Raw genomic sequence first — 136176 nt, forward strand, 5'->3', positions numbered from 1 at the left:
ACCGCCCTGTCTTACTTAAATTCAAGCCCTACCAGGGGCGCCTGGGTGGCTCAGTCGGTTGGGCGGCCGACTTCGGCTCAGGTCAGGATCTTGCGGTCCGTGAGTTCGAGCCCCGCGTCGGGCTCTGGGCTGACAGCTCCGGAGCCTGGAGCCTGTTTCGGATTCTGTGTCTCCCTCTCTCTGACCCTCCCCCGTTCATGCTCTGTCTCTCTCTGTCTCAAAAATAAATAAACGTTAAAAAAACAAATTTTTAAAAAATAAAAAATAAATTCAAGCCCTACTGTCCCCTGAGCACAAGGACACACTACAGTGCCCCGAATTTCACTTAACAATATTGAATCTCCTCCTTCCGACCGTACTAATAAACGTACACCTGAGCATCCTTCTTAAAACTTAGTTTTTAAGAATGGCCCAGAAACAAGCAATCGTAAAGTACATTGATAAGAGTCCTGGGAAACAATTCCCTGCTAGCATTTCTCTGGAAACTCCCACCCTGCCCCCAGATCGCGTGCTCAGCATTTTCAAGTATCTGGCTCCAGCAGCCGCCAGCCTTGAGGCGTCGGGAAGACCCTATAGTACAGATGGACAAACTGAGGCTCACACTGGGAGCCCACGGTGGGGGCTGAATTTGAAGCCGGGTCTGCAGGGCGCCAGGGGCCACGCGCGGCTTCACACCCAACAGCCCTAGACGACGTCCCCGTGAAACCTGGTCCTAACTAGCCAGCTCCGCCTGGAGGCACATCAGGCGGGGGCAGGTGTCGGGAGGCAGGGCTTGTTCTCAGCTCCGGCACCTTGAAGGCGCCAGAGTCACGTCAGATTGGAAGGCTCCGGGCTCTCTGTGCCTTTAAGGCCGTCCTGAGGGCGGGGCCTGGGAAACGGGCCCAGACGGCTGATTCACTCCAGGCGCTCCTCCCCTTTAAGGCGCGCGGCAGGGCGGGGCCCCCCGCTGGCCTCTTCAAGGCGCGGTCCGCGTCCGCCGGCAGAAAAAACGGCTTAAAGGCGACGCGTGGCGCGATGGCGGCGGCCCCACGCGCGTGCAGGCGGGGCTGGCGGCCGCGCCCGGTGCTGCTGCTGCTGCTGCTGCTGGCGCTGCCGCCCCCGGGGGGCCCGCCGGGCGCCGCCGCCTACTTCCCCGAGGAGCGCTGGAGCCCGGAGTCGCCGCTGCAGGCGCCGCGAGTCCTCGTCGCGCTGCTGGCGCGCAACGCGGCCCACGCGCTGCCCGCCACGCTGGGCGCGCTCGAGCGGCTGCGGCACCCGCGGGAGCGCACGGCGCTGTGGTGAGCTCGGCCCCCGCCCGGCCTGCTTGCCCCCATTCGGGCGGCTCCACGCCACGCGCTGCCTGCTGCCCCGCCACCGGGCGGGGCGGGCCGGACCGGACCCACGCGTGGCCCCCGCTGGCTTCCCTCTTCGGGGCGGGCCGGGCGCGCGGGCCCTTTGCTTTTGCCGTCCCGCCCCTCCCCCTGTCCCTTCCCCGCCGCGTTAGGACTGACCGACCGCGCTCTGCAGATCCGGGACCCCTCGCGCCCAGCCCAGGGCTGGGCCCCTCTGCCTGGGACTAACCCTCAAACCCGCTTCGGAGCACCCACAGCCCCAGAGAAGGGGAACCCGGGGTCCCCGCGGCCCACACGGCACTTCCGCTAACAGAAAGACCTTTCGGCTCCTGCTGCCTTGGATCCCGAACCCAGCCGGAGTCAGATTCCCTGCCCTCTAACCAGCGTGGGTGGGTGGGTGGGTGGGTTACCGGACCCTAGTGGCCAAAGGGGGAAGTGGCTCTTCCTGGCAGGGGAATGGGGCCGAGTTCTGCCTGACTGGTGACTTCCCGCCTCCTGCCTCAGTTTCCTCATCTGGAAAATGGGGGGCCTTAATGTCACTGCGGTTGGGTCCGTCTCAGAAAATTAACCAGTTAATGCCTGTGAAGCCCTTGTGCCTGGCGTCTCTGATTTGGTGCCCGATGGGCCAGAGCTGGGACTAGTACTCTTACCCTTATGTTGTCATTACTAATCATCACTGCTGTTGTTGGCGACTTCATAACAATTTTTTTTTTGGTGGGGGGATAGCTCTCATCTTTATGGTTAACCTGAACTCTTAAATTTTTTTTTTTAAGTTTATTTATTTTTGAGACAGAGAGAGACAGAGCATGAACGGGGGAGGGTCAGAGAGAGAGGGAGACACAGAATCGGAAGCAGGCTCCAGGCTCTGAGCCATCAGCCCAGAGCCCGACGCGGGGCTCGAACTCACAGACCGCGAGATCGTGACCTGAGCTGAAGTCGGACGCTTAACCGACTGAGCCACCCAGGCGCCCCAAACCTGAACTCTTAAATGGCTCTCACTCCTCCACCCCCGATTGGGTAGCCTGGATAGTCCAAGAAATGTTTGTTGAATTAATAAGTAACCACAGCCCACTATAAGGTGGTGTTGCTCATAAGAGACCATTGAGGAAGGGGGGGTGAGCGTATGTGATACACTGGCTACATTTTAAAATTAAATTGCACAGGGGCGCCTGGGTGGCTCAGTCAGTTAAGTCTCCGGCTCTTGATTTTGGCTCCAGTCATGATCTCATGGGTTCCCATGGGTTCGTAGGTTCGAGTCCCCCCTCTGGCTCTGTGCTGACAGTGGAGCCTGCTTGGGGCTCTCTCTTTCCCTCTCTCTCTCTCTCTCTCTCTCACACACACACAAAATAAATGAATAAACTTTGAAAACATGGTAAAACTAAATTGTACCTATTTAGTACTTGGGGTGGTTATAAGATCCTAGATGCTCAGTCGTACTAACGACGTCTGATGTGTTTTTCCAGAATGAGCTCGTTTGATCCCCTCTGCAGCCCAGGGAAGTGGGTCCAGTCCTCCCTCACCTGTATTTCAGATGAGGAAACAGGCAGCGAGGGGGGGAAGCGTCTTGCCCAGGGCTATAAGCTAGTGGGAGGCTGGCTTGGGGTCCGGAGTCTGTTGTTGCCCTGCTGTCCCGGTGGTCTGCCCTGCCTCACTGTCCCCGGCCTCACGCTGCCTGTCCTGCTCTGCCCGCAGGGTGGCCACGGACCACAACTCAGACAATACGTCGGCTGTGCTGCGCGAATGGCTGGTGGCTGTGAAGAGTTGGTACCACTCTGTGGAGTGGCGGCCGGCGGAGGAGCCCAGGTGAGCTTCGGCTTCTGCCCGGATGCACCCCCACCCCCGACGCCCCAACAGCCGGACTGGGCTGCGCCCTCATTCACACACCTTTCCTGATTCCCCATTGTCCCAGCTCTGCAGCCTCAAGGGCTGGCCTTGGCTGCTCTGATCCGCCTTCAGCTTCAATGGGCCGTAATCCTCCAGCTGGACCTTTGCCCCAGAAATTCTCTTCCCCGCAGTTCCCTTGGGCCCTTGTCCTCCTGGTGGTGGGGACACCTACTGCTTTGTCCCCAGTGTCCCTCTGTGCCCTGGCACCAGCTCTACTGCTTAGCTTCCCCATGATCCCCTGGGCAGTGCTGACCCCTGGTTTCTTTAATCCTTTCAGGTTTTTTTTCTTAACCCGTCTGCTGCCCAGACCAGATTCCGAGTCTGGGAGGACAGGCTGCAAGTTTGCTTCTGCGGCTCCTCTTACTCTCAGGAATGACCCTGCAAGGCATAGAGGCCCCCGACCCCCATCTCCAGAGCTTGCTTCCTCCTCTGCAGCTGGCCCTGGGCTCCCTCCCCCAGTTTTCTCCTCTTGCTTCCTCGCAGCCTTCAGATCCAGCCCACACATCCCCTCCTCCAGGAAGCCCTCTCTGACCACTGCCCCCTGGGTTGCGATGGTGCCCCACGCTTCCCACAGCACAGCCGCCTCTCTGCAGGTCCTACCCGGACGAGGAGGGCCCCAAACACTGGTCCGACTCGCGCTACGAGCACGTTATGAAGTTGCGCCAGGCAGCCCTGAAATCTGCCCGGGACATGTGGGCCGATTACATCCTGGTGAGTTTCTCGGCCAGCTGCCCCCAGATGGCGGGGGAGGTCTGGGTGGCCGAGGGAGGCCGGAGCAGTGGGCTGTAGAGACCAACTTTAACCCCCCCGTTTACGGAGGGAAACAGGCTCTGAGAGGGGGAGTGAGTTGTCAGAGGTGACACAGCTGGGTAGCAGAGTTGCTGGGATTCAGTCCAGGGCCCCCTGGGCTCTTAGTCATCAGGTTGTGTTCCTAACCGTCCCCTGTGGTGGGACCCTTGGGCCACCTCCTTTTTATTGCCCCTCCTGCATGCCCGACGATAACATCCTCTGGGCGAATTCCGAGAAGCTAGAGGATGGGGTGGGGGGCTGGGGGGCACTGGCGATGGGGCCTGACTTTCACTTCCTTCTGGGCCGGCCATTGCCTCTGGAGGGAGGGACGGTTCAGGCGCAAGTGCAGTAATGTTAAGGTATCTCCCCACAGGCCTGCGAGCCCCGTCAGCCCATCCCCTTGATCTGGACGTGATCTCCCCCCTGGTGCGGGTGGGGGTGGATGGCACTGAAGGCTGGGCCTGGCGCCCCGTGGAGGCTGAGCGCACCCATGCCAGCCTGACGTACCTGTGGTTGGTCTCCATCTACACGCCGGGCCCTGAGCTGCGGTCTGCCCCTTCCTTATTTACTTAGTGGGCAGACGTCTGTGAGCCTCTCCCCTGCCCTCCGTCTGCGGGCCGGACCCCGAGGACACGGTGAGGGTCAGCACGGGCTGCACCCTGCCTTCCTAGCGTCCCCGGAAAGGTGGACGGGACCAGAAAAGGAAACTGAGTGAGGATGTACCGAAAGGCAGCCAGTGCTGTGATTGTACAAGGCAGCTGGTGGCGGATCGGTGTCCTGGGGCTACGGTGATAAAGTAGTCCGCACTCCGGGGGGGGGGGGCTTAAAATGATGGAAGTTTATTGTCACGCGGTTCTGGAGACCAGAAGTCTGAAGTCAAGGTGTCCACAGGGCTCTGCTCCCTCTGAAGGCTCTAGGGGAGGGTCCTTCCTCACTTCTTCCAGCTTCTGGGGGCTCCACATGTTCCTTGGCTTGTGGCCACATCGCTCTGTTGTCTGCCTCTGGGGTCACACGGACTCCTCTCTCTGTCGCTTCTTATCAGGTCGTTAGTCATTGAATTTAGAGCCCACCCTACTCCAGTCTGACCCCCTCTTAACCTACATCTTAGTTACATGTGCAAAGACCCTATTAAGATCACAGTCACAGGTTACCAGGGGTCAGAATTTCAACATATCGTTTTCTGGGGGCCCCCGTTCAGTCCACAACAGATGGCATAGTCAGGGTGTTGTGATGAGTGAGCAGGGTTGGGGGCCTTCCTTAGGAGGGGACCCTAGAAGTGGATCCGAAGGAAGAAGGAAGCGAGCCTCTGGGGGGACACTGAGGGAGTGTCTGAGGCAGAGGGAACAGAGTAGGGCACAACCGCGGGGCATACAGGGACTGGCAAGGAGGCCGGTGTGGCTGGAGGGGTGATGGAGGCGGTCCTGGAGTGGTGGGTGGGGGCCAGACTACGCAGACCAAGGGAGAGATTTCGTTTTTACTTTGAGGGTAATGGGGAGCCATGGAGGGTATGTGAGCACAGAGGAACTGTGTTCTGATTTATGATTTTCAGAAGCCCCATGGCTCCTCCCATGGGGAAGCAGGGTCTGTTGGGGCAGGAATGGGGTTAGCAGGAGGCCAGGGTAGAGGCCAATATGGAGGAGGAGGAGTGGGGAGTGACTGCAAATGGATTGGGGATGCCTTTTCAGGCTGAGGGGACAGGCTCTGTTTGGGGACTACATGTGAGGGTGCCAGAAGGACCCCATGTCCCTGGCCTGAGCTCTGCAGAGAGGGTGGAGGAGAAAGAATGGAACACCCTTTATAAATTACTTTTTCTTTTCTTAAACTGAAAAAAAAAAAAAAAAGAACAGACTCCTCCTGGGAGCCCTGTAGGTTGATGTCTTATCAGCCCATTTACAGATGGGAAGGTGGAGGCTCAGAGAGGTAGGTGACCATGTGCTGGGTGGAGTCTCGGAACCAGTGAGGTGCAGAGAGGAGACTGGACCCTCCTGGAACCATCTAGCACAGAGCCACCTTGTCTGCTTCCCCAGGTTCGAGGCTGGCTGGCTTGCACTTCTCTCCCTCAGCAAACTTGGGGGGAACTCAGTGTGTTAGTTTAAAACTCAAAGCAGCTTTCGGCATACCAGTGTCTTTCTGTGACTGGGGCCTTTGGAAATCCATACTGGGATGTGGATCCCTTTGTCCGGTGTTTTAAAATTGTTATGAAAAGGACCTCTTTAAAGAAAGAAAGAAAGAAAGAGAGAGAGAGAGAGAGAGAGAGAGAGAGGGAGGGAGGGAGGGAGGGAGGGAGGGAGGGAGGGAGGGAGGAAGGAAGGAAGGAAGGAAGGGGAAGAAAAGGACCCTTTTTTTTCCTCCTTTTGCAAGCGATATAGGTGTTACCGGTGTGAAAATACACAAGAAAAAAATAAGAAACTTAGGAAAGAAAAAAAAGCAAGCAAACCTTATAATCTTACCTCCCAGGGAGACGCACTTTCTGGCTGCTTTTCTGTGTTTTCTAATTGAGGTGCAATTTACATAACATAAAATTAACTGTTTTAAAGCGGACAACTCAGCGGCATTTAGTACATTCATTATGTTGTGCGACCACAACCTCTGTCTAGTTCCAGAACATTCCCAGCACCCCAGAGGGAGACCCTGTCCCCATGAGCAGTCACTCCCCACTCCCCCTCCCCCAGCCCCTGGCACCCACCAGTCTGCTTTCTGTGTCTATAGACGCGCCCGTTGTGGACATTTCATGTAAATGAATCCTAACACCACGTGGCCTTTTGTGTCTGGCGTCCTTCACCGTGCACCATGTTCTCAAGGCCCATCCATGTGGTAGCGTGTGCCAGAACTCTAGTCCTTTCTCGTGGCTGAGTCATGTTCCTTGAACGGATGGACCACGTTCTGTTCATCCCTTCTGCCGTCCGACGGACACTTGGGTCATTTCTGCCGTTTGGCTGCCGTGGCCAATGCCACGTCCAAATGTCTCATCCCTGTTTCCCGTTGTCCTGGAGCACGCCTCGGAGTGTGGAATCGCATCGTGACCTGCGTATCCCGGTGGACAGGACCACCCTTACCCGATCGTTTTCTGCGGCGCGATTCCCAGCCGTCTTGGCTCACTCCGCGGTGGGACGCGGCCCGAACCCCCCTGGCTGGTTCGCCACCACCAGACTCTTGGGTCGTCCCTGGGTTGTGTGATAAATAGCACTGCGGTGAGCATCCTGGCGTGGCCTTGCTGGAGAGTGTTGGTGACGCGTGGTTTGGGGTGGGGGGACCAGCAGGCACCCCTCCCCCCCCCACCATGGTGACGCCGTTCCCGGGCTGGTAGATTTCATCTGATGCTGCAACAAGGAAGTTACCATCTTTTTATCCCAACATGCGAGGCATTAAAGGAAAAAAAAAAAAGGCTTATGTGAAGGTCTGATTTTTATACGCTTTTTATCAGCATCTAATTGACGTTAGGAGAAGCGTGTGTTCCTCCCAGCCACTCCGCACAGAGGTGGCCTCTGCTCCGACTGTCCTCGTCCTCCAACGCTGCCCGTTTTGAAAGTTTCCAGTGCTACATCTGGGACCCATTTATGTTGCTTTGTGCTGTGTGGTCTGTCCCTTCTCTTGCCGCGTAGTGTATTGTATGAGCATGACTTGGCTTGTCACTTGAGGAACCAGGTGGCTTCCAGGGCCCCATCTGTTGCTCCAGGATCCCCAGACGCCCCTCCCCTGTAGGACTCTGGCTGTTCAGAGCTGTGGCCCAGCCCAGGTCAGTCCCGTGACCCATGCTGATGCTGTATTGGGTGTTTTGCAGTTTGTGGATGCAGACAACCTGATCCTCAACCCTGACACACTGAGCCTCCTCATCGCCGAGAATAAGACCGTGGTGGCCCCGATGCTGGATTCGCGGGCTGCGTACTCCAACTTCTGGTGTGGGATGACTTCCCAGGTCAGGGGGCTTCTGGGGTAGGGTGTGGGCCGGGGGTGGGAGGGGTGAGCGACTGGGGGCTGTGGCTAGAGTCTAACTTATCATACCACCTCATGTGAGCATCTCACAACATCACTGTGATACTCCTTAAGTAGCTCCTCTGGGGAGGGGCTGTGATTGTGCCGTCTCCTCCCCACCCTCTTCCCAGTTACTAAAGCAGAAATAGAAACACAGAGAGGAGTTGACTTGCCTAAGCTCACACAGCTAGGAAGGGGCGGTGCCAGGATAGGACTTCAGGCACCGCTTGATCTAGGTATTCAAACAGCATTCCTGGGGCGCCTGGGTGGCTCAGTCGGTTAAGCGTCCGACTTCAGCTCAGGTCACGATCTCACGGTTCGTGAGTTCGAGCCCCGCGTCGGGCTCTGGGCTGATGGCTCGGAGCCCGGAGCCTGCTTCCGATTCTGTGTCTCCCTCTCTCTCTGCCCCTCCCCCGTTCATGCTCTGTCTCTCTCTGTCTCAAAAATAAATAAACGTTAAAAAAAATTAAAAAAAAAACCCAAACAGCATTCCTATCTTCCTCCATCCTTTGGGTGGCTTCATTTTCAGACTCTTGAGGCACGATCCCAGCACCATCTGGCCAAAGTCCACTTGGGTCCCTGTCTAGTCTCCTCCTACACCCGAGCCAGTTACTGAAGCCAGGAAAATGCCAGGTTCGTTGACCAAGCCTGGGCCACAAGTCCCACCCAGGGTTGAGGCTGGGGTTGCAGGCAACTCCAGGGGGAGTGAAAGGGTAGGTGCTGGAGTGGGGACCGTGCCAGCGGAATGGGGTTTGGTGGCTGGAGCCGGGACCCCTCTTGACTCTGCCTGTCTTTTTAATTGTTGGGTGATTCACATAACATAAAACTCAGCTTTGTTTGTTTATTTTTATTTATTTTGAGAGAGCAAACAGGGGAGGCAGAGAGAGGGAGTATCCCAAGCAGGCTCCGCACTGCCAGCATGGAGCCCGACGTGGGACTCGAACCCACAAACTGTGAGATCATGACCTGAGCCGAAATCAAGAGTCAGACGCTTAACCGACAGCTACCCAAGCGCCCCAAACTCACCATTTTAAAGTGAACAATTTCACGGTTTCTATTTGTTAAAAATATGTCGTAGAAACCTAAATGTTACACTCTAAGAATTACAGTTTGTAAAGTATGATGAAGAGAGAGACCAACCTCCGACTGTTACGTCATCTTTTCTAGAAGATTCACCCCCAACTTCCTTGAAGTTGTCCAGCGTAAATCAAAGGATCGCAAAGATCCAGCCCTTTCTTGACTTTCTGATTTCCTCCTTCCCTAATGTCTCCTGTCTTTCTTCTTCTTTTTTTTTTTTTTTCTAATTTTTTAATCTTTATTTTTGAGAGGGAGAGTGCTAGCAGGGGAGGGGCAGAGAGAGAGGAAAACAGAATCCAGCGCAGGCTCTGTGCTGTCCGTGCAAAGCCCCACGTGGGGTTCGAACTCACGAACCGTGAGATCATGACCTGAGCCGAAGTCAAGAGTCCAGGTTGGACGCCCAAGCGACTGAGCCCCCCAATGGCTCCCTCCTGATCTGAAGTGTGGAGCTAGGTCTGCGGGTGGACAACCGCTTCCCTTCCCTTATCTGCCACCCCCCCCCCGGGTGGCCGAGGTTCTGGTGGGGGGGTGGGGTGCAGATGAGGCCTGACCGCACCCAGAGCTTTGCACTCAGCAAATACCCACTGCGGCCAGAGGCTGGCATCTGGGTCTCGCTCTCCGAGTTGTTCCATGCCTCCCGTTGTCCCAGGCCCCCCCGCCTCACCTTTAGGGACCCCCGCACTCTGCCCCTCTCCCTGCAGGGCTACTACAAACGCACACCTGCCTACATCCCCATCCGCAAGCGGGACCGTCAGGGCTGCTTTGCGGTTCCCATGGTGCACTCGACCTTCCTGATCGACCTGCGGAAGGCGGCCTCCAGGAACTTGGCATTCTACCCTCCTCACCCCGACTACACCTGGTCCTTTGACGACATCATCGTCTTTGCCTTCTCCTGCAAGCAAGCAGGTGAGCCCGCAGGGAGTTGGCCATCACTGGGGCGTCCGGTTCATTGGGACAGTGCCGAGCCCACCGAAGGTTCACAGAATCAGAGCTGCAGAATGCAGGGATGGCTTCAGGTGTGGCTGTAGCCAGGTGTTAGGCGATATCCTCAGGACCTACTTGTTTTCCAGCCCCAGCTTTGCTGGGGCGCTTTACTCCCCAGATGTTTAAGACCTATTTATTGAGGGTTATTCCCATCTTGATATTCTCCTGTGTTCTCCCAGTTTTCTGTAGCTGAGCATAATTGTTCCCTAACTGTACAATTAGGGGGAAAAAATTAAAAAAAAATTTTTTTAACATTTATTTTTTGAGGGACAGAGAGGAAGTGGGAAAGGGGCAGAGAGAGGGAGACGCAGAATCCAAAGCAGGCTCCGGGCTCCGAGCTGTCAGCACAGAGCCCGACGTGGGGCTTGAACCCACAAACGGGGAGATCATGACCTGAACGGAAGTCGGACACATAACTGACTGAGCCACCAGGTGTCCCCCCCCCCCAAAAAAAAACATTTTAAAGAGAGAGAGAACACAGCCAACCATAGCTGACTTGTCGTATTTTTTATTTATTTATTTTTATTTATTTTTTTTTAATTTTTTTTTTCAACGTTTTTATTTATTTTGGGGACAGAGAGAGACAGAGCATGAATGGGGGAGGGGCAGAGAGAGAGGGAGACACAGAATCAGAAACAGGCTCCAGGCTCCGAGCCATCAGCCCAGAGCCCGACGTGGGGCTCGAACTCACGGACCGCGAGATCATGACCTGGCTGAAGTCGGCCGCTTAACCGACTGCGCCACCCAGGCGCCCCTGACTTGTCGTATTTTTAAAACCACCGTGCGGCCAGCTATGACCCATGGCCAAAGCCGGCCCACGATCTGTTTTTCTGTAGCCACGAGCTAAGAATGCCTTTGGTTCCTGGACCCAACTGCATCATGTATGTGTGCGGGGGCGCGTGTTGTCCAACAAGCAATTCTCGGACTCCAGCATTGTGTCCTATCATTCAACTCCGTTCTGACGCTGTCTACCCAGAGATAGCGTCAGATTCCACAGGTTGAGGGCTCGGTCCTACAAGACTGCCCCCCCCGCCCCGGCCCCCGACTTCACATGCCAGCCACCAACCCATGGTCTCACCACTAATTTGCCAGAGCGGCTCACAGAATTCAGGAAACCCCTCGACTCACTAGATTACTGGTTTATTATAAAAGGATAGAACTTGGGAGCGGCCATGTAGAGGAGACGCCCAGGGCCAGGTACGTGGGAAGGGGCGCCGAGCTTCCTCGTCCTCTCCACGTGCACTGCTCTCCCCACATCTCCACGTGTTTACCACCCCGGAAGCTCTCTGAACCCCATCCTGTCGGGTTTCTATGGAGGCTTCCGTGACATAGACGCAGTTGATTGAATCGTTGGCTCTTGGTGATTCAGCCTCTACCTCTCTCCTCTGAAGAATCCAACCTTCTATTCATGGTTGATTCCCCTGGCAATCAGTGTGTGTGTGTGTGTGTGTGTGTGTGTGTGTGTGTGTGTGTGTGTGTTGGGGGGGGTCGGGTCCTCTTTAAATGCTTCTCAAAAGGCACTTCTTAACATAAGAGACACTTTTAAGCTCTCAACATTTAGGAAATTCCACGGGTTTGGGGAACCGTGAGCCAGAAACTGTGAACAAAGACCAAATATATATAAGAAGTATATAGTTGGTCATCTGAATGGAAAAAAATGAAAAGAACAAGAATATTCTGTGACATCTGAAAATCATATAAAATTCCTATTTCAGGGCCTATAAATAAAGTTTCAGCGGCACGCAGCCACGCCCATCCATTTAAGCATCATTTATGGCCGCTTTCGCGTTCCGACGGCAACTGAGTCATTCAGACAGAGCTGTCTGGCCCAGAAGCGTAAATATTGACCGTCTGCCCCTTCACAGAAAAAGTTTAACCAGTTAAAACGAAAAATCATTTTCAGCGGGTTTTTTCTTTTGTTTTGTTTTGTTTTGTTTTTTACTTAAGGGGAAAAAAAAAAAAAGATTACACAAGATACAAAGATGTAAACCACTCAGAAAAGGGCGAATGCAGAAGGCTCTGGTGTAACTAATGTTTTGTTCAGCTGCAGCCCCTTTCTGGGCATAAGGGTGCATCTGGTGGGGTCCACCCGCTGTTTGGTGGTTTGGTTTGTCATGGAATCCTGCGGGGACTGAGTCCGTGGCCGCGCAAGGCGCCTGTTGACAGCTCTGGAGTTTGTCATGGGCTTGCCCGGCAGCGTGAGCCCCTCCTCTGGCTCCTGGCCCCAGATGGGGAGCTGAGGAGCCTCTGCTGGTTGCCAGGAGCAGCGGGACGTGTCTCGGATCCAGCCCCGCCCGGGCCGTGCGGCTTCACACCGTTTGCACGTTTTTGTTTTTTTTTTTTAATAATTCGTTTTAACATTTATTTATTTTTGAGAGAGAGGGAGACAGAGCGCGAGCAGGGGAGGGGCAGAGAAAGACGGAGGGAGACACAGCATCCGAAGCAGGCTTCAAGCTCTGAGCTCTCAGCACAGAGCCTGACGCGGGACTCGAACCCACGGACCGCGAGATCACGACCTGAGCCGAAGTCGGACGCTCAACCGGCTGAGCCACCCCGGAGCCCCGCCGTTTGCACTTCTGATTGTTGTTTTCTCGGCCCCAGAGGTCCAGATGTACGTCTGCAACAAGGAGGTATATGGCTTCCTGCCAGTGCCGCTGCGGGCGCACAGCAGCCTCCAGGATGAGGCCGAGAGCTTCATGCACGTGCAGCTGGAGGTCATGGGTGAGTCCACCCGCGCCCAAGTCACCTCCCTTTCTCTGCCACCTCGCACCCATCCCCCGACGCGAGCGTCTGCCGCGCGCCAGTCCCTTGGCTGGGGGCAGGGGGTACCCGGCACGAACAGCTTGCAGGTAGCTGTGCGCAGCCTCCCGAGAGCGGTCGGGGTGGGCTTCCCGGAAGAGGTGGCATTGAGATGCAGGGTGGACGGGAGTTAGCCAGGAAGAAGATTGCAGCCGGAGGATCAGCCCTCGCAAAGGCCAGGAGGCTGGAGGGGACGTGAGCCCAACGAACAGCCAAGGTTGACGGGGCAGAAATCGAGGTGGTGAGCTGGGCAGAGCTGGCAGGCGGGGCTGGGGCAGTGGCCTCAGACACCAAGCTGAGGAACAGGCCTTTTTCCCCGGTGGCAGGCGGGAGCCATGGAGGGTGTGGGAGCCCAGGGGCAGCAGCTTTTCACTGATAGACCTTCATGTGCATGGTAGCATCTGGGACACTGTCATCTTGAGCCGTTTCCTCATCTGTACCCCTGCCAACCCCCAGACCCACCATTCTTTGTCTCCTTTTTTCTTACATGAATGCTTTTATTTCCCCCACTTGAATAGATTTATTTTAAAAAGGTATTTGTATCATAGTTGCAAGCTCACGTCTTTCTAATATATATGTACATATACACATCAGTCCATAAACTGTTAAGCCAGCCGTCCCTCTAGTGGGCCCCTGAGGTGGGACAGGCACGCAGGGCTGAGCTGCCCTCGTGGTGGTTTGAGCAGTTGGGGGATCTCCGGAGCAGCCAGCAGTGAGACACTGTCCACCTCCACGGGGGCCTCGCCCTGTGCTGGCCACACACTCCCCCAAGACGGCCTCTGAGGCGGCATGGCCACTCCTCCCACCGCACAGACAGGGAGGAGCCCAGCTCTGGGGCTCCTTTCCCACTCTGCCCACGCTCTAGAAAGTTCTGTCTGTGGCACCCCCTGGTGGCTGAAGGTGGAATGGCACCCTGCCTTCTGGGGCAACTTCTGGGTATTTGGAGGTGACATCTGGAGGCTGCAAGGTGACCAGGCTGAAGACCACCCCCCCCCCAGCATAACATCTGAGCGTCTGGGACGGATGCCCACACCCGGCCCAGCAAACCCCACCAGACTGCAGTCACAGGAGGTAGATCTCTGCTTGTCACCAACTCCCACTGGCGACTAGACCCTGAGAAATCTCTCCGAGGCTTCCGTAGTTTTCCTAGTTTAAAGTTTCACAAATATTTCCAGTGTTACCTCCGGTCAGGAAACCATTCGCGCTGCTGTTAGAAACCGAAAATGACAGAGGGGCGAATATTTCCCCGTTTCTGAGGGGCCAGAGCAAAGCATATGGAACGACAGGAAGGAGGGGCTGGAGGTTTCAGGTGTTGGTGCAAATCCTTCCTTCTGGTCTGAGTGAAAACCACGTGTCCACGCGTGGGCGCTTGGACCCAGGCTGTGCGTGTGATTTTTTTTCCACGCATTCAAGTCTGTCTTACGGCGAAGCTTCAGACTCACAGAAAAGCTCCGCGAGGTCCCTGAGTATGGGGAACCCGGAGACTTGCTTCCTTTCCCCACCGCCCCGCCCCCGCCCCCGGACTATGTGGAATCTCTCCCTGTCGGCCCCATAAACCTTGCTCGATATAAGTCCTGTCCATTGAGCTTTAGCCACACGGCGGCGATGGGCGTTGTGTGTGTGCGGGTGATGATCGCTTTTGTATCCTGTCACCAGCCACAGCCCGGGCCCTGGCCTTCCCCTGGCCCTCCCACCGCCTCTGTTTCCTCAGCGGATGGGTTTGGGCTGCCTGGTGCTTCTGGAAGTGGAATCGCCCCGCGTGCCTCTCTCAAGTACCAGGTCGTCGGCCCAGCGTCCCGCCGGTGCTGCCATGGCTGCTGGATGCAGCTGAGGCTCGTCCCCTGCCTTGCTGCCCGGTGTTACTAGTTCTCTTACTTCTTAGACCAGTTGCAGAGTCCGTGGGTCCCTGAGACCACACTCGGGTCTGATAATTCGCTAGAAGGACTCAGGACTCACCGGAAGCTGTTACACTCACAGTTACAGTTTATTACGAGTGAAAGGACAGATTACAGTCAGCAGAGGGAAGGGGTGTCTGGGGTGGTATCCAGGAGCGTTCCATGCATGGAACTTCCAGTCGTCCCCTCTCTGTGGGGTCGTGTGGACAGCTTGTACTTTTCCCAGCACCAAAGTGTGAACAACACGCATGGTGTACTGCCAGCCGCGGGTGCTCCCCTGAGCCTCTGTGTCCAGGGTTTTTATTGGACTCACAGGGACCTGGCTGACTGCCACATGGGTGACCTCCACGTCTAGTCCTCGCAGAGGGCGAGCTGATTCCACCTGGCACAAGATCCTACATCACACTGTTGGCATAGACCACCCGGTGTGGCCCAAGACCTCAGGCAAACAAAGATAGTCCTGCCAGGCAGGATGTTCAGAGGGCTTCCACCTTCCAGGAGCTGGGGACAAAGGTCAGACCTCTCTTTGGGCAAGTTCGATTATTCACCCCATGATGGGTCTGAAGGTGTTAGGTTTTTCTAACGACTGTGATGTGACTTTCTGGAAAGGCTGCATGGCTTTGCTCCTTCTGGATGCCCGATGTGCTCCATTTTCCCAGAACAGGCAACAAAGAGGAGATCCTCACTCCCCACAGGCAGGCCAGGGGACCCTGGGCCCCGGGGGAGGGGCAGAGGCTCAGAAAGAGAAGGGAAAGGCACCTAGAGTTTGCACCCGGGCGCTCAGACCCCAACATCTTGCCCTTGGTCTCCGGCTCCCCCAAAGAGGGCAGGGGGTGGTCAGAGCTGTGTAGGGCCCCCAGCAGGCAAAAAAAAAAAAAAAAAAAAAAAACCCAGGATGGGGGCCCAGGTTGGCTTTGGGCCTCGCCAAGGTCTGTCCCAGACAGAGGGGCCTGTGTCTGTCCCTCAGGCTCACATAGGGCCTGTATTCTTGACGGCTGCAGATGCCGCACTGCCCGTGAGGCTGGGCTCCTCTGGGCCAGCCCAGTGGGCGTGCAGGAGCCTCCCCAACCCCCCGTCCACCCGCGGATCTGATCCTTCTGAGGGAAACCACCAGGGGTGTGCCAAGACAGGGCCCCAGGGACGTGGTCTGAGCGTCGTTCACTGCAGCTGACAGGGGAGTGGTCATGGCCACTCTGAAGTCCTTGGCATAGCTTGGCTTGTAGGCGCTCCAGTCACACGGTCACCGTCCCCCTGCACGTTTCCTGTGGTCCTCTGCGCGTGCGTCTGTAACCAAAGTTTCCATGTTTCTAAGGAGCCCAGTCACCATTTTAACTTGACTATGTCTTTAAAACCTTACCTCCAAATAAGGTCACATTCCGAGGTACGGGGGGTAAAGATGCCAACATACTGGGGAGGACACAGTTCAACCCATAATATGTGTCGTTTCGTGGCGTCTTTTCCTGAAACCTCTGGGAGGAGGAGGTTTTTAAAATCGGATCCCATTTTAAAGAATTTTTTGTTAGTGGTTTTTATTTATTAGAGTCCCATTTTATAGATGAGGAAAGCCAAGGCCCAGGCAGGTCAACGTCACACGGCTTGCCATCATTCCTGTGCTCGTTCTACGAGTAAATGATTGAGTGCCTGCTGCGTACCAAGCGTTGGGCACTGGGGACTCAGCGTGAGTGGACAGACCTGGTGTCTGTTCTGTGGGGCACACGGGAGACAGGAAACCAGAGAGGTAGGACTGCAGGATTGGGGTTCGATGGCAGAGGCCCAGGTGTTGTGGGAGCCAGGAGGAGGTGCCCCACTCCAACTCAAGAGGCCGTCTTAGAACTCAGGGATGGAGCGGGGGAAAGAAAGGGGTTTCAGGCAGAAGCCCGGCGTGTGCAAAGGTCCTGAGGTAGGAAGGGGGTGCATTTGGGGCAGTGCCGACAGCCCGAGTGAGTAGGGGTGGGGAAAGAGACTAGCACCAGAGTTGTGAGTGGAGCCGGCTCAGGCACAGCCTCCAGTGCCAGGCTAAGGAGTTTGGGGTGACGGGGGGTCACGCAGGGGCTGGGATAGGGAGGTTGTTAGGAGGCCAGGCCCCTCCCTGAGGGACCCCACCGGCCCCGTGGCCTCGCTCCGCCCCACAGTGAAGCACCCACCGGCGGAGCCCTCCAGGTTCATCTCCGTGCCCACCAGGACGCCTGACAAGATGGGCTTTGACGAGGTGAGCCAGGCCTTCCTTCCCCGGGGGTGGGGGTGGGGGCAGGGGCCCGGCCTGGAGTCTCCCACTGAAGCTCCGGGCCCACAGGTCTTCATGATCAACCTGAAGCGACGGCAGGACCGGCGGGACCGCATGCTGCGGGCGCTGCGGGAGCAGGAGATCGAGTGCCGGCTCGTGGAGGCCGTGGATGGCAAGTGAGTCCCACCCCGGGGGGTCCACACGCACGGGTGTAGACCGCTCCCTGGCGGGTGCGGACGGTGGGAGGAGGCGGGCTGACGGCGGGATGGCAGGCCGAGCGGGGCTTCCTCTGACCCCTGCTCCCTGCCTCCAGAGCCATGAACACCAGCCAGGTGGAGGCGCTGGGCATCCAGATGCTGCCCGGCTACCGGGACCCCTACCACGGGCGGCCCCTCACCAAGGGCGAGCTGGGCTGCTTCCTCAGCCACTATAACATCTGGAAGGAGGTAGGCCTCGCAGGGGAGGGCGGGCTGTCCTCAGGTCCTCAGGCTTCTGGCCCCTCCTGGAGGGGATCACTGGCGCCCCCTGCAGGCTTCCGGAACTTCAGCGGGACACAGGGCCTCTCTCCAGTGACTGCCTCACCGGAAGTCCCCTGAACCCCGGGTGGGGCAGCTGTTGTCCCTCCTTTGTGCAGAGGGGAAAACAGACTAGGGAGGGAGGGGGAGCCCGGCTCCCACAGAAGGTGGGGTCTGAGACCCAGGGCCCCCAGTTGAGGCCTCTTCCCACCCAGCTGCTGTCAAATGTCTCCGGAGCCTGGTCTCTGTGCTCAACATTTACAATTAGAAACGACGGCCACAGGGACATTAACCAACGCCAGCCCCGTGCCTGGGGCTCGGCAGCCACCCTCAAAGGGAGGGAGGTCGATCCAAAAGACGGTGGGGAAGGTGCCTGTTTGCTTCCCTCCGGCTGCCCCAGGGCCTTTAAGCAGAGCTGACTTCAGGGTCGGGTCTGGCCTTGGTCTTTGTGTGACGTCCTCCCTCAGGTGGTGGACCGCGGGCTGCAGAAGTCACTTGTGTTCGAGGACGACCTGCGCTTTGAGATCTTCTTCAAGAGACGCCTGCTGAACCTCATGCGGGACGTGGAACGGGAGGGTCTGGACTGGGACCTCATGTGAGTGGGGGGGGTGGGGGCAGGGCTGGTGGCGTGGTCCGGGGCCCAGTTTAGAGTGGGGTGGAGCTGGAGCCTGGAGCTCAGAAGGGTGGCCTGGAGCCTGTAGGTCTGATGGCCTTTGCAAGTTAACAGGCTGAGCCCACTCTTGGGGGTATAGCAGAAGGGGCCCCGCGCTCCCTGGATCTGAGAGCGGCCGGGGCTTGGGGCGTGGCCTGGGGTGGGTGTGGTCAGGGCTTGGGAGTGTTCCCAGAAGCTGGGGGCCTGGCGGGCTGTGGGGGCATAGCCGGGGAGCCTGGGTCTTGGACCAGCTCGAGGTGGGGTGTGGCCAGCGTATTTCTGGAACAGTCCTTTGGAATCTCCTCGAGGTCAGTTGGATCCTCCTCCCTGCCTCTGTCCTTTCTTCCCTCCCTCTCTTGCTGTCCTGCTGGATGCAGGGCCCTGATGCAGGCTCGAGGCCCCAGACTGTGGACCATGTTTGTAACAGGAGCAGCAGCCGTACCCCTTCGTCCCTGACCCCCCACCACATTCCCGCGCCTTGCCCAGCTGCCCCACAGCCTTGTGAAGTCAGAGCAGCTTCCCTCCCGGCCCCCTCCTTCCCGCGGTTCAGCCTCAGCGAGGGTCCAGGACATCCTTCCCTTCCCAGCTCCAGATCCTCCCGTGGCTCCCCAGTGCCCTTGGAAAAACCCAGTCTCCTCCCTGCATACCTCAGCCCCTGGGGTCCTCCCTGGCCCAGCCACTCCGGCCTCCCCATCGCTCCCCAAACACACCACGCCTGCCGCCACCCCGGGGCCCGACGGAGGCTCGCTAGGTCTCTGATTTGCTCGCTGGGCGTCCTCCGGCGGGCGGGAAGGAGGGGGGGGGTGACAGGGCCCTAACTCTGCACCCCAGCTACGTGGGCCGGAAGAGGATGCAGGTGGAGCGGCCGGAGAAGGCTGTGCCCCGTGTGAGGAACCTGGTGGAGGCCGATTACTCCTACTGGACGCTGGCCTACGTGATCTCCCTGCAAGGCGCCCGCAAGCTGCTGGCGGCCCAGCCCCTCTCCAAGATGCTGCCTGTCGACGAGTTCCTGCCCGTCATGTTTGACAAGCACCCAGTGTGAGAGGGGGTTGCGGCGGGCACGCGGGCCGGGCTCTTGCCGTGGGTCTGCCCTGGGTGGGCTCTTGCCGTGGGTCTGTCCCAAGGGTGTGTCTTTTCCTCTGCCTGCTTCTTCCCCCGTGCTACCCCCACCCTCCGGCTCCACGTGATCCCCCCCCCCCCCCCCGCCACTGCCCTGCCCACTTCCATCTCAGTCTGTCCCTTACTCCCAACCCACTGCTGCCTCTCCTCTCGCCGCCCGCCCCCCAGGTCTGAGTACAAGGCCCACTTCTCGCCCCGCAACCTTCGCGCCTTCTCGGTGGAGCCCCTGCTCATCTACCCCACGCACTACACAGGGGACGATGGCTACGTGAGTGACACGGAGACCTCGGTCGTGTGGAACAACGAACACGTCAAGACCGACTGGGACCGTGCCAAATCCCAGAAGATGCGCGAGCAGCAGGCACTGAGTCGCGAGGCCAAGAACTCAGACGTGCTGCAGTCCCCGCTGGACAGCGCCGCCCGAGACGAGCTCTGAGGGGCTGCGGCCGAAACACCAAAGCAGGCGTCGCTGGCCCAGCCTCCTTGTGCTCGCCGGGGACAGAAGGGCCACCCCCCCCAGCCCCCTGCGGACCCCCGGCCGGCCGCAGAGGGCCCTCCACGCAAGGCGGTATCCAGCCAGCTCTTGTTCAGCAACCACGTGCACGCAGGCAGCTTTAATGGAGTGCCTACTGTATGCCGGGAACGGGGCCCGGAACCGGGGGGATCAGATGGGAACGAGACACGTTCCTGTCTTCAGGGGCCGAACACCTGAAGTCCCCGCTGTGTCCCAGGCTTCTGTGTTAGCGGCAGTGAGCGAGGCGCAGTTATTCCGTAGGCCAGTGATCGATTCAGTCGTCAAGGTTCTACCGACCTCCCCTCCCCCCACCGCCCCAAGAATCAGCACTAGTGATACACAGTCATTGTTTTGATTCATTTAAGTATTTATTGAACGCCTACTGTAGGCTGGGCACCAACCATCCTAGGCTCTGGGAATATTGAGATTGACCAGCCCCTTTCGTTCATTTCTTCCAACAACACATCCGAGCACCCGCTCTGTGCCTGCCTGGTACTCGTGACACAAAGACAAGTTCTCACAGACTCAGAGCATTTATCGAGTGCCTGCTGTGCGCTGGGGATGAAGAGAAACAAGGTGCTTTTCATGCTTCGATGGGTTTCCTCCCCCCCCACCCCCCACCCCATCTAAAGAGCACCTACAGGCATTAGCGATACAGTGTAACACTCGCCGGGGTCGGCACCGGGTCACCTACGTGTGTGCCGGGCCACGTGCTAAGTGCCGGGCCACCGAGATGCACAAGACGAGTCTTTTATCTCTTTGTGCAGCGGGCATTTATTGAACGCCTGCTGTGTACCAGACCTCATGGACTCCCAGTGGGACTGGGGAATGATTGGCTGAGTTTGACCCCTGCCCACCCCTCCCCACCCCGGTCACCCAAGCTTGTGCAGACAAAATCCCCCCCCCACCACCCAGGAGGGAGGGTGGCTCTTCCCTCACCGGGGGCGGCTGCGGGTCCCAGTGACCACAGGGCCACACGCAAGCTCCCCTAGACCCAGCCCCCCTGGAGGGGGCAAGGGATGAATACGGGGGCTGGGTCTCCTGTGCTCACCCCTGCTCCTGTTTGGACCCGTCCCCCTGTTGGCTCGACCTCCCCGGCCTGCGTCCCACGTGTGGGTCCTGCCTGCGCAGTGGGGTTCCTGTGTTCAAGCCTTCGGTGGGGTTGTTTGTGTGTTTGGGGCCTTGCGTGGGCTCCGCTGCCCTCCCCCCGCGTCGGTCCTGCCTGAGGCCTGGGCAGGATGTCCCCCAGCGGGGGCTGGAGGGCTTGCTGTGTCTTTGGCCTGGAATGAATGTCAGAGCCAGGACTTTGCTCTCGTAGGGACGACTGCTCACTGGGTCAGGTCCTGGATAACTTGCTTATTTTTTTATTAAATGTTCCCGGTTGGTTTTCACATAAATCTGTGTTCTTGGTCCACTGCTCCGCTGACCACCAGTGCACAATCACGCTCCCCGCCCCCGCTGCCGGCCCGTGTGGGAGGAAACCAGGTGCCGGAGAGAAACCCACTGGTGGAGTGAATGCGGGGGAGGGTGTAGTGAGAGCCCCATAAAACTTCCCTGGAAAAGCCCGGGGACAGCTGGCCAAGTGCGCTGTGTCCTGTGGGGTCGACCGCGGGGTTGCCGCCGCCGACAGATTGAGGAGACAGGCTGCCGTGTTTTGGGGTCTCCGGGAAACTCCTAAGATGAGGATTTGAGTTGTCAGGTGACTCCAGGAAGCCCCGAGGGGGGTGGGGACGGGAGATGAGGATGCCAGTAAGCACTTGACTCTGGGCAACTGGGGACCTCAGGAGACCACATCAGAGCGGTCCCACCCCAGGGGCGACGGAGGTGGGGCGTTTATCCACACCCAACCGCCTTTGGGTCTCCTTTGTCCAATACTTAAAGGTCCTCAAGATTCTCAAGCCCTTGGAGCGCGTGGGCACCTACGCAGGCCTTTTACAAAATAACACAGATGGTGTGTGATCCTTGCGGAAGTAGAATGTAAACATGCGACGAGATTGCACCCAGTTTTTCAGCAATTGTCTTTTTTTTTTTAAGTTTATTATTTTGGGAGAGGGAGAGAACGCGGGCGAGCAGGGGAAGGGCTGAGAGAGGGAGAGAGAGAATCCCAAACAGGCCCCCGCACTGTCCGCAGCGGAGCCCGACGAAGGGCTCGATCTCACGCACTGTAAGATCACGACCAGAGCCAAAGTCGAGAGTTGGAGGCCCAACCGACTGAGCCACCCAGGTGCCCCTCGGCAATTTCCTTTTGAAATGTCACAACATACCGTGGACACTCTGATCAGTGCAGACGTCTACCAGTTCTCTTCCGGGTCGTCACATACAAAGTTCCGCGATGGTGACGGACCGTGCACTCGGCCGGTCCAGCCCAAGAGCGTCCCGGCCCCACTGAGAGCGGTGTTGCAGGACGCATCTTCCTGCTGGAGCTCCTACTTCAGTTGGGTGAGTCGATACAGGTGAAAATGCTGGAAGGATGGGTGTGTGTGTTTCCTCGTGCGGCTGCCGTATTTACTCTTCTCGTCGTTAAGTCCTGACCGTTCCCCGTGTGTTTTTTCGGAGGCGGGTGATGCGAGTGTATTAATCGATCCCCTCTCGTGGAACCTCGGAGTCACTTCTCCGGTGTTCCGGTTCCTCGGGGTGTTTCTAAATCTTACTTTCAGATCCACCCAGTGGAACTCAACTGGGTGTTTTTGTTCCTCGGGGACCTCTGGTGATGTCTGGGGACGTCTCTGGTGGTTACGACCAGGGGGTGGGGGCTGCTACTGGCATCTGGTGGGTAGAAACCAGGGACGCCACTGAACGTCCTACAATGCACAGGGCGCACCACGAGAAAGACTGCTTTGGCCCCAAAAGTCCACATCCTGCACCATTCCATTCAGCATCTTGGGGACAGGAGTCTCTAGAAGGGTCTTTTTGTGTGTGTGTGTGGCATGAAGGGAGGTTTCCTTTGCTTTGAAATTTCTCTGGTTAAAACATAGATTCTCAGGCTCTGCCGCCGGATTGAAAGGGTTAGAAGCTTAGAGGTGGCGCCTGGGAACCCCCATTTTATCTTGAATAAAATCTCCAGGAGAATCCTATCCTTCCTTCCGAAATATGTATATTTCCACGTTCCCACAGATAGTGCGTATATATCAGAAGGTACATTCAGGGGCGCCCGGGTGGCTCAGTCGGTTAAGGTTCTGACTTCGGCTCAGGTCCTGATCTTGCGGGTTCGAGCCCTGCATTGGGCTCTCTGCTCTCAGCAGTGGAGCCCGCTTTGGATCCTCTGTCCCACCCCCCTCTCTGCCCACTCCCTGCTCTCTCTCTCTCTCTCAAAAATGAATAGAAATTAAAAAAAAAGAAGTGAGGGGCGCCTGGGTGGCTCAGTCGATTGAGCGACCGACTTCAGCTCAGGCCACGATCTCACGGTTTGCGAGTTCGAGCCCCGTGTCGCGTTCTGTGCTGACAGCTCAGAGCCTGGAGCCTGCTTCGGAGTCTGTGTCTCCCTCTCTCTGCCCCTCTCCCACTCAGGCTCTGTCTCTGTCTCAGAAATGAATAAACATTAAGAAAAAATTTTTAAAAGAAGTTATATTCAGAAGTCTGGAATCCGTTTCGCTTGAGGACAGTCAAGATGTCAGAAGGCTCGCTTCCTTCTGGAGGATTTAGGGGAGAATCCAAGTCCTTGTTTATTCCAGCTTCTGGAGATCGCGGGCGTTCCTTGGCTCACAGCCACTTCCTGTATCACATCTCCTACTCCTTCCTCTGACCTTCTTCCATCCCTCTTGCAGGGAGCCTTGTGATTGCCTTTAGGGCCCACTTGGATAATCCAGGAGAATCTCCCACCGTCTCAAGGTCCTTAATTACGTCTACAACGTTCCTTTTGCCCTGTACGTGCATCCTTGTGCAGGGGCCGTGCTAATCTTCTCTGTATCATTCCAATTTTAGGATACGGGCTGCCACAGAGAACGCTCTTCTTACCATTTGAAATACCATTCACACTTTCTGGGCAGTAGGACGTGGGTATCTTTGGTACAGGACACTATTCAGTCCTCCACATTCCCCTGTAGCTCGCTGTAATTGCGGCTGGGTCTGTGGATGTATCATCACTTATTATGTATCAAAAATGTAGCATATCAGTCAGGATTAAGGGTGGGAAACAAATTAAGAGGTCTTTTTTTTTTTTTTAAAGTCAATTATATGCTCAGTGTGGGGCTTGAACTCATGGCCCCAAGATCAAGAGTCCCATGCTGTACTGACTGAGCCAGACAGGCGCCCTGAAAAACCAGTTGAAGTCTTAAAAAAATTTTTTTTTAATGTTTATTTATTTATTTTACATTTATTTATTTTTGAGACAGAGAGAGATAGAGCATGAACAGGGGAGGGGCAGAGAGAGAGAGGGAGACACAGAATCCGAAACAGGCTCCAGGCTCCGAGCTGCCAGCACAGAGCCCGACGCGGGGCTCGAACTCACGGACCGCGAGATCACGACCTGAGCCAAAGTCAGACGCTTAACTGACCAAGCCACCCAGGCGCCCCGATGTTTATTTATTTTTGAGAGAGGGACAGAGAGCGAGGGAGGCGGGGGGGCGGGTGGCAGGAACAGAGAGGGAGACACAGAATCCAAAACGGGCTCCAGGCTACGAGCTGGCAGCACAGAGCCCGACGCGGGGCTCGAACTCACGGACCGCGAGATCATGACCGGAGCTGAAGTCGGACGCTTAACCGACTGCGCCGCCCAGTCTTTTAACAGAAAGGGTTTAACACAGGAAACTGCAGCTGTAGCCTGAAAGCAGCCGCAGGCTGCGCCGAATGAGTAAATGGATGGGCGTGGCCATGTGCTAATAAAACTTTATTTACAGAAACAGGCAGTGGGCTGGATTTGGCGGCGGCGGGGGGCGGGGGGGGGGGTGGGGTGGGGGTGGGGGTGGGGATAGTTTGCCAACTCTTGGTGCCCAGAAGCGGGACCAGGACTGGGCCTACAGGAATGATCCTGCAGAACTTGCTCACCAGGGAAACCGAAGCGCCTGGAAATCAAGGCAGAGAGTCAGGCGGGCCTTGAAACCTCCCACGCTGGGCACACACCCTGTATCTGTGATCCAGAAATAGAATGCCGCCTTTGCCTCGGCCACAACTGCTTTCCGACGCCCTCCAAGCCTGTCACCGGACAAGGGGATGCACCTTCCAGAACAGCAGGTGTTTCCGTGCCTGGCAGCTGGCAGAGCGAAGGGGAAGCAAAAAGCAAGACAGCTCTGGGTCTCTCCTGGCCTTCCAGACTCCCCCAGGCATCTGCGTCGGTGGACCTGAGCACGCGCCCAGCTGCGGGGAAAGTCCGTGAGCGCGGCGACAGCTCGGCAGCCTCCGCCTGGAAAGGGGCTGGATCGGGGCGGGTTCTGATGTCAACCCACCACGTCCTCCTCGTTTACCGCTGTACGTTACGGCGATGGTAAGAATGATTGGGTAATTGTAGGATGCATAATCATGGAGCCTATTATATGTAATTGCAGGATTAGGAACAGAGTAATTATCACGCAGTGTAATAAATTATGTAATGAAATGGAATCGTACGTGGATCATGAATCACATAATTGGATTACACCCTCCGGGAACCTGGTTATCTTACTTACGTTCCCTGGATGGTCCCGGCAGGTTGGCAGGTGGAGTGATGAGAGGGTGTGGGTAAACAGGGTGGGATTAGGGTAGATTAAGGGGGGTTGGGGGCAGAGCAGGAGGACAGGGTGAGGTTGGGGCTGGGGCTTCAGGTGACAGGGGCGGGCGGGCTGAACCTGGGGATGGTTGCTGAAGTTTAGCCCAAGGCTAGGAGAGGTGAGAAGCAGGAGGGGAAGTCGAATAATGGATTAATTAGGTCAGAGGTTGGCAAACCATGGCCCAGGGGCCCCAATCTGCCCAGCTGCCTGTTTTTCTTCTTAGTGTTAAAAATTGAGGGACGCCTGGGTGGCTCAGTCCGTTGAGCGGCCGACTTCGGCTCAGGTCATGATCTCACGGTTCGTGAGTTCGAGCCCCGCGTCGGGCTCTGTGCTGACAGCTCGGAGCCCGGAGCCTGCTTCGGATTCTCTGTCTCGGCCCCTCCCCTGCTCACACTCTGTCTCTCTCCCTCTCTCAAAAATAAATAAACATCAAAAAAGTAAAAATAATAAAAATTGAGATGAAACTCAGCATAAACTTAGCCGGGCGAAAGCGTACAACCCCGTGGCATTTAGCACGTTCCCAATGTCGTGCAGCCATCACCACCATCTGCCTCCAGAACTTCTCTATCTTCCCAAACTGGAACTCTGTCCCCGTTAAAGACGAACCCCCCCCATCTCCCTCCCCCAGCCCCTGGCACCCCCCCCCCCATTCTACTTTCTGTCTCTACAGATTCGGCTACTCGAGGGACCTTCTGTAAGTGGGATCATATTTATTTGTCCTTTTGTGACTGGCTTGTTTCACCCAGCATAGTGTCCTCAAGGCTCATCCATGTCGTAGCCTGGGTCAGGCTTTCCTTCCTTCTTAAGGCTGAAGAATATTCCAGAACGTGGATAGACCGCGGTTTGCTCATCCATCCATCTCTTTTTTTTTTTTTTTGGGACAGAGAGAGACAGAGCATGAACGGGGGAGGGGCAGAGAGAGAGGGAGACACAGAATCGGAAACAGGCGCCAGGCTCTGAGCCATCAGCCCAGAGCCTGACGCGGGGCTCGAACTCACAGACCGCGAGATCGTGACCTGGCTGAAGTCGGACGCTTAACCGACTGCGCCACCCAGGCGCCCCCCATTCATCTCTTGATGGACATGCTGGGTTGCTTCCACGTTTTAGCTCTTGTCACCCATACTGCTGTGAACACGGGTGTACAAATATCTCTTCAAGACCCTGCTTTCAGTTCTTCGGGGAATGTTCCCAGAAGCGGAATTCCTGGCTCACCCGGGAATTGTATTTTTCAGCATTTTAGGGCCCTCCCGACCGTCTTGCACAGGGACTTGCACCGTCTTCCATTCTCACCAGCAGGGCACCCAGGTGCCAACTTCCCCACGCCCTCATCAACACTTGCTGTTTTATTTTTTTTTATGTGTGTGTGTTTTTTTTTAACGTTTTATTCATTTTTTTGAGAGAGCGCGAGCAGGGGAGGGGCAGAGAGAGAAGGAGACGCAGAATCCGCAGAATCCGAAGCAGGCTCCAGGCCCTGAGCTGTCAGCACAGAGCCTGACGCGGGGCTCGAACCCACAAACTGCCAGATCACGACCTCAGCTGAAGTCGGAGGCTTAACAGACTGAGCCACCCCGGCGCCCCAAGACTGGGTTTTTCTCAGTCAACATCACGCTAACACTTATTCCCGTCCTTGGTCGGGGGGAAAAGCCTCCTGCAGAGAGAAGGGCAGGGGTGAGCCGGCCCCTCGCCCACAGGTATGGCCTTGGCTACAAGACTCGGTCGATCCCGAGCCAGCCCCTTCGGTTCCCACAGCACAAGCAGCAACGTGAGCCCCTCCCCCCCGCCCCGCCCCCGCTCCCAAGCCTCGAGGGTGACACGATGGACCCCACGTGCTGAGGGACACGGGGCCAAGGGCTGTAGCGAGCTGCCAGCAAGCCAGCCCCCTCTGTCAGGGAGCGAGCGAGCGAGCAGTTACGCAGAAGACACGCTGTGTAGACCGTGCGCCCAGCTACGGAAACTGCCGGGTGTCAGGGGGGAGGAGAGAAGCTTTGCAGCCTGGCGCAGTCAGCAAAGACCTGCAGGGGCCCCGGTGGCCTGCGTCTTCTGACACGACGCAGACAGTTCTGGCTTGGCCATTTTCACTGCTGTCTAATACTCCCCCGTGTGAACCCCACCCCCACCCCCTCCAAGGCTGCTTCCGGCCTTCCGGCCCAAGTGCAAGGCTCCCTGAGGGCGTACTCGGAGGAGAGCCTCAGGCCTAGCTAACGCTGCTGCGGGTCCTGCTTTTAGCTTTTTCTGTTCCTGGTAGCTCAGAGCACTCAGGGAAACCCGCTCCCGGTGGCCGAGCTCAGGGCCCCTGCCCTGGCCACTCAAATGCGGAAGCCACCCCAGATCTTAAGAGCGGGATCCTCAAATTCACCCAGGAAACCCTGAGCTGGGTGAGGTTCCGTTTCTGCCCCCTGGTGGGATGGGGGCTCAAAACAGAAATTAAAAGGAGCTGCAGAAAAAGGAGTGTTTGTTCTCTGCATATGCGAGTTTATGAAATGAGATTCTTACCTGCTACGTTCGAAAAAACAACAGACAACAGACGGGGCTGTAGGTTGAAGATGAGTGTGTCCCAACTTGCTTGAGCTAAGAGCGACAGCTACCGCATGAATGTCCTCGGTTCAGATCCCGGATCTTTCCTTCTCTGCAGTATTTTTTTTTTTAAGTTAGCCCCCCCCCCTTTTTTTTAACGCATATTCATTTTTCAGAGAGAGAGCGCAAGCAGGGGAGAGGCAGAGAGAGAGAGGGAGACCCAGAATCCGAAGCAGGCTCCAGGCTCTGAGCTGTCGGGCACAGAGCCCGATGCGGGGCTCGAACCCACGAACCGCGAGCTCATGACCTGAGCCGAAGTCGGACGCTTAACCCACTGAGTCCCCCCAGGCGCCCCCTTTTCTCTGCAATATCTTGAGTTGCGTTCGTGGGTGGGAAGTGTGTTCAACAGCGTGTGTGTGTGTGTGTGTGTGTGTGTTAAGTGCTAGGCTGTTTTTGTTGTTTTTGCTGATTCGGGAGCGAAAGGAAGCCACCACACGTCTGAGGCTTTTCGTTTTTTCTATTTTTTTTAATGTCTGCTGTTAATAAAATATTTTTACAGAGACCAAAAAGTCAGAATAGTGCAAAACATCTCAACACCATGCATTCATGACCGTTCTCGTTGGGTTTTAAATGTTTGTTCCAAGTCACGTATTTACAGAGAGATGGGGGCATCTGTGCCGACGCCAGACCAACGGGATGGAATTAAAACAAACGAACGAACAAACAGCATTTTGATTTCACATTTGCAATCACATGCTAAGAGAAGGTGTGTGGAGGAATGAACCCCCCTGGACTGCGTGGCCGGGTCTGGGGGGAGGGGGGGTGGTCTCAGGGTGCCGGGGTCAGGAGTGAAGCGTGAGTCCCCCTGGCCGTGTGGCCTGGGATGCGCAGGGGACCCTCCGCCTGTGACCTGGGTCTCGAGAGAGCCACCGCGGTTAGGCAGGGGTTGGGGAAGGGGGAGGTCTTACTCGACACCGTCAACTTGATTTCTCTCTTTAAAAAAATAAAAGGCAAAGAGAAAAGCAACACGTGTCAGCGAAGACGACTTTGGTCCTTGACGATTCTTAGGAAAGGATGTTCAGGGGGCAGGCGGTGTCGCGATACGAACCCGAACCCCCAGCGAGCTCCCCTCCCTCTCCACCGGGGCAGCAGAGTGTGGGGCGACTCTGGGCTGTCCCTGCTCTGCCCCGCCCCTCAGTGTCCCCATCTGCAAAACGAACAGCACAGGGTGTGGGGGACAGAAAGGTCTCTGAGGTCCCAAAGATTTCTAGTTGGGTGTTAAGTTTTTTGCATCTCTGATGGGGTCACGGTGAGGTGTCAGGCTCTGGAGCCTGAGAGGGATTGCGGGTCAAGGCCAGGCACCTGCTCGTGTAACATAAATCCTTCCAGGCTGGACCGGGGAGAGCCAGAGAGACCGGTGGGTTCCTCTTCCTTCTAGATCCCTGATTTCCCTTTCTCCCCATCTCCGAGTCTCTCTCTCTCCATCTCAAGGTCTCTCTGTGTCCTCTTACCTTCTCTCTCTCTCCTTCCCTCCTCTTCTCTGTGTCCTTACTCTGGGACACTGTCCCTCTTGTGGGGGAGGGGTGGATGGGGAGAGGGGATCGGCTCTGTCCGAGATACAATGTCGCACTCCCCCTACCCGACTAGGGGCCAGCCCTACTCCACCCTTTCCCTGACCCCCGGAAATCTAGGGCCAGATCGTGGCGTGAAATGGGTCCGAATACAACCCCTCAGACCCCACCAGGCTCAGAACTTCGGGCCACCCCAGGTGAGGTGGTGAGTGGCCTTGGGGAAAACCCTGCTCCTCTCTGAGCCTTGTTCCAATACAGGAACTTCCTAGTTCCAGAGGCTTCGGGCCTCCTAGACTCCTTTCCTTTCCTCTCTCCTCCTCGTCTGCTCTCGTCCTCTCTGCCCCGTGTGTCCTGCGCCCCAGTCACAGGCTGGCTGGAACGCCTTCTGTGTGCCCAGGTCTATGTGGGAGGGGAAGGTTGGTATGGCCAGACATGGATAGACACGCAGGCGGACCCTCCACCCCAAGACCGTTCAACTAGGCATACCCTTCCGTCATCCCCCTGTACCCGGTCTGTGCTGGGTGAACTTGGGGCTGTCAAGAGGCCTCAGACCCCAGTCCGGGGGGCAACAGGGCCTGTCCCATGACATCAGGGACAGAGGGGTGGGGACGGGGGCTGGGGAAGTCCTGAGGAGGAGCAGGGAGGGTTTTCTACAGGACAGGATATTGGGGATGAGTCTTGAGGGATAAATAGGAGTCCCCTGGGGGAAAGAAGAGGGAGGAAATTTCTAAAACAGCTCTAGCCTGGGAGTCAGGGGGAAAAAAAAATCATTCAACAAATACTCCCTAAAGCTCCCTCCATGTGCCTGGGCTGGTGCTGGGGAACTGGACACACACACACACACACACACACACACACACGCAGGTGCGCGCGCTCATACATACACGCACACACACGCAGGCCTTGACCAGAGACTCCCAAGGATCTTTTGGGAAATAAGTTGGCTCGCTCAGGCAGAAGCTCAGCTCCCCCTTTTCTTGCTGGTCACCCATAAATCCCGCAGGGCTCACCCCAAGTCACGTTACCTCCCCTTTGGCTGTTGGCTGGTGTTCTCAATCCACCTCACTCCCACCCCCCTACCCCCGTGGCCAAAATTTAAAATCTGCCCCTCAGTCCATGTGACAGAGATTCTCAGCTCCCCCCTTGCCACCTCCCAGCCTGCCCCTGGCCCCTGCCCCTCCCCCGCTGTCCTGTATGAGAACCTGCACCTCAACCTCTGGTTCAGAACCTTCAGTCACCCACAGCTGCCGAAACTCAGGGGACATATGCAGCACCTCCAGGTAACGCAGGACATGGTGCCACTTCTCCCAGACTTGTCCACGTGCCGGGAAACCGTCAGTATAAACACACAACTCCCAGCACCTAGGATTTGCACATGGCCTCCTTAGAAATGCCAGACCCTTGGCCAGTGCACAGCAGGAACAACTGTACCCATCGGCCCTGGGCTCGTCTAAGGGGTGGGTTTTTGTTTTTTCCTTTTTTACTCTAGCTCCCAAAATCTTTCCAGGAATTAATTTCAGTATCCCGAAAGCACTCTCTCTCTCCCCCACGCTGCATCGGTCCATTCTCCATGAGGTAGCCAGAGGGAGCTTCTGACGCCTGAAATCCAGACTGTTCTCAGCTTTAAGATCTCCTGGGGCTCCCCAAATCTCTTCGGGTAAAATCAGAACTCCCCAGAGCAGCATACAAGGCCCTGCCCGGTCTGATATCCCTGCAGGTCTCCCCGACATCAGCACCTTCTCCCTGTGGTCCCCCTCGCCAGCCACAGTGACCTCGCTGCGCTTCAAACCTGCCCACCTCAGCCTCCGCACCTACGGTTCCCTCTGGTGCTTGGTCAATCTGGCAGGAAAAGCAAACGGCCCATAAGCACCCGTCCAACATGGTAAAGCAGATTCTGGGCAAAGACAAGCCGTGACAACCTTTACCAAAAGATTCTGTCTCCGTGAGCTAAAATGGGGGAAACTTGACTCTGGCCAGATTGCCCCAGCAACGCCTGCTGGAGGAAGAGCTTCAGGCAGGTGGAGGCCCCTCCTGGGGGTATCCTGCGGCACGGTGCCTGAATGAATGAATGAGATTTTGGAGACTAAGCTCCGAGCATGTTGGTATATTTACACACACACACGTATATACACACACCTAGAGTTCCTGGTCTCTTTCTCGCCTGCCTGGAGAATTCTGGGAGAGGAAGAAGGGGTTGGGGGTGGGGGGCGGTGCCTGGGTCCAGGGAGTCCCAAACCCTCACTCTTTCTTGGTGGGAGGTCAAGAGTTCTCAGGGAATCTTCCCATAGGGTCCCAGGGGAAGGGCTGAGGGCTGGGGGTCTTGCTTGGCAGCCAGCCGTGGGAGGGGGCAGTGGGGGCCTTGGCCCAGAACCCCCATCCCTTGTAAGGAATGGGGGAGGTCCCCTGAGGAGGGGTTAGCAGCAATGGGGAGCTGTGTCGGGTCATCCGATTTCAGCCCACCCTTAGATGGGGCACACAGGCCAAAGGGAGTGGGGAGAAGGTGTGGCACTGGGACCTTCAGCAAAGTCTCGAGCGGCTCTCTGGGCCGCAGTTCTGCCATCTGTTAAACGGGTGGGTTAAACTCTATGCTATGAGGATGGGTATGTTGGGGGAAAAGGAGAGGCAAACCCCCATGGGGAAGTGGGGGCAGTGCGGGTGCTTCAGAGCCGTCCACGTGGCCCCCAGGGTTTGGGCGCCCGAGGGCGCATGTGCTTTTGAAATCCCATCCTCCCCTCCCTCCCTGTTTATTTTTTGCACAAACATGAAAAGACACTCTGGTCCAACCTGGGCCCTCCAACCAGCTTTCTAGTGCCTCCACCCCCTAGACCACCCCAGGGGGCGCTCTAGGAAGCCCTGCCCCTTGCCCAGGGCCCGCCCCTCCAGGGAGCTGAGAGTTCCATACTTGGCAATTGGTCTTGGGCCCCAGGATTTGGGGACCCATCTTATGGCTTTTCCAGGGGACAGGAGGCAGGGTCTCCCCGTACCAGAGCCCCAGGACCTGGCCTCCTCCACAGGGGGGCAGGACTCCCTCCCATCCCAGCTCGAAAGGTCCCCTAGGCGCTGGGGACTTGGCTTCTAGTAGGGGATGTGGCTTCTTCCTTCATCGCGCCCTAGGGCGTGGCTGCTCGAGGGGGCGGGGCGTCGTCCGTTCACCAGTCCCTAGAGGTGGGAGCTAAGTCAAGGGCGCAGGCGCACTCAGCCCTCCGCACAGAGCCCGGAGACTCGGCCTCTGGGAGGTCCCAGCGCACAGACGTCGCCCCGCCCCGCGCGCAGGCGCAGTGCTGCCCGCCCGCGTGCCCCGCGCTAGGGCGCAGGCGCCGCGCCGCCCTCCTCGGCGGAGCGCGTGTCCGACTTGAGCTTGACGAACTCCTTGGCCACCTCGTCGTTGCTGCGCTGTGACAGGATGCGCAGCACTGTGAGGCCCGTGTCGTCCATGTGGATGCGGCGACCCAGTGGCAGCCAGCAGGCGGCGCTCCCGCGCTGGGCCAGCTCCCGCAGCTGCAGCACGGCCAGCCCCACCGTGCGGTCCTCGCGCGCGAAGCAGTAGTCCTTGACGCACACCTGCAGCTCGTAGCACTCCGGGCCCGCGTCCGCGCTCAGCGTGCTGCGAGGGGGCGGGGCGTGAGGACAGCCCCGCCCGCCGGGCCACCACCCCCTCCTGCTGACCCCGCCTCCGCGCCGGGCCACGACCCCGAGGGCTGGGCCCCGCCCCGCCCCGCCCCCAAGTACTGTCTCTGCCCCGTCACTCCTTCCTCCCTTCTAACCCCCATGCCACCTCCAACCCGCAATACCGCCACCATCCTACTTTCAGCCGAGGGCCAAACCCCGCCCCCACCCCTGGTGACACTTTTCCCAAGACACCCTGGCGAGGCCATGCTTCCACCCCGTCCAAAGCGCCCACACCTTTGGCCCGCTGAGCTGCTGCTCGCCACCCTGCCCCAGACGCCACGCCCGGAGGCCCCTTGACTCCGGTTATCTCCTTGGCGTGCCCCACCCCCATACTTCCTAGCCCACCCCTCTTACCACTAAGGAGATCTGTCCACGCGAACTGCTCTCACGCGTCACCGTGAGTGACCCGCCCCACACTCCAGCACGTCTCCCCCTACCGGCAGGCTGCGTCCCCAGTGATGCTGGGCTTCTGCCCCCAGGGGACCTGCCCTAATGGGCTATGCCCACACCGCTCCCTAGAAACACCCTCCCAGGCTGCATTCCTGGCCCTCAAGGACTACCAGCCACCCCAGGAGACATCTGTCCCCCAACTAGATCATGGGCCTGCTCCCAAGCATTGCATCAGGTGACCTACCACTCCAGAATCCTCTGACCAAGAGCCCTCTTCTTGTCCTTCAGGGGTCCCCACCTCTCCCCTGCTCTGATGCTCCCTTACCCCTCTGCATTTCTGTCCCCCAGGAACAGCCCCCTCCCCCCACTATCCTGCCCCAGTGAGGTTTACACCTGATCTAAATGTCTGCCCATCCCAAGTAATACCCTGATCAGACATATTTATGCTCCCCAGGTCATCTGCCCCTCTGGACCCTGGATGCTTCTGACTAAGCTCATTCTTGCTCACCAGGAAGCCCCTTCTGGATGCGACCCCACCCCCACCCACTTGACGGGCATCCCCATGCCCTGGACCACGGTCCACTCCTGTCCCCCAATGCAGACTCCTCCTGACCTGCCCCAGCAGTCCTGACAAGGCTCACTGCTGACTCCAGGACACCTGCCCCCATGGCCCTGAGACCCTCACCCACACGTTCCTTGCCTCATCGTGATCGCTCATGGCCCTTAACCAGACCTGAGTCTCCAACCCCAGAAAGGACCCTGCCCCACATGCCCCCTCTGCTCAAACTTCCCTTCCTCTTCACAAGCCTTCATCAACATGTTATATCACATTCACTGCCTCCCCTGGGAACTGCCTGTCTCCCAAAGTGTTACCCCATCCCCTCACCAACGTCACTCCTGCACCAAGGCGCCTCGCTTCCCAGGGCCCTCACCTAGGATATGACCCTTCTCATTCCTGCACCCAGATACCACTGGCCCACCAGACTTCCCTCTGGCCTAGCGGGCCCTGAAATTCACGCAGCAGATGGCCCCTCCCCGTGATCCCCCAAGCATCCTCAGACTCACAACTGGAAGCTCTCGTTGTACTTGGGGGCCCAGCTGTTGTTCTTGGATTTGGTTGCAAACTTGCGTTTCTTGTCGCTGAGCTGGGGCCCGATGATGTTGACCTCGATGAATGGCCGGAAAATGCCAGAGGTCTGCCACTTGAGGTCATTGGCCGCCACCACTGTCGGGGGGAAGTAGAGGGTAAGACTGTCAGGGTCCTCTCTACGCAGCTGTGGTTTTCAACGCCTGTCTGAAAAGCCCCATTCCCCGCAATCTTCCCACAGCTAAGCGCGGCCGTATGACGAAGTTCCAGCCGGCGAAATGTGAGAGGAAGTGATGTGTACAACTTTCAGGTTGGGGCTTAAAGGGCCAGGAGAATGCGCTACACGTTCTCCTCCTAGCTGCAGGCTGGGATGCTGGTGGGTACTGAGTCCTTTGGTACCTTATGGAGGAGGAAAACATTAGAGATGAGAGTGGAATAAGAGAGTGGAATAAGGGATCCCCAACACTGGAAAACCTCCACGTCAGCTCCGGGCTGATTGTCCTCGGAGTTAGAGAAAATCACATTCTATTTTGTTTAAAATTTTTTGTAATGTTTATTGATTTTTGAGAGAGAGAGCGTGCAAACAGGGGAGAGGCAGAGAGAGAGAGAGAGAGAGAGAGAGAGCACAGAATCTGAAGCAGGCTCCAGGCTTCGAGCCATCAGCACAGAGCCCGACGTGGGGCTCGAACTCACGGACCGCGAGATCATGACCTGAGCCCAAGTCAGACGCTTAACTGACTGAGCCACCCAGGCGCCCCTCGTTCTATCCTGTTTAAACCAGTGGTGTTTTAGGCCTTGGCTAAAACAACCGAGTCTGTTTTAACCGAAAAATAAATAAATAAATAAATAAATAAATAAATAAATAAATAAAAGCCAACAAAAAGAAGGCAGAGCGGAGGAGGGATGGAGAAAGTGGAATTCAGTCCCATCACACTGTTTGTACCCCTGGATCCAGCCATGCCTGAAAGAGCCTTATTTCTGGAATTGTTTCGTTTTATGAAATCTTTTTTTTTTTTTAATAACAACTATTTTTCTTGATTAAGCTCGTCTGAGGGTGGTTTCTGTCATAGGACTAGCGAATCCTGGAGAGGGCACTCTCCCTCCCAACTCAGACTACTCACCTTTCACAGTGACCTTGTGCTCCCCGGTCCCCGGATGAGTGAAGAGCTCGACGTGGACTGAAACTTCACCCACAGGGTCTTCCACACCCGAGCCTGGGCGGGGTAGGGGAGGATGCTTGGCGTGAGCTCCATTCCTCCCACCCGCTTAAGGGACCTGGACCACCTCCCACCCACCATGTGCTGGCGGCACTGGGCCATCAGCCCTGACAGGGTTGGCACTGAGGGTGGGGCTGGGATGGCACGTGGTCTTAGGAGGCCAAGAACGCTGGGTTCTGCCCCTTCACTGCCTTGCTGTAGGGTCTCAGGCGGATCTCTTAACTTCTCTGAGTTTAACGCACCTGCCCCCCCATTTTTCTCAGGCCAGTGATTGCCGCCTGGTCGAAACTCATCCTGGCAACACCTGACCCCCTAGCTGCCTGGGTTTCATTTTCTCCTTTGGGTTGTCACAGTGCCAGACTCTTCGGGTTCCCATCCTATACACTAGCCGAATACACCAGAGAATCTGTCCCACCTCCTTAGCCTCCATCCTGTCCCATCCCCCACCCTCACATGCCTGGACCGTTGCAGTAGCCACCTTCTGATTCCTCTTTTCTCAGTACACCGGCCAGAGAAATCCTATTAAGTTAGATCACTTCCCTCCTCTGCTCAAAAGCTTTCCATGGCCTTCCATCTCACTCTGAAATCATCAAAGTCCTTTTTGTGATCTGCAAGGTCGCTCCCAATGTGTCCTCGCCATTCCCTGGCCTGCCTCGTTTCTCTCCACTCTCACCCTCGCTAACTCTGCTCCAGCCACGTGGGCTTCCTCGCTGCTTCTCCAAAACACTGTGATAACCTGACCCGACCCAGAGTCCTCACTTCTTCTGAGGCGACAGCTTGCAGGATATCTTTTCTCTCCCTCCCTCAATGCCATTCCTCTTTCCAATAGAGAATCTCAAGTTTCCATTGAGAGATACCCCCACACCCACCTCAGATCTTGGTATGGCTAAATGAACCATGGCTGCCCAGAGCATTCCCTGCCCACAGTTGCAGTGATTGGCTCAGGAATGGTCATGTGACCCACGCTGGGCCAATCAGAGTTAGCTCTGGGACTTTGGCTGCAACTCTGAGGAAAGACTCTTCGGTGCTAAGCTAGCAAGGCTGTCTCTGCCCAATGGGGGGAAAGCCTACCTCACAGATGTCTCAACAGAGACCAGTGACCAAAGACATTGTTAGAGGCTCTGGATTCAGCTATTATTGGTGTCAGCGTAACCCTTAATCTTTCGGTTCCAGGCCCACAAATTCCCAAGTCTGCCTCTATTTCTAGCTACCAGGAATGCCCTGACTGATTGGTTCCGATGGGGGTCATTGAAGGAGCAGCTTAACACTCTCTGTCCTGTCCCTCTCTCTGTGGCTCTGGAAAGGGCATCCTGTGGGGCCTGAAACCTGTGACCGCCAGCACCCCCACCAGGCCCCTCCCCTGCCCCTCAGGAAGCTCCCCACACCTTGAGCGCCCCATGCATGGGGGAGGAAAGGGAGAGTCAGGGGTGGGTGCCCAAGGTTAATCCGGGTTACCTGGCATTGGGTAGGAAGTGACTGAGGCTCAGGGGGCAGAGAGGCCTGGAGACCCCCATCACCCCACTGCGGGGGCGTGCACCCCCCCATCTTTGCTGCCCTCCCCAGGCCACCTTCCTTGTCATTTCAGGCTTCGGTCCCCCCTCCCCCCACCAGTCACATGCTCAGCCTCACCTCCCCCACCCCCCAAGGCTGATGCTTCACAGCAAGCTCAATCCGGGCCAGACTGAGGGTGCCAGGGGGGGTAGTTGGGCAATGGTGGGTGGGGTGAGGGGTCAGACCATGGCCAAAGCTAGTAAGAAGGGGGAGGAGGGCAGTGCTGGGCGCCCCCATCCCGTAGTTTGCTGGCTCCAAGGGGAAGGGTCTTTCTGGGGCTTCCCTGTGCGTACCCCAATCCCATCCCTCCCCGACTATCTTCCCGTAGGGGAAGGTTCCTTGGGCAAGTGGCTTAATCTCCTTTGAGACTCAGCTTCCTCATCTGTGGAATGATGGACCATCCTGGGGGGCAATTGGGAGAAAGCTTTTCAAAAATCCCTGAGAAATGCTTCTTGGCACAAGCGCTGGCCCAGAGTCAGAGCCTGAAAACCGTTAGTTTGCTATGCTTGGAAGAATGACATCAGTAATAATATTAATTAATTAATTAATTAATTAATAATAAAAGTAACAACAATACACTCGCTGGCAGCTACTGCATGTATGACAGGTCAGGAACTTCTCTACATTTAATTCATCTAATCCTAAAAACAATCTTACGAATTAGGGCCCCTGACGGTTCCCATTTCACAGATGAGAAAGCTGAGGCTCAGGGAGGCGAGATGCTCCCTGCAGGCGTCCGGCCCGCCCAAATGGCGGAGCTGGGATCATAGCTCCCTGGGATCTGAGCCCACTCTTAACCGTGCAGGCGCTGTCCGGGGGACCGGGATCTGGCTTAAGAGATGCACCTAGGAAGAAGCGGATTCCGACTCGAATCGCTTCTCCTTCCCCACGTGGAACCAGCAAGCCGTCCTTCCCCCTCATCCACCGAGGCCCCCACAGCCGGTCCGGCCTGGACGGGGCCCGGCGGGCCGGGGAGGCGGAAGGACGGGCCTTTTACTAGCCGGGGCCGGGAGGGGCGCAGGCACCGGGCACCGGGCGGGCGGCGGGCGGCGGAGGCACGTACCCTTCTCAGGATAAATGTCTTCACTAAGGGTAAACCTAGTCCCTTTTCCACCATGGACTAATCACGGGGGAAGGTGGAGAAAGGAGGGAAGGGAGGGGTGGGGGGAGAGACGAGCGAGCGAGAGGCGAGGATGGAGGGCGAGAGTGTACGTGGCGGGGAGCAGGGGAGGCGCGGAGAGGGGGCGGCGAGTGAGAGGGAGGAGAAACAAGAGAGAGAGAAACGTCAGCTGCAGACGGACGGACAGACAGCCTCCCGCTCCGGGGGGGGGGGGGGACACCAGGGACACTAAAAGCAGCAGCTTGGACTGGGCACGAAGCTGAGCACAGAGGCCTGACGCCCAGGGAGCGCCCCGGGCCCTGGGCTGACCGGAGGGGAAGGGGGCCGCTCCCCTCACCCCAGCTTCCGGCTTGCGGGCCACTCTCCCTCCTACCCCCCTGCCGGAGCTAAGCCTGGGTCAGCGGCCAAACATCTCTCCCTGGTCTTAGGGCCGGTTTTGAAAAGGGCGGGTCCTCAGGGAGGGGAACTAGGACCCTGGAGTCCTGCTCCCCTCAGCCCCAGCTGCTGTGTGGGAACTCAGAGAGGGACAGGAGACAGAGACAAGAGGAGAGAGAGAGAGAGAGAGAGAGAGAGAGAGAGAAAGCGAGAATTTGAGAAATGGAAACCCCTCTCCGTCCACTCCTCCAGGCCGGGGCCCCGCCCATCCCTGGGACAGCCAATCATTCCTTTGCCGCGTGACGTCATCTGCCCCGCCTCCCCCCGCCCCTAAACGTCCACCACTCCCCGGACCCTGCCCTTCAAAGCCGCGTCCCTCGGTGCTTTCAGTCGCTCCCTGCTCCTGGCCTTTCAAAGAGGTCCCGCCCCACAGCTTTCAATCCCCTCCTGGCCCCGTGATGTCATAGATTTCCCCCAGGAAATGCCAATCACCTCCTGGCCCAGTGACGTCAGAAGTCCCGCCCCCACGAGTTGTTGATCCCTCACTGGCCCGGTGACCTCACGGAGCTCGCGAGCGCCGGGAGCTGGTCAGTTGCCCCGGGCCGTGACGTCACAGAGGCGAGTCAGTGGCAGCCTCGCTGGGTAGGGGCTGGGTCGCCGCGCGCTAGGCCGCCGCTTACCCTGGGCCGACTGCGTCTGCACGAAGGTCTTGATGAGCAGGTCGGTGGCCTGCGTGTAGAGGGACAGGGCGTAGCGCAGGGACTGCAGGTCTGGGCTCTTCTCCAGGAAGGTCTTCTTGAGGCCCACGCCACCTGCGTGGAAGTATTGCTGTGGAGGACGGGGTGGGGAGAGGTGAGACGAGTTGGGCAGCCCCAATCCGCCCTCCGCAACTCCGCTGCCCTCCGGTGGTGACGCGCCCCGGATGGCCTGGGGGCCCTCAAAACACCCAAGTCGTGCTCTCCACTCCCCGACCTCCAACCCTGTCCCAAGTCCACGGGTGGGCTTCCGGCACTCTCAAAGTAATACCCATGCCTCCCGCCTCTCCCCAAGCCTCCGTGGCCCCAACCCTGCAACCTCCCAGGCTTCTCTCCAAATGTCTTCCCCAGAACGTACCTGCCTCGGGGTCTTTGCATTTACTGTGCTCACTGATGGGGAGTCCCCCCCCCCACTTCAAACACCCCCATTTTGCCATGGTGGTCTTCCTCTGGGTAAGGTCTGGAGGAGCTTTCCTTGACCACCCTCCTTACTGTGTTGCGAACCCTGTTTCACTATAATTCTCTGTTGCAGCAAAAAATGTCTTCTGGAGTAATTTTCATGCCTTTTGTGTCATGGAGACCACAGTGTTCTTGCACGGGCTGGTCCTCTGCCTGGAATGCTTTGTTTGCTTTGCCTTGTGAACGCCTACGCATTCCTCAAGACCCACCTCCCACATGCCTTCTTTCAGAAAGCCCTCGCTTCTCCGTTCCTGGGCTCCCTCAATTCCCATCCTCCCTTCTACCCGGTCCTGACCCCACAGAGCTGGGGCTGTCCCCCCCGAACCTAGGGCTCCTCGGGGCCCCGCCATCAGCCAGCCTGGAGCTGACAGAAGAGTCATCAGGGGGTGTTTGTAAATTGGATACATTGAGGTGGGTTCAAGCCTAAGTCACACGCTCTGCCTGCTCCCCCTGGGATGACACAGGGGTGGGAACTCTCACCTTGATGGTGTCCAGGGCCAGCTCAACTACTGCACACTGCTTCGGGGTCAAGCTCTTGGCTTCTTCTCGTACCATGTGGTCCTGGATGGACGGAGAGAGGGCCCGGGTGGGCAGACCCACCTTAGGGATCTGCCTGTCTATGGGCCTCATCCCTATAAAACTCTGAGGAGTTGGAGAGTGGGTCTGTCTTTTCATCACGATGTCCCTGGTGCCTAGCATGTGAGTGGCACACAACAGGGGCTCAATATTTGTTGAATAAACGACGTGTACCCTTGATCAAGCTGTATCTGAAGCCGAACTTTGCACATCTTTCCAACACAGTGGAGCAAATCAATTATGCTTCCGTCAGTCTGAGCAGGGTTTCTGTCCCTTGAGCATGTCACCATTCTGGGACCTCTCCCCCCAGGAAGCTTCCCCACCCCAATCTCCTGCCCCCCACCCCTGGCCTCACCTTGAGTTTAGACAGCTGACCCAGTTCTTTGGCTGCATTGAAGATCATCTGGGTTCCCTGCAGGTAACAAAGAGTCACAGCCAAGGTGAGCGTGGGGGTCCTCCAGACCAATCCCCACAGCCTTACTGACACCCCAGCCCTGGACACGATCTTAGTTTTTGTCCACAGGCTCTGGGCAGGGCAATGGTTGTGTCCCAGGGACAGAGGCCTGGAGCTTCCCCCTCAGAAAGCACTGAGGAGGAGGTGGTGACTTTGTCTTTGCAAATCCCAGTGTGGGCGCACTACCCACCCTCTCGCCTCCCTCAGGACCCCAGGTTTGTGGGACAGAGACGACAGAATGGGTAGCGAGGGGCCGTGGGTGTAGGGAGCCGTAGATGGTGTTTGTCAGTATGGGATGGGCTTCCCAGCCCCAAGTCAGGGGGTTTTGAGAAAACTGGGGAATGGGCTCTAGTGACCCCCGCCCCCAGCCTTCCCCGCCCCCTCCCTGGGCCCATTCCCTGTGTGGGCGAATTTCCCCAATAATCTGGGTGGCTGTTAGTCTGACCTTGTAAAGGGAAGAATCCTCCCCACCCACACACACCTCGGTACCCATCCCCCACCCCACCCAAAACAGACACGAGCAAGATGGCATCCTGGTTATGGCCCCGATTGAGCCGGGTGGGCCTGGGTTCAAATCCCAGCTCTGCTGTGTGGTCCTGGGCAAGTCACTTAACCTCTCTGAGCCTTCCCATCTAGTTGGGGGACATCGTATCCACTTCACGGCTTAGCTGGGGCTCAATCTGTCTTTGTTCGGTGTTCGCTGTTATTATCATTTGGTCTCAAGGTCATGAGCAGTGCTGGGAGCAATGGTCCTGCCGCCTCCGATCGCTGTGCTGGGTGACCTGCGGCATGTCCCCGGCCTTTTCTGGGCCTCAGTTTCCTTCCCTGGTTAACAGGGGCACCTACGCTAGCTTGGGGGATGGGGGAGGCCTAAGTGTCAATGAGGTAATGAGTCCTGCGTTTACTGGGCCCTGGGATGGTCCGGGGTCCTGAGCAGGGCGAGGCAGGGTGGAGGGCCATTCATAGCTGTGATCTTTGGAATCGTGTGGAGGGTCGACCAGCTGGCCGATGGGAGCTGGCCCTCCGGCCACTATTACTGTTGTTACTTTCATCCTGGCTGTCGCTACTCTTTCCATTCCTTGTCTGTGATGACCGGAGGCTGTCATGAGGTACAGTGACTCAGGAGCCCAGCCGTCTGGTCTTTGGTTCCCCCTGCCACCCCCTCCTCCCCTCCTGCCTCCCCCCCGCCCGCCGCCCCTCGCGAGCAAACCAGACAGACAAAGGAAGAAGAGACCACGGATGGGTTCACAGTGCGCCCCCCGAGACGGCACAGACCACAGAGGTGGAAGGAGGCACGGGGTGGGGAGGGGTTGGGGGGGGGGGTGGGAGCCAGACAGACAGTGACGGGCTGGTCTTACATCTGAGTGGCTTGGCAATTTCACCCTGCCCTGTGGAGAGAATCAGGCGGAGGTCAGAGTTTGGGCGGCTGATGGGAGGGTGCTCACTGGGGTTTCCCCGGCCCACAAGCTTCCCTCCCCCCTCCCCCAGCTCCTGGGCCTAACGCTGGGCCCCCTCCTCAGCTAGGCACCTTCCCTCGTCTCCCACTGAGAGCTGGGGGGCTAGACGCCCGGACTAGCCAGGAGGCTAGAACCAGCCCATCACCTGGGGACAGCCTGCCCAGGGATGAGGCGCCTTGGGGAGGAGGGGAGGAGAGAAAGGGCTTGGGTTTCTCTCCTCCCCCAACTCCCAGGACTCTTCCCTGGGAACCCTGGCTCTCAAAGAAACGTACTTCTAGGTACCACAAGTTCCCTCAGTGTAGAGAAACGCACCCAAGCACATCCACGCAGGTGCAGAGAGTTTATGCCCCCTCATACACACACACACCTGGATCAGCATACAACACACACACACACACACACACACACACAGAGCTCACACACTAAAATACACACGTGCACTCCCAAACGTTTGCACACGTGTGCACAATCACACACATCAACTCACACACTCTCACCCCCACACGGATGCACTTGCATGTAAATGGTGCCCCCCAAAAGGGCTACATGAGTGAGTAGGGAAGCCCTACAACCCATGTTCACGTAGCAGAGACCCCTCCTGTGCGCTCACAGGGATGACAGTTCCTGCGTGAATTGCACAGCAAGGGCAACTGTTCATGTGCTGCCACAGCTCCCGTCTCCTTACAACAAACACCCGTTAGAACAACAACAAAATCTACATGAACAACAAGGCATGTCTCGGTCGAGGGCCGCGGTCCAGCGTCTGGGGCCCTTCTTGAAGTCACAGAATTTCAGCGGAACCCAGCGCTGAGATAAGCTCTCTGGGTCTTGTTATGAGAGGGAGGGAGCTGTTTGCATACGTTTGCGTACACATTTGCCCACACGTGCACCCAGACTCCAAGCCATGTCCCTGAAGAATCAACTCGTCTCTGACTTCTGGTTTTGTGGGAGTTGGTTAAGACACCTGCCTTTTACCTGTGATCCCCAGCTGACCTTCCTGCTCATGCCAATGAACACACACACGCACACACACACACACACACACACACACACACACTCGGACCCCGGAGCTCAGGACCTCAGCACAGATGAGGCCCTCATTACCTTTTCTAATCCCTTGCCATGTTTTCTCAAGAGGGTGCCCTGCAGAGACAATGTCACAGGGTGATCAACCTGGCAAGCCGTGTGGGGTGGGAACCCAGGGTGATCACATACGTACTCATGGGGACAGGAGGTAAGGGGCATCTAATACCGCACAGGGGGCTGATGGCTGGGTTGCATGTGTGTGTGCCTCAATGATCAACTCTTAAAGGCTGTAAGAGAGTCAGAGAGACAGGGAAGAGAAAGAGAGGAAAAACAGAAATACAGAGCCAGAGAGAAAGAAGTCACTGCCAAAATATAACCCATTTACGTTTACTGTATATATGAGGATCTTGTTGCTTGGGTCAACAGGAGAACAAATGGGCTCCAAATTCAGACAGGCCTGAATTTGAAACCTGACTCTGGCCTACGTTTACTACGTGGCCTTGAGCAAGTGACTTCTCCTCTCTGAGCCTCAGCTTCCCTCATCTGCAAAATAGGAACAATAATATCCACCTCACTCAAAGGGTTGTCACGAAGGTGGCCTGTAACATCAGCTATGAGGTCTGGCATACAAGGAATCATCAATAAATGTGAATCCCTGGCCCCCTGGGTGGCTTAGTCAATTGAGTGTCTGACTCTTGGTTTCGGCTCAGGTCATGATCCCGGGGTCATAGGATCAAGCCCCACATCGGGCTCTGTGCTGAGTGTGGAGCCTGCTTGGGATTCTGTCTCTCTCTCTCCCTCTGCCCCTCTCCCCTGTTCATGCTCCCCCCCTGTCTTTAGCGGGGACGGATCGACTCCCCTTAGCTCCTTGCTGCCACCCAGTGGTTACAGCCAAAGATCCAGACTGCAGCCACCAAGAAGTGAGACGAGTACGTGCGAACTTTGGACAGGTGACATCTTACGACGACCTGTCTTGCCCACAAAGGGAGATCTCTGCCCTCCTATGTGTCTACATATCGCCTCCGCCAACAATAATGTTAGCTCTAATTTTAGTGACCACACAGCCTAAGCTAGTCACGGAGATGAGCACTTTAATGCATCATCCCATTTGGTTCTCAACCCTCAACAGAGTTACTGCAGTGAACCCCTTTTTCCAGACAAGGAAGTGGAGGTTGAGAGGTGAAGTGACTTCCCAAGGTCACAGAGAGAGTGGCTGGGCTGGGATTTGACGCCAAGATGGCCTGACACAAAGTCACGGATGCTACCTCCCACCTGGGTGCCTGGGCGTGTGCCCGGGATTCATGTGGTCGTGGGGTGGGACTGGGAAGGCAGAGGTGGTAGGAGGGTCTGCACTGAACAGCCGAGTGGGGACCCAGATGGTGAGGGCCTGTATTTTGGGAGGCTGCTAGCAGTTCAGAGCCCAAAGGGGAGGTCAGAGCGACTCCGTCGACTTTTAACCTCCTTCTGGCTTTGGGGAGAGACTGATACCCTGCTGGAGTCTGAGAATATGGGAGGAAGGGTGATTTCCAACTAAAGGACAAGGTCAGATGGGAAGGTCCTGGGCTCGGGGTTTGGGGTTTGGGAGGCGGAAGGTAGGTCCTCTCTGCTTACAACGGGGCGGGGTGGGCGGGCGTGGCCTCCCTCCCTCCAGGCCCCGCCCCCTCCCCATGCCCCGCCCCAGACAGACACAGGCACATCTAGGCGGGAGGTGGGACAGTGGGTGGGGGGCCGGTGGGTGAGGAGGGGGCGCTGGGTGGGGTGGGTGCAGCCACGCGGTGGGCCGAGTCCAGACACAGAGCGGACGGACAGACAGACGGACAGAAGGGCCTCTACTTACGATCATCTGTCAGCCGCGATGGGGGCGGGGCGGTGGGGGAGGGGGGAATAAGTCACCATGAGTCTCCCAGGAAGGTCAGGGAGGGGGCGGAGACGGCACCGAGGGGCGGACCCCGTGCCCCTGCCCAGCCCAGAGGAGGCAGGCAGGTGGTCGGAGGTCCGAAGCCTCCCCCACCAGGGTTGCCTCCTGGTGGCCCTGCCCATCCTCCCCAAGCCCCCCTCCTGTCCACCCAGGAATGCCCTCTCACTCTGTGCTGTGCTATGAACCCGTGTGCCATTGCTGTCCTCAGGCCCCCACACCTCCCGGGAGGAACCCACTCCCAACCACGCCCCACTGCAGAGGTCTCGGGTCCCCCACTCCCTCCTGGAAGCCTGATCCCTGGGGATCACGATCTCTGGGCTGTTCCCAGAAGGGTTCCAGAGGCATGGCCCTGGTCTCTGGATGAATGCTGACCTCTGCTTGACTTCTCTGACCTTGGATGCTCTCTGTGACCTCTGATTGACCTCTGGGAGCCCTCTGTCTCTGATCTTTGAAGTCCATGGTGTCTCCCCTCCTTGTCTCTTGATTGACCCCCCCAAGGGCCCTCCGATGAACACACTGACCCATATGCCCTGCGTGATCCATGGATGGCCATGAGCCCCAAACTGACCTCTTTATTTTCTGGGTGACCTCTGACCTTCATAAGCCCTCCTGACCCACGGGCGGCTTCTATGTCCCCTTAGACCATCTCTTAACCCTACTTGACCTCTTTTTATATATCTGACCCAGGCATGACCTCTTTGACTCTTTGATGACTTTTGACCCGTATATGACCTCTCTGATCTTTGAATGGCCCCACTGACCTCTGAGCCCCAATGCCTTTGGCACCAAGTTCTCTGGGCTCCCGCAGGGGAGGTGGCCCAGGGATCCCCTGTGGGCCTCACCGTCTGGTCGGTGAGGGGTGGCAAGACGATGGTCTTCTCCATGGTGTTCATGACCAGCTTCCATAACTCCTTCAGCACCCGCTTCAGCACCGTCTTCTCGCAGATTTTGGCAAAGAGAGTCAGGCTGGAAGTGAGGGGCAGATCTGAGACACGGCCCAGCTGGCCCGTGACCCACAGAGCCCCCTTCCCTCAACAAATGTGGGAAAGGACTCCATGGACCCACCAGAGGGCACAGAGCCTCTACAGGGACCCCTGGATGGTCAGCCTGATGGAACTATGGTGTATGATACACGTGAAGAGTGAATGGCAGGTGGACAGGCCAGCAGGGGCCGGACTGGAAGGGGACTCAACACCTGGGAGGAAGGCCCGGGCCTTCGGATGAGGGCAGTGGGGAGCCATGGAGTGTTCAAGAGAGACCTGTTGGAAAGAACAGAGTGGGGGGCAAGCTAATAGGAAGGCTGGAGACTAGGGACTGTGAGGGGGCTGGGGCCATGCTCAGGAGAGAGAGGGAAGGGGAACGATGGGAAGAGGGGAAACCACAGGGGCGCCTCGGTAGCTCAGTCAGTTAAGCGTCCGACTCTCCGTTTCGGCTCAGGTCACGATCTCATGGTTTTGTGAGTTCGAGCTCCACATCGGGCACTGCGCCGACAGCGTGGAGCCCGCTTGGAATTCTCTCTCTCCTTGTCTCTCTACCCCTCCCCTGCTCACACTGTCCCTGTCTCTCCCAAAATAAATAAATAAAAGTTAAAAGTTTTTTTGGCAAAACAAAAGGAAGGAAAACAACAAAGAATCCGTGATTGGATGTATGGGGATCGAAGGAGACGGGGTATTCCACCATGATGCACCCAGCAACTGACCCACCCATCCAAACTATCCCTCCCCCAACTTCCTTTAATGGCCCCTCCATATTTTGCCTTCCCCCTTCCTCCCTGGCTCCTTCCCTCCCAACCATCCTTCCACCCATCCATCCATCCATCTTCCTATCTCCTTTCCTTCCTTCTTTCCATCCTCTCATCTACACTTCCATCCACTTATCCTTATTTCAATCGATTGATCCATTCGTCCACCCATCCATCCATCCATCCATCCACCCATCCAACCACCATCCACTCACCCTTACAAATATTTCCTCACCAGTCCTTCCGATCAGTTACCCACCCATCTTCCCATCCTTCATACCTCCACCCACCCATCCAAACCATCCAACCACCACCCAGCAAACATGCCCCTAGTGTCCCCTCCAGGTCAGCCCTGGGTTTCTGAGGTCCCATCCCTGACCACCCCCTAGCCGTCTCAGTCCACCCAGCCTGACTCACTTGCTGTCCAGCAGGTCCATGATGGGTTGCAGTACATTGTCAGCGTCCTGGGCCACGCTGCTGCAGGCACTGGCTGGCACGTTGCCCGTGCCCTTCACCTGGCTGAGGATGTCACCCATCTGCTTGACACACTCCTCGATGTGTGGCTGGAAGCTGGGGGCACAGGGGGTGGAGCTCAGGCCAGGCTCTCCAGGCCTCCCAGAGAAAGGGTCAGATGAGGCCTCAAAAGCTGACCCGTGGACCTTGATGTTTTATGCCAAGCATCAAGGAGGCATGGCATATCACTGAGCAGGGGAGGGGATGGTGTGGAATAGCAGAATTGGGCACTGTGCTGAGACATTTACTTGCGTTGTTTATTTCATTGCACAGTCCTACCCAGGCACTATTATCATCCCCACTTTATAGATAAGTAAAGTAAGGTTCAGAGAGGTTGCATGACTCACCCAAGGCTATATAGCTAGTAAGTGGGAAGCCAGAATCGAACTCAGGTCTAACTCCAAGCCTGAAATCTTCACCACTAACTACATCTGCTGAGTCTCTGGATGCCCCAGGCTCAGAGGTCTGGGGGCTGCCCCCTCTTGTCTGCTCCCAGCCCTAGAGGTGCCCCCACCTGGTAGCAAACACCCGGCTGAGCTCGTCCAAGACATTGTTGAGTTTCACCTGGAGCTCCTTCAAGATGTCACTGGCCTCAGCATCCAGCTGAGGAGGGAGAAGGGACATTAGACCAGGTTTACAGAGCAGCCACATAAGTGGGGCATTTGCCCATCCAACCCAGGGAAAGAGATCCCAAAGGGCTGGGGAGGAAACGGGCACAGATAGCAAAGCTTCTTGCTTGGGTCGGAGGGAGTGGTTGAGCTGGAATTCATCAACAGCCTGCAGGGACACAGGGGAGACGGTGACCCTGCCCAGGCCTCGCCTTACCTCTTTTCCTCCCATGGCTTCGAACATCTTCTCCAGCTGCACTCGGAGCTGCTGAGTGTTGTTCATGAGGATGCAGGGCTGGCGGTGCAAACAGAGCAGAGATTCAGGACTCAGGATCCCTCCCCAGAGCCTCCCCCATCCACTGCCGGGGACCCCGGGATGGTTTCAGGGTCTGGGTCCAGAGAAAGCTGGGGTCCCATAGGGTCATCTGAGAATGGAAGACAGCCTTGGGATCAGATTCCTGGGAATGTTGGGGAGGACGGTCTCTGGGGATTGGCAGGGGGAATCAGGGCTCAAGTAGCTCCTCCCCCGAGGGGGGCTGGCTTCTGGGAGTAGCAGGAAGGGGAGAGTTCTTGTCACACACCTATATTCTCCTACGTGGTCTCAAAGCTTTGCAAGCTCACATCCATACACCCTGAAGGTTTCATTCACAACAACCAGACAGTGACACACTGAAGGCACGTGGCCTCACCTCCAGATCCCCTCAGACACACACAGCCAGGTACACGGACACACACAGTTGGACATACACAGACAGAAGTATCAGAGCCCAGGGAAGGATGAGCCCTTGGGGGTACAGAATGGGGATGGGAGGGGACAGGACAGGGACCCCCAAAGGTCACCACTTTCTCCTTCTCCTTGGAGCAGTAAGAGGCGAAGTCCTTGGAGATGATGTCTGCATACTGGAGGAGCACATTACTGATGGTCTGGGGAGGATACAGATGTGGGGGAAGAACAGGAGCTGGAGTTAGGCAGGCTCATCAAGAGCCACTAGTGAGATCAGGGATGAACCCAAACCCCTATGAGCACTCAAGATGGACCCATTTGATGGGCGAATTCTCCACCCAGGATGACCATCACAACAAGAGGAGACACCACCAGGTAAAGATGATTATTTTATGTAGAGCCAGCTTTTTCACAGAGCAACCAACCATCATACTAACCCAGCTCCAAGCATGAGCGTGACTCAACCCCAAATGGAATCCCAATTCTTACTTGCAGTCCTCGACTTCAACCCAGCCTAAAGCCAATTAGCCGGAACCCTCAAACCCAGTTGGATGGCCTTGACTTCCAAACTCACCCCAACACCCACCCAAATTCTACATAAATCCCAACACTCACTCCTACCTCAATGCCAAATGGAATCTCAATCCCAATAATAACCCTAAACCCAACCCCAACTTCAACCCCATCTTCAACCTTGACCCCAGCTCCAAATTCAACTCCAACTGTAACCACAACCCTGACCTCAACCTTAACCTCAACCTAAACACTGTCTTCAACCACAACTCCAACACTGATGTCAACCCCAACCTCAATCCCACTGATATCACCAACCCCAACTTTGACCTCAGTCCTAATCTTAACCCTGCCCCTGACCTGGACCGCAATCCCAATCTCAAGTGCAACCCCAACCCTGACCCTATCCCAATCCCATCCCTCCCCTGGACTCCATTCCCAACCCCACCCACGCTCCCGCACCTTGGCAAAGCGCCTCATATAGTGCCCCACGATCTGGGGGTCAGGGCACTCAAGTTTCTTGATGATCTCAAAGCTCTGGTTGAGCTGGGAGAAGACATCCACCACGGAGCAGGAGAACAGAGCGTGCTCTGAGGTCTGCTGGAACTGCAGGGGTGGGGAGGCCATGAGGGAAGAGAGGGGTCAGAGCCAGACAGTCCCTAGAGTCCAACCCTCCCACTCTTCATGGGGAAAGCCAGAGACCAACTGCCCTGGGGTGAGATGGACACTGTGGAAGGGTGACTTAGAGGTGGACACAGAGACTATGGATAGAGAGAGTGGGGCTTCCAGCTGGACGAACTCTTTCATTTGTTGAGTGAACAAAAAACCTTCGAAATCATGAACAAGATGAAGACGGTAGTCACCTTTCAGAGACTGGCTTCATCTCAAGGGCAAGTTTTGCCTCCATATTGGATCCCAATGGACCCCAGAGGGAGCAAGACCACTGTGGGCAGACTAGGGGCTTGGTCATGGGTCAGTCTCCTCACCCCATCCTTCTTGTCTCGCTCCAGGGCCCCATGCAGGAAATCCCGGGACACCTCCTCATTCTCATCCAGCCACTGGATGACAAAGGGCTCAAACCACCTGGAACAGAGAGCAGGAGTGAGGTCTTGCCACCTCTTGTCCCCTGGCCCTCTGCTTTGCCTGGTTCTGGATGGTACTTGGGCAGGTCCTCCTCTCCCTTGAACTCACCCTGTGGCCTCCGGTGGGGGGCTACTCCCTGCTTCCCTACCCCACCAGGCCTCGGTTACTTCAGCCATGAAATGGACCTCATGACCACTGTCAGAGAAAGGCCCATACTTGCAGGAACCATGGTTCAGATAAACGACCCATGGGTAAGGGCATTTACTCTCTGGGATCCCATTACCTGTACAACAGAGGAGTATCTATCCCACAGTGCTGCTGTGAGCGTGAATGACACAATGTATAGTAGGTCCTCGGTAAATGGTGACCACCATCCTGCTCTCCAACACAGCCCGTGAGTCAGACATCCAGAGTTCAAATCCTGGCTCCGTCACTTATTGGATGTCACCTTGGGCAAGTCCTTCGGCATTTAACTCTCCATTTCCTCATCCACAAAATGGGAATTATAACGCTCCCATCTTATAGAATCGTCAAAAGGATTAAATGAGAAAAGGCACATAGGACTGCTCAATGCAGTTCCTGATACTTATGAATGTTAATTGGGCTATAGGAGTCCATAGTCTAATGGCTGAAAATAGAGAATACTAGGTTTGCACCCCACTGTGACCCTGATGCCTAGGGAACCCTGAGTAGGTCAGCCGTCATCTCTGGGCCTCCGTCTAGCTGTCAGCACTACGGTTCTGGCCTGGGACAAGGGACTTACGCAGGGTACTCAGGCACGCGGTCCTTGAAGGCAGGAAGCTCTGCCACATACTCGTTATATAGCCACTTGACCTTGAAGTGTAGGTTCATGTAGTCAGCACTCTTACACAGGCGATGCTTGTCATGCTCTGGTAGGGGGAGAACGGACGTAGCTCAGTCAGGAAAGTGTCCACCTTCTGTCTTGGCAGCACCTGCTCTGGCCATCACAGGTGTCCAACCTCAAGCTTGAGGGTCCAGGACACTCACAGCCTTGGAGGGGATACTGAGGCACAGCTACCTACTGTAGCCAGGCTGGCAGACATGGGAATTGTGCGGCGGGGGGGGGGTACTTACCCTCCATGGCATACTTCATGTCCTGGGCAAACAGGTTCCACATCACTTCAGCACTGATTTTACCCACGTTCAGCTCCTGGGGAAACCTGGTGAAGGTCATGGAAGTATGAAACCTTGGCAGATGGAAGCAAGATGGCACAGGCTGCTTTGGCCTTCTGACCCAGAGGGTAGTGCAGGACAGGCAGAGGGATCTGGATTCAAGCCCCCTCAAAGCCACTGACTTGCTGAGTGACTCTGAACTGAAGCCCTGCTTCTCCCTGAGTCTCCATCCATCTATCTCTCCATCCCTCCATCCACTCATTCACCCAGCTTTCTACCCACCCATTCACTCACCCATCTGTCTATCCACTCACCCATTTCTCTATGCATCCATCCATCCATCCATCCATCCATCCATCTCTCCATCCAATCAGCTATCCATCCATTCCTTTATCTACCCATTCATCCTTCCACCAATCTATCCATTCATCAACCTATTCATCCATTCAGTATATCCCCATCCCTCCATCCATCCATCCATCCATCCATCCATCCAACCAGCTATCCATCCATTCCTTTATCTACCCATTCATCCTTCCACCAATCTATCCATTCATCAACCTATTCATCCATTCAGTATATTCCCATCCCTCCATCCATCCATCCATCCATCCACCCATCCATCTCTCCGTACAGCCATCCATCTCTCCATCCAACCAGCTATCCATCCATTCCTTTATCTACCCATTCATCCTTCCACCAATCTATCCATTCATCAACCTATTCATCCATTCAGTGTATTCCCATCCCTCCATCCATCCATCCATCCATCCATCCACCCATCCATCTCTCCGTACAGCCATCCATCTCTCCATCCAATCAGCTATCCATCCATTCAGTCATACATATCTCCATCCATCTTCCCATCCATCCATCCACCTTTCAGTCCATCAATCCCAAATCCCTGATCTTAACTGAATATCTAACTAACCAAGAGATACTGGCACACCAGAGTTAAGAGCCCCTCTAGCACTCAGGGATAAATAAGACACAACAGTTCATTCAGCTAACATAGATGAAAACTCTACAGATACATAAATCCATATAAAACTGTGTACATATTCACACACAATTACACAATATGCAATATTGTATATTGAAGTGCATTGCACAATTGTACGCATATATACAATATACATTTAAACCCATAGGCCACAACTATACACAGAATTACATCCACACACAAGATATAATGCAATTTAAATGTAAAACATTTGGTGGAGTATTTAACACACATTAAATACTTGAACAACACTGCTTATTGTTATTTACGAGCCTACACTATTATATACATATGTATACATTTTTATTCACACAAATCAACATGTACAAAATACATATCTGATTATACCAGTGATTGTATACATACACACAGTTTTATGTTTCTGTTTATAAATTATGCCATATTTCATTCAGGCACAACCACACCTACAGTTGCCTCCACATACGCATCATTTTATGTGTAATTAGACATGGTCGCCTTTACACATAAGACACAAAGTTGTGTGCACACACACACATACACACACACTATAAACATACACCTCCAGATAATCAACTACACGGATGCACAACTCACTGGTTGAGGCAGGGAGTGTATGAATTCTTGTCTTCCTCAATGATGGACACTATGAGAGTGATCAGCTTGGACCAGAAGTCAAGGTTCTTGATGCTGGGTCCCTGTTCCTCTGGGGGAACTTCTCCTTTCTTAGCCTGGAAGGGGCAATGGAGAGATTGGCGAGAGGGGTTCAGGGGGTGGGTGCCTCAGTTAGTTCATTATTGAGGGGTAAGAGGTTAGTGAGGAAGGGGCCCTGTTAATAGTGTGTGGTTCAAGTGGGAAAACTGTATGAAAAGGAACTGAACTCTTGTAAACTGGTCTAAACAGAGCTCATGTCCCTGCAGCTCGACAAAGCTTGATTAGACTCAACTCATAAAGTTGAATAGAACTGAATTTAGTTGAAAAAACCTGAAGCCCATGAAACCAAATGGAACTGAAATGAATGCCAATCAGGCCCACTTAGCTTAACAGATGGAGGTTCTCAGCGTTAATTCAGTGAAACTGAACTTGGGCCAATTACACTGAGTGGAGTGGAATTAAACTTAACTGGATTGAATTAAACTCAAATGAATTCAATTGGATTGAACCTAATCAACTCATCCAAGAGCAACATCATCCTAAGTCAAAATAATGGAAATAAATAGACTTGAACTCAACCCAACCTAAACTAATCTAATTCAACTCAACCAAGTCATCCCAATCCAACTCTACCTACTCAACTCAACCTAATAGCCTCAGGCCAGCTCAATCCAACTGTAGTCAGTCAATGAAAATGGATGCAGCTAAATTCAACTGAAACAAACCCAACTCATTCGAACTCAACTATACCCAAGGCAACAATCCAGCGTATCCTAACTCAAGTCAACTCAACCCAGTCGAGAATAACTTCAGTTCAACTGAATAGAAAAAAAAAAATGGATTTTTGCTCAAGGAAACTCAGCTTAATACCACTCAGTTCTGCTCACTAATTAGCCAAGAGCAATTTTAAGTCATCTGAAAAGAAATAAATGAAGCTGAACAGTTTATAGTTAAACCAAACTCAACCCAATTTAATCCACTGCACCTCAACCCAATTCAATTCAAAGTGACTTGATTTCAACTCAAGGGACTGTAAATGAATGGAATGAAATAAAATCTCACTAAATTCAGCTTATCTTATCTCCTATCAGAAGCCCAAGGTGAGGCAGGGGTCACCTTAGCTCCCACAGACTCTTGCAATTCCTCCACCCCAGGGCTAATCATCCTAGGTTGTGAATTTCCGATGTGTACATCTTTCCCTTCTAATAAGCCATGAGCTCCTTGAAACCTTATTGACAATCCTGGGGCATTATATGTGTAGATAAACACATATTAAAAGATCTCAAATAAACTGACTTGAAATGGCCCAAACTGAATTTTACTCAAAAAATTCAATTCAACTCAACATTTAGAACAGTGATTCTATCCTAGGCACACTGTATGCTTAACTCAACTAAATTCAGCTAAAACTGAATTTATTGAGCATCGATTGTGTATCAGGTGCCAAGCACTTACCTACACTTTATCTAAAGGTTGCAGTTCATTGAATCTTCTCTTCAATCCTGAGATATGGGTTTATGACCTCATTTTACAGAGGGAGATACTGAGGCTCAGTTAAACTGCTTGAGAAGGGGAAGCTCTGGAACTTGGTCAGGGCCTGGTTGGTATCCCCTATTCCTTTCTGCTTTATCTGGGGTCCTCACCGGATCTGTCTGGTATTCCCGGCTATAGAGTTCATGACAGTTGTTGAAGATGTACTCATAAGTCGAGTTGAGGCAGGCTTTCACGCAATCTTTCACCACTTGGCTGGCTCGGGGTGGGCTCTGGAGTTCTTGCACCTAGAGGGAGGGAGACGGGCACGAGTGGGCACAGCTGGGACAGGAGGTAGGCAGGAAATGGCTACAAGTAGTTATGAGCTTAAGGAAATGTAACAGGATGAAAGCAAAGGGTCACTGAGAAAGGGCACATTTCTCCAAGAGAAACGTTACTCGGTTAGGAGCTAAGAGTCCTGGAGAATGCCCCTTGGAGAGCTAATGGCACCGGGTCCCCTTCTTACCTTCATCCGAAAGAAGGTGATGCTGGTGAGAAGGTCCACAGTGGATTTGAGGTCCTGGAGTCTCTCTGGGCTGCTGGCTGGGAAGTTATTCTGTTGGAAGGGAGAAGAGAGGTTGGGTTATGAAGAAGGCTGGGTCGGGGTAGAGTGTTTTAGGGGAAATACAAGAGCTCCCAAGTTCCGGGAAGTGGGTGGGGGGTCCATGAGAACACCTTGAAGCAACTAGGGCGGGAGCTGGTTGGACGCACCAAGCACGTTGGGCAGGTGCTGCCCATCTATGTGCACACATGTCAAAGGAACACATTCCACGTGTTAAGATGGGTCCTCCCATGTGCACACCTGCCGGGAGCTCTCCCTTCCAGGCACACGCGTGTAGGAGCAAGCAAGTCATTATGGGTGCACTTCTCACCCGATACATGGAGAGGTCGATCCGAAGGGAGTTGTGCAGCTGGTCCAGAAGCTTGACAAAGCGCTCTTTCTGAGGAGGCAGAGGAGGAGGATGGACAGAAGCAGGGACATGGGGGGTCGAAGCAGAGACATGGGGGTCGAGGTGGCTGCCACTCGAGTGCTTACTATACACTAAGTGCACCCCATCCATCATCGAAATGGGCCTTCACAATATCCATTTCCATTCTACGAGAGGTAAACTGAGGCTCAGAGAGGACAAGTGACTGGTGCAGAGTCACAGAGCAAGTCAGGTCCAGATTGGAGACCACGGAGTCACACAGGGTCCGACCCGCACAGGGTTGGGCTCGCCCTCATCCCCCCAGCCCCGGTCCCCAGGACTGACCCCAAAGTTGGAGGCAGCGAAGCGGTCAGAGGCGGACACGTTGGTGGAGGCGGTGGTGTGCGCGTAGTAGGCATTGATGTTGGCGAGAAGGGTGCTCATGACGGCGGGCACCCCGGGACACATGTACTTGGAGGAGAGGCAGGCAAAGTGGCTGGTGGGAGGGAGCGGGAGGAATTGGGCTTGGCATCCAGCCAGGACAGGCAGTGTTCCCCCCAGAATGCCTCCAAGACAGCATCTGTGAGGGACTCCCTCTGACCCCTCAAACCATTCCCTCTGCCTGATTGTGTCTCCCAAGTTTCTCTCGGTCTCCTCTCTGGGTTGCCCTATCTCTGCCTCTAACTCTGACCCTCACCCTGTCACTTTAGTTGCCAGAAACTGCGCTTTCCTAACCTCCAGGGGATTACAGGATGCCCACCACACCCACGTCCTCTCTGGCTCCTTCTCTCAAAAACCCTTCCACCCCAGATCTGCCAGTGTCTGCTAGGGAACCCCCTCACCCCGGTTTCCTGCACCTTGCCCTCAAGTCCGCCCCAGCCTGCAGCCTCACGTCATGGCTTGGTAGATGGACTCGACGCCGTAGCGCATGGCAAATTCATCCACAATTTCCTGGGCTGTCTCATCATAGTAAACCTTCCAGGCGTCATCACCCTTGGCATCTGGGATCTTCACAACCCCGTTGTTCTGCACGTCTGTCACGAAGTGGAACAGGTTCTGCCACCGAGAGGGAGAAGGCATCGTGAAGAGTGCAGTGAGGCACAAGGGGTCGGAGACCCCAGGCTGGAGGCAGCTTACATCATCCATCCGTTTGTTTATTCATCTACGCTGATTTATTCATTTATTGATTGATTGATTCATTGATTCATTGATTCATTGATTTATTGATTTATTCATCTACGCTGTCATCCACCCATCACCCATCAACTCTCGCAATTACCAAAACATTTCACCAATCCACTCATCTGTCCTTGTAACAATTCAACCACACAACCATCCGTCTGTCTTACATCCACTCATCTACCCATCCATCCACTTGTCTACTCACTCATCCATCAATCCAAATACTCCCAAATCTACCTATGTACTCCTCTATCCTTTCGTACATTTATCCGTTTGTCCTTCCATCCAAGCATCTATCTAAACATCTGTCTGCCTGACCATTCATACACTCATCCACCCACCCAACCCATTCAACTACCCAAAACTTCCCCCATGTGCGAATCCTCCCTTTTAATAATTCGACCACACATCCGTCCATCCCATACATCTACCCACAACTTTGTCTATCCAGCAATGGATCCATCCACCCATTCAACCATCCATCATCTATTTACTACCCATCAATTTATCCACCCATCCATCTTTCCACCAATCCGCCTATGCAACTGCCCCAAATCCACTCATTTCTACTTTCAATAGTTCAACCCCACATCTGTCCATCCGCCCATCCTTTTATCCACCCATTATGCATGTGGCCATTCAACCAATCATTTATTCACTCAAAAACTGAGTCATCTCCAGGAGCCCCCTGTTCGGGTCTGGGACGGGCGAAACACCTGGAGCTGGGTAGTGAGAGTCTGCCTGGAGGTCAAGGAGGGCTTCCCAAAGGAGGGGGCCCTGAAGTTGGATGGAGAGGGAGGAGTTTTCCAGGCAGTAGGAATGGCATGGGGGGATAGTCTTTGAGGCCCAGAGAGTATGGAAGGCGTGGCTGGAAACAGGAAGGTGGAGCTGGGGTGGTCAGGGATGGGAGGAGATCGCAGTGAGCTGTGAAGGCAGGGAGGGGCGTTGGGCCTCACCTCGTGTAGACAAGTGTACTGGACATGGTAGGGGGCCACCTTTTCTTCGCCTTTGATCTCCACACTGATGTGTAGCCGGATGGCACCTGATACGGCGGATTTGTCAGTCCGCTTGTCTGCAGAACAGAAGGGGACCTCTGCATCAGACCTTCCCAGTGTAGGCCGGGGATATTCTAATGTATGCATGACGGTAGGCTAGGAGTCATGACCCTGAAGTTAAGACCCAGGTATCTCTTCTCAGATCGGCTCTCTGGGCTTGTGCCTCTCCCAGTAGCCTAGAACTCACTAGGCCCCGTCTCTTCCTTCAAACTAGGATTCCACACCCTGCTTCCTTGCGCAGATTAAATTCCCGAGTCTGCATCTTCTCTTTAACCAGGAGCCCTAGGCCCTCCTTCTCTCCCAGACTGGGCTCCCCAGCCCTGCCTCCCCTATCAGATCAAGATCCCCAGCGTCCACTCATCTTAGATAGGATTCCTGGGTCTGCGTCTCTCTCCTCAGACTAGGATCCTGAGGTTTTGCTTCCTGCCCCCATCAGACTGGGCCTCACAGAAGACCCTTCCTCCCCCGTCAGACTGGGCCTCACAGAAGACCCTTCCTCCCCCGTCAGACTGGGCCTCACAGAAGACCCTTCCTCCCCCATCAGACTGGGCCTCACAGAAGACCCTTCCTCCCCCATCAGACTGGGCCTCACAGAAGACCCTTCCTCCCCCATCAGACTGGGCCTCACAGAAGACCCTTCCTCCCCCATCAGACTGGGCCTCACAGAAGACCCTTCCTCCCCCATCAGACTGGGCCTCACAGAAGACCCTTCCTCCCCCATCAGACTGGGCCTCACAGAAGACCCTTCCTCCTCCGTCAGACTGGGCCTCACAGAAGACCCTTCCTCCTCCGTCAGACTGGGCCTCACAGAAGACCCTTCCTCCTCCGTCAGACTGGGCCTCACAGAAGACCCTTCCTCCCCCGTCAGACTGGGCCTCACAGAAGACCCTTCCTCCCCCGTCAGACTGGGCCTCACAGAAGACCCTTCCTCCCCCGTCAGACTGGGCCTCACAGAAGACCCTTCCTCCCCCGTCAGACTGGGCCTCACAGAAGACCCTTCCTCCCCCGTCAGACTGGGCCTCACAGAAGACCCTTCCTCCCCCGTCAGACTGGGCCTCACAGAAGACCCTTCCTCCTCCGTCAGACTGGGCCTCACAGAAGACCCTTCCTCCCCCATCAGACTGGGCCTCACAGATCCTGATTCCCCCATCAGATTGGGACACACAGACCCTACCTTGTCCATCAGACTGGGCTCCTAGACTACCTCCTCCTGACACTGGTTCCCCACTTGGGCCCCCTGGGGCACCCTCCCTGTCCCCTTGCAGGACACCACCCATGCTCACCCAGGTTGTACCACACGTCCATCTCGCCGCTGAGTGTCCGCACCTCGATGATCGTCTGTCCCAGGAAGTCATCGGATTCCCTCTTAAACCGCTGCTTCACACGGGATTTGATGTCATCATCCTCGTCCCAGACACGCACCTTGATTCGGTCTGAGGAGTTGTGACATTCACTGCGGGGGGAAGGGGAGGCAGAGGCTGGGGTCAGGTGGCTGGTCTTGGAGCCCCCTTTGGCTGCTCCAGCAGGGAGTCCACCTGGGCGGCCAGGGGTTCAGCCAGGCACTTACAAGTGGAAGTTCTCCTCCCACACAGGGTTCAGGTTCCCATAGATGGTTTTCGTCCGTTTCTTGGTCTTCCCAACCTGGACAGTGACATAGGGGTCACTGGATCCCGTCTTGTCCTTTGCCTGCAAGCCCTGGGCACAGACCACTGGAAGACACACAGGACAAATACAAATACGGGCTCAAGGAGTGAGGCGTACGGAGAATAGTCACTGACACAGGTTCCCTGCTGCTTACTGGGGACACCTGCGACATGGCCTGAGGGCTTTGTTCTGACCATGGGAGCCCATGGGGACACCCACAAGACAGGAAGGGCTTTCTGAAGAGTTAACACCCCCGGAGTCCTCGGCTGATGCTGGATGGGAAGGTTGCCCTGGGTCACCCCTGGGTAAGACATTCTGTACATTGTCCTCCTGAAATTTCCAGCAGGATTGAGCCTACAGTTGCTCTCAGAGTCGCCTATTTATTGGGGTCCCCTGCAGGGCTCCTTCTCTTCCTGCTCCCAGACTCCTGTCTCCACCCACACTGGGGCTTCCTGGGGCCACCTTCTGGATACCCATATGCCCCGAAATCCTCATCTTGGGGTCTGCTTTCAGGGAAATTCGAATGAGGTTGGGCATGGATGAACACCCGAAGGCCTCCACCCGGGCAGGACCCTTCTGCCCCCAGTGGTCAGCACTGTCCCCCAGTGGTCCTGATCGTTGACACCCTGTGTAGGGCTCCTTCCGTCCCAGGCTCACTTCTCAACTCCCATGGCATCACCCCCTAGATAAACAACGTGCCCTCAACTCTTCTTCTTGGGGTCTGATTCTGGGGGTGGGGTGGGGCACAAACCAAGACTCATGCAGACAGCGTCGTGCACTCCCATTTGGAGGCACACATGCCCACCGCGGGAGCACAAACACACCTAGGGACATGGGACAGATATGGACACACTACACACAGCCAGAGGAAGAGCCATAGGAGGGAGCACAGGGGGCTGAGAAGAAGGGACCCTGTGGCCACCCCCACCCCCGCGGCCTCACCAGTGATGCTGATCTTGGCCGACCACTTGGACGTGCCGTCCAGCACGCTCTGCTTGACCGCCTTCATCTGCTGCGTATGCGCGGTCTTGGTCACGGCGAAGATCTCCTGGATGAGCTCGAAGATCTCAGGTTTGTTCCGCTCCCGGATCTTCATGCGGTCCTTGAGCACCATGATGATGTTCTGCGTCCGGTCCTCTGCCCCGTGCTTGGAGCTCTTCTCTGCAGCCCCTGTGGACGCAGAGAGCAGTCACCGTCCAGAGCGCGCCCCCTCACCGGAGCGAGAACCCCAACTCCCACCTCCAGCTTCCTGGGCTGCGGCCAAGAGTACTTAGAGCCGTGGGGGTTCAGGTGACTCGCGCCCCAAAGCTAGAGCTGCTAGAGATTTCGACATGCTCTCTGAACCCTCCTACCCCTTCTCCCCGGAGTACCCACCTTGCAGCGCGAGGGGGCCGCGCTGAACCCTCGCGCTCCACCAAGACCCCGCCCCTTCTCTGGCTCTTCCCTCCCCCCACTCAGAGCTCCCTCCCTCTCTGAGCCCCCTCTCTAACCCATTTTTCTCCAGGGGAACCGCTGTCAGTAAGCCCACCCTCGGACAGTGTAGTTAGTCCCTGAGTCTCTCCCCACCCCTCTCTGACCTCCTCACGCCCCCTTTCCCCTCCTCTCGCCCCACTCCTGCGGCCAACGAGTCCCTCCCCTGTTCTTGCCCCGCCCCCGCGGAGCCCCGCCCCCGCGGAGCCCCTCCCCCTGCGGTGCCCCGCCCCCACGGAGCCCCGTCCCTCCGCGGAGCCCCGTCCCTCCCCGGAGCCCCGCCCCCGCGGAGCCACGCCCCCGCGGAGCCCCGTCCCTCCGCGGAGCCCCGCCCCCGGAACCCCGCCCCTCCCCGGAGCCCCGCCCCTCCGGCCCCGCGCTCACGCTGCAGGCAGTCTGCGTTGAGCAGGTCCTGGCACTTCTCGTGGCACTTGACGCCGCACTCCGTGCAGCGCATGCCCTGCCGCGCGATGCCCCACAGCAGCCCCTCGCACTCGTAGCAGTAGGTGGGCGTGGTGGCCGTCCACACCTCGAAGTTGTGCGGCGTCGTGCAGGAGATGGGGTAGATTAAGGCTTGCAGGGTCTTCTTGTAAACGTGGTTTTTCTGAGCGGAGAGAGAGGGGCGGCATGGGGCGCTGTCCTGCGCCACCCTCACCCCCTCGCTGAGTGTAGTAAAGTCCCCGTCCCTCCCCCTGCCCCCACACCGTCGGAATCCACGGTTCCGGGGCACAGATCATGTCGGCCGGACGCAGCGCAACCAGATCGTGGGGAGGGAGGAGTGCCCGTCCCTGCCACGCTCTCCTCCTCTTCTTCCCCGGAGCCCCCAGCCCCCCCCCCCCCCCGCTCAACCCCGTGGAAGGGGAGGCGCCCCACGCACCAGCTCCTCGTTGTTCAAAGTGCTGGAGGCCAAGGCGGAGGTGATGCCCGCTTTTCTGGACTGGACCAGGGACTGGGGCAGGGAAATCGCCAAGGGAGTCACCGGGGTCGATTCACACCCGTAGGGTTGTCACCACGAGCAGAATCCACAGCCATGGTTTGGGGCCGCCAGCGACGGATTGCAGCCACGGCCACAAATAGCAGCAGGAGGAGGGCCAGTGAAGAATTGGAAAGTGACAGAGGCTCTGGGTTAGAAGGGACCCTGGAAGGTGAGCAGCCTCACACCCCTGACTCACCCATCCCCCCCACCACCAGGAACCAGACTCAGGAGCTGCATTTGGCCATGATCAGCACCCACAGAGCAAAACTACCAGCCACTCCAGGAACCAAGATCAGGAGTCACCTGCTTTCTTCCCCACCCAGAAACTGTAGGACAGGGCAGGGTCCCCTCACCCCGGAACCCATGCATTGGGGGCCAGTTGGAAGATCCTAATGGGGGGGGGGTCTGAGGAAGAGATGGGGGCTCAGGTCACTACCACTCACCATGGCCTGAAGTGTCCATGCAGCAGGCAGGGTAGAAATCAGATTACATTAGTCCCAGGGAACACCTTGCCAGCCCCCAGCCCCAGGTCTGCCATGGGCAGTTGTATAGGTTGAGCACTGCTTATGGCAGGCCTGCTCTGCTGGGGGAGGAGAGGGCACAGGCGCTCACCAGGTCGCTCACGAGTGGAATGGGCTTCCTCTTGCGGATGTCCGGCATGCTGTCAATGATGATGAGGCCACCGCCAGGGCTGTAAGACACACACGGGGATGTCAAGGGCCCAGGCGTCTCCCTGTCTCCAACAGACATCACTGGAGGCCTGGGCAGGACACTTGATCTCCCCGGGGCTATTAAAGGTTGAATGGTGTCTCCCAAAAAGATACATTTAAATCTTAGCCCCTAGTACCTCAGAAGGTGGCCTTATTTGGAATATCTGGGTCATTGCAGATATAGTTAGTTAAGATGAGCTCACGCTAGACTGGGTGGGCCCCTAATCCAATATAACGGGTGTCTTTATAGAAAGAGAGACAGCAGTGTGACAACAGAGATCAGAGCGACACATTTACAAACCAAGGAATACTGAGGATTGCCAGCAACCACCAGCTGGCAAGGCAGGGAAGGAGTCTCCCCTACAGGTGACAGTGACAGAGGGAGCGTGGCTCAGCCAACAACTTGACTTTGGAATCCTGGCCTCCAGAACTGTAAAAAGACTATTCTCCTGTTGGTTTAAGCTGCCCATTCGGTAGTGTGTTACGGCAGCCCCAGGAAATGAAGACGACTCCGGGCCTCAACTTCCTCACCTGGGAAATGGGGAGATGATGCTGTTGCCCAATTTGAATGGAAGTTTGAATGGACGTTTGAATAAACTAAGATATTCACGAGACACTACCTAATTGAAATAGGTATTTCAAAATTGAAAATACCTATGTACATTTAAAGTCGATCCTGGAAGGAGTGATTTCGAAGCTGATGGCTACGCAGCTTTGGCGTAGCTGGTGGGTCAGAATGAGCTACTTTGTGGGAGATGCTACCGTGGCCTTTACGGATTCACCTTACTGGGAGGGGCCCACATCCCAAAGAGGGTTCAGGCGTGGCTCTTCTCCAGAAGGTTCCCACTGGCCAGGGAGAGAGATGCCTGGCAGCCAGTGACTCTGGACAAGCCCCCGGGTGCCATCCATGTTCCAGCGCTGCCTGGAGGATCAGGCAGAGGCCTGGTGACTCCCGAAATACACCTGGGCTTGGCTCAGGGGGCTTGGCTCCCCAGCCTGACCCCCGCCCGCGTCTCTCGAGGGCATTTCCTCCATAGATCACGTGTTCATCCCCGTGTCAGTCCCAGCTTCCGGGGCTCCCCCCAAGGACACGGGCTCATCTGGGAGTCACAGCGTCTGTCTCCGCGCCTCTGTTTGCAAAGGACGAACAAGGGAAGGCAGTCACCCTTCCCGCTGCTACTTGAAAACATTAGTGCACTTTAAAAGTATCTTTTAGGGGCGCCCGGGTGGCTCTGTCGGTTAAGCGTCCGACTTCGGCTCAGGTCACGATCTCGCGGTGCGTGGGTTCGAGCCCCGCGTCGGGGCTCTGTGCCGACAGCTCGGAGCCTGGAGCCTGCTTCCGATTCTGTGTCTCCTTCTCTCTCTGCCCCTCCCCCACTTGTGCTCTGTCTCTCTCTATCAAAAATAAATAAACGCAGAAAAAGTATCTTTCAGGGGCACCTGAGTGGCTCCGTCGGTTAAGCACCGGACCCTTGATTTCAGCTCAGGTCATGATCTCAACGGCTTCCGGAGCTCAAGCCCCGCGTTGGGCTCTGCGCTGACAGCACGGAGCCTGCTTGGGATTCTCTCTCCCCTCTCTCTCCGCCCCTCCCCGCTTGCGCGCTCTCTCGCTCTCAAAATAAATACAAACACAGATACAAAGTAAGTGTTTAAGAATATCTTTTACGGGGCGCCTGGGTGGCGCAGTCGGTTAAGCGTCCGACTTCAGCCAGGTCACGATCTCGCGGTCCGTGAGTTCGAGCCCCGCGTCAGGCTCTGGGCTGATGGCTCGGAGCCTGGAGCCTGTTTCCGATTCTGTGTCTCCCTCTCTCTCTCTGCCCCTCCCCCGTTCATGCTCTGTCTTTCTCTGTCCCAAAAATAAATAAAAAACGTTGAAAAAAATTAAAAAAAAAAAAGAGTATCTTTTACATCTTCTAACCTCTCCACTCAGGCGCTGAAGGAAGAAAAGCCCGCGTAAGCGCTTAGATAGGACAAAAGGCTCCACGGACGCCCAAATAACTGTCATTAAAGAAAGGGTCACCATTAAAGAAAGAGCCAGCGACCGTAGCCATAAGCTGGGATGTTTAAAAACGGAATCAGATCAACAACTTCACCCCGGGATTGCAGAGGGACGCTGCAGGACACAGGCTTTTCCTCTCTCTTATACTTATTTCTCTAGGAGGAAGTGATCTTGGATAACGCGAGTGTCTGGGGCAAGGCACGTACCTCTCTGGACTCAGTTTCCCCACCTGGAAAATAGGGGTAGCGGTCCTCCCGTGGGTGTGTTGTGGGGATTCAATGTGCGACTCTCTCTGGCTTCTGTCCGGGGTGAATGCTTATGCTAGTGGCTACATTATTTCACCCGATCTGTCACTCAAGCTGTCCCCTGTCTCCACGGAGCGGCTGGCTATCCTCCCTGGGCTGACGCTATGGTGTAAGCAGTCTCGAGCTCTGGATTCAAAGCTTCCTCCTTCCCCCACGACTCCGTTACTCACCCGCCTTTGAACCACAGGGATTTGGACATCTCTCCTTCTCCTCGGGCCTGCGTGACAGACAGACAGACAGACACGGTCAATGTGGCAGCCTCTCCCCAGAGCAAGGTAGGTTCCACACCCGCTTTTGTCTCCTCTTTGGGCCGGGAGTCAGGAGGTCCGGGTCCTAGTCCTCACTGTGTGTCCTTAAACTCTCTCTGGGCCTCAGTTTGCCCAATCTGTAAAATGGGGAGAGAAGAGCTCCTCTCTACCACCCACCTCAGTAGGACTCGGTCTCCTTGTCCATCAAACGTGGGGACGTGTTAGCATCATCTCCAACAAGAGCCCGTGCACTATAGTCCTGGGCTTCTCGGGGGTTGGTTTAAACACTCGTAAGATTCTGTCATTCTCTAAACTTCTCCCGGCCTCACCTGCTCATCTGGTCTTGTGCCCCAGGGCCTTTGCTTGAGCTGCGCCACTTGCTCCTACGCCCTCCCACCTACTGCTCCCGACCAGCCTCCATTGATCCTTTGTTTTTTAAATATATGAAATTTATTGTCTCCATTGATCCTTCAGATCTCATTGTAGACCCAGAGCTGACACCCTTACCTCCTATGCAACTAAAGGGTGGCATGGTGGGAGAAGGGTGGGGAGGGTCCAGCACTCTCCTGAAATATCACTGAAGCATTTTGGATATCACTTCTCCTTAAGTGTCACCTCCTCCAGGGAGTTTTCCTGATTACCTTGGATTCGTTTTACACCCCTTCTACAAGACCCACAGAGCCTGCCCACGTTTATTTGGTTTTTGCCATATTACGAGTTCCACTAAAGAGTCGCTGCTGTTTTTTATTTTTCATTCAAATTGCTGATGTAGTGAAAGTTATTCTATAGACCTTACACTGCATATTCTTTTCTACCCTTTGCTTTTAGAACTTAGTCAAAAAATTTTTTTCAATTTTAAAACATAAGACATTCGATTGGAAACTTCTGTGGCTCTGACATTTGACGGTCTAAGACCTTGAGAGTCTGTTTAGGATATCCTACTGCCAGCCTCACCCCCTGGATAATGGTCCCCCTGGATAATGACACTGCTCTGTCCCCAGCCTAGGGTGGCTTGAACAATTGAAGAGAGAAATGAGGGGCCTCAATCCTGCTGCCTGACCCTAACGCTAATGCTTTCGCCTAATTCCTTCTCTGACACTGACCAGACCTGAGACCTTTCCCCAACCCTGACTCTGGTACCCAGTGTGATCCCAGGCACTGATTCCTTTCCCTAACCCCAGTGTTAACCCAGACCTCTGATCTCTGACTGCTGCCCTCGCTCTGACCTCTCTCCCTCTCCCTCACCTCTATCCCTATCCATGAGCTTGACTCTGACATGGCTGTAACCGTGACCTGGCTCCAGGTTCCAGCTCACCTCTCCTTCCTCCCTCCTCAGAAATCCCAGGTGGGCACGAGGGAGGCTGGGCCGGGCCTTGGTGGGGCCAGCTGGCTAGGGGGGAGGGCAGGCAGTCATGGGAGACCAGGGAAGGGCCCTTCTGGAGACAGATGAAGTCAAGGTGCAAACAGGGCCAGAGAGGGGTCAGGTTGGACAGGGGCTGGGCCGGGAACGGTGAGGCCAGGATGCAGGCAGGTGTGGGTGGGGCCAGGTTGGGGTGGGCGGAGCCATAGAAAGACCAGGATGTAAGAAAGCGAAGCAAAGCCGTGGTGGAGGGGGCGGGGAGGGGGTGTCCGGGGGCAGTGGGCGTGGCCACGCTGTCCACGGGCGGGCCACGGCAGGTGTCAGCGGGTCTGGGCATTGGGCTGCAGCTGTCACTCACCTCCTGCAGCTGCAACCGCACTTTGTTGAAGGCTCGAAGCCAGTTGGCCTTGGCCCTGGACACGGAGTCCTGACCCTCCTGGCCTTCCTCATCCTCTCGTCGCCTGAAACTGAGGCAAGGGGCGTCGTGAGGCTCCAGGACCGGCCCTCCCTTCACCCTCCGCCCTCCGAGCGATGTCAAGCCCTGCGTGGCCTCTCTGGCCCTGCAGAGACACAGTGACCCACCTGTAGCCCCTCTGACGGGCCTCAGTGCCCCCTCCGCTTTCCCGGCCATGACCCCGCGACACCCTCCCCTCCATTCCCCGGGTCCATGCTGACCCCATCACAGCGCCACTTGGCCCCCTCCCATTACCTCTCCTCAGACTTGGGGGGCTCTGGCTCAGGGGCCCGCTCCGCTGTGGGCGCCTCCTCCAGTGCGGCTGGCCCAGGGGCCGCCTTGGCCACGTCGGGGGCCTCAGCAGGCCCGGCCGGAGGCCTATCCTCCTTCTCGGCTGCGGCCGGTGGGAGGCTGACACGCTTGAAGTCTTTGGGCTCAGCCACGGCCACCTCCTCCCGCTGGGCGTAGCTCCGGATGTCATCAGGCACCTCCTCCTCCTCCTCCAGCTCCTCCTCCTCGTCAGGCAGCTCCTCCTCCTCCTCCAGCTCCTCGTCCTCCTCCTCCTCCAGCTCCTCGTCCTCCTCCTCCTCCTCCTCCTCCAGGAAGTCCTCCAGCTCCTCGTCCAGCTCCTCGTCCAGCTCCTCCTCATCCTGGTCCCAGCGCGGCGAGTCCTTGTGGTAGCTGACCGAGCTGTGGCACGAGTGGTAGGAGTCCCGGTCTCGCTCGTCCTCTATCTCGGAGCCCTGCAGGCTCTGCTCGTCCGGGTCGAAGTCCTCGCTCAGCTGCGAGCTGCCCTGGCTCAGTTCCCCCGAGGAGGCGTAGCGACTGCTGCCGGTGGGGCTGTGGGGACCAGCCAGGGCTCAGCCGGGGAGGCACCCCGGAGCCACCGCCCGCCCCCCCCCGCCCCCCCCCCCGCGCCCGTCACGCAGGCGCCACCGCCCCGTCATTCACTCAGCACTGACGGAGGAGCGCCTATGGGGCGCCTGGCCTTGCCCCGGGTACCTGGGAAACCTCGAACCCGCCGGGCGCCACTCCTGTCCTGGCGCCCCTCCGATGTGCTGGGGACCCCGATCAGTGCCTCACCTCCAGTCTTGGGAGATTTAGTGCTTCTGCAGCTCGAACCTGGCCATGGCTCCTGATGTCCCCGAATCTAGATGCTGCCCCAACGTCCCCTCCTGTCCCCGACAGCACTCGCCTCCCGTGGAAGCCACAGAGGGGCTTTTTCAAATCATAAACGCAGGCATTTACGTCCCTGTTCTAAAACCTGCCGTAGCTCCTTAGAGCCCTTGGTATAAAATCTGGGCCCTGCCCTACACCCCAGGGTGGCCCAAACCCCCCAGCCTCCCCACCTCATCTCCCTCCGTGCTCCCATCTCTCCCCCCCTGCTCCGGCCACACTGGCTCTTTCACTGTTCCTCCAGAGCCCCTGCATCAGCGCCCACCTCTGAGCCATTGTCCTTGCTGTGCCCTCTTCCAGGAACACCCTTCCAGCGTCTCTCTTGGTGCCCATTGAAATGTCGTCTTTGAGTGAGTTTCCCCCACCCTCCCGCCAGGTCGGGTCCTGAGGTGCGCCCCGGGTCATGCTGGACATGACTAGGAAGGAACACCTAGCCCTGCTTGAGGGCAGGCAGCATGACGCATGGGCCACCACTCGTCCCCCTTCTAATCATGCACTCAGTCACTCAACAAACATCATTCCTTGTCTTAAATACTTCCTCTGCTCTCAAGGACTGGGACCCCTCTCCCCAGCCAGCTCCAGGGACGCTGTAGGGGCCAAAACGGGGGTCTCTCCCTCTCGCCGTTGGTTGCTAGTTTATGCATTTGGTTGATTGCTTTTTAGTGGCCCGCCTTGTAGATGGCAGGGGACTTGGCTGGAAAGGACTTCAAGCTCCCTCCATTCTGGGGTCCCTGGGGAGGGGGGCAGCCCAGGACTGGAATCCCAGCAGAGGCCTGGATGTGTCCGCCTACGACCCCAGGCGCCGCCTAAGTTGCCCCAGGCTCGTCTGTGGGGCCATCCTCCCATCCTGGCTCTGACGTACTGAGTCTTAACACAGCTCTCACCCCCCTCAGATGCTTCCCCTGGCTCCCACGCCCCTGAGCTGGCCACCCAAGGGCCTTCCTGATCATGATCTGGGACCTGATCTCCAGCCTGTGGCTGAGCTGTTTCCTCTGCCTGAAATTCTCTTCCTCGGACTTCTCATTTATCCTTCTGGGGCTATCTGCCAGGCACCTTCCTCCGGGAAGTCCTCCCTACCCTTCCCCACTGCTAGAGTGTCCCGCCCTGCCCCTCCTTCCAGCCAAGCCCTGGCTTGTGGGATGGAATGTCTGGGTCCGGCTCGGTGTCCCCAGCCTCTCGGATCATCCAGCACCAGGGAGCACGGCTAGGATGGCCAGGGAGCGCGGCTTGAGTCACTCTCGGGGGAATGCAAGCTGTTTCTACCTCTACATCCTCTCCTCCCCTGCCCCACCCCTGCTTCTGGAGGGTCTCCCCTCACTCCTGCGTAGCCTGACCAAAGCACAAGAGGAGAGGGTTCCTCTTACCCCGACTCCCCCCCCCCCCCCATCCTGCCCCAGGAATGCTCACGGTAGACAGACTTCTCCAAGCCAACCCTTTCTGGCATTTTCTCTGGGTAGGATGCTATGGCCACTCCCCCGACTCTCTTTCTCCAAGGGCAGACCTTTCCTTTTCACTGATATTTGGTCTCGGACTCTCCTCCCAGCTGTTTCCGACAGGTTGAAACTTTGTTCCCACAATCGCTTCAGCCTGAGCCAGCTTGGGTATGCGAATGAACGGGAGTGAGGCTTGAATGGGGGAACCGTATTCTGGGGAGAGCGGGTAGTTCGGAAAAAGACCCACAACCCCAAATCACTGGGCACCCACGGGGCACCCAGTTAGCTCCAAACGGTATCGTTTGTGCTATCGACACAACGGTCGCTACGTGGCACGTTCAGACGCCCCTCTAGGCGCTTTACAAACGTGCCATCCATTTAATACCCTGTGCGTCGCAGTTTTGTTTGGCAACCAGGGCTGGGTGATCCGGGTCGGCGCGGAAGGACAGCAGGCACGACTCTCAGCCTCGCAGGCTTGGAGACCAGCGCCCCGCACCGGGCCGTGGCGTGGCCCGCCTGTCGGACAGGTCTAGGGCCAGCCGACTTTCGAGGGGGTAGCGGTAGAGGCCAGAGCGCGCAGGGGCAGCTCCAGAGGGGACTGTGCCCGAGCCTGCCAGTCAGAAACAGAGTCGGGCCATCAGGGCAGGACCACGCCAGGACCACCAGCCGGCTGCTTGCTGGGAGACTCTTTCCAAAATCACCAGCGCCCTTAAAGGGAGCGCCCAGGCACCCCCACATCTCAGGGGCACCGCTCGGTGGGGGGGGGCCTCCTGACTCCGCTCCCCTTCGTCAGCCAAAGCACACCCCCTTTGACCAAGCTCGTGAGATCTTCTTGCAAGGTTTAGCGTAAAGAAAGGGCTCTACTACCCTACAAGAATGCTGGTTTCCTGGACCCGCTGACCTCCACGCCCAGCTCGCCCAGGTCCTCTACTCCTCTCTCCACTCTGGGACCCAGAGCCAGATACACGCGCAGGCACGCACACAGATCCCCTTCTCGAACACCGTGGCTACCTGAGGGCCCGCGGCTCGGAGAACTCCTCATAACTGTGCACGGAGTCACTGTAAGATTCCCGGGAGCCCAGGGGTGGTGGGCGGACAGAGTACTGGTGGACCGAGGCATTGGGCTGGGATGTGGTGTAATAGGGTGGCGGGATGCTGTTGCTTGTCTCGCTGCGATAGTCGCTGTCGCGATCGTCCACCGCACTGTCAGGGTCATCGTCTGGAAGACAGAGGAGGGGAGGGAAGAGGGTGAGGAGGGGAGGGAGAGGGAGGGCGTCCAATGGAGGCCAACACAGTCTCTCAGACTTAGGGAGTCTTCGCTGTCTGCTAACCCAAGAAGAGGGATCTTTGCCAGAATGAATGCAGGATCTGGGGTCATGTTAACAGAAGCAGAGGCTGCAGGATAAGGGAGGTGAAAACCCTGCTTTGCCAGTCAGACTGGACTCCTAGTCTGGGGTCCAACGTAGGTCCTATAATGTGGGGGGGACAGGGGCAAATTGGAGGGTGTCCTTCGGCTCAAACGTGAGCACGGACTTGGCTAAAGTCCAGGCTTTCTGAAAGCACGATGAGTTTTTTCCATCAGGCAGTGAGCTTCCCGTAAGAGAAGTCACACAAATCCTCAGGGGGACGTTCAGAGGGAGATCAGGGGGACAAGGTTGGAGTAGAAATTTCCTTTAACCCTCAGAGATTTCTCGATGTCCGAGGATGGGGTTCCTAGATCTGAGCTCACACGTGTGGGAACAAACATGGGGGCTGACGATACTATAGGCTTCGAAAAGGATTAGATTCTTAGGTCAGATTCTTAGATTCTTAGGCAAGACCATTGCGCACCCAGAATCTACGGCCGAATGGAACAGGGCAGAGTGCCGAACTTCAAGTGTTTTATAAGCATTAAAGGGCATTTTAGTTTGGTTTGTTTTCCTTGATAAAAAAAAAGAACAGCGTCGAAGGATGCGAGATTGTGATTAGGACAGTAGAGACTCAATTTATTTAAAAGGCAACCCTTGAAAACAAATGGGCTGCAAAAGAAAAAAAATGAAGGCCCAGATGAGGTGGCCCAGGGAGTGAATTGACCGGTGATATTAAATGCCAAGGGGGGTGATTTGCCCCTTTTTAATGCCTTTAGGTTTCTTTGCTCGTGTTCCGGATGTGTGTGTATTTTTCTCGCCTTATTATTTTATTTTATTTTATTTTATTTTAAATTTTTTTTTCAACGTTTTTTATTTATTTTTGGAACAGAGAGAGGCAGAGCATGAACGGGGGAGGGGCAGAGAGAGAGGGAGACACAGAATCGGAAACAGGCTCCAGGCTCCGAGCCGTCAGCCCAGAGCCCGACGCGGGGCTCGAACTCACGGACCGCGAGATCGTGACCTGGCCGAAGTCGGACGCCCAACCGACTGCGCCACCCAGGCGCCCCTCGCCTTATTATTTTAATCTCCTAATTCCCCCCCCCTCCAGCTAATTGTGTCTGTTTCTATGTATTTGACAAATAGGTCCATTTTTTTTAAATGGGGTGAACGGTGGTGGGGGCGGGCGGCGCCTGGGTGGCTCAGGTCATGATCTCACGGTGCGTGGGTTCGAGCCCCGCATCTGGCTCTGTGCTGACAGCTCAGAGCCTGGAGCCTGCTTCAGATTCTGTCTCCCTCTCCCTCTGCCCCTCCTCTGCTCATGCTCTGTCCCTCTCTGTCTCTCAATAATAAACAAACGCTAAAAAAAATCAAGTTCATCCTTCATGTAAAAACCTATTTGGGGGGCGCCTGGGTGGCGCAGTCGGTTGAGCGTCCGACTTCAGCCAGGTCACGATCTCGCGGTCCGTGAGTTCGAACCCCGCGTCGGGCTCTGGGCTGATGGCTCGGAGCCTGGAGCCTGTTTCCGATTCTGTGTCTCCCTCTCTCTCTACCCCTCCCCTGTTCATGCTCTGTCTCTCTCTGTCCCAAAAATAAATAAACGTTGAAAAAAAAAATTAAAAAAAAAAACGTATTTGGATTCATTCCCTAAGTTAGTTTGCCTTTGGAGAAACCTTGACTTCATTCTCAGCGAGCAAAGCCAGCCTCATCAAGGTCACTCTGGCCTCCTGGTTTACTCATCTGACTCGGGCCACTGTGACCTACGAGCTTTTTATCGTGTCCCTGTCGTAAGCGGCCACCATCTGATGTGCTGGGTGCCATCAGTGCCGGCATTTTAGGCAGAGGCAGATGTGAATTTCCACGGCTCAGGTCTACACGCATCAGGGTATAACTGTGAGGCCACGGAGGCCTGAAGCCGGGGATCTGAAATCCGGACAGAGTGTCCCCGTGGAATTCTGGACGACTTGTCAACGTTACCGAATTGTTCCTTTGACCAATTTGTTCGCTACCCAGTTTTGTGGGTGTAGAGCCTCTAACCAAACAGGCATCCTCTCTGCCCAACTGTCCTGGACCAGGCCAAGATGCTCCCAGCCAAACTGCCTGACGCTGCGGGTGTAGTCGGCGAACGGTTTTTGTTTGTTTGTTTGTTTTTCCAGACACATTGTCCAGTTTTGGGGGGCCAATTGCTTTCTATCGGTTTGGGTTTTTTGGTTTTGTTTTGTTTTGCTTCCACCCTGACTCCGCTTCCTCCCACATGGTTTTTGACCGAATTGCCTGCTTGCCCAGAGAGGCATTTTCAGCCACTTGTGTTTCAACCCACTGGCCGGACTGTCTTTGTGCCTCTGGACCCAGCGATCAGCTTTCGCCACGTTGGTTTCAACCAAAAATATCTCTGTTTGTCGACCGTGTCGTTTGTCTGTGGCAAACTGGTTGGTACCGGGCCCTCTTGCTTGCCGAGTGGCTTTTCTGGCTAAATGGGTGTTTGACAGATTGTTCCGGATCAAAGTAGCGGTAAACATTTCCCCTGGTCCCGGAGGGAAGGGGGAAGCGGGGTCTGGCCGTCAGGTTGTGGGCACTGGTGGAGGTGTTCCTAGTTGGTGGGGTAAAGGGAAGGAGGGAGATTCACGTTCAGGCCATAAGCCTGGATTTTTCTGGAAGGGGCAAGACATGGAGGAAAGGGAGCTATTCCTTGGGGAGATAAATGGGCACCCAGTTGTTGGGGGAGGGGAGGCCTGGTCTCCTTCCCCCGGGTGTTAAATTGGAGGAAGATGGCAGGGGGCTTTGGGAGCTGAGGTCTCTGGAGTGATCCGTGCCCGGGTTCCCTGCCCAGCTGCTCTCTCAAAGACCCTCTCCCCCCATACCTACCCCCCTCTGAGTGACACTGGGGCCCATTTCCCGGGCGGAGGAGGAAGGTGGGGAGACAAAAGACAGGAAGGAGTCCCAGGAGAGGCGATGACGTTATACACGGGGAACAGGGGGGAAGGGGTCACAGTGCCCAGCTGGAGACAGACAGGTCTCTGGTCGAAATGCCCACTCCTCCCGGCTGAATCCCTCCACCCCGGTAAGGGTGCCCACTCCCGAGCGAGCAGAGCAGGACCCTCGAGACAGGCGTCAATGGTCAGGGACAGGAGGGCACAGGCGGGGTCTTATCAGTCCTCAGGCCCCCCAGCCCCCGGCTCCCTGATTCCCCGGCGGTCGGGCAGGGGGGCCTCAGGGTTGCCAAGGCCCCCACCTCCCCGTGGCCTCCCAGAACATCAAGCTGAGTACTTACTCTGCTGTTCACCCCAACCAAAATAATTCCAGTTGCCTACAAAGAGAAGGGGCAGAGATAATAAAAGGGAGCAGGCGGGGGGGGGGGGCACGGGGAGGGGGACTCCCCTATCCTCCTCCTTTTCCCCTTCTCCTCCTCCCACCCCAGGACCTCCATCCCCTCCTGCCCCGAGCGTCTCCTCAGAATATCACTCTAACCCCCCTGACATTTGTGCTGCCTTCGGTCATCAAGGTGGGGTAAGCGCATCCTTCAAAGAGGCCACAGGCTCAGCCAGGAAGTAATAAAGGGGACATTCGGGCCCAGGGTTTGATCACCCCTGCCCTCCCCCTTCCGGCAAACAAGGAAAGAAACCCTGGACTGGAAATCCTACACTTCGAAATACCACCACCACCCCCCCCACCCGCCATTGGGTGGGGTTTAATAATTCTGGTCCTTTGACAGGTGAAGGCATAGGGCTCAGAGAGGTAGAGTGAGCAGCCTAAAGTCACACAGCTTCTGAGCATCAGGACCGGGGAGAGAACCACATTTCCCCCCATCCCCTCAACCCCAGCGCCGCCCCCCCCCCACCCCGGGCATCTTGGGAAAAATGCCTCGGGCCACAAGCCTGACACCTGGCTGCCTCCTCCATGAAACTGAGGCGACAAACTGTTCCCAAGAGAACTTGGAGGTAAAGGCTGAGGGGTAAGGTAAGTCTCCGTTCCCAAACTGAACTCACCCCTTCCTTCGGTCCACCTGTCCAGGAGTCACCTGTCTGCTCCTGCCTGATGCTGTCCCCACCCCACCCCTTCAGTGACCCCGTCCGCCACCAGGGTGGGGGGTTGTCATTTCCTCAGGGCGGTGATGACCCCTCCCCAGGTAGGGAAGTCAACGGCTTTCTCGATAGCAGCCCCAAGAAATGAGGTCCCCCAAGTGCAGTCCCCCCCCCAGCCCCTCCACCCACTGGGTTCCGTGGTTACCATCCTGGGCATATGGGGGGTCGACAACGCATACAGGGGAGACTGTGGGGGGGGAGCAAAAGGGGGAAGGGGGAGCGGGATGGAGAAGGAGAAAGAGGTTGAAAGGGGGGGGGGCAAAGTGCCACGGGTGGGGTTTCTGCCCTGAGACTGTATGATTTGTCCCTTTCTCCCCACTCCAGAGGACCCGGAGGGCACTTTTAGGAGAGAGACATCTCCTTGACCCAGGCGCGACTGGCCTGGGTGCCTCTGAGTCTCCGTTAGGCCAAGGAGGATAACCCCCCCTGCAGACTTCAGCCTCGACGGAGGGGCAGCGGTCAGAGGCACGGGACTGTCATTGCCATCAACAGATGCGGTGCAGTGGAAAGAGAAGCAAACTTGGGAGCCCCGCAGACCTGAGTTCAAGTCCTAGCTCTGCCTCCGGCTGGGTGTGTGGCCTTGGGCAAGTGGCGTCTCCTCCTGGGCCTCGGTTTCTCTGCCTCAGAAAATGGGCGAGTGAAAAAGCCTTCATCCATCGTTCGTGCGCCCTGTGTTAACAGGGTTGTCTGTCTACACCGTCTGACTGTGGGCTGCTGGGTGGGGGCGGGGGAGGTCTGCGTGGGCCCCGCGGAGGTTTGTTCAACGAGTTATAGGCCCTCATCCAGGGTCCGGCGAGTGACACGAAAGGGTCTGCCAAGGGTTTTTTCAAGTCTCTAGAAGGACTCCTCTGCGTCCTTCCAACAGGCCTCAGGTTGGAGGCACTGTCACGCCCTCTTTCACAGAGAGGGGCTCTGTGGATCCGAGGGGGACACCGGCAGGCCTGCGACCACACAGCAAGGCAGGACTCGCATTCAGGTCCCAGGTCTTTTCTTTCCACTGCACCGTGAGCAGGCATCGTGCGTTCTTAGGACCTGTCCTCTGGAGGGGAGTGGCCCGTGACACAGGACAGCCCCGGGTCGGGGGAGGGACGAGGGTTCAGCTGATGCCCAGGGAGGACTCGAGAGATACTTACAACACTGGTTGCTGGGGACGGGGAGAGGCTTGTCTTGTTCATCTTGGAACGAATACTGAGAGGGAGGGAAGGAGAGAGGGTGCCTCTCAGGACGGGACAGAAGCCAGGGGACCCAGATGGCCCTCTGCTCTGTTCCATTCTGACCCACGCCCGCGGCTTCCCAAATCCCCTCCATCTGCAGGAGGAGGATACAGACGTCCACAGAGAAAGACACACACACACACACACACACAGAGCGAGAAACAGAGACGCGACAGCAAAAGGAAACACGGATGAGAGAAAGGAACACATAGACGTGGGGGCAACCGAGGCAGGGAGCGGAATAAAGAAGAAGACGAGACATGAGGCTGGACAAAAACGGTTCACTTGTGAGTGTCGCCCGTTTTGGGCTCCACCTCCCGCGGGACAGAGCTCTGGTCTTGCCTGCGGCTTCTTCCTCGCCTTCGCCTTCGCCTTCGCCTTCGGAAGGCTGTTCTTCTGGACCTCGGTGGCTCTTTGCGCGGTGATGACGCAGAGCCGCGAAGAAGACGGGGAATGTCACGGAAGAACAGGGGGGCAGGGGCGCCTGGGTGGCTCTGACGGGCACGCGTCCGGCTTCCGCTCAGGTCACGATCTCGCGGTTTGTGAGATCGAGCCCTGAGTCGGGCTCTGTGCTGACAGTGCAGAACCTGCTTGGGAGTCTCCATCTCTCTCTCTCTCTCTCTCTCTCTCTCTCTCTCTGCCCCTCCCCTACTCTCTCTGCCCCTTCCCTACTCTCTCTCTGCCCCTCCCCTACACTCTCTGCCCCTCCCCTACTCTCTCTCTGCCCCTCCCCTCCTCTCTCTCTCTGCCCCTCCCCTACTCTCTCTCTCTGCCCCTCCCCTACTCTCTCTCTCCCTCTCTGCCCCTCCCCTACTCTCTCCCTCTGCCCCTCCCCTACTCTCTCTCTCCCTCTCTGCCCCTCCCCTACTCTCTCCCTCTCTCTCTGCCCCTTCCCTACTCTCTCCCTCTGCCCCTCCCCTACTCTCTCTCTCCCTCTCTGCCCCTCCCCTACTCTCTCCCTCTCTCTCTGCCCCTTCCCTACTCTCTCTCTCTGCCCCTTCCCTACACTCTCTTTCTGCCCCTCCCCTACTCTCTCTCTGCCCCTCCCCTATTCCCTCTGCCCCTCCCCTACTCTCTCTCTGCCCCTCCCTTACTCTCTGCCCCTCCCCTACTCTCTCTCTCTGCCCCTCCCCTACTCTCTCTCTCTCTCTCTGCCCCTCCCCTACTCTCTCTCTCTGCCCCTCCCCTACTCTCTCTCTGCCCCTCCCCTACTCTCTCTCTCTCTCTCTGCCCCTCCCCTACTCTCTCTCTCTGCCCCTCCCCTACTCTCTCTCTCCCTCTCTGCCCCTCCCCTACTCTCTCCCTCTCTCTCTGCCCCTTCCCTACTCTCTCTCTCTGCCCCTTCCCTACACTCTCTTTCTGCCCCTCCCCTACTCTCTCTCTGCCCCTCCCCTATTCTCTCTGCCCCTCCCCTACTCTCTCTCTGCCCCTCCCTTACTCTCTGCCCCTCCCCTACTCTCTCTCTCTGCCCCTCCCCTACTCTCTCTCTGCCCCTCCCCTACACTCTCTGCCCCTCCCCTACTCTCTCTCTGCCCCTCCCCTACTCTCTCTCTCTGCCCCTCCCCTACTCTCTCTCTCCCTCTCTGCCCCTCCCCTACTCTCTCCCTCTGCCCCTCCCCTACTCTCTCTCTCCCTCTCTGCCTCTCCCCTACTCTCTCCCTCTCTCTCTCTGCCCCTTCTCTACTCTCTCTCTCTGCCCCTTCCCTACACTCTCTTTCTGCCCCTCCCCTACTCTCTCTGCCCCTCCCCTATTCTCTCTGCCCCTCCCCTACTCTCTCTCTGCCCCTCCCTTACTCTCTGCCCCTCCCCTACTCTCTCTCTCTGCCCCTCCCCTACTCTCTCTCTCTGCCCCTCCCCTACTCTCTCTCTCTCTCTGCCCCTCCCCTACTCTCTCTCTCTGCCCCTCCCCTACTCTCTCTCTGCCCCTCCCCTACTCTCTCTCTCTCTGCCCCTCCCCTACTCTCTGTCTCTCTGCCCCTCCCCTACTCTCTCTCTCTGCCCCTCCCCTACTCTCTCCCTCTCTCTGCCCCTCCCCTACTCTCTCTCTCTCTGCCCCTCCCCTACGCTCTGTCTCTCTGCCCCTTCCCTACTCTCTCTCTCTGCCCCTTCCCTACTCTCTCTCTGCCCCTCCCCTACTCTCTCTCTGCCCCTCCCCTACTCTCTCTCTCTCTCAAAATACATAAACTTTCAAAAAAAATTTTTTTAATTAAAAACTAAAGAAACAACACGGGTACAGAGGCCAGAGCTAGTAGGGGAAGGAGGACTTTGAAGAAAGTCCGAACGGGTGACCCAAGGAGTTGAGGGGTGTGGGGCGGAAAGCGGAGGTACGAACTGCCGCAGGGCCCCTGTGTCTCCTCGAGGGCGTCTGGCAAGGGCAGGACTTGAGCCGATTGAAATCAGTTGGTCGTTGGGGGACTGTATGCCCCTCGATGTCATCCTTGCTTTGAGACGGGACCAAACGAATCGCCGATTTAGTCCAGTTAGGGACACAGACATGGGGAGACCAGTGGAGAGAGACGAGGACGTGGGGAGACAGAGAGACGGACACAAGAAGAACGGAGTCGTCCCCCCGCCCCGCCCCCTCCAACGCTCACCTCGTCCTGGTCCCGCATGGCGTTCAGCTGCTCCAGCTTCTTGGCCCAGTAGCGCGCTTCCTCCTCAGGGATGTCTGGAAGCGGAGCCCTGGCTGTGAGTCTGGAAGCCCGCCCTGCCCCTCAGCCTTCACCCAGTGCACCCTGCAGGCCTAGGGGCTGGTCTCAAGGGGGTGGAGGAAGAGGAAGGGAGAACAGGGCGAGCTCCCATCCCTCCCCCCCCCCCCCCAGGCCGCCTTGGGAATGAACGGTGGGTGGCCGAGGAGAAGCTCGTGGCGTCACAAGGGTGGGGGAGCCACGGGTCCTCGGTAAGTTGGTACGGAGATGACTGAGCTGGGTCCAAGAAAGCAAGAGGGGCTTCTCTGTGTCTCTGTCTCTGTTTATCTCCACACGTCTCTCTGCCTCTGTCTCTCCTCGTATCCCCAGCTCACCAAGGACCAGCCCAGGACAGCTCAGACCCAAGCCCCATGGGTCAAGAAGCAACTGGCGGCCTGCCGGTGACCTAGAGGGCCTGGGACGTGCTCTGCGCACGGCAGACACATGGCCCGCTGCCCCGCTGCACCTGCGACACTCTCTCTTCTGGAGAGAGGAAACTTCATCTTCAGAACGAAGGGCGGCCTGAAGCCACCCTAGACCTGGCCATTCTCCTGGGCCCGAGGAGGGTCCTGTGCCCCCCACACTCACCTAAAGGCAGCTCGAAGCGCGTGTCAAGGAGGATGCGGTGAAAGGTGGGGTCCTTGGTGCCGCAGATCTCGCTGTCCGCCATGATGACCTGAGAGTCCAGTGTTAGCCACTCTCCAGGGCCCTCCTGGGGGTTGGGATGGGGTGACAGGGCCCAAAGTGACACAGGGTGGAGCAGGGATCTGCCGCACGCCGGCCCGTGGGCCCCCTACTCTAACAGAAGATCCCCTTCGCCTCACCTCACTCTTACCCCGAGAGCAAGGGTCGTGCCCCACTTTACAGATGAGGCAACTGAGACTCAGAGAGAAGGTCCCAGTCCAGGGCCACGCGGTAGGTCAAGGACGCAGAGAGAAGGCCCTGTGGGGCCAGGTAGCGGGGGTCTGAAGCTCGCGTCGCTATTCCTCATCTCTGATGAGGCGTCTGTGGCCCCTGCTTCGAATAAAAGCCCTGAAGCCCAGCCAGGGGAGAACCCCCACCCCAAGCGAACAAACCAGACCCGCCCTCACAGGAGACAGAGCCAGGCACAGGCACCTCCAGCCCAGAGAGTCAAGGGCAAAGCCAGAGGAAGGGAGGGGGCAGGGGCATCCCGAGGGAAGCTAGGGAAGACTTCCTGGAGGAGAGCACATCGGAGCTGGGCTTAGAGGGTGATGGAGAGGATACTTGAAGCCCAGGGAACAGCACGTGCAAAGGTTCAGAGGCCATCTTTGGGGCCTATAAAGGGTGGAGGTTCGGGTGTGGGGGGAGCTGAGGCTGGCAATGTAGGCAAGTGCCATCAAGAAGGCCTCCCAGCGCCTGGGGCGCCTGGGTGGCTCAGTCGATTAAGCGGCCGACTTCAGCTCCGGTCATGATCTCACGGTTTGTGGGTTCGAGCCCCGTGTCGAGCCCCGTGTCGGGCTCTGTGCTGACAGCTCAGAGCCCGGGACCTGCTTCCGATTCTGTGTCTCCCTCTCTCTCTGCCCCTCCCCTGTTCGTGCGCTGTCTTTTAAAAACGAATAAGCGTTAAAAAGAAAAAAAAAAAAAAAAAAAAAAGAAGGCCTCCCAAAGGAGATGGGCAGAGATGGCAAGAAAAGGTCCCAGGGTGGTAAGATCCCCCTGGGTTCAGCATGGAGGGGCTGAGGGGAAGGGGTGAGGCTTAAGGCCAGGGGGCCAGGGAGGAGGCCAAGCTTATGGTCTACCGCCTCCGGGGCTGGTGCAGCCTTCCCCCTGCACAAAGTGCTCATTACCCACAATGTGTCCCTTCCTTCTCTGTCTTCCATCGGAATACATCTTCAGCAGGGCCCCGGCCTATGTAGCTTAAGACTACATTTCCCAGACTCCCTTGCAGCTAAGCGTCCGCACAACGAAGTTCCAGCCAATAGGCTATGAGTGAAGTGCGGTGAGCCTCTTCCAGATGAGGCCCTTAACCAAGAGGGTGAGCCCCCTCCCTGGCCACCTTTTCTTCCCTTGATAGCAAAGCAGACGTAACGGAGGTCCCCCAGCAGCCGTCCCTGGCTGCACAGGGAGAAAGACAGAGCAACAAGATGGAAGTTTAGACCCTAGTGACTTTGGAGTCACCATGACAGACGTTGTTGGCGGACGGAGATACGCGTCCATCGTGTTTAGGCCACTGGCCTCTGGGCCCCTCCAAGGCACTCTTCCCCCACCCTTGACCCACCACTCACTTCGTTGGACTGGCGGATGGTCCGCAGGGGAATCCACACGGTGCCCACCATTGTGTCCCAGATGAGACCCTTGTTCCACACCTCTACCGTCAACCCCAAATCCAGGCGGTTAATCTCACTGTGGAGAGAGGGGAGGGGCATGAAGGGGTAGGAGTGAGGGGGGAAGTCTCAGAAAAGTCCGTTCACCTGCCTTATCTTAGGACACACAGCCAACTGGACTTCAACCCCAGGCCTGGATGGGGCCTACCAGGAAGGTGACACAGTGACCCTTGTTTTACAGAGGGGAAACTGAGGCCAAGGGGTTAAGTTACATGCTCAGGGTATCACAGCAGAACCCGGGAAGGTATCACCTCTCCTGAGCCCCCAACTCCCTTGGCCCTTCCTGGAGCCCTCAGGCCCAGAGAGTACTGGCTAAGGGAGGAAGAGGCTCAAACACTCTCTGTGGCTCCCTATTACCCCAGGATAAGGGCATTCAGGATGCCTCCCTCCTTCGCAATGTCACCTCCATCCAATCATATGGGGACAACCCTGAGAATGTGAATGATACCACCTCTAAGCACTTTTCTCGCAGGACCCACCCTGGAAATAGGCAGATTGGGAGGAAAACCTTGGGGAATGTCCCCCTTCACTGAATTTACCAATCTACCGGAGATTTGTCTCAAGGACTGTTCTCCTTGAGTGTATCTGTGACCTGGTCGTTCAGTGACTGGTTTCCAGGGGGTTGGGGACCACACTGTCTCTCCCCTTCCACATCTTCCCTGGAACCTGCAACTCCCACTCTTTCCTCAAATTCCTCTGCTCCGGGGTCCCAACTCTGGGTTCTCTCATGGCCTCCACCACTGCTCGTCCCCAGTCGGGCTCTGCTTGGGGGGTTGAGGGCTGCCTGGGTCCAAATCCCAGCTCTGCCAGGTATGAGCTGTGTGACACTGAACAGGTGGCTTTGCCTCTCCAGCCTCTGCCTCATCCTCCCTCCCAGGCTTGTGTGTGTGTGTGTGTGTGTGTGTGTGTGTGTGTGTGTGGCGGGGGGGGGGGGGTTGATTTAATCAAAGCCTTAGAAGGGGGCCTGGTATTTTGTCGGTCATCATCAGAGAAGATGGGGTGTCATACGGGGCGCCTGGGTGGCTCAGTCGGTTGAGCGTCCGACTTTGGCTCAGGCCATGATCTCACGGTTTGTGGGTTCAAGCCCCGCGTCAGGCTCTGTGCTAACAGCTCAGAGCCTGGAGCCTGCTTCGGATTCAGTGTCTTCCTCTCTCTCTGCCCCTCCCCCACTCAGGCTCTGTCTCTCTCTCTCTCTCTCTCTCTGTCTCTCTCTCTCAAGAATAAATAAACATTAAAAAAAATTTTAAAAAAGGAAAAGAAATCACACAAATGACTAAAATAACACTTGGTGGCTAGACCTGAAACTGCCCTCCAATTGAAGCTTGGGGCTGTGGTCAGGGAGGGCTTCCCTGAGGAGGTGACACCGGTGAGACCCAAAGGACAAGATGGAGCCTGCCAGGTCCGGTGGGAGCGGTGGGGGAGAGGAGAGAAGAGCAAGTGCAAAGGCCCTGGGGCAGGAACAAGCTGAGCCAGAAGAGTTGGTGGCAGATGCTGGCAGGAGATCACAGGGGCCGGGCCTGGAAAGGGGGTGCTAGGGAGAAGAGTGTGGGTTTTGTTCTGAGGTTCACAAACCATGAGCCATGGGCAAGTTTAGAGAGTGACAGGATGTGATTTGCAGTTTTAAAAATATCCCCCTGGCTGACTGGAGGAGAACAGATTGCCGGGAGGCAGGAGGCGGGCAGCAGCAGGAGGCCAGGGGCGGAGGCTGGCGGGCAGCGGGGACTTGGCTGGTGGCCACGGAGATCAAGAGGCAAAGCCGATGGCTGGCCGCGGGGCCGCGGGAGGAGGGAGCGGAGTCCCAGACAACACCCAGGTGTCCGGCTCGCTCTGTGGGGCCAGCAAGCGAGGCGACAGGCCCTGCTAACTCAGTCACTGCAGACTCACAACATGAAATCCTGTTCCCAGCTGGGCTGGCTGCCCCGCACCGCGATGGTCGTGCTCTTGACATTTTGCACCTTCAGGGTCACATACGTGTTGAATTTCTCTGCAGTGGTGAGAGCAGGGGTCAGCACAGGGGCCCAGGGAGTCCCCATGCCCCTTCCCAAGCTCTAGATGACCCTCTTAGAACCCCCCGGGGTCTCCGTGTGCTTGGGGGCCACGGTCCAATAACCAGGTCCAATAGACGGAGCTGCTTCTGTGCCTACAGCCCAGGCTGACCCCCAGAGCCCCTCCCCCGCCCCAGTCCCTCAGAGCATAAGGGAAGGGCCTTGTGGGAATTGGGGGTGCCTACTCTAGCTGCTTAGAAATGACTACGTTCAATAGCTTTGGTTTTTCAGATGGGAGGACTGAGGCCCTGGAGAGGGGAACCAAAATGACACTAAGGGGCGCCTGGGTGGCTCAGTCACTTGAGCGACCAACTTCGGCTCAGGTCATGATCGCACAATTTGTGGGTTCGAGCCCCACGTCAGGCTCTGTGCTGACAGCTCGGAGCCCGGAGCCTGCTTCGGATTCTGTGTCTCCCTCTCCCTCTGCCCCTCCCCCACTCATGCTCTGTGTCTCTCGGTCTCAGAAATAAGTAAACATTACAAAATATTTTGTTTAAATGACAATAAGAAGTTCCCTTCGCCTCTCCGAGCCTCACTTTTCCCACCTGTAGCCTGATCTAGGAGTCCCAGCCTGTCTCTTAGGATCCTGGGAAGGGCTGTTGGCTCAGGGTGAGCCCCACCTCCACTGGATTCTCCAGGGGATGGCTGGGGAGACTCTGGGATCACAAGCCAGGTCTGACACTCTGTGATGCTCAGCAGACAGGCAGCCCAAGTCCCCTGTCACTGGCTCCGACCCCCTCCCCTATGTCTCCAAGACACAGACAGACAGACGACACAGGACAGGGCAGGAATAGAGGCCACTTACCTTGGGCACCATCAAACTTGGCTTTTTTGACTGTGGAGAGAGACAGAGATAGGGAAAAGAGATGGGGAGAGAGGTGGGGAGAAGGGAGAGACAAAGACACCGAGATGGAAATAGAACAAGACAGGCAGAGAGCGACAGGGACGCAGAAACAGAGAGACAAAGAAAGGCAGAGACAGAGAGCAAAAGGGACCGATGGAGAGATCAAACAGAAAACAAAAACGAGAGAGAGAGAGAGATGAAATCAGAGACAGAGACAAGAAGAGGAGAAACAGGAAGGAGAGGAGGGAGGCAGGGATGAGAGGGAGAGAGAGAAGCCATCAGACAGATGAGCACAGACAGACCTCAGGGTTGAAGGAAATTTGGACCCTGGGAGCAGTTTCTGCCCCCCTTTCCCTCCCCATCAAACTGCCCCCTAGAGCTCCCCCACCTCTGGCTGTGCCTTTCCCCACAATTGAACGGGATTCAAAAGAAGGAGCTGGGCAGGGCACAGGAGAGGCCTCCCACAGGAAGCCCTCCAGGATTGCATCAGTGAGAGACCAGTTAGGGAGGAAGAGAGGTGGGGAGAGAGGAGAAAGGTGATCTCCAGCGACCCCCATCCCCCTGTCAGGCCACTGAGGCTTCTCCCCCAATTATCCAGCTCAGTCTGTCCTACCAAATGCCCCGCCCCGGGGGTTGAGGTCTCATGTTCAAACGGGACTGGGCGATGTCGCACAGAACCGCCCAGAGACCTGGCTCCTTAGCGCACAGAGAGACATCCGAACCCCCGCTGGGAGGTTGTCACGGCTTGTCCAGCCCAACCCGCCGATGAAACGTGAAACCCAAATATGTGTCGGGTCCCAGGTGGTCCAGTCTCTCCGGGTTTCACGTAACCCCACAGTCCCAAGGGAGTCAAAGCAGTGCCACTCTTCCCTGGCTCTTATCGCGGGATACGGGACTTACATTCAACATCTCTCACACCCTGCAGCTGCCCCCGACATCCTTCCCCGCCACCCACTCTGTATCTCCACCCCAACCCTGCTTCCCCGCTGAGCCCTTCCTCCTGTTTTCCACCATCCTTTCCCCTTGTTCCTTTTCGATGTGCGTTGTGGTTCCCACGGGCAACACATGCACATTTTGCAAAATCCAAGGCGCCCCAGAGATTGGTAGGCGACGAGAACAAGGCTCTTCCCACCCCAGGCCCCACAGTCCCCGCCTTGCGCAGTCCACACTGCCGGTTCCTTCCAGGGCTAGAGGCACACAGTCTGTGATCCAGCAGCCGTGTGCACGTGTGCGTTATTTTACTTCCTACGCCAATGGCAGCGTTCGACACCCTCTGTAGAAATTTGCTGTCTCTCGGGACGGGCTGAAGAGTGTGTGCAAGCGAGTCGGAGGATAAATTCCTAGAAACAAAGTTGCGCGGCTTGCTACTCTTTCTTTTATTCTGAGAGCCAAGCTCAGCCCTTTTGTGGGCAAATGCCGTGGCCTCCCATCTTGGGGTCATATCTCTGTCCACATCGCTTGAATTTCTGTCTTGCAAAAGCGCCCAAAAGATACCAATGAAGGGAGAATTCCCATCAAGGGTGGGGGTGGGGGGGGTGTGGAGTGGTTTTAAACACTTGTCAGTAAATACTGTTTGTTCCTGTCACAGACAGACGGTGCAGGCGGGTGGGGGGGGTGGGGGCCGTGGGGGGTGGGGGGGATTGACGTCCAGAAGCACAGCAAACCCCCCCCCCCGGAGTCGCAGAGCAAGAGGGAGAATGATTACCTATACTACTGCCCAACCCCCACCAAACTTGAAATGCAGACGGGCTGTGCATCGTACTCAACACCCCTGGGTTTGGGTTTGGCAGGTTGAAGTGCGGAAGGAGCCCTCGGCTGGACCTTGGGAGAGGCGAGCACTGGTTCAGCACGGAGTCAGGTGGAGTCAGGTTCAGCCTATGGTGCTGTGTGAACCCGGGCAGGTGAACCCCCTTCTCTGGGCTTACTCCATCTCTCTCTTTCTGGTTTTCTAGATCTGGCTTTCTCTCTGCCTCTCTGTCTCCTGCTGTATTTTATCCCTGCCTCTCTGTCTCTCTTGGCCCCACACCCCAAATCAGTCACCGTGTCCTGTCTTCCTCACCTTCCCATTCAAGACACGTAACGGCATGGGCAAAGGCCCCTCTCTTGAGTACATGCTCAGCTCCTGTCCCACTGCCCCCTTCTTGTACCCTCAGCCCCACTCAGCCCACAGGGAGCTCAATCACCCAGCTCCTCACCCCTGGGGCTGAGTGAAGCTCAGGGACCCTTAGGAGGGTGCCCTCTTTGAGGTCTCTGAGCTCTGCCCTGGTCTGTAAAAAGGGACCCAGAGCAGGAGCCGCAGGTGTCCTTCCTAGGGGACCCCCTGCTTGCACTCCTGTTGATTGGGAAGGGTGGAGCAGTGACGGTGCAGAGGCAGGGGCCAGGCAGGGAGGAAGGACGGAGAGGGACACAGACAGAGGCCGAGAAAGGGGCACGCACGGAGGGATCAGTCTGGCGGAAGGAAGAAAAGGAGAGGAGGAAGGGGGGTAGATAACAAGTCATGAGAGTCAGAGACAGAGACGCAGAAAGAGGGAGACGCACAAATGTCCACTAGGGAGGGCCAGAGAAAAGGAGAGGCAGAGTGGGGAGAGAAGGGTTGGAGGGGGATCTGAGGGGCTGATTGGTGTCTAGCCTGGCCTGGCCCGCCAGGGGTCCCGCTCTGGGTCCCCTCACCAGGGACAGAGCTCAGAGAGGAGGCCAGTCATCCAAAGTCTGTCCTTCATCGTCTCCTCCTGGGCGGGGATGGGGTGACTCTCCCTGTCTCCATTTTCCTGGTTCTGTTTCTCTTCCTCCCCTTCTCCCCCATCTGACTGTCTCTGTCTCTCTTGTCCCCTCTCCCTCAGACTACCCACTTTCTTCCTCCTTAAGCCTCAGGAGGACCAGAGCTTCACCCTTGGGCCAGAGGGTGATGAGCTCAGTTGGGGCCCACCAGCAGTGGACTGATTGCTAGAAGGCTCTAGCCCCGAAAGCTGTGGCCAGGCTCTGGCTTCCAGGACCCTTGAGTGGGTCCAGGATGAGGACATCACTGTATATTCCTTACTGAGAACTCAGAGGCAGGAGGGGGAGATTCGGGGGCGGGGCTCAGAAAGAAACGTGGTGTGGGGGGGAATCAAGGAAGGGGCTCAGAGTGGGGAGAAGGACTCAGGGGGGCATGGGGTATAGGGTGAGGGGTGCAGGGGAGAGGACTAGGAAAGGAAGCTCTAGAGCTGGAGGAAGGTCTTGGTGGGGAAGGGGGACTCAGGAAGGCAGAGAAGCGATGTCATCAGGGGAGGGGCTCAGAGGAGGAGAGGCCTCAAAGGGAGGGAGGGGTCTCAGGGCAGGAACCAAGTCTAGGTCCTTCTGTCTTTCCCCCTCAGTAAACGGTCCCAGTCACTGTCGCCTTCACCACCGTAGTCATCACGTCTCTGCCCGGCCACTCCCTCCCAATCCCCCTCGCTGCAGTATCGGGGTCAGCGGGGCGGAAGCGCCACCCCTCCCCGCGAGCTCCTGGTCACACGCACAAGGCTATTTATAAAGTGAGCACAGAGGGCGTGGGCGACGCGACAGCTGGGAGTGACGGCTGGGGGAGGTGCACACTGCTGGCCCCTCTGACAGGAGGCTGGGGAGACACCGTGTCACGACGGTCAGCAGCCTGCGCGGCCCTTGGGGACCCCATCAGCCCTGACTGATTAATGTGGTTACACAGGCAGATGCTGGCCAGGGCAGAACCCGGGAAGGTAGGCACAGGGGCTCAGGCTTCAGGACTTCCATAGGCGCCGCCAGGCTCTGCATCTAGGAAATGGAGCGAAGTAGGGCCTTCTCCCCTCCCTCCTCCCCTCTTTCTCCCTCCTCCTCCTGCTCCCCTTCCTTTTTAGTCATTATTAGAATCGGCATTATTGTACTGCCATTGCTACTGTTTTTATTATTACTCCCACCAGCATCATTACTATTTGTGTTATTTGCTTGGATCCTAAGTGTGCCCCTGGTCTGGACAACCCTGGAATTGAGGGGCACCTCCTCCTTGACTTGCCAGGCCTGGGGTGGGGGCGGGGGAAGCGTTGGACCCCAACCATCAAGGGAAGCATCAGGAAGCTCCCTTCAGAACACGCTCACTGGGTGTTGGCAAACACTACAAGATGGAGTAGGAGGGAAGGGAGGCATAAAGGATTCAGAAATTGATCTTGAGATATTTGGCGGTTTTATGCGTGATGCCAACGGCCTATATGAGTTTTGTGATAAGGACACTGGCCCCACCGGCTTTCATCTGGGAGAGAGGACGCCTACCTTCCATTAACGGAAATAAGCCAGAGCCCAGGTGGGGATTTCAGTGTAAAAAAACAAACACACCAAGAACCTCGACAGAGATTTCTGTGTTTTTCACCCACTGCCACTTAGAACTAGGCCTGACATATAGTAGGTGCTCATTAAATAGTGTTCAATGAAATAATGACATAATTTCCTCCTCCAGCAGCCCTGTGGTGAGATCTGCCCCCTGGGCGCCGTCCGCGGTGTGGCACGCTCCGTCCCTGCTCTGTCCAGGGTGCTGAACCCCTTTCCCTGGTTTACCTCCAAAGAACTTGGCACGCCTTTTTACCTCTTGTGTACTACTGAGCCCTCCTCAGGCCTGAGAACGCAGTGAGCTCTCAGGAAACGTCCTACACCCACGGACCTCCTTCCCGAAGGCTTTTAGTCCCCATTAATAAAAACACTATCATTGATTTTTCCTGTCATTGGCTCACACTTACGGAACTTTTCCACAGGCCAGGCAGCATGCCAAGGGCTCTGTGTGCCCATCTCACTGGAGAGTTCTAGCAAACCTAGGCAGTGGGTGCGATTAGTGTGCCCACTCTACAGATGGGCACGCTGAGGAATGAAGAGGATACAGGACTTGCCAGGAAGCGGTGGATTTAAGGGTTCAAACCTAGGCCTGTTGGACTAGGGATGTCCCGGTTGGCGCTCACAGAGTAAGCCCATTGTATGTGGGAGGAAAGTGAGGCACGGGTTAGGAGAGGGGCTAAGACTGCAGCCCTGAAGATGAATCAGAGCCAACCCTGGAGGGCATCCTATGATTATAGTGAGAGCAAAGACCCAGAGACAACCTCCCCTGGCTAGGTGGTCATCAGAAATAGGGCAGCCAGGGGAAGAGGGGTTTGTGAGAGCTTCCTGAGAGAGAAGCAGGGGGAGAGGCCACAATGAATGGGGGAGATAATGACATGTCTCTTTATTGAGTGAGTGAAGGAAGACGGTGATCCCAGGACAGACTCTCACCCCATGAAAGGGAGGGTTAGTCTTCCAAGAAGAGATTCAACCTTCACCCTGAATTCCCAGTAGGCTGTGGAGTCAGACAGCTACATCTCTAACTCTGTGGCACTAAGCAAGTTGTCGAACCTCCCTGAGCCTCAGTTTTCCTTATCTGTAAAATGGATGTCTGTAAGGATTAAAGAGGGCAATGGGCATAAAAGTCCTCAGCACTGTACTTACAGAATGCCGGAGAAACTGGGCTTATTGTTGATAGTATTAGTTTTGAGGCAAACTCACCCATGTACACATTTGCTAATTGTATGCAATATGCATTCACCAAATATTTCTGGAGACTTTAAAACCATTGAGTGGCCTGGCCAAATGCTGTAAGGCACATAAGAAGGTCTAGAACTGAATCCCCACCACCATGATTTTGCACGTGCTATTCCTTCCACCTAGAGCACCATGTCCCTTCTGCTTAGCTCCCCCTCATCTTCTGAGACCCAGGCGAATGTTGAGGGTCAAGGGGCGGGGGGAGGTAAAAGCATGCTTCCTAAAGGGAGAGAGCTCTGGATCCTACCTTCCCTGCCTCCCTCAGCCCTTCCCTTTCCCTCCCACTCTGACCGCACCAGCCTGAGGCCAGGAATAGTGCTGGGTCTCCAGGAACGGTGCCTACCATATAGTAGGTGTTCAACAAATGCTTGCTGAATAAATATATGAATGAATTCGTGAAGGAGCAAGGTTCCTTTGCAGACTCAGGACTCTGCCAAACCCTACCAAGTGGATGGGGTTGGGGCGGCAGTGGGACTCCATATAGATAGATAAAGAAATGAGGGGGGGCAAAGGCAAGACCTGAACAAGATGGTCTCCTGTATGTTGGTGTCAGATAAGTATGCAAGAGTTTACATTTGTGTGTGTTTGCATGTGCATTTGCTCATGTTACCAGGGAAGGCAGGCGTACGTACATGGGTGTACGTGTATGCGTGGAGGGACACGTGCTTATGTGTACCACCTGAATGCAGGTGATGATGTGCACATGCGTGTCAGGAAGTGCAGTGTGACTGTATGGGCGAAATGCTGGTACGTGTGAGTTTAGGTATCTGCGGGCTTGCAGGTGATGTGTTAATTAGAAACCTATGTTGTGGCGTGTGTGTGTGTGTGTGTGTGTGTTACACTGCTATATGGAACGTGCATTTGCTTACTTGTGTGTCCACATATAAGTGTGTATTTTGTGAATCATCATTCGTCTGTTCAAAGGGGCTGCTTTGAATGTCCAGACAAGCGTCATCATGCATGTGGCTTTGGTATGTGTACATGTGTGTGTTTCTTGGGATTGGGACCCTAACAGGTATACGTAGGTACAGGCCTGTGTGTCAGGGCATGGGTTGACCTCTATGTGACATGGATATTGTGAACACGCATCACACATGTTTGGATACATCCGTGTGTGCATACATGCGCGTGGACACACATGCCTGTATTTTGGGGACCATGTGTACATGGCAGAGTGGCTGTGTCCCATATACATATGTGTGTTCACACACACACACATGAATGTGCACACGTGTCCACGAGTGAGTGTGCATTCATAGGTGGTCTTCGTGGAATCTTGGTGGGTCCTGGGCATTTCTGTCCACACAGGCTGAGTCTGTGTATGAACGTTCCAGTGCGTGTGTGTATAGATATGGGCAAACATGAGTGGGCTCCCGGTTGGGGGTACAGCTATTTCCTCAACTCCAAGGATAAGTTCAAACCCATGGAAAGCCCTCCCAGCCCAGCTCCACTGCTGCCTTGCCCCCTCTCCCTTTTCATTGACCCCCCTCAGCCCCAGTGGGCATCACTCCCACCCCTCCCAGCATTTCACCCCTCTCCACTTCTCCTGGTCTCCCCCTCTGCGTTATTCCATTCCCCATACATCTCAGGGTTTTACTCCCCACCCCACCCTGAGCCTTGCCCCTCCCAGCAACACCCCTCCACTCTACTGGTGATTCCCTTCCTGTAAGTTCCACAGAATCATCCAACACAATTCTTCCCCCAGGCCTCCGTTTCTGGAAGCCTCACCCCTCTTCACACCACCCCCACAGTCCAGCCTCCAGTTTGCGTCAGAGTCAAGGGTGAGATTCCCCCCCCACACACACACACACACAACTAGGCAAACCTTCCAGAGGAACCCAACTTGGAGGATGTGAGGCAGGGAGCAGAGAGAATCAGGAATAACACACCAAGTGGCCCCCTCCTCCAGTGCCAGCCCCCCCTGGCCCCACTGCTGGGCAACTTAGAGGAGGGGGAGAGGCCAATAGGGGTTTGGACATTCACCTCCGCCTTTCCTTTAGTCAGAGTCAGGGGGTCTCCTCCACTTCCCCACTCCCCTAACTCCATAGGCCAGGGGGTAGTTGGCTTTCAATCTTATGGACCCTTGGGCCACCATCAGCCACGGCAGGGAAAGAGCTCAGGGAAAGGAGGTCCTTGTCCCTTTAAGAACACCCGCGTCCACGCCTGCCCAGCCCCGCGCGACAGCACTCTGGAAGCCGCCGCGGCAGGGAGCGGGCGGGCGGGGCAGGGTTTGTGAATGGAGCGACGGAGGGGGAGGGGAAGAAGGGGGAGGGGCGACGGGGGCGGTTCCCGGCTCTGGGCCTGTTCACTGGGGTCCAGGTGGAGACCGGGGTTCAGCGCTCTCTCTCTCTCTCTCTCTCTCTCTCTCACACACACACACACACACACACACCACACTCCCCACTGTCTAAGATCTCCCAAAGCCTAACATCTCAGGCCTCACCAGCACACTTCTTCCGAGACCTCAGCCTTCTTGGAGGGAGTAGGTGTGAGTGAGAGAGATGGACCCCAGTCCTTGAAACCCAAGGTTGAGACCTCTATAAGCCTTGAGCCCCTGTTCACCACCAACCCCACCATCCAAGGTCTCCCAGAGCTTGAGTTCTCAGCAGGAACGCCTGGGATGCCTGAGTCCTGGTGGGCTCTCTTCACCCCTACCCCAACCTCAGAAGTGGGGGACAGTGATCATGCCCCTCCTGTGTCTCTTTCCTTCCCTCCCCACCCCAACGCAGAGCGTGGGCCTGGGCGTGGGCCTCCGTGCAGATGGCGTTCGAGCCCCAAAATAGCTCCACCCCACTTCTCCCTCCCTCCATTCGGCGCAAAGTGGGTGAGGTGAGGATGTCGGGAGGGGTGCAGGCCGGCACTGCACCCTCAAGGGGTCAGCTTCCAACGGGGGAAGCCGGTTAGGCGTTCTGGAGTGCTGGAGGGGGCAGGGAGTGGGGAGACCCTCGGGCGATTCCCCCACCCCCCACTGGAGAGTCCAAAGAGTTAGCGGGGAAATGTGTCCCCAGACACCAATCACAAGCCTCTCAGGACCTACGGAAGGGTCTCCCTAGCCCCGACCCCGGCCTCTTCACACCCAAAGCTGAGGGATTCCTAGAGGTCGCCTGGGCGAGCCCCCTTACCCAAATCTTGCATGCTCAAGGCTTGGAGACCCCTCCCCTCTGCACTCCTTTTCGAATTCCGAGCCCAGCCCACGTCCCTGAGAACCCACAGCCCAGCCCACCGGCGCAAGACTCCCTCCAAGTACCCTACAGGATTCATTCGAACTACCCAGCCCAGCCCCTTCCACACTTAGTAACCTGGTCTACATAGACTCCCCATCTAGACTGTCTCCAGATAGAGCCCCGGATCCCGGCTGGCGTCCACGCGGGCCTCCGCATTCAGCCATGTCCGTACGACCCCCAGCAGCGGCCACTAGGACCCTCTGAGAACGCAGCTACCTCTACCTGGAGCACCCTCTCCGGCTCCCTGACGCGTCTACAAGGGCCACCCTCTCAAAAGTCCGGTCTCGTGTACTCGGGTCACCCCCTCAGGAGTCCAGCCGCATCCACACGGACCCCGAGCCCGGTCCGGGTCCACACCGGTCCCCAGCCTCGCAGCCTCGCCTCCTACCTCCAACGCAAAGCAGAGACATGTCTCCGGGGTCGCCGGCGGGCCGGCTCTGTCGGGTGGAGCTTAGCGGCCACTGGGCTGGGGCATGGCCGGGGCTGCAGCCCGCGCTCAGCTCACGCCGGGGCCCGGCCTCCGCCGCCGGCCATCTTGGTTCAGCACCGGGGGTGCGGACAGCTCCTGACGTGGTGCTGATGTGGAGCTGGCGGGCGGAGCCCAGGGACGCCTGATGGGGCGGGGGCGCTGCAGGCTTGGGGGAGCTTTAAAGGGCCGGAGCCGGGTGGGGGCTCCCCGTCCCCAGGGCTTCCAGACCAGAGGGACACAGGGCAGCCCCATTCAGGTTCCCTACAGGCTCTGCGTGTTTTCGTCTCTGCTGGAGTCGCTTTGTGGGCTCTCTGTCTCTTGAGTCCTTTGCTGTCTCTGCTTTCCCTGAGTATCTCTGTTCCTCTGTCTCATTGCTGGCTTCTCTATTTCTTTCTCTCCCTGTGTCTCTCTGTTCCTCTTTTTGTCTCCCCATCTCTCGGTCACGTGTCTCCCTCTGAGCATTTTTTCTGTTCAGTCTCTCTGCCTCTCCCTGTCTAGATCTCCCTCTGAGTCTCTGTTTCACTATTTAAGTCATTCAGGCTGTGGATCTTTGCATACACTCAGACTGGATCCTGTCCTTCACTCCCTGGTGTAACTGGCAAACTCCTATTCATCCATCAACGCCCAGATTGAACATCCCCTCTTCCAGGAAGCCTTCACTGACTCCGCCACACTGGCCCTTTACTTACCTTCTGGACTCCCCCAGCTCCCAACTCTTCCCCTGGCTCAGCCCTGACCCCAACACATCTCTGCTCCCCGCCCTCCCCACTGATCTAGCTGGGCAGTTCCATATGGGTTCAACACAATGCTGCCAGTTTTCATCCACGTTTCTGCAAGTGTGACTGTAATATGTGCAGCTTTCACTATTCTACAGTATTCTCTTGATTTACGATACCCCTGGTTATCTATTTTCCATCTGATAGATCTTAAGATTGTTCCCACTTTGAGTTTATTTTTTTTTAAACTTTTATAATCATTCTCAGAAATGTAGGCTGGTGCATGAGTAAGACCGCTGGATCATAGGACGCCCACACGCTCTGCTTCACGAGATAACATCAACTTGTTTTTTCTGACGTAGCTCCAACTATTTCCATCACACCAGCACCATATAAGCATTCAGTTGCCCCACACCCTTGTCAACACTTGGAATACTCTCAGTTTTTGGATCATGCCAAAATGGAGGGGGAGAAGTAGTGCCTCATTTTGGTGTTTTTTTTTTTTATTTTTTTCAACGTTTTTTATTTATTTTTGGGACAGAGAGAGACAGAGCATGAACGGGGGAGGGGCAGAGAGAGAGGGAGACACAGAATCCGAAGCAGGCTCCAGGCTCCGAGCCATCAGCCCAGAGCCCGACGCGGGGCTCGAACTCACGGACCGCGAGATCGTGACCCGGCTGAAGTCGGACGCTTAACCGACTGCGCCACCCAGGCGCCCCTAGTTTTGATTTGCTTTCTGATTGCTCATGAGGGGGACCTTTTCCTGTGAGTATTGGTTTCTTCTTAGGGTGAAATTCTTGCTCAAGTCTTTCATCCGTTTTTAAAAATGTGACTTTCATTTCCTACTCTTGTGTAGGTCTTTATCCATATTAGACACAACCCCTTTGTTGGTTTAATGCGTGCTGTAAAACTTTCTTAAAGATCTCCAGTTTTGTGGCTGGTTGCCATTCTATTTATGGTATCCTTTTCTGAACAGAGGCTCTTAATTTTTTAAATAAACTTTTTATTTTGGAAAAAAATTTAGACATACAGAAAAGTTGCAGAGGCACTGAGCTGTAAAAAGATACAGACTGTTTGTATATACTCTTTACCTAGTTTGCCCTGATGTTAACGTCTAGCATGTGGTTACAGGGTTATACGTGTCAAAAGTAAAACATTTGCATTGGTGCTTATTATTAACTAAATCCCAAACTTTATATTTCACCAGTTTTTCCAGCTAATGTTCTCTTCCTAGGCAATGATCCAATCCAGGATCCTACACCGCATGTAATGACCTTATCTCCTTGGTCTCCACCTAGCTGTGATTTCTTGGTCTTTCTTATTAGTCATGACTTCGACACGTGTAAAGAGTACTTGTCAGGCATTTTGCAGAAAGTCACTTGATTTGTGTTTTTCTGATGCTTTCTCATTATGAGACTGGGGTTATGGGCTTGAGGGGAAGATCACAGAGACGGGGGTCCTTCGTTGTCACCAGAGGTCCCTGATGCCCACATGACATCACAGGGACTGTTAACTTTGACCATCAGGGTTAGATGCTGTCTGCCACGCGCATCCACTGTCAACTTACAATTTTTCTCCTTCCCTGTTCTGCTCTTTGTAAGCAAATCACTAAGCTCAGCCCACCCTGAAGGGGAGGGAATTATATGCCAGCTTCTGGAGCAGGAGTATCTAGGGAGATCTTAATTTTAAATTCCTTTTTTACTGCTGTTACACATAACAAAATGTACCATTTTAACCATTTTAAAGCGTACAATTCAGGGGCCTTTTTTTTACATTCACAAGGTTGTGCAACCACCACCTCTATCTAGTAATAACATATTTCTGTTACCCTAAAAAGAAACCCCATCCCCGTTGGCAGTCGCTCCTCACCCCCCTCTCCCAGCCCCTTGAAGCCACCAATCTGCTCTCTGTGTCTATGGATTTAATTTAAGATTCTTCAGCCTTAATCTTTTTCTTTGCAGTAAAGAAAATGCAAGACACTGTTATTTCCTCCTTACCAGATCTTTATCTCTCATTTATTTTTCCTGCCTTATGGTGCAGACCGGTGCAATCTCAAGACATCATGGTAACTGACATCCTTGCCTTGTCTGCCCATCTGAAAGAGAACATTTCCATGTTCACCACCAAATAGGATATCTGCTGGAAGTTTTTAATAGAAAATCAAGTTAAAGAGGTCGACTTCTATTTCCAGTGTGCTAAGACTTTTTTTTTTTTTTTTTTTTTTTTTGCTTTTACCACACACAGGTGGTGAATTTTAGCAATTAGATTTCCCAGTCTTTACTGGGTGTATCTTAACTTTTTGCCTTTAATCCGTTCATGTGCAGTACCTTCTCTCTATATGGTTGATATGCATTGGTCTCTCCTGTTGTCTGTCTCTTTCATCCACACATCGCCTCCTTCTATCTGCCAAAGCCTCTGATAAACTCATCATTCAGATCCAATGAATTTTAAGCCCCACCGTTCCGTTTTGCTGCCGCCAACAGCGCTGCTAAGTCCAAAGCTGTTTGAGCTATCTCATCCCTCCATTTAGTCATACCATGCTGGGGCACCTGGGTAGCTCGGTCCGTTGAACGTCCGACTCTTGATTTCAGTTCGGGTCATGATCCCAGGATCATGGGATCAAGCCCCGCCTCGGACTCCACACTGAGCACGGAGCCTGTTTGAGATTCTCTCTCGCTCCTTCTGCCCCTCTTCCCGGCTCGTGTTCTCTCTCTTAAAAGAAAAAAAAAATTATGCCAGGCTGCCTCCATGTTTCTCTTGCTCTCTCTTCTCTGCAGCTCCCTCTTTCCCTGGCTCCTCTTACTAGGCATCTGCATTCAAGTCTTCGGCAAACTCATACTCACTCTCTGTCCTTCTATCCCTCTTCTCTTGGCTTCCGGTGTTTAACTCTCTTTACCATGCTATGAAGCCCACAGAGAAAAGTGATTCAAAGACAAATAACGGGAGATAGTACACAGACTGGTGAGAAGTACAATTCCTCTCCCTCATGCACACACACAGGAGAAGACCCACCTATCACCCAACATGCGTGTGTGTGTGTGTGTGTGTGTGCGTGCGCGCGCGCACACACACACACACACACACACCTCCCAGGCAACGAGCTCCTGTCAATCCCCAGGGGCCCAAACTTGCTCATACCCTACGCCAAAAGCTTCTCCTGTAGCCCCAATCCAGGGGCAACCATGCTTGGTCTTCAAATAAATTCCCAGTCTTTACTGGGTATATCTGATGTCTCTCGTACTGTACAAAGCTCCACAGAGGGGAAAGATATGAATGGGATGTCAATCAATTTGTTAAGCAAGTGTTTGTTGGCACCTCCTGGATGCTGGGGACTACTCTTGTCATCAGGTTCCACCGAGTGACATGGCTCCTAGCATGAAAGTTGGCAACAAACAAGCCTTCACAGCAGGCATCAAGGAAAATTATGAGGAAAACGGGGAGGGTCCCATGATGGACAGGAATGGTGCAGGATGGGAAAAGTGCCGTCTGGAGGAGTAACACATGAGCGGAGACCCAAAGGAAGAGAAGGATCCAGGCATGGGAAGAGATGGGGAAGGGACATTCAAGACAGCAGAGCAGGTGCAAAGGCCCTGAGGTAGGCCCATGTCTGGTGTACTGTAGGAATACCAAGGAAGCTGGTGTGGCTGGAACAGAGTGAGAGAGAAGGGAGATGGGCAGGGGTAAAGACCACGTGGAGTTTCCTGGCTACGGGGAGGAGTGTGAGTTTTACTTGAAGGGTAATGAGAGCCATGAGATGGCTTGGAGCAGAGAAAGGACATGATCTGATTTATGATTTAAGAATCCCTGAGGCACCTGGGTGGCTGAGTCAGTTGCGCATCTGACTCTTGATTTCGGCTCAGGTCATGATCCCACATTTCATGGGATCAAGCCCCACGTCAGGCTCTGTGCTGACAGTGCGGAGCCTGCTTGGGATTCTCTCTCTCCCTCCCTCTCTTGCTCTCTTTCTCAAGATAAATAAATAAAAACTTAAAAAAAAAAAAAAAAGAATCCCTCTGAGACTACCAGGGGAGCAGGGATGGTCGTGGCAAGAGTGTAGGTGACAGGAGGCCAGAGCAGCACCCAGGTGGCAGGTGACAGGGCCTATGGGAATGGAGGGATGGTTCAGGTTCATTCTGGAGTCTCAGTCTAAAGTACCAGCCAATGAACCGGACATGTGGAGGTAAGGGAAGAGAAGTGACAAGAACGGGTCCAGATTTGGGGTCTGGGAGACTGGGAGATGGTGGAGACATCTGCCATACTGATGAAGAAGTGGAAGAAACTTCGGGGTAAGAAACTGAGACCTATGTGTTGGGCTTGCTGAGTTGGAAATGCCTGCAAGGCACCCATATGGGAATACCCAGTGCAGGTGACTATTTGAGTCTGAAACTCGGGGCTGGTGATACAAATGGGATAGACATCAACATGAGATGGGTGTGGCCACTTGGGCCCAGAGGGGAGAGAGAGGGTAAAGGGCCCCCTGGCTCCCAGGACCAGAACTAAGACTTCAAACCCAGGGTCCACCTTCCATATGTTTGCCCATCCCCAGCTGTAGTCCCTGTGACCAGGGCAGCAAGCACTGGTAAGTGCAGGGAACATGGAACTCAGAGCCCCTGGGACTGCCATACAGTCTCATCTCCCCCCATCATTTCTTTTTTTTTTCTTTTTTTTTTTTCAACGTTTTTATTTATTTTTGGGACAGAGAGAGACAGAGCATGAACGGGGGAGGGGCAGAGACAGAGGGAGACACAGAATCGGAAACAGGCTCCAGGCTCTGAGCCATCAGCCCAGAGCCTGACGCGGGGCTCGAACTCACGGACCGCGAGATCGTGACCTGGCTGAAGTCGGACGCTTAACCGACTGCGCCACCCAAGCGCCCCTCCCCCCATCATTTCTATTGTCAACGGCCTTGGGTACTGGGGTAGGGCGGGAGTGGAGGAGTACTGAAGGAGATGAAGTGGATACAAGTAGGTGATCGTCCATTCAAGGTTCTCCTGAGTGGAGAGGGAAAGAGTATTCAGGCGGTTCCAGAAAGCCTACTGCGTGCTTGGCAATGTCCCGAAATGCCTGACAGATGCTATTTCCCTTAATCCTTTGCAGCCTAACGTGGGAGCAATAGTATGCTCATTTTATAGACAGGAAGATCGAGTTCCTGAGAGGTTGGAGGGATGGGAATTGAAGCTGCACCAACTGTCAGAATAGGCCATTTCCGTAACACAGATGCTCATGTAATCATTCAATGAACACGACATCCACGCACGCATAGTGCCCAATCCGGGGTCCTATATGGTGACTGCGAGGGGGTGCGGGGCAACAGGACCCAATCTCCAAGGTCAGAGGAGGGACAAAGGAAGGGAGAAGGGATTCTTGGGATGCTGCCAACAGCTTCCTGGAAGAGCAGAAACTGGAGAGTGAGGACATCTCACAAAGGACTGAGAATTAGAGGACGAGCATTCCTTGGCAGAGGGCATGGTGAGTCAAACGTTCGGAGGCTGTGCCACTTGCTGGACCTACTCTGGGCCTTCAGGCCGGGGTCACAAAGGGAAACCGATGCGGGCAGTCTTGGTTTATCACGTATAAAACGGGGGTTGAAAAGGTAACTGTGACCCAAAGAACTAACGAGAAGAGGGCAGCGCGGCCCTTTGCGAGTTCCCAGCCGCGACCTGCACGGCTCTGACAAGGGACTAACTCAAGGAAGCGAAGCACTGGATTGGCTTGCGGAGGGCGGACAATAAAAAGAGGACGATTGGATTGGTCAAGAGGATGAGGTGGCAAAAAGTGCGAAGAGAGGCGATAGGTCCAGGGGGAGTGGGGGTGTGGCTCCGGGCTCAGAGGCGGGGCTCAGCCTGAAGTCTCCCGAGTGACCAGCAGGTGGCAGTACTGGGCCAAAGAACGATCCCAAGGCCCGGCCCCGTCGCAGGCAGGAACCCTGTCCAGGAGAGCCAGACACTGCCCACTCGTTTAATCCCCTCAACCGAGTTTACCGACCGGGAAGCAGAACGAAAATGCAAGTCACGCGCCCAAGGTCCCACAGCCGGTGAGTGGCAGAGTTGGGATTCAAATCCAGGCAGCCCCTTGGGGCGCCTGGGTGGCGCAGTCGGTTAAGCGTCGGACTTCAGCCAGGTCACGATCTCGCGGTCCGTGAGTTCGAGCCCCGCGTCAGGCTCTGGGCTGATGGCTCAGAGCTGATGGCTCAGAGCCTGGAGCCTGTTTCAGATTCTGTGTCTCCCTCTCTCTCTCTGCCCCTCCCCCGTTCATGCTCTGTCTCTCTCTGTCCCAAAAATAAATAAACGTTGAAAAAAAAAATTCAAATCCAGGCAGCCCCTTGGGGCCCTTAACCCGTGATAGTTAAAACAACAACAAAGATTCCTTCTCAACAATTACTGAACTCTTCCTGTGTACCTTACACGCCATCCCCCAGATGGCTACATTCATTTCCATTTTGCAGATGAGGTTTTCCTCGTCTGAAAGCACCGAGGAGGGGCTCGGGGCACCAAGCGGGTTCTGTGTCTAACGTGAGAATCCCAAGAGGATGTGAGGCTCGTCCACTGGTGGCCCTGGGTCCAGCTCAGGGGAGGGATTAGTAGGAACCTAAAGCCTCTGCCCTCTGCAGCCTCCAGCCCGCTGCTGCTGCCACAGTCCCCGACCAAGTCCCTCGCTGTGCCCCAGCCCAGCACTGCACCCTCATTCATGCCACCCCTTCAGATCTTGCTTCCTCACTACAGATTGGCTGGAGATCGGTGCCCTTGCACCCAGACTTGGGGAGGGGGAGACGGGTGCCTAAGAACATTCGACAAGCGGCCTTGGTGATTGTCACTTTCACCAAGTGGGAAAACTGCAGATCGGAGACGCCAAGGTATTTGCCCAAGCTGTGCAGGCAGGAGGAGGCACAGCTGGACTTGAACCCAGAGCTGCAAGCTCTCATGCTTCTAGAACTACCATCAAGGTACTTTCAGGCAGGGCCCTGTCCACCCCTCCCTTCTGGAGCTCCCAGTATTCCAGCGTCCTGTGAAAATGTTGAGACTCAGCTGCCCACACACTGGTTCAGAATGCAAAAAAACTGCCAGGTCCAAACAAATCGATGTTTAATTACGTTCAGGAACAGGATGTCAGCTTCACTGGGGTTAAGGTCGATGCATCAGAAAACAGGTCTGGGGTTGGATATGGTCTCCCTGGGAAGACCCCAGCTGGGTCACTGCCTCTCTTGAGTAGGCAGCTACCCGTGGCCGGTCGATTTCCGAAGCAAAATGATAAATTAATTGCACGAATAGCTAACCAAGTGAGAGCTTAGCACGTGCAGGACTGGATCCTGCTCCATGTTGTAAATCATTTAATCTCCACAGAGACCCTCCTGGGCGGAAGTTATTACGATACGGTTTCAAGGAATGGGGAAACTGAGGCACGGGACAGTCACACGGCTGGAGAGGGACATAGTTGGAATTTGAACCCCACCAGGCTAGGGATATGCACCGTGACCCTCGTGCTGTCCTCAACCTTATGTTTCTCATTCGGTCATTAGCGGGATGGGAGATGCGGGTACAACTGTGACTTTTTTTTTACTTGCTTCGGGTCTGGATGTAAGGACGTGGCTGGCGCTGCCTCGTGGGCCAGATGAGACGGGGTGGGAAACCAGGTGGGGACCCATCTCTGTCCCCTCTAACCAGTTTCCGAGACTGCAAGCCACCCAGGCAGGTCACCTCCTGTTCTGGATCTGGACTCTTGAAATGAGCAGCTCCACCTCTGACCACAACCCCTGTGGCCGCGCTGATTGGACCAAGCCGGGGGTAATTGCTAAGGCAGCTCTTCGTAGAACAGTGACCACCAGGGAGAAGGCTCGCTCCGCCCACAAGCTCCGCCCACAAGCTCCGCCCACAAAGCTCCGCCCACAAGCTCCGCCCACAAAGCTCCTCTTCTGGCTTCAGTGATTCCGCCCCCTCCCGCCCCCAGCCTCCGCCGTGGCCTCCCCATCTCTTACATCGTCCTCCAGACTTGGCCTCCCTGGGTGTCTTTAATTCCTCTGACACACCTCGCCTGCTGGCTTTTGCAAGCGCTGTTTCACCGCCACGAACTCCCCTTCCCCTCTCTTCTCCTGGGTAAACTGCTTTCTTTCCTGCTCTCAGTTGAAAAGCCTCCTCATCCTGAAAATCTTCCCTGACCCCCAAGACTGGCTGGAGAATTCCCTGTGTTCTCCTCATACCAGTTTTCTTGTCTCTCTCCCAATCGGGTCAGCAAGCTCCTTAAAAGCCAGGATGGGATCTCGGAAAACGTCGTCTCCCCATTGCCTGGTAGGTGCCGAGGTGCTCAAGAAACCTATGTCAAGCGGAATAATTACTGAATTAATCTGGTATTAAAGATTAGGGAGCCCTTGGCCCTTCTGAGAACACTGAGCTAGGCGCTTTGAGGGCAGGACGCTGCTGGCCCGGGACAGTCTGGCACACCGTGTGCACTCAACACTTGTGTGTGGGAGGAGGGAAGGGACGTACGTCATTTCTGAAGATGACGCGTGCTCACTACTGGCTCGGAGCATCATTTCTTGGTCCTCTGCAACCCCCAGGGACCTAAACCGGTCCAACCAGTCACCTCCCTCCCACTCGCTCTCGATCTAGGGCCGGCCCTCAGGCGGGGTTGGGCGTGGCCTGAGGGAGAGGAAGGGGCGGGAACTTGTGTCCTAAGCCATCATTGGGTGGCCGTGGCGCTGTCTCGTCCAATCCGCCTTGGGGGTGGAGTTTGGACAGGTCCAGGGCAGGTGGGAAGAGAGGGAAGGAAATCGCCATTTCTTTTTAAATGTGTGTGTGTGTGTGTGTGTGTGTGTGTGTGTGTGTGTGTGTGTGTTTTAACGTTTATTTATTTTTGAGAGACAGAGAGAGACAGAGCACAAGCGGGGGAGGGGCAGAGAGAGAGGGAGACACAGCATCTGAAGCAGGTTCCAGGCTCTGAGCTGACAGCACAGAGCCCGATCCGGGGCTCGAACTCACGAACAGCGAGATCGTGCCCTGAGTCAGATGCTCAAGCAACTGAGCCACCCAGATGCTCGACCTACTGAGCCACCCAGGTGCCCCAGGAAATCGCCATTTCTGGCGGCGTCTTTGAGTTAATTGGGGAGGGAGCGGGAAGGGCTGAGAGTCCTCGCAGAGGACCGGATTATAAACAAACAAAATGCAGCCCCCTCCACGCACAACCCCCTTCCTTCCCGCGCGGCATCCTGGCGACTTTGCGGAACGAACTGACGGCAAGCGGGCCCCCACCTCCACCAGCCTACTCCCAGCTAAGTGTTTAAGAGCCCAGCTCCCAAAAGGGAGGGCATCTGGATTCGAATCCTGCGTCTGTCACATGCTGTCTGTGTGATATTGGGCATGTCACTTACTCTGTCTAGTCCTCAGTTTCCTCATCTGTACAGTGGGATGGGTAGTGACATGTGTTAATCTGTAAAATACTTGGAACCATAAAATGTTTGGAACCAGCTCGCAGTTGTTTTTACAGTTCACGTTCCATGTCCCTTCTTCTCCCACACTCTCCTTGGCTCCTATGGCCCTCAGAGTAAAATCCACACACCTTCCTGTGACCAGGGGGCCCTGTGTGGCCCAATCCCCACCAGCCTCCCTGGCCACACCTTCCTGAATCTCCCTGTCACACCATACAGCCTCTCTGTGGTCTCCGAGTCTTCCCACACGCCCAGTCTCTTCTGGCCACAGGGCCTTTGCACATGCTGTTCTCCCCCACAGGAAGTGCTCTTCCTCCTCCGGGTGCTCCTTATGCTGTCCCGCAGTGTGCTCAACTCCTCCTCCTCCCTCAGGTCCTGACTCAAGTGCTGCTTCCCCCAGGAAGTCCTCCTAGATCTCTTCAGATCAGGTAAGGACCTCCCTGTTCCGGTCACAGGTCTCAAATGTCTCAAATGCATAGACCTCCATCAACAAGTCCTCCTCCATCACCATCACACCACCAGGCCCATAGGGAAGGGTTATATGTTTTTCCTCCCATATATCTCCCCTAGAGAGACATAAGCTCCACTGGTGGGAGGTGGCTTGGAGGAGGTCCAAGCATCTCTTTGAGGCAGAACCATGTCATCTTGGCCTCATTTAACCCAAACAATATATTCCAAGGCAAAAACATTCAGCACCTGCTGCTTCTGCTCTGGAGGAGCAAATTGGAGCCACACCCTCCTCCTAGGAGACCCCTGTTGGGCCCTGAAGAACACCCATGTTCCTTCCCTCCAGGGCATCTTTATGCTCTCCCTCTCCTTGCAGCTCAGCCATGACCTTTAGGGAGTCTGTGTCTGGTTCTGACTCCCCCAGCCCGGGGACTCCTTGGGACCAGGCTGGGGTGAGATTGGCACAGAGGTTTTGGCTGGAGGCGTTTGCTGAATTAACGAATACACCTTCTGCCCGGTGAACTCCTATGCACTCTTCAAAAGCCTAGTTCCAATGTCCCTTTTTTGAGGACACCTTCCCTGTCTCCCCAGACAAAGCCCTCACTCCCCCTACTCCCAATTCTTCCAGCTCCTGGCCCCACCCTCCAGCCCAACCCTGACTCCACAGGGCTAGGGGACATCTGTGGACAGCTCTTCCTCCTGCAAACTGAGGTCTCCTTGGGGACCAGGACTGAGACCTCTTAGGGGCACGGGAAAGTTGTCAGGAAGTATTTACTCAGCAGATCAATGAACACATGAATGAGTGAATGAATGAATAACTGTTTCAGGGCTTGGAGTCAGTTGTCCTGGGTTCGCATGCTGGCCACTGAATCTGTCCCTTGACCCCTCTGAATCTCACTTCCCCATTTATTAAATGTGTTTACTCAGAGGGGCGCCTGGGTGGCTCAGTCGGTTAAGCATCTGACTTCGGCTCAGGTCATGATCTCACGGTCCTTGAGTTTGAGCCCCGTGTCGGGCTATGTGCTGACGGCTCGGAGCCTGGACCCTCCTTCAGATTCTGTGTCTACCTCTCTCTGACCCTCCCCCATTCATGCTCTGTCTCAAAAACAAATAAACGTCAAAAAAAAATTTTTTTAATGTGTTTACTCAGAGACTTTGCCCCACGTTGCTGCAAGGATGAAATTAACAATACATAAAGCACACAGCCTCGGGGACCTTAGGCTTCCTCCAGTCCCAGCCCTGTGCACCCAGGACCAGCAGTTTTGTTCCCCTCCCCAGCGCCCAGAACTAGTGTCCTCGACAGGTACACTTAATGGATGCTGAAGTACAGGGTTGGTGAGAGGGGTAGAGGAAGGAGGGAAGACAGGCAAATATTACAAAGGCTGAAACCTGGAGTGCCTGGGTGGCTCAGTCGGTTAAGCGCCTGACTCTTGATTTCAGCTCAGGTCATGATCTCGTGATTGTGAGATTGGGCTCCGCGTCAGGCTCTGTGCTAGGCATGGGGACTGCTTAAGATTCTCTCTCCCCCTTTCCCTCTGCCCCTGCGCCCTCGAGCTCTCTCTCCTTCTCTCAAGAAAATGCCTGAAACCTAAGGGTTGCTGAGGACGGAAGTGGTCTGGCCTCCCTCACGGACCACTTGGGCAAGCAGTCTGGCCGTCTCTTACCCCATCTCCAAGCCATCCTTCCCCTAGGCATTTACTGGGAGAGAATGAGGTATAGTCACCGTGAGACAGGTACAAAAAAGGCTCAACACAGGTTTATCCGTGATAGCCCCAAACTGGAAACAACCCAAATGTCCACCAACAGGTGAAATGAACAATTAGTGAGGCGATGAAAGTTTTATGGAGCTAGTATTAAGTGAAGGTTATACCACACTGGGAACTAAATGTACTGTCACTGAATGACAGACTTTAAAATCCTTAAAACGATAGGTTATATGTTTTTTGTGTTTTGCCACAACGTTAAAAAATGGTACCCAAGAATACTCCAGAGCCATGAAAAGGACCAACGCCAGCTTCTCACCGTAACATGGGGAAACAAGGGAAGCCAGATCCAAGAACACATACCCCCTGAGATCCCCTTTAATGTGAAGTTCGAAACCAGGTAAAACTCACCTATCATGACAGAGGTCGGGGCAGGGGAGGGGAGAATCAACTGGAGAGCCCCAAGAACTACCAGGAGCTGGGAATGTCCTAGATCCTGACTGGAGTGTCATTGCCCTTGTCCACCTCCCCGTTTAACATTTGTGAACTTGACCATGTGTATGTTAAGCCTCAAGAAAAAAAAATGTTAAAAAGAGAAAAGAATTGCCAGGATGAGAAGACAAGAATGTCCATCAGTCCTGAGGGCTAAGGGTTCCATTTTCCCCACAAATGCTATTATCTGATCCCTCTAGGGACGGATGACCTAGAAACAGGCCTGGAGCTGGGTGGGGACAAAGGCAGGAGGGCAGTGACCTTAGTCTTGTGTCTGGGATTTCAGAAATGATCCCCAGATGCTTCATCTCTGGGGAGTTGCTTCCCACATTCCCCATACGAGGGTCCCCAGTCTGGATGACATCATGAGACAGGAAATCGTCAGGACTCCAGAACACTCAGAACACCAGCCCCCAGAGTCCTTGGAGAGGACCTTTCCTCCCAAATCAGACACCCTGGTGAAGACACATTCTCACACTTCAGGGCCCTTTAAGACAAACTAGAATTAATTAGCAACAAGGATAACTCACAGCCTTGGGCAGAAGGAAGAGCATAGACTTCAGTCAGAAGGTCCTGGGTTCAAGTCCTAACTTAATCACTACACGTGAAGGAATAAATGAATGGTGGAGAGATGGGCTTTTCATCCCCATTCCACAAGGCTTTATGATGCATTTCCAGGATGTTCAGCCTTGTCCTACAAAAGGCTGGGGGTCCAGAGAGGCCTCTGCCTGGCCTGGCCTCCAACGAGCTCCCAGCCTAGTAGGGGAGACGGAGCCTGACAGAGACACTCCCATTCCTATTATTGCTCAAAGCAATAATACAATAAATCACAGGCAGCCAGGACACAGGGGAGGCAGCTAAGAAGGAGGGACTAGGGTAGAGGAAGTATGCTAGGGCCAAAAGAGAGAGAGGAAGTGGAGTACTAGAACATTAGACAGCACGTGGCCAGTGACTGTTACACACTGACCAGGGAGGAAGCTGGGCTGAACGACCCCAGATAATGAAGGGCAGCAGAAGGCCAATCCTGCTTCCCAGGCCTTTTCACTTCTGTCTTGATTTGTTTTGTATACCTCCAGAGATGGAGGCCTCAGTGCCAAGAGAGACGGCCCAGCCCTCCCTGGGCACAGGCAACTGTCAGAAAGTTTGGTGCAACATGATTTTTTTTTTTTAAAGCAGTGACCACCATAGTTAAAAGGGCTGGGTGCGATTGTTTGGGGAGGAAGGGTTACTACCGACGTGAGGCAGGCAGTCGGCACCTGCTGCAGACTGGATTTAAAATCAGACTCCCTTGGATTCAGCTCTCTGCTCTCTACTTAAGGGGCTCATGACTTCATCTCTGCAAGCCTGCTTCTTCTCTGAAACGACCATGATAACATCACCTACCTCATAGGTTTATTCATTGAGCTAATGGAGTAAAATGCCTGACACATAGGTGCAAGCGTGTTCCCCTGCGCCAGGGCCCAGAGTGCTCTGGAATGTGTCCCAACCACAAATGTACTTTCCTACCTCTAAAGCGGTGCACATGCTCTAACTTGCCTCAAATGCTCTTGCCCCACCACTCATACCTAGCAAACTCCTACGCATTCCTTAAAGCCCTAGCTGTAAGATACCGCTCTTTTCTCTGTTCAAGCCCTGACCCAGGGACCTAGGGGCATGTGGGCCTGGTTCTCACTGGGCCCACTCTTACGTGCTGAGTTCCCTGAGAACACGTGGTGGGCATGCAGTCAAAGCTTCTTGAATGAACGAATGGATGGATGGACGAATGAATGAATGATCATTTGGGAAGGGTGGTCAAAGCGGAGGCCCAAGAGCCTGTCAACCACTTCGGTGCCCACGTCCCCAGCTCCCAAGACCTGAAGGGGCCAGCGGTGGCACACGAGGGGCGAGGGGGCTTCCGGGCGGGGTCTTCAGGTCTTCCGGTACGGCCCCTTTAAGGGGCGGGGCCAGTGGGGTGGGCGCTCGGAGCGTCAGTGCGGCGCGAAGATGGCGGCGGCGGCGGCGGGCCCCGGGGCGACCCAGGCACCGAGCTCGCTGCTGCTCGTGGTGGGCGGCGAGTGCGGGTGCTCGGGGCTGCTTGCTTATGTGCTGGAGGAGCTCGAACGAGGTCGGGTTGGCCTGGGGCCACGGGGTGCGAGAGGCGGGCGCTGCCGCGCGTCTCGGCCCGGGGGGGGGGGGGGGCGGCCGGGCTGGGGGCGGGGAGGCGATGGGCGGCGGCGGGATCCTGGGGGCCCAGAGGCTCGGTCTTCCTCACGGTTAGGCTTACGGCGCGGGCAGAAGCCTTGGGCGCGCACGGAGGAAGCGGTACCCGGGCCTGGATTGGGCTGCCTCGCCCCGCCCCGCCTCGGGTGTAGCCCGGGGACGGGACCGGGGCCCGGGCTTTGGGACCCGCGCGATTGGGCAACACGGGCGACGGCTCGGCTTCCCGCCCAGTGGGCCCGCCGAGGGGAGGGTGGGGTCGCCTCGAAGCCCCGGGTCATAGCAGCTGGGATGGAGAGACTGGGCCTGGAGCCCCGGGGCCCACTTTCCGTTGCTCCACTAGGAGCGTGCTAATTGGGGTGTGGGCGGGCGCAGCCTGCCCAAGGGATTTGGCATCTGGGGAGATGAATCATGTAGGTGCACCTGCGAGGTTCACCTGCAGCCACTTGGCACAGGCGTCGTGCACCCCACACCGTGTTTGGAGGGCATTCATTCCCCCCCCCCCCCATTCAGATGGGCAGGGCCTTCGGTCTGACGCCTGCAAAATGGAAAGGCAGCGCACATCTCGGCGTACTTGGGAATGTCGTCGTCTGTGCCCATGTCCTCCCCCACCTCCACCCCGCCCCGTGCGCAGGGATAGTGTGGAAACCACAGGTTCAGCTCTGCCCTCACGGTGCTAATAGTCTGATAGGGTGCAGGGTCCAAAATGGGTGAGGACAAGTTTTAAGCTCCCAGGCGGTCAGGAGTGCTCAGAAGGATGCGGAGCGCTGAGGGCCTAAAGGGTGGGTCGGGAGACAGAGGGAAGGACCTCCTGAGAGCGGGAAGAGCTGGTGCAAAGGCCAGGAGGTGGGAACATTCCTGGCAGGGCAGAAGGGGCTGTGTGACAGTGGTGGGGGTGGGGAGATGATGGAGGGGACCAGATGACTGTTCAGGAGGTGGGGGCTCTTTTGTTGATGTTGTGAACCTTCTCTGTGAAATGCCAAATTAACGCTTTGGGTCCCTTGGTGCGGATGCAGAGAGAACGCCAGAGGCACCTTAGGTGGCTCTGAGTCTCCAGGCTGTTGCGTACAGGGGGCAGGTTGAGGGGAAGGGGCTGGGATGGCTCCCACCTGCCAGATGGTAGTTAACTGACACATTGCGGGAGCTGGGGAGCCTATTGACTTCCTGCCTCACTTCTCCGGCCACCACCCCCCTTGCCCCCAACAGGCATCCGGTCCTGGGACATTGACCCTGGCATTTGCAGCCTTGATGAGCAGCTCAAGATTTTCGTGTCCCGGCACTCTGCCACCTTCTCCAGCATCGTGAAAGGTGAGACTGGAGACTCCCCATGTCCCAGCCTCTCCCCTTCATTGGGCAAGTGTTCTCTGAGTGCCAGCTGTGTGCCAGGCACGGGGGAGGGTTCGGGTATGGCTGTAAACAACCACAGTAACAATACAGCCGAGATCTGTCAAGTTGGAGCAGGGCTGGGCCCCGACCAGCACTGCTAACTCCCTTCGTCACCAACTCCACACATGGCAGGAACTCGTATTTTTGTCCCCATTTTGCAGATGAGGCAGCTGAGGGGTGGGGGACAGGGAGACCTCCAGGAAGTGGGCTTTTTGGATGAGAGGTGTCTGGGGGCTGATGTGTCAAGTGGAGGGAAGGGCCCGGGCAAGGTGAGAAGATATTTGGAAAGCGAGGGGCTGCTGAGTGGGCCTGGAGGGTAGAGTGTGGGCCCCGTGTGGCAGGGACTGTGTATGGTTTGTGGCTGTGACCCCTGTACAGTAGGTGCTCAGTGGATGGGGAGCTGGGAGAGGAGCAAGATTGAGGGAGGGGTTGGGACGCCTGGGCCAGCCCCACACGGCCCAGGATGACCCACAGAACAGAGCAGCTAGTGGGCGGGTTCCGAGTATCACCGGCAGCCCCTCTTGCCTCAGCCAGCCTGTTGAGTCACCTCTAGGCCGCTGCAGGAGGGGAAGGAAGTGTCCTTCGCCTCATTGTCCCAGCGGTTCCTGGTGGCTTCCTGACCCCTCGCAGGATTTGGGGGTGGAAAGGGGCTGGAAATCCCATCGGTTCTGTGTGACCTTGGCGGCCATTTCCTCTCTCTGTGCCTTGGTTTCCCCACCGGAATGGGGCAATATCCGTACACGATGATAAGCGTGTGATAAACTGATAAAGGTTGACCAGTGCCGAAAGGTCCTTGCCTCTCTAGCCTTAGGCCTGGTGCTCCATTTCCGAAACCTCTGGGCTCTGAGGGACAGATGAGGGTTCAGATCCCGGAATCATCCCCACTCCCCTCTTCCTGGCCCGTGAGGCCTCCCTGGCCCCATGCTCCCCCATGCTCCCCTCGCTCTAGCCTCACCCGCCACTTCCTGATCCTCACTTGGAGCCCAGTCCTGCCTCAGAGCCCTTGCCCGTGTTTTGCCCTCCTCCTGGTGTACCTCATTGGCCCTCCCTGGGCTCAGGCTCCTTACCTGTATGGGGTGACAGTGACGTCCCCCATAGGGCTGACTGCTGTGAATCGGGGCCTGTAAGCAGGGATGGCCTTGTTGTCACTGTTTCCAATGTGAGGCCTGCCAATGCTGGTTTCCTGTTCTGGCCTCATCCTGACCCGCAGCTCTACCACGTGCCTGTTGATTCTCAGATGACCCCCTGGCTGGGGTTTCCCGGAAGCAGAGTCCCGGAGGGGCTTGTGACTGCCTGGGGTCACACAGGGAGGCAGGGCTCGACACCGGGACCGCCTGACCCTGTGCGCGAGGCCCAGCCCCAAACTCACAGAGTCCAATACCCCCACAGGCCAGCGGAGCCTGCACCACCGCGGAGACACCCTGGAGACACTGGTCCTCCTGAATCCATCAGACAAGTCCCTGTGCGACGAGGTAGGGAACAGTCATCCGCAGGGGGCAGGCTGTCGGGACCGGCACCATCCCAAGTCCTGACTTCCCGCGTCCCTGACTTTGTGCTGTTTGAAATTCTCTTGACACTCAGCAGCCTCACCCCCTCCTTCAGGAAGTCTCCCTGGATGGCCTCAGCTTCAGCTTGTCACCCCCTCGGAGGTGACGGTGGGAGGAACAGGTGAAGTCAGGGAAGACTGGAGTTTGCGAGGAAGGTCTGGAGGCAGGAAGGCAGGACTCGGCTGACGTTTGCATCTTGTGCCTCTCTCGCTGGCTGGGCCCCCCAGGAGTTGTCTGAATTGACTTTTTTTTTTGTTTTCTTTGTTTGTTTTTTAGTTTACTTATTTATTTTGAGAGAGAAAGTGCGTGAGAGCACAGAAGGGGCAGAGAGGGGGAGAGAGAGAATCCCAAGCAGGCTCTGTGCCGTCAGCTAAGACGAAGAGTCGGACGCTTAACAGACTGAGCCACCCTGGAGCCCCCGAATTGACTTCCTAATCCTTCTAATTCATGGACATCTTATGCCCTTCTCCTAGTTACCCATAGGAAAAATGAACAAGATGAAGCCCAGGACGCCCCTCTAGAGACCCCGGTATAGGTGGATTCCTCTGATCAAAAATGTTCCGTTTTGTTCCCTCGAGGAGCTCTGAAGGAGATAGAGCCAGACACAGATACACTCTTCTCCATGGCCTTGAGGCTGGGCCAGAGAGAGAGTGGGCTCCAGGGAATCCAGAAAGGGTATGGTGGGCTTCTAGGAAGAGGAGGCCCCGGAGCCTGGCTTTGTAGGAAGAGCAGCAGGAATTTGTTGGGGGAAGGGTGTTGGGCTCAGCAGGAGGCCCGGAGGGTACCCTTCCAGCTTCTAGTTGAGTACTGGGGTGGGGACAGGGATTCGGGTGGTTGTATGTAGATTTGGGGCTGGGAGCCGTCTCAAAGCAGGGTGTAGGCCTTGTCACGGCACAGAGTGGGGCCTTTAACAGTCTCCCCCTTCCTCAGCTCCGGAACCTTCTGCTGGACCCTGCCCCTCATAAGCTGCTGGTATTGGCTGGGCCCTGCCTGGAAGGGACAGGGGAGCTGCTGCTCCAGACGGGGGGCTTCTCGCCCCGCCACTTCCTCCAGGTCCTAGGGGACAAAGAGGTAAGCCACCTCCTCCTCGTCTTGCTTCCCCTGGCTCTGAGTTCGGGCTGTGCGGCCCTAGTGACCTGTCCCTCTCTGCACCCCATCCCTTCCTCTGTGGAGCAGCAGCGGTGACACATGTCCCTCCCATTGTCGGGCCCCAGTTCCCTCACCCACGACGGTGTGTGGTTTGAGGCTAGGCCTGTAGATCAGCAGACATCCCAGAGACCTCGAGTGGCACCCCAGCTTCCAGGTCCCAGCTGGGTAGGGTCCTTTCTAAAGTCCTTCGTCCGGGTGTGGCAAATGAACGAAGCCGGCCGATAAACCACCTTTTTCCATTGTAGAGAGTGAGGTGACGATGGTGAGCTAAGAAGCAGAGGTGGGGAGCATGGAAGGTGTCCCTGGAGGGAGCTGTGCTGTAGAGAACAGCAAGTGCAAAGGCCTTGGGGCAGGGAGAGTGAGAGGGGAGGGGAGGGGAGGGAAGCAGGTGGTGAGTCAGGAGCATGTGTCTCTGCGACCGTGGGGATGGCTGAGTTTTGTCGTAATGGTGACGAGGGTCGGCCAAAGGACTCTCCCAGCCCCAGGAATCAAGATGGAGGGGCCCTTGCCCACTATTCCCGAGGTACTGGGTGTTGCCCGGCTCCAGGGGGCTTCTTAACCGTCACCCCCGCCCCTCTGTAGATCCGGGATCTTCTGGCGTCCACACCCCCACCTGCAGACCTGCCGAAGCTCACCATCACCTGCCCAACCTTCGGTGACTGGGCCCAGCTGGCACCTGAGGTGCTGGGCCTCCAGGGCGCGCTCCGGGTGCAGTGGAACCCACCCGTGCAGCTGCCGGCTTCCGAGGGCCTGCGCCAGTTCCTGGAGTACGTGGCTGAGTCGCTGGAGGCCCCGTCTCCCTTTGAGCTGCTCGAGCCGCCAGCGTCCGTGGGCTTCCTCAGGCTCGCCCGGCCTTGCTGCTACATCTTCCCCGGCGGCCTCGGCGACGCCGCCTTCTTCGCCGTCAATGGCTTCACCGTGCTGGTCAACGGTGGCTCCAACCCCAAGTCGAGCTTTTGGAAGCTGGTGCGGCACCTGGACCGGGTGGACGCCGTGCTGGTGACCCACGCTGGCGCCGACAGCCTCCCGGGCCTCAACAGTCTTCTGCGGCGCAAGCTGGCCGAGCGAGATGAGGCGGCGGCCGGCGGGGGCTCCGGGGACGACAGGCTCCGCAGGCTCATCTCCCCCAACCTGGGGGTCGTGTTCCTCAACGCCCGCGTGGCCATCTCGCGTCTGGTGAGCGGCGAGGACGAGGCGGAGCTGGCCCTGAGCCTCTTGGCCCGACTAGGCATCGCGCCCCTGACTCTGAACCGCGGGCCGCTCCCGGCCGAGCCCACCGTGCTCTTTCAGAAGATGGGCGTGGGCCGGCTGGACATGTATGTGCTGCACCCGCCCGCGGCTGGTGCTGACCGCTCGTCGGCCTCCGTGTGCGCCCTGCTAGTGTGGCACCCCGCGGGCCCCACCGAGAAGGTGGTGCGCGTGCTGTTCCCCGGCTGCACACCTCCTGCCCGCCTCCTGGATGGCCTGGTCCGCCTGCAGCACCTGGGGTTCTTGCGAGAGCCTGTGGTGACCCCCCAGGACCTAGTGGGGCCTCGGCGAGCTGAGAGCAAGGAAAGCGTGGGCTCCCGGGACAGCTTAAGAAGAGAAGGCCGGACAACGGCACCGGCCAGGCCTGCCCCGGAGCGCCCTGTGGGGGCCCGGAAGGACCCGCCTCGAGTCGAGGCCCCCCGCAGGGCTGAGAAAGAAGCCAGGCTCCCCCGGGAGGTGAAGAAGGACCCCAAGCCAAGCGTCCCTCGGACCCAGCCCCAGGAGGTGCGCCGGGCAGCCTCCGCTTCGGTCAGCGTGAAGAAGGCGGGTGCCCAGGCCGCCCCCAGGCCCCGCAGGGCACCCAATATCCCCCGCCCGGGCGTCCCGCCGGCGGAGAACGGGCCCCACAGCCCCCCCAGCTTCCGCTGTGGAGAGGCCAGCCCGCCGCCGCCAGAGGCCTGCGGCTCCCCCGCCTCCCAGCTGGTGGCCACCCCCAGCCAGGAGAGCAGCCTGGAGCTGGGGCTGAGCCCGGCCGGGGAGGACGGCGGCACCTTGGAGGAGAAGACGCTGGAGCTGCTTTTGGGTGCCAGCACCCCCCGGCCGCGTACACCCTCGCCTACTGGAGCCCACCAGGGCCCGGTGGAGGGCAGCGGGCGGCTGTCGCTGAGCCCGCTGCGGGGCGGGGAGGCTGGGCCGGATGCCTCGCCCACGGTGACCACACCGTCACTGCCTGCCGAGGTGGGATCCCCGCACTCCACGGAGGTGGACGAGTCCCTGTCCGTCTCCTTCGAGCAGGTGCTGCCGCCGCCGCCTGCCACCGCGGGCGAGGCTGGGCTGAGCCTCCCCCTCCGCGGCCCCCGGGTACGGCGATCGGCCTCCCCGCACGACGTGGACCTGTGCCTGGTGTCACCCTGTGAGTTTGAGCACCGGAAGGCTGTGCCCGTGGCGCCCGCGCCCGCGTCCCCGGGCAGCTCTGATAGCAGTGCCCGGTCCCAGGAGCGGGCGGGGGCCCCGGGAGCTGAGGAGACCCCACCCACCTCCGTCAGCGAGTCCCTGCCCACCCTGTCTGACTCGGACCCCCTGCCTGCCGCCCCCGGCATCGCGGACTCGGATGAAGACATGGAGGGCGCAGGGGTCCCTCGCCGTGACCCGCTGCCCGAGCCCCTCAAGTTCCCCCCGCCGCTGCCCACCCCACCCAGCATCTGCATGGTGGACCCCGAGGTGCTCCCCCCTGAGCAGGCCCGGCTGACGGAGGGCCACAGCCGCACCCGGAAGTCCGGGGTTCGCCCTCACCCCAGCACTGCCGCCTCCAAAGCCACTCCCGCGACCACTGCCAAATCCAAGGGACTGGCCGGTGGAGACCGGGCCGGTCGGCCCCTCGGCACCCGGAGCGAGCCCAGTGACAAGGGAGGTCGGGCACCCCTGTCCAGAAAGTCCTCGGTCCCCAAGACAACCACTCGGGGCCCATCCGGTAAGTACCCAGGGGCTGGAGTCCTACAGCAGGGTTACCGGCCCAAGTCTTTGTTCCCTGTTTGCTGTGTGGCCTCAGCCACGCCTGCCACCCTCTCTGGGCATCAGTTTCTCCTACAAAATGGAAGCTCTGGCTCGCTTGTAATTCCGAGGCATTCAAGCAGTGCCACCCGCGGAAGCATCACGTGAGCACATCTGTCATCATGAGGTCGCTAGCGCCACAGCGAGTAGAAACGGGTGAAATTAATTTTAATAGTATATTTAACCTGTTTGCGTAGAGATTCCCAAGCCCCCCACCACCAGGCTCAGTGTTGCAGTCAGGACTCGGGATGCAGTCCTACTCTTGGCTCAGCTGTGTTGGAGCAAAAGGATACAGAACGGAATCGGCAAAGAGAAGGGGCACTGGGACGGGGCCTCTGGGGGGGGGGGGCAGGCACAGGCTTGTAGAGTCGTCTCCCAGCGTGGTCCCACCGTGTGCTTAATGCCCGAGCAGCGTGCCCTGGTGACCCATACGAGGTGGTGTCCACCAGGGATGCTCGTTAGAGACTGAGCGCCCAGGGTGTTGCTGGTCGCGTTGGCACCCTCTGCCTGACATGTGCCAACATCCCAGACTCCTCAGCAAGGGTGAAGCAGGCGTTCAGCCTGAGCCACGCTGCTGCGGAGCAAACAGGCGCAGTGAGCCACTCTTGTCACTTAGGGGTGGGAACCTTTCTGAAGTCCAGGCTCCCCAGACTCCAGCCAGGGCCACCCCGTAAGCAGACCTACCTAAGGATAGCAGTTTTAGGTACGCTGCGGTAACTTTTCTTCCCGGTTTTCCTTAGTTGTGATGAGATCTCTTAACAGGACATTTAGCACCTTAGCCATTGCTAAGCGCACAATTCCGTAGCGTTAAGTATGTTCACATTGCTGTGCAACCAGCCCCACCAATTGGTCTCCAGGGCTCCTTTTTCTCTTGCAAAACTGAAACTCTGTCCCCATTAAAAACTAATTCCCACTCCTCCTCTCCCAATCCCCGGCACCCTCTGGGTCTGCTTTCTGTTTCTATGAATCTGACTCCTCTCGGGACCTCCTGCAAGTGAAATCATACTATATTTATCTTTTGTGACTGGTTTATTTCACTTAGTATCATGTCTCCATGGTCCATTCACGTTGTAGCCTGTGTCATAATTCTCTTCCCCTTTTTTTCGTTTTTAAGAATTTCCTTCCTTTTTAAGGCTGAATAATACCGTGTTGCACGGATGGACCAAATTTTATTTATCCGTTCATCCACTGATGGACTCTTGGGTTACTTCTGCCTTTTGGCTACTGTTGAATAATGCTGGTATGAACATGACTGGACAGATATCTCATGGAGACCTTACTTTCAACTCTTTGGGGTATATTCGCAGAAGTGGGATTGCTGGATCACACAGTAATTCCATTTTTGAGTTTTTAAGGAACCACTGTGCTGTTTTCGACAATGGCTGCACCGTTTTACATTAATGCCACCAGCCGTGCAAAGAAGGTTCCAGTTTCTCCACATCCTCACCAGCACTTGTTATTTTTTTGAGTAGCTACCTGATGAGTGTGAGGTGACACCTCATGGTGGTTTTGATTTACATTTCCCGAATTAATGATGTTGAGCATCTTTTCGTGTGCTGTTGGCCATTTGTATACCTTTTTTGGAGAAATGTCTGTTCAGGTCTTTTGCCCCTTTTTGAATAGGGTAGTCTTTTTGTTGTTGGGTTATGAGAGTTCTGTATATATTGTGGATATTAACCCTTTGTCAGGTATATGATCTGCAAATATTTTTTTCCCATTTCTGTGGGGTTGCCTTTTTATTCTGTTGATCGTGTTCTTCGCACAGAAGTTTGTAATCGTCGTAAAATCCAGTTCGGCTTTTTTTTCTGCCTGTGCTCTTGTTGTCACATCCAAAAAATCATTGCTAAATCCAGTCGGGTGAAGCTTTTGCTTTGTTCTAAGAGTTTTATGGTTTTAGCTCTCACATTTTGTTCCAGGATAAATTGAGTTAATTTTTGTCTGTGGTGCTGAATAAGGGTTCAATTTCATTGTTTTGTACGTAGACCTCCGATTTTCCCAGCACCATTGGTTGAAAAGACGGTCCTTTCTCCTCTGATGGTCTCGGCATCATTGTCAGAAATCATCTCATCACATACGTGAGGGTTTATTTCCGGGCTTTCTGTTCCATTGGCCTATCATGTGTCTGTCTTTTTTTTTTTTTTTTTTAATGTTTATTTACTTTTTAGAGAGAAAGAGGAAGGGCCAGAGAGAGAGGGAGACACAGAATCCAAAACAGGCTCCAGGCTCTGAGGTGTCAGCCCAGAGCCCGACGCGGGGCTTGAACTCACAAACCGTGAGATCATGACCTGAGCCGAAGTCAGACGCTTAACCGACTGAGCCACCCAGGCGCCCCTATCTTGTGTCTGTCTTTATGTCAACACCACACTGTCTTGATTACTGTCCCTTTACCATAACTTTACAGATCAGGAAGTGTGAGTCCTCTAACTTTGTTCTTCAACATTGTCTTGCCTCCTGGACTCCCTTGAGATTCCATATGAATTTTAGGATGGTTATTCTATTTCTGCAAAAAGCCATCGCTGGCACTTTGATCGTGACAGCACCGAATCTGTAGTTTGCCTCAGGTAGTGTCAACGGCTCGGCGGATATTAAGTCTCCTAATCCACAAACATGGGATGTCCTTTCTGTGAATTTTTATGTTTTCATTTCTTTCGGCGGTGTTTTTTAGTTTTCGTATATTTTGTTTTCTTGGCTAAATTAATCCCTAAGTATTTTATTCTATGTTAATACTATTGTAAAGACAGTTGTTTTCTTAGTTTCCTTTTCAAATCGTTCACCATTAGCATATAGAAGCATAATTGGTTTGTGTGTGTTGGTTTTGTGTCCAGCTACTTTGCCGAATACATCTATCCTAACAGATTGTGTGTGTGTGCGTGCGCGCGCATCATCTTAGAGTTTTCTACACATAAGAGCGTGTCATCTGTGATCAGAGATAACTTTAATTTTTTTCTTTTCTTTTTTTTTAATTTTTTTTAACATTTATTTATTTTTGAGACAGAGAGAGAGCATGAATGGGGGAGGATCAGAGAGAGGGGGAGACACAGAATCCGAAACAGGCTCCAGGCTCTGAGCTGTCAGCACAGAGCCCAACGCGGGGCTTGAACTCACGGACCACGAGATCATGACCTGAGCCGCAGTCGGACGCTTAACCGACTGAGCCACCCAGGCGCCCCTAATTTTTTCTTTTCTAACGTAGATATCTTTTCTTTTTCTTGCCTGATTGCTCTGGCTAGGACTCCTAGTACTGTGTTGACTCTAAGTGGCAAAAGCCAACATTCTTGCCTTGTTCCTGCTCTTAGAAAAAAAGCTGATAGTCTTTCACCATTGGGTATGATGTGAGCTGTGAGTTTTTCATACATGGCTCATGTTATGTTGAGGCAGTTTCATGCTATTCATAGTTTGTTGAGGGTTTTTATCGTGAAAGAGTGTTGAATTTTGTCAAATGCCTTTCTGCAACAGTTGAAATGATTGTGTTGTTTTATTCATTCTGTTAATGTGGTCTATTATATTGATTTTTCTTTTCCTTTTAAGACTTTATTTTTAAGTAATCTCTACACCCAACATGGGGCTCAAACTCACGACCCTGAGATCAAGAGTCGCATGCTCCACCTACCAAGCCGGCTGGGCGGCCCATATGTGTGTGTGTGTGTGTGTGTACACACACACACACATACTTTTTTTTTTTTTTTTTTTAAGATTTCATTTTTTGGAGTGTCTGGGTGGCTCAGTTGGTTAGGTGTCCGACCATGAGGTCATGATCTCACGGTCTGGGAGTTCAAGCCCCGCACCAGGCTCTGTGCTGACAGCTGGGAGCCTGGAGCCTGTTTCGGATTCTGTGTCTCCCTCTCTGTCTCTGCCCCTCCCCTGCTTGCACTCTGTCTCTCAAAAATAAATAAACATTAAAAAAATGGTTTTTAATTTCATTTTTAAGTAATCTCTACACCAAACGTGTGGCTATGTTGATTTTTCATATGTGGAACCATCCCTGCATCCCAGGGATTCCCACTGACCAGTGTCTGATCCTCTTAATATGCTGCTGAATTTGGTTCGCTAATATTTGTTGAAGATTTTTGCATCAAGGTTCATAAGGGATATTGGTCTGTAGTTTTCTTTTCTTCGTAGTGCCTTTGTCTGACCTTGGTATCAGGGCAACACTGGCCTCCTGGAATGATTTAGGACGTGTTCCCTGCTCTTCAGTATTTTTGGAAAAGTCAGAGAGGGATTGATGTTAGTTCTTCTTTAAATGTTTGGTAGAAACAGGCTCAGGAGGATTTTGATTACTGATTCAATCTCCTTACTAATGATAGATCTGTTTAGCTTTTCTGTTTCTTTGTGATTCAGTCTTTGGTAGGTTTTGTGTTTCTAGGCATTTGTATGTTTCTTCTTGGCTATGCAGTTTCTTGGTTGTACAGCTGTTCAGAGTACTCTCATCATGCTTTTTATGTCTGTAGAGTAGGTAGTAGTGTCCCCCTCTTATTTCTGAACTTATCAATTTGAATCTTCTCGCTTTTTTCTTAGTCTAGCTAAAAGGCTGTCAGTTTTGTTAATCTTTTTTTTTTTTAATTTTTTTTTAACGTTTATTTATTTTTGAGACAGAGAGAGAGAGACAGAACATGAATGGGAGAGGGTCAGAGAGAGAGACACACACAGAATCCGAAACAGGCTCCAGACTCTGAGCTGTCAGCACAGAGCCCGACGCGGGGCTCGAACTCACCGACTGCGAGATCGTGACCTGAGCCGAAGTCAGACACTCAACCGACTGAGCCACCCAGGCGCCCCCAGTTTTGTTAATCTCTTTGAAGGACCAACTCGTGGTTTTGTTGGTTATCTTTTGTGTTTTTCATTCTCAATTAAAAAAAAATTTTTTTTTTAACGTTTATTCATTTTTGAGAGACAGAGCATGAGCAGAGAAGGGACAGAGAGTGAGGGAGACACAGAATCCAAAGGAGACTCCAGGCTCTGAGCTGTCAGCACAGAGCCCGATGCGGGGCTCGAACTCACGGACCGCGAGATCATGACCTAAGCCAAAGTCGGACGCTCAACCGACTGAGCCACCCAGGCGCCCCTCTATTCTCAATTTTTAAAATCTCTGCTCTAATCTTTATCATTTCCTCTCCTCTGTTGGCTTCAGATTTACTTTTGTTCTTTTCTGGTTCCTTAGGTTAATAGTTAGGTTGTTGCATGGAGATCTTCTCTTTTAATATAAACACTTATACATAGAAACTTGCCTTTTATCTCTGCTGTCTCTCAGAGAGATTCTCTTTCAGCAGTTGGACTATTCGTGTGTCTCCTACTTGGAATTTGTTGAGCTTCTTGGACGTTTACTAACGCCATTCATCAAACATGGGAAGCGTGGGGCCATTATTTCTTCAAATAATCATTCTGCCCCTTTCCTCCCGGGACTCCACATGTGTATGTCGGCCCTCTCGATGGTGTCTCACAAATCCCTCACGCTGCCGTTCACTTTCTTCGGTCCTTATTTCTCCCTGTTCCTCGAACTTGTCCTATCAGAAATCACTGATCAGAAATCACTGTGCTATTGTCCTATCAGAAATCACTGTTCACATCATGAATTGAATTCCTCTGGTGAATTTTTCATTTCGGTCATTATACTTTTTAGCTACAGGATCTTCGTTTGGTTTGTTGTTAAGTTTTCTCTGCCCTTAGTGATGTTTCTGTTTTTATTCACACAACGTTTTCTTGCATGTCTTCCTTTCTGTGAGCATTTTTAAGTTGGTTTAAAGTCTTTGTTCAGTAAGCCCACCATCTGGCCTTTCTCAGGAGTGGTTTCTGTTGATTTTTTTTTTCTTTTTTTTTTTTTTTACCTTGGGATATACTTTTCCTGTTTCTTTGTTCGCCTTGTGATTTTTGCTGTTGTTGAAAACTGGACATTTGAGTTTAATAATGTGTTAACTCCAGAGATCCAAATCTCCCCCTTCCCCAGGGGGAAGGTTTGTGTGGCTTCTTTGTGTAAATTTTTTTTTTTTTAATGTTTGTTTATTTTTGAGAGAGAGAGAGTGTGAGCGGGGGAGGGGCAGAGAGCGAGAGGAAGACACCGAATCGGAAGCAGGTTCCAGGCTCCGAGCTGTCAGCCCAGAGCCCGACGCGGGGCTCGAACCCACAAGCCGCGAGATCATGACCTGAGCCGAAGTCGGATGCTTAACCGACTGAGCCACCCAGGCGCCCTTTCTTTGTTTAATTATCTTGTGCTGTTTCTGTTTTCATGAGCCTGCACCTTTCTGGGTGTGTGTGGTGGTTTTCCCAAATCTCCCATATATACAGTGGCTTTTTTTTTTTATTATTATTAAGTTTTTCATTTTAATTCCAGTATAGTTAACAGCTATGTGAGTTTCAGGCGTAGAGGATAACGATTCCATGCGGTGGCTTTTGAACGGCTTAGTCCTTACGTGTCTGGCTCCTTAAAAGGGGAAAAAGTGAAAAACCAAGTGGGGAGGGGTAGATGGGAGAAAAGGAGAAAAAAATGTTCCCGTTCTCTCGATCTCCTGGGAGTCAGGGAGAGGCTGCCAGCACAACTCTTGTCTGGAAGGGGAGACGGATTCCCGGTGCTTCCCAGCTGCACCGTCATCCCCCAGGTCCTCCTGCCGAGTTCATACTCTGTACGCGTGCTATGATCGCAGAATATTCCAACATGCCGTCGCTATGAAAGATGACTAGCTAATTCCCCTTCTCGTGGCCACGCTGAGTCTCGGGTGCCTGGTGTGCGCTTTGCACCGAACCCCAGCTCGTGTCAGCTCGTCCCTGCCACGTTCCGGTGCTCGGTGACCACGGCGGAGGGCACTGCGGGCCTGGAAGTACCGGGGGTGGTGGGAAAGCAGCGGTGATGACTTGAGCTGGTGTCCCCGAGTGCTTGCTCACCCGTTGCAGGTGCCTTGGTGGCCCTGCCCTCCGGAAGCTGACCGATGTCCCAGGCTTCTCTCGCCCCGTGGCTTGTCATTAGTTCCCAGCCTCGGTGCCCCCCTGAGCTGCCCCCTCTTATCCTCGTTGGGCACTTTCCGGGGGAGACACCTGATGGGCCCCTGTGAGCTTTAGCAGCTCAGGGGTCCCCAGCCCAGAGTGCTACCCAGGCCTGTGGCCGAGGCTGGCACCTGGAGGCTGGGAGTCATCCGAGCCCCTGTGTGCCTGGGCGTTTGGCCCCTTGAGGGTCTCCTTCTCCCACTGCCTCGGACAGACTGACCCTCTGCTAGTGTCGGCAGACTGTGTCTTAAAAGGGCCAGAGGGTAAACGTTGCCAGCTTTGCAGGCCAGGTGGTCTCTGTCCCAACAACTCGACTCCGTGCCGCGGCAGAACAGCAGCTTCGTATGGCACCCAAAGGGCGTTCCGGTAAAACTGCGTTTACGAAAGCAGGCGCTGCTGTAGTTGGCCGGTCCCTGCCCCACCCCGTCCTCCTGTCCTGCGGCCTCTGCCCATGTCGCCCTTGTCTGGCTGTTCCGCCTCTGCTGCTCCTGTCTCCCTTGGGCTCGTCACGGCCATGGTGGCTTTCTCTTCTTGAGACTTGAGATCCTCACCGCCACTGTTCCCAGCTCTGAGTGAGGGATGCCGCCTGCCCAAAGCTAGGGGATTCGCTCACCCCGCAGATGCCGCGGCAGCCCTCTGGGCCCACGCCCTGAGCCAGGCAGTGTTCACGGTCCAAAGATGTCAAGCATCTGGCCGGTTTCCCGTGCCTCAGATCCCGATTTGTCCTCAATTGATTATGATTATGAGACACTCGCCTGGGACCGGTGGCCTCATTCCCCTTTGCATAAGCTCTAGGTTCAGGGCCACGGGTGAGGCTCTGAAAGCAATGCCACGTCCAGTCTCCCTCTTGCAATTCTGTCCTTCCCACACCCACTCTGTCTCCCCATTGCCCTTGGGGGCAGGGATTTTTGTCTGTCTGGGTCACTGGCACGTCCCCAGTGCCTAATGCCCGGGAGGACTTGATAAATGCCCTTTGAGTAATTGAGCAGATGGATGCTGCAGAAGCGGCAGATTGTTCTAGATACTGGCTACCTTGGGAGCTTAAGCTCTAAAACCCCGTCTTTCTGGAAGCCCTCCCTGATTGCCTCCTCCTACCCTCCTTACCTCTGGCCCTGGGCATGTCTGTGTCCAGGGACCAGCCAGGGAGGGTCCGAGCACTGAGGATATGGCCAGGGGTCTTTGCAGAGTTCGTTGAGTAACTTCCCATGCCAAGGAGAGCTTTAAGATAGCGAGATCAGGCCTCCTCCTTGAGGAGGGAGCCACTCAGAGAGATGTAGACAGAGGTGGGAGCCCCTTCCCAGGCCCTGGGTCCCAGGAGCTCAGGTCTGACCCCGTCCTTCTTGCCCGCAGGGTCAGCTGGCAGCCGGCCAGGTGGGTCAGCAGCCCCTCCCGGCTCCCCCGTCTACCTCGACCTGGCCTACCTGCCCAGCGGGAGCAGCGCCCGGCTGGTGGACGAGGAATTCTTCCGAAGGGTGCGTGCGCTCTGTTACGTCATCAGCGGCCAGGACCAGCGCAAGGAAGAGGGCATGAGGGCTGTCCTGGACGCACTGCTGGCCGGCAAGCAGCAATGGGACCGTGACCTGCAGGTGCGTGACCACCCCGGGGCCCCAGACAGTCTTGGCACGAGGTCAGGCCGCACACCTCCTGGTGTGTTCCTGTTGAACTTAGTCCTGGGAGGTCTGTGTGACCTTCACCCGCCCACAGAAGAGGGGGTGGGGCTCAGAGAGCCCGAGCTGTGTCCCCAAGGCCACGGGAATGAAGGCAGGTTCACGGGTCCCACCAGCTCTCAGGACTCTGTTCCCGTTGTCCCCTCCGTCTGGAGCAGCCTGGATGAGGGTGCAGGACGGGCCTGGTTTGATCCGCTTCCCTGACTCCTGGGCTCTTAACCATCCCAGTCACGAGAATTGGCCAGGAGGAATAGGCGAGGTGTCCACGTAGCTGCGAAAGTTGAGAATTGATCCTGTGGGCTGGGGCTGTCCCCCAAGGAAGCCTTGAAGCACATCCTTGAAGGGTGACGCAAGTCTGGCTTGAAGGTGCCTGGCCACCCATTCGGCGTGTGAGGTGCCGACGCCCAGCCTCTCAGGGAGCATGCGCAGCCCCTGTCCCCCCCGCCCCCCCGCACCCCCTCCCACCGCACAGCTTGTCGGGAGCCAGGACGGAGGGTTCCGGGCACCGGGCGGAGGTAGGGCAAACTTGGTGTGTGCGAGGGAGGAGCCGGAGAGGGGCCCGGGTCCTTTGGGTGCCGTGGGGACAGGAAAGGACCTCAGGGATGGGCGGGTGCAGACAGCAACTGTGCACAGAGCAACTGTGGTCAGAGAAGAAGGGCCTCAGATGCCGGGGGTGGAGCAGGGGCCTGGGCCCAGAGGTCACAGGTGCTCCCCCTCACCGTCAGCCCGTCTGTCCCACCCACAGGTGACCCTGATCCCCACCTTCGATTCCGCGGCCATGCACGAGTGGTACGAGGAGACACATGCCCGGCACCAGGCACTGGGCATCACCGTGCTGGGCAGCAACAGCACCGTGTCCATGCAGGACGAGGCCTTCCCCGCCTGCAAGGTCGAGTTCTAGCTCGGCGCCTGACACCCGCCCCCGCGGCCCGGCATCCGCCCCGACCCTGAGATTCACCTGCGTCACAAATAAACCAGGTACTCCACCCGGCTGTGGCCTCAGTTCCTTCCGCTGGCGGGAGACTTGGCAGCCTCCGGGACGGTCATCGCCGCCGTGTCGGCCCCCAGGTCAGGCGTGCTCCGGCCTCCGTGTCGCAGGCCGGAAAAGCCGGGCCCGGGGAGGGGGTGTGCCTTTCCGGTAGTGACCGCCGGCAGCCGGTGCCCGCCGCTGACCGCGGCCCTCCGGCCCGACCCGGCAAGCGCGGGAGGCCGATTTTTCCTGGCGGGGAGGCTGGAACCCCTGAGGGCAGCCGGACCCCACTCTGCCACACAAACCGGCCAGGGACGGGGTGAGACTGGAACCCCAGGCTCTGGGCTCCGAAGCGATAGAACAGGTCACTCTCCGTTCCTAGAGATACCTCATGCTCGTGGCAGGAGAGTCACATGCCACAGGGAGGCCTTAGAGGAGAACCTGAAACCCAGAGATTGCAAAACATCCATTCCCGAAGAACCCCTTGCCTGCTCTCTGCACGCGTGGAGATAACCTAGCTAGAACATTAGACGAGGTGCCCTGCGTCCTGGGTTGAACGGCGACCCGAAAAGCGTACGTCTGAGCCCTGACACCTGGTATCTGTGAGTGTGACTGTGTCTGTGTCTGGAGACAGGGATTTTCAGATGCAGTTAAGTGAAGGCTCTTGAGATTCTCTGGATGGGCCCTAAGTCCAGTGACGCGTGTCCTTATAAGAGACAGAGGAGGTGACACAGAGGGGAAGAGCACGCGGAGATGGAGGCAGAGACTGGGGTGATGGGGCGATGGGGCCACAGCCGAGGAATGCTGCAGCCCCAGAAGCTGGTGAAGAGTGATTGTCCCCTAGAACTTTCTGAAGGAACCGACCCTGTGCACGCCTTGATTTCAGAGCTGGGCCTCCAGAACTGCAAGAATGAACTGTTGCGTGTGGGACCTTGTGACGGTCCCGGGAGATGTTCTGAGCCGGTCGGCACACGGCTCGCTTCCCCGGACGCGGCGGCCTGAGTCCCTGTGCCTGGCCGCGTAGGTGTCCTGGTACAGACTCCTTCCTCTGGCCATCTCAGTCCCCGGCTCAGCGCGTCCAGGCTGCTGTGGCACAATACCAGGCGGCTTCCCCGACAGACGCTTCCTTCCCGCAGCTCCGGAGGCTGGACGGTTGAGACCAGGGTGCCAGGGGTCGGCTGAGGGCGGGCCCTCCGGCTTCCAGATGGCTGCCTTCTGGCTGTGTCCCCGCGTGGACAGGGAGGGGGCGTGGGGGCACATCCTCTCACGGCCCCTCCTTCGGCAGCACCAACCCGGGGATGGGACCCCACCCCCCTGACCCCCACAACCTAACGATCTCCCGAAGCGCCCCCCTCCAGACACCATCACGAAGGGGAGTGGGGCTCACGCATAGGAAATGAGGGGGTGTTTTGCACTAGTTAGGGCTCAGCTGATGGATGACTAGTGTCGTGGTTGGACTGGCCTTTGTGGTTCTGCTTACAAGACGCCCTTCCGCCGGACACCCATCGGGAAACTGAAAAAAAATAAAGGTTTCTCACTTACCAGACCTGGAGATCACCCAGCGCCCCCAGGGCCACATAGTGAGAGGGGAAAGGGGGGACTGAGACAGAGCTGCTTGGTCACTGGCTGGGCCTCTGCTCTTATTGGGTCCAGGATGGGAGCCCAGGGTTTCCAGGGCCCATTGTTTCTTGGTAAACTTAAAACCTCCCAGTGGGAATTTAAAGCGAGGGGAGGGAGCAAAAACAAAACAAAACGAGTGGCCCGAAAGGCCAGTTACCAAAATCAACCAAGACCTCTAAAACAAGGAGCCACAGTCGGGGCAGGCGGCCTCTTTCTCTAGAGGCGTGGCTGGCGAGTAGGTTCATTCCAGCTACCATCTTTGAAGAGGATGCCCGGGCGATCAAAGCTTACGTCCCGCACTCGCATCACAAGAAGGAAACAAACCGGCCTTACCCCACAGGGGGCACACAATTCCGTCTGGAGCTGGCAGGGCCGCAGCAGGCAGGGACACGTCTTGCCTACCAAGGGTTGGTTTGTGGGACCTGACTGCTTCGTGTGGGAGCCACCGAACCGGCATCTGGCGGTCTTCCTGTGGGATGTCGGGACTTGGCAAGGCCGGGCATCAGGAAGGGCAGGTGGACGCCAAGGGAACCTGCGTGGGCGCCCACAGGGACAGGGCCCACAAGGGCACCGTCGGTGAGGCCGCGACCAAGGTCAATGCGCACCCGGCCGGGGGACAGGTGCGGCAGCCGCCTGGGGAGCTCCCCAGCGCCTGGGACCTGGGTCTGTGACCCTGCGCCCTCTGTCCGTTTACCGGGAAAGCGGAAGTGCTGGGATCCGAGCGCCCCCGCCAGGCGTGTCCTTCGCAAAGCGTGCGGGTTAGGGTTACGGCCCTTTGTCTTGCCTTTTCCTGTTGCGGGTAAGGGTGGGCTTCTTCGCTCAGGGCCTGGGGGCGGGCCGCTGTTTATAACACTGCCCGAGGTGACATTTTGGCCAGACTGCCCTGTGGCAGGTGCTGCCTCCCATTCTCCATTTCGTTTATCACCAGGGAGGGTTTCCGCATTGGTATTAATTGTTTAATTAGCTGCTTCCACTGTTTTATTATAGGTGTTTCTTCTCACTGATACGTCACAACTCCTACTTTTTCAAGAAACGTGAGAAGGTTTTTAATTGTGCTAAAAAAACACGTTAAGATTTACCATCTTAACCATTAAGCTCTTGTGCGGTGAGTTTGTTTCCCCCCCCCCCACATCTTTCCACTTTATGAACAGTTTTTCTGTAAGCATTTTGTTTTCATGGTTTTCAAACCACAGTCTTTAAAGGTCTTTCTTTTGTGCTCTGAGAGGCCTTCCTCGCGGCTGGCACAAGTTCTCCCATGGTGTTTGCTCTGTGTTTCTCATGTTAACTTTTATTTTTATCCGTCCAGGACTTATTTGGGGATGAAGAGAGATGGAGGGGTTGCCCGAGCCCCAAGGGCCAGCCGATTGTCCCAGGCCTGGTGCAGATTTGAAACGCTCCCTCCTCCCTGACTAAGACCCCAGTGGGTTTGCGTCTGTTTCTACATCTGCTCTAATCCATCACCAGCTTTTCTGGCCCTCCCCCCGCCCTTTTCACTGGTATATAGTCTGGTGTCTCTTAATAGCTCCTTAACAGGTTCTTTCTCCTTAATTTTATTTTTTCCCTTCTTAAATTCCCAGCTGTTTTCACATGCTCCTTCCTCTTGGGAGTTCTAGAATCTGCACAGAGGGGGCCCAAACACATGTATGAGAAATGTCACAGGGGCGCCTGGCTGGCTCCTCTGGTAAAGAATGTGACTCTTGATCTTGGGGTTGTGAGTTCTAGCCCCACGCTGGGTGTTGAGAGGACTTAAAAAATAAAAATCTTTTAAAAAGAAAGAAAGAAGGAAGGGATGAAAGAAAAGAAAAGAAAAGAAAAGAAAAGAAAAGAAAAGAAAAGAGAAAAAAAAAGAAAAGAAAGAAATGTTATAAACTTCTGCTTTTGACCACGTCGTAGACTAGATTCTCAAGCCGATCTTCCAAGAAAAACAGTGAAAACTGCCGAGGAAAAAGAGTTGAATCTTGATGAACGCGTCCGTGGGCAAACAGGCGCGGGCAGTCAGAGGCCAGAATGTCCACAGAGGCGGGAGGCAGCTTTTGCGTTAGGCTGGGTTTGGTCTTTCGTTTTCACGGACCTTCACGATGGTGGGTCTGTTAAGTCAAGACCTCAAAGGGTGAAGTCACAATCGAAATAAGATCTTCCCAGGAATGGAAAGGAAACTCGGTTATCTCCAGCCTGTCTGTTGGGAGGAAGAGGGGGGGTAGAATCTAGTCCAATGATTGGTGACCTCGCTTGAGTTTGGAGCTCTAGCGGTATCTGGGTGTCCAGAGGCCTCCAGTAGACAAAGCAGTTTAACGTCATCCAGGGTGGTGGTGACCCTGAAGGTTTGCGGTTTGAGCCTCCAACCCCAGCCTTCGAGAACTCCCCCAGTCATGGGGCACCTGGGTGGCTCAGTCGGTTAAGCTTCTGACTTCAGCTCAGGTCGTGATCTCGTGGTCTGTGAGTTCAAGCCCCGTGTTTGCTCTGCGCTGACAGCTCAGAGCCTGGAGCCTGCTTCAGAGTCTGTGTCTCCCTCTCTCTCTGCCCCTCCCCCACTTGTGTTCTGTCTCTGTCTCTCTCTGTCTCTGTCAAAAATAAACATTCAAAGAACTCCCCTAGTCACGTCCCAGGAACTGCGTATGAGCTGCTATCGAAACTCAACCTGTCCACATGGCGGGGGAGCCAGCGGTCCTGAAGGCAGCAGAGACTTCCAGCTCAGCATCATTAGACCCAGAATTAGTGCATTTAATCCTGAAGTGTGGAACAAAGGGCAAGACATATGGAGAAGAGCCAAAAATAACTAGGAAATTAGCAAATAATGGAGGTCTCAAACACTGGATGCGGCTAACCATGGATTTGAGCTCTCCGAAGAGAAAACTGATGAGTTAGAAGATGGAGCAGAGTGTGTTTCCCAAATACGGGAAGAAAAGGGAGGGTAAGAGAGAAAGAGCAGAGGCAAACTCTGAAGAGGATGAAGGCAGAGAATTTTCCAGAACGAACGCGAGACGTCAATTCACCAGTATTCAGAAAGCCAACTGCGTCCCAAGCAGGGTGTATACAAAGACACGGCCGATTCAGCGCAGAAAATCCAAGTCAGCAAGAAAAAGCGAGCCTGAGGATGGAAAGCCAGCTTCTCAGACCCAGAGCCTGGAACTCAGGACCCAGAGGGGCACCACATTCAAGGCTCTGAGAGAAAGCAGCAGCCCAGAAATGGTGGAGAAGTGAAGGTCCCCGCTGGAACAAATTCTGAGGGAACTGTTTCAGGCAGAAAGAAAATGAGCCAGGTGGAAGGGCTGACACGCAGGAGGAGACAGCAGAAAAGGTGGGAAATGCCTGAGCAGAGGTGAAGAAACATCACCTTCATTAGCAAGGATTAAAATGTCCAATGTGTACGATTAAAGTCTAAATTAGACAACAATGGCAAAACATAGCCGATTGGAGTCAGGCTTTAAAATCTTTGTATCTAGCAATTTTTACGAGCTGAAGGTTCGGAGCAGCCCTGTGTTGAGCAAGTCTGTCAGTGCCATATTTCTAACAGCATCTTCCACTTTGTCACATTTTGGTAACGCTTGGTAGTATTTCAGACTCATATTTGTTATGGTGACCTGTGATCAGTGATTATTTAAGGTATGTGCATTTTCTTAGACATAATGCTATTGCACGCTGAATAGACTACAGTACAGTGTAACTATAACTTTTATATGCACTCGGAAACCACAAAATTTGATTGACTTTATTGGAATATTTGCTTTATTGTGGTCATGGTCTAGAACGCAACCCACAATATCTCTGAGGTATGCCTGTATTGTTTGAGGAGAGTGTGACATATTACCCGGTTGAGTGGAGTAGGAACATTAATGGTTGTGGTAAATAATAAGAGACTAGAACTAGTCTATAACTTCCAAACTAGGAAGGAGCAAAAATTAGAATGAAAGGAAATAATCCAAAATAATCCTTCCATAGGGAAGGAGGGACAGATAGCCCAAAATAAAATAATGGAAATGCATAAAATTTACTAGCGATTACAATAAATGTAAATGGTCAAGATAAAAGACAAAAGATGGTCAGACTGTTAACTTTTTTTTTCTTCAAGTGTATTCATTTATTTGGAAAGAGACAGACGGAGAGAGAATCCCCAGCAGTCACTGCACTGTCAGCACAGGGCCGGACCCAGGGCTTGAACTCACAAACTGTGAGACCATGACCTGAGCCAAAATCAAGAGTCAGATGCTTAACTGACTGAGGCACCCAGGTGCCCCAGACTGTTATCTTTTTTTTAATTCAAGTTTTTAAGCCATCCATAAGAAATACCTAAACATTTATGCTTAGATGCTGAAAATTTTAAAGGTAGGGAAAAAAATAAACCTGGCAAATACTAAAGAAAGAAAGCTCACATACATGAGTAAAGTTATATTTTTGTGTATTTTTAGAAATAAGGAATATCAATAAGGAATATCATATCAGAACTTTTAATTCACCAGGAAGATGTCACCATTCTGAACTTTCATGCACCTAACAATGGAGCCTCAAAATAACCCCTGGAGGGGATCATAAGTTTACCTTTTTTTTCTTTTTACCCTGTTAGTAGGTTTTCTAACACTGATCTATCCTCACATTCCTAGGAATAACTCCACTTTGTGTTTTTATTTTAATAAACTGGGAAGGGGGCGGGGCCAGGGGCGGGATCTGGGCTTTTGCCCTCAGTCCTTGGTGGATCTTTCCCTACCCTTCGGATTTCTGATGTTGGCTCATCACCCTCACTGAGCCCAGCATTACAGGACTCTTACTGCCTAGAATATCAGGTGGCAAGGCGGGAAAGGAACACGGTGAGTCAGGGCTTCCTACCAGAAAGTGACAATCCCACTTGTCATTTCGTTGATGGAAGTGGGTCACATGACTCTGCCTGATTCTGGGGCTGAAGGGAACACTCCTCCCTGGATGGAGGAGAATCAGAAACAGTGGTGAAAATCAACTGATTACTGACAGGTCCCTCTTGCAAAGACAGAGTTTTGTCTTGGCCAGGGGCTGGCAAACTTTTTCCGTAGAACCAGTTAGTAAATTTTTTCAGTGTTTTGGGCCATACGGTCTCTGTTGTAGCTGAACAGATGGAAATGACTGCATTAAAAACCTCAATGAAACTTCACAAAGAGGGGACGGGGCCTTTAGGAGGTGGGCCTTTAGGAGGTGGTTATGAAGGAGGGGATGGCTCAATCGGTTAAGCGTCTGACTTCAACTCGGGTCATGATCTCATGATTGGTGTGTTTGAGCCCTACATCAGGCTCTCTGCGGTCAGCCAGACCCCGCTTCAGATCCTTTGTCCCCCTCTCCCTGTGCCCCTCCCCTGCTTTTTCTCAATAAATTAATAATAAAAAAATAAATTAAAAAAAAAACTACACAAAGAGGCTGTGGACTAGAGTTGGACTCTGGGCTGTGGCTTGCCAGCTCCTGGTCTGGGGCATCTGACTCTTTCCCATCTATAGCTAGAAGGGGTTGGGGCCTGGGGTCTCACCCCTCCGTTTCCCTCTTTCTCCCCTCTCTCTCTTTTCTCTGTGTCTGTCTTCTTCCTCCCTCTCCCCACAAGCCATCCTGACAGCTGTCTGGCCCAGCCTCTGCCAGAGTGTGCACTAAAAATATCCCAGCAGCAGCCAAAGCACCTGGGGGCCCTGGAGCATGCGCCAGGAGCCGGATGTGCGACCTTGGCCCGGGCACTCTCAGCACAGCCTGCTCACAGGCAGCCCCTCCCTGCTTCCCTGAGCCTGGGCCACAACTGCCCCCTGATTTCTCCATGTTCCTTCAGCATCCAGGTCAGACCTCCAGGCCTCTGCACCCATGCTGTCCTCTCTGGGAGGCCACCATCCAGCCATTCATCAGTCAACAAATACTGGATCCTCACGGGGAACAGTGTCCAGTGGGAGAGTCAGACACGTAGGGCGATACAAGCACCCACGGTGTCAGGGGCGGGGGGCGGGAAGCACGGGGCCAGAGGAGGACCCACGTGCCCCTTGGGGATGAGAGAAACCCTCGAGAGGAAGCGGAGAATTAAACCACTTTAGGGGAAGAGGAAGAGCGCACCTGGCGGAGGGACCACAGAGGCCCAGGCTCGGTCTCTTAAAGGAATGGGGGGGCGGGGGGGGGGGGAAGACTGGTAGTGTTGAAGCTCCCCAGGGGGAGGCTGCTGCGGGGCAGGATGGGCCCTACAGCTGCCTGGACACCCCTGACCCCAAACACTTGGGGCTTCTGCTTCAAGGGGCTTGGGGGAGCAGGGTGGGGCTGGGAATCTGGGGCATTTTTCTGGGAAGAAGTGGGCCTTTAGGAGGTGGTTATGAAGGAGGGGATGGCTGCCTCTCCTGGGAACAGCAGTGCAATAAGCTCTCGTCTTCCAAGCCCCACCTGCTAGGACCTCTCCTCCAGGAAGCCCTCCCTGTTCTCCCTCTGGTTCTGTCCTTCCCCACCCCAGGCCCTCCTCTGGCTCTTCCCGACCCACTCCCTTTAAATGCCAAGCTGTCCACCAGAAGTCACCCTCCTCTGTTTCCTTCTCATCTGTAGCCTGGGTTGCAGCCAGGACAGGACAAGGTGGGCACCCATCTACACACGATATGTGCCTTTACCCTGCCTGGCACATAGTAGGTGCTCAGGAAATGTTGATTGCACTGCTGGTGACCTTGGGGACGTTACTTAACCTCCCTGTGGGCCCCTGCCCCCACCTCTCCCTATCTTAGAAGGAAGAAAATTGGCCTGAATTTCAAGGTGGCCTCAGGGCTTGAGGCCTCCCCCCCACCCCCATCCCCAGGGCTTCCTTCCCCAACCAACAGTTCTGCATCCTGTCCTTCCCATCCCCACAGCATCGGTTTTTAGGATCCAATGTCAGGGCCGGTGAGAGCTTTGGCACCAGTGCACCCGAGTCAAGTCTTGCCTCTGACCTGTCTTCGGAGTGGGACTTCAAAGAGTACCTTCTTGTCCCAGAGACTCAGAGCCTCAGTCCTGTAACATAAGAATCACCACCTCCTTTCCCCTGGCCCGGGGTGGGGAGGGGGGGAGGGGGGGGCTGTTCAGCATTGGGCCGGAAAGAAGCCTGGCCAGGGCTTCTGTGTAGGAACCAAGAGCTAAGTCACCAGGTCAGATGTAGAGCTGGGAGGAGAGCACTGTAGGCGAGGGAAGAGCAGGGGCAAAGGCCCTGAGGTGGGACTGGTTTTGTTAGGGCAGCAGTGAACAGGCAGGGAGAAATGAGGACGAGGAGGTGCACAGGGCCCTCCTGCATAGGCCTGGAAGGTTGTGGGGAGGGTGTGGGGGTCTTTACTAAGGGTGCTGACCCCTCAGGAGAGGGCTTGGAGCTGGAAAGGAAGGTGATCCGTCTCTGTCTGGAAACTCCGCCCAGACCCAGGGGCCCATGTAAACATCCTGAAACCACCGTGCACACACTGGAATGGGGCACTTAAGCAGAGGGTGGGGGCCAGGTTTCTCACCGTTGGCGAGGCATGTTATAGACAGGCAAGGGGAGGAGACTAGAAGGATCCGTCTGCTAACGGAATAGGTGTGGAGACATCTGCATGAGTTCATGTGTGACTTAATATAGACACAGTTACATATGGAAGTATTTGCAGATCTGTGTATATACACAGTTAATAGACACATTTTGGATCCTTGCTCCGTCAGCTATGAGGGCCTAGAAGCAATGACACCCCGGTGGCAGGCCACACACACACCCGCCCAGATCTTGGTTTATATTAATACAGCATCGCGCCCTTTATCTGTGGGGAATACATTCCAAGATCCCCGGTGGATGCCTGAAACCACAGAGAGTAATGAACTGTATATCTATCCTATGTTTTCTCCTCTCCATCCATACCTATGATAGAGTTTAATTTCTAAATTAGGCACACGATAACAATTTACTGCGGTCTGTCTCTCAGATTAGCATCTTGTACTGTACTCGCTCTTTTCGCTCTTCTCGTGGTGATGTGAGATGATAAAATGCCTATGTGAGGAGATGAAGTGAATCGAATGACGCAGGCGTTGTGATGTAGCACCGGGCTACCGTTGACCTTCTGACCATCTGCTTCTGGACTGCGGTTGATCACAGACCACTGACACTGTGCAAAAGGGGAGACTATTTGTACTCTCCAGCAAAAGGCACCAGGGCTGCTCCTTGGAGAAAAGGCCGACGGTCAGAGGGGGGGGCAGGAAATATACAAGAGGAGCATGAAGTATTTCGTAGGGACAAAGTAAGGAGGTACTAAGGGGGAAACCATGGGTGTCATGGGGGCACGTCAAAGAGCCCTGGGAGCCAACTGAATGAGCTTCCGATGGCCAAAGCTGACACAAATTTGAGCAAGAAAATCAATAAAGTAGTATTGGGTTTTAACCCAAAGTAGGAAATAAATATCCATGAGTCCATACCCATGTGAATGATTGAAGAGATAAATAAACAGGGAGAAGGGAGGAACTCAAAATAATTTGTGCAGGGGGAAACATGACTCCCCACCCCTTAGGCGTGGGCTGCACACCCCGACTTCCTTCCACGGGGCACAGCGCCAAAAGAGGGAAGAGTAACTTCACAGTGGAGACACTTGAGAGATGCCACTTCCGGCAGGTGAGCAAGGTCAACGTCACAGTCAAGAGTCACGCTCGTGGCATGTTCTGTGGACTTGGTGTGACAAGAAGGGCACTTCACCTCTGTGGTCTTCCCCAGAGCTGTCACCACCCCCCCCCCCCAGGCCAACCATGAAGAAACACCAGACAAATCACGGCTCAGGGATTTCCCACTATACACTTGACCAGTTCTCAAAACTGGCAAAGACATCAAAAACCAGAAAGCCCAAGGGGCTCCTGGGTGACTCAGTCAGTTAAACCTCCGACTTCAGCTCAGGTCATGATCTCCTAGTTCGTGAGTTCGAGACCCCCATCGAGCTCCCTGCAGCCAGCTCAGAGCCCGCTTCGGACCCTCTGTCCCCCTCTCTCTCTGCCCCTTCCCTGCATGTTCTCTCTCTCCCCAAAATAAATAATAAACATTGGGGTGCCTGGGTGGCGCAGTCGGTTAAGCATCCGACTTCGGCTCAGGTCACGATCTCACAGTCCGTGAGTTCGAGCCCCACGTCGGGCTCTGGGCTGATGGCTCA

The 136176-nt window shown here is 55.6% G+C and overlaps 3 protein-coding genes and 1 non-coding gene across 18 annotated transcripts; 2 read left to right on the plus strand and 2 right to left on the minus strand.

Annotated features, from left to right (window-relative positions):
* The first annotated feature begins 955 nt into the window (after positions 1 to 955).
* COLGALT1 (collagen beta(1-O)galactosyltransferase 1) lies at positions 956 to 21152 on the plus strand. Its single transcript, XM_023247144.2, has 12 exons — positions 956 to 1277; positions 3024 to 3134; positions 3809 to 3926; positions 7786 to 7920; positions 9755 to 9959; positions 12639 to 12758; positions 16864 to 16940; positions 17025 to 17131; positions 17269 to 17401; positions 17938 to 18065; positions 18954 to 19160; positions 19410 to 21152. Exons 1-12 carry the CDS (start codon positions 1015 to 1017, stop codon positions 19675 to 19677), a joined length of 1872 nt encoding a protein of 623 aa, XP_023102912.1. The 5' UTR covers positions 956 to 1014; the 3' UTR covers positions 19678 to 21152.
* A 2441-nt stretch (positions 21153 to 23593) lies between these two features.
* LOC111559607 lies at positions 23594 to 23700 on the minus strand. The gene has a single exon (XR_002740736.1). It is a non-coding gene; the product is annotated as a U6 spliceosomal RNA (small nuclear RNA).
* A 7910-nt stretch (positions 23701 to 31610) lies between these two features.
* UNC13A (unc-13 homolog A) lies at positions 31611 to 93939 on the minus strand. 13 transcript variants are annotated; one of them, XM_023247146.2, is made up of 45 exons: positions 93703 to 93939; positions 84502 to 84531; positions 83536 to 83635; positions 81553 to 81670; positions 79895 to 80018; positions 79214 to 79287; positions 76539 to 76593; positions 74595 to 74630; positions 70989 to 71196; positions 67624 to 68208; positions 67273 to 67381; positions 65477 to 65523; positions 62905 to 62983; positions 62736 to 62741; positions 62194 to 62265; positions 61701 to 61920; positions 60789 to 61016; positions 59770 to 59911; positions 59486 to 59655; positions 58104 to 58219; positions 56858 to 57021; positions 56311 to 56461; positions 55930 to 55998; positions 55524 to 55613; positions 55171 to 55305; positions 53471 to 53604; positions 51853 to 51938; positions 51521 to 51647; positions 50661 to 50757; positions 50137 to 50280; positions 49278 to 49361; positions 48655 to 48732; positions 48344 to 48432; positions 47734 to 47886; positions 46418 to 46541; positions 45495 to 45500; positions 43736 to 43774; positions 42533 to 42562; positions 41076 to 41132; positions 40625 to 40705; positions 39611 to 39758; positions 38499 to 38555; positions 35789 to 35881; positions 34646 to 34805; positions 31611 to 33125 (listed from the first exon to the last, which is right to left on the minus strand). In XM_023247146.2, exons 1-45 carry the CDS (start codon positions 93722 to 93724, stop codon positions 32825 to 32827), a joined length of 5238 nt encoding a protein of 1745 aa, XP_023102914.2. In that variant the 5' UTR covers positions 93725 to 93939; the 3' UTR covers positions 31611 to 32824. The 13 variants fall into 13 exon arrangements, with proteins under 13 accessions (XP_023102914.2, XP_023102920.2, XP_023102921.2 ...); XM_023247152.2 differs by having other exon boundaries at positions 49281 to 49361; positions 93703 to 93881; XM_023247153.2 differs by lacking the exon at positions 74595 to 74630 and having other exon boundaries at positions 93703 to 93882.
* A 14567-nt stretch (positions 93940 to 108506) lies between these two features.
* On the plus strand, positions 108507 to 126200 carry MAP1S (microtubule associated protein 1S). 3 transcript variants are annotated; one of them, XR_006591309.1, is made up of 8 exons: positions 108507 to 108663; positions 109962 to 110063; positions 111531 to 111613; positions 112619 to 112759; positions 113420 to 115775; positions 124178 to 124413; positions 125240 to 125472; positions 125847 to 126200. XR_006591309.1 is itself a non-coding variant. In XM_023247163.2 (7 exons), exons 1-7 carry the CDS (start codon positions 108543 to 108545, stop codon positions 125393 to 125395), a joined length of 3195 nt encoding a protein of 1064 aa, XP_023102931.2. In that variant the 5' UTR covers positions 108507 to 108542; the 3' UTR covers positions 125396 to 125480. The 3 variants fall into 3 exon arrangements, 2 of the variants coding, with proteins under 2 accessions (XP_023102931.2, XP_044904051.1); XM_023247163.2 differs by lacking the exon at positions 125847 to 126200 and having other exon boundaries at positions 125240 to 125480; XM_045048116.1 differs by lacking the exons at positions 108507 to 108663; positions 109962 to 110063; positions 125847 to 126200 and adding an exon at positions 112162 to 112363 and having other exon boundaries at positions 111599 to 111613; positions 125240 to 125480.
* Positions 126201 to 136176: the final 9976 nt, after the last annotated feature.

This window comes from Felis catus, chromosome A2, assembly GCF_018350175.1.
Source record: "Felis catus isolate Fca126 chromosome A2, F.catus_Fca126_mat1.0, whole genome shotgun sequence".
Taxonomy (NCBI): domain Eukaryota; kingdom Metazoa; phylum Chordata; class Mammalia; order Carnivora; family Felidae; genus Felis; species Felis catus.

Excerpts from the sequence above, each read along its gene's own strand:
- COLGALT1 (XM_023247144.2), top strand. The coding sequence starts at position 1,015 with ATGGCGGCGGCCCCACGCGCGTGCAGGCGGGGCTGGCGGCCGCGCCCG. Across the intron at positions 3,927-7,785 it reads TGTGGGCCGATTACATCCTG|TTTGTGGATGCAGACAACCT; the intron begins GTGAGTTTCTCG and ends GGTGTTTTGCAG. Across the intron at positions 12,759-16,863 it reads CGTGCAGCTGGAGGTCATGG|TGAAGCACCCACCGGCGGAG; the intron begins GTGAGTCCACCC and ends TCCGCCCCACAG.
- UNC13A (XM_023247146.2), bottom strand. The coding sequence starts at position 93,724 with ATGTCTCTGCTTTGCGTTGGAG. Across the intron at positions 84,532-93,702 it reads GTCTCTGCTTTGCGTTGGAG|TCAAAAAAGCCAAGTTTGAT; the intron begins GTAGGAGGCGAG and ends CTCTCTCCACAG. Across the intron at positions 51,648-51,852 it reads CATGAAGTATGCCATGGAGG|AGCATGACAAGCATCGCCTG; the intron begins GTAAGTACCCCC and ends TCCCCCTACCAG.
- MAP1S (XM_023247163.2), top strand. The coding sequence starts at position 108,543 with ATGGCGGCGGCGGCGGCGGGCCCCGGGGCGACCCAGGCACCGAGCTCG. Across the intron at positions 110,064-111,530 it reads CTTCTCCAGCATCGTGAAAG|GCCAGCGGAGCCTGCACCAC; the intron begins GTGAGACTGGAG and ends ATACCCCCACAG. Across the intron at positions 124,414-125,239 it reads AATGGGACCGTGACCTGCAG|GTGACCCTGATCCCCACCTT; the intron begins GTGCGTGACCAC and ends TCCCACCCACAG.